Below are 119,084 nucleotides of genomic sequence, written 5' to 3'. Positions count from 1 at the left end.
CATGCGTGGAAACTATATACTGGAAATGCCCAAACCTAAAACTACAACTTTTGGTCTCCACTCCTTTACATATCTGGCAACAAAAAAATGGAATTCTCTACCCAAGGTTATGTAACTTCTCAGACTTCAAAAAGCACATCAGTAAAACCAATTCATAAAACATGTAGATGACAATTTTATAATTAGTTAACATAAGTTAATTGTAAATATGTAAATAGCAATTTCTATTTTAATTTTTCGTTATCAAATATTTTGTTGCTCGGAAATATTAGCTTGTCGAGCTTAAATAAAGTTTATGTATGTATGTATGTATGTATGTATGTATGTATGTATGTATGTATGTATGTATGTATGTATGTATGTATGTATGTATGTATGTATGTATGTATGTATGTATGTATGTATGTATGTATGTATGTATGTATGTATGTATGTATGTATGTATGTATGTATGTATGTATGTATGTATGTATGTATGTATGTATGTATGTATGTATGTATGTATGTATGTATGTATGTATGTATGTATGTATGTATGTATGTATGTATGTATGTATGTATGTATGTATGTATGTATGTATGTATGTATGTATGTATGTATGTATGTATGTATGTATGTATGTATGTATGTATGTATGTATGTATGTATGTATGTATGTATGTATGTATGTATGTATGTATGTATGTATGTATGTATGTATGTATGTATGTATGTATGTATGAGTCGACATGCTTTCGCATTTACAACTGAACCGAGTTGAAGCCCATGTCATTCCCCGTGTTCCTGTTCAATTAGTCAATTTTTTTTTTTAGATTTGATTTATTATGATCTACTTGATGGAGGTGACATAGTTGCAGTATGTGAGGATGACAAAGAATGTTGTTTCTATTTCCCGGAGTTCAAGGAACGATCAAGATTCAAGGGTCTTGTCACAGTTGTCAAGGCAAAAACAGAGGAAAATCAGGCAAGAACATTTACAACTTTGTGATTATCATTTTCCCGCGAAAGAGTCTGGATACAAACCTACGTCACTCCCAGAAATCTTTGAGAACGCTCTTCCAAAACGCGCATGACAAATCTTTAGGCGGGAGGCTTCCAACGGAAAATTTAGTCTCTGTGCGAATTCTTAGTTTGATTTTCACTAGCCTTGGCGATTTTACTGCGAAGGAAAGTCATTTTGTAGAATGCCGATTCCCTTGTCTTAATAATTGGCGCCACTTGTATCTAAAAGGGGACAATTGATTGCATCGCCGTTTTATAATTTACGACTTAAGCTTAAGCTTACTTGCGGATCGTTTAAACTCATTACCACAACCATCTCGTTTGTAACATTCTTGTACATTTACTTTCGGGTGAGCCTTTCCATTGTAGGTTCGAATCCTACACGCAACGTATCGCCCATATGTACCGAGGGGAGTGTAGCATCTAGATCTGATAGCAGTGCTGATGGTTCTTCTAACTCGGGATTATTGGTAAGCTACCACTACAGTTTACTGTTCCTGGCTTGCACTGTCACGAAACAAAAAAATAACTCGAAAACCATTCAGTGGATAAAGTGAGGAAATTGTGATGTTATAGGGGATAGGTAAAGAAGACACTTCTCCAAGTTTTTAGTCTGCGTTTTCCTAGACTTCAGATATTCGTCGAAATATTTTGCACAAATTTACAGAGCCCAGTATGAAGCCGCCGCCATGTTGTAAACATCTGGAACTTACTTTGTCTATCTAGGCGACCGATTATCTGTACTGAACAAACAAACATTGACATAAGCAATTTTCCTAATACTTTAACTTCTGAATAGGCTAAAAGTCACGAGATAAGTATATCTTTTTCCGACAAACGCGTTCGTAGCTTTATGTCACGCACCGCCATAACTCTAAAATTCAAAATGCGCTGGTTTCCAGACGAAGCACGCTACTAAGCTGAGAAGTTGAAAACAGATATAAATTTAGCCCTTCGTATGCCTGATGAGGATAAAAACTTTGGTGACTCTTTAGTTTAGATTTTAGAAAATGATGACGTCACGTGCAAGTCAAGGATTGTCATTTGCATTAGATTCCCCTAACATGCTCCAGCTTAAGTTCATCATTGTTATTTGTTCCTCAAAACAAATCTATAGCTGTGCATTATTGAGAATAAATCACCCAAAAGAAGGGGAAGTTCGATAACTCATTGTGTGTCTGTGTTAGGTTGGAGATGGAGCACAGGAAGATGGGGAAGATGAGGAGGAATTACATGTAACCCTGATTTTCTCTACGCCAAGATCCCAGAACAAAAGAAATCCGAAAGAAACCCCACTAAGTTCAAAAAAGGTCAGTGTTTTTTTTTATTGTGATATTAATTTATTAGTACTAAGTTTTATGCCAAGCTACCCTATCTTTAAGCAACAGCTGCCAACATGTTCCAATAATATTATCATTATCATTATTAATCATTTTATATATTGTTTGGCTGCTATGCGGTACTGTGATCAAGGTATATGCCAGTTAGGTGTGAAGCTTTTTGCTGAGGAATCCTTTCTGTTAGGCATTGATTGATCACTTACCAGTAGATGCAATGCTTCAAATGATCAATTTCTGTTTTTTTTTTTTTTTTTTTTTCTTGCTCTGTGGTACGGTGATCAAGGTATATGCCAGCTAGGTGCGAAGCTTAAGCTTTTTGCTGAGGAATCCTTTCTGTTAGGCATTGATTGGTCACTTACCAGTAGAAGCAATGCTCCAAATTATCAATTTCTATTTTTTTTTTTCCTTGCCATGCGTTACTTTGGTCAAGATTATATATCAGGTGTGTGAGCAAATTTAGCTTTATTCTGAAGTATACTGTCAACCTCTTTTCTGGGAAGAAATAAGTTATTACTCTAGAGCTCCAACACGTTGAAATTAAATATACTTCTTCTAGTGCAAGAACTATTCAGTTAGCAAAAACTAAAGCAATAACTCATTTTTGGACCTACACAACAGCCTTTTCGGGCCGCCATTTAATGTCATGCAACGCAAAAGCTTGGAAATTCAAATGTGCTTTATTACAAAACAAAGAACCCTGTTGAGCTAAAACATTGTAAATCGTCAAGTTCCTAAAGGGCCTTATATCTGATAAAACTAAAACCGAGAATTATCGATTATCGGCAATTTAGTCATTATCAAGAGTCTTCACTGAAAAAAATGAAAAGATACGTCTTTAGTAAACTTGCCAACAGCTAGGCAAATAGTAGTAAGTATTTTATTTGGACATTGGATAGAGTAATAGCCTGTGGCAAACAAACTAAATAAAATGTCTGTAACTATGCCATGTGAGGGTCTTTAACAGCGATAGATATCAATGACCCAGCAGCCATCAGTATCTCTATATTCGGCTTCCAATATTTCGTCATTATGTTATACAAATATGTAAGTATTTTACATGTAGTTTAATTTGGTAAATTATATGTAGTCAGGTGACTCATCTTTGTTTTGTTTTTTAAATTATTTTTATTTTTACAGAGAACTGCTGCCCATGAACTAACCATATTTGGGATTGGAGAGGGGTTTGACCTTGACAAACTTTATATAGTGTGTGAAGGAACAGTGTTGTGTACTATTCCACATTAGAGCATTGTGGACAGCATTGTGGCTTTGCCGTCATCATTTTATCTATATAACATGGTATATAAAGACAGCAAAGCCACACTGTCTTTCTTAGAGCAGGCTTCAATGAGGATTGGCAGAGTCCACACCTTGCTGAGTGTCAACACCCTATTTAATGACATTTCTGATTTGTTAATCAATCGACATGATCAATCAATCAATCAGCTTTATCTAAAAACAACACATCACTTCAATTTTAAAGAGAACTGCTTCAGTTGTTGATGCTCCTTGCCATGTTTGTGCAAGCACAAATTGTTGGGATTGGAGAGGGGTTTGACCTTGACAAACTTTATATAGTGTGTGAAGGAACAGTGTTCTGTACTATTCCACATCAGAGCATCGTGGATGTTACAAGTAGAACGTGAGGGACTGGGCCCAGCCCCAGGTTACTTATTATTATGGGATCGAAAATCCCACGCGTTGGCGAGAATGAAAACGAAACGAGGATCGATGAGAAAACGTGTTGTCATTGTAGTTTTGTAGTAGTTCCTGTGCGAGATTGAGTAGAGTGTAACATTTGGTGACCCCGACGTGACAAACAAACCATCGAAATGTCTATAGAAGTCGTCGAAGAGATTCAGATAGAGGTGAGAACAGCAATTTGTCAGCTTAGCGAAGCGAGTCTTCGAGAAATCTGTGCGGGGCTACATATCGAAGTTAAAGAGACGGATACGGGACGTCTGGCGTTAATACAAATCCTAACGAAATATTTAGACGCCGAAGAACTCGGAACTGAAGTACTAACGAATCTCAGAGAAACAATTAAAGAAAAGAAACCGGCAACGAAGGACGCGAAGAGTGAACAAGAGGGTGGTGTGAAAACCGAACATGTGGATCAGAAGTCTGCTGTCAAGTCAAGCACAAATGCAGTTACGCCTAAAGAAACCACAGCGATTCCACCATTCAGGAAGGAATTTAAAATATCGGGACAGATTGGAGATTCACGTCAGAAAGATCGCTTGAGCTTTACCAGTCTTGCTCACCAAATTAACGCTGGATTGAAACGGGGCTATAAAGAAGAAGAAATTGTCGAGGCCGTTATTCGAGCCATCAATCCAGGCCTTAGATTGAGGAGCTACTTGGAAGGTAAGCCCGATCTAGATCTTGCCAGATTACGTAAAATACTCCGGTCACATTACCAAGAAAGGGGGGCTACGGAAATGTATCAGCTGCTCAGTTCGGCAGTACAGGAAGCTGGGGAGACCCCTCAGGACTTTCTTGTTCGCCTCCTTGATCTAAAGCAGAAAGTACTGTTTGCATCTCAAGAAGCAGGATCTGATTTGAAGTATGACCCAAAGCTGGTACAGTGCATGTTTCTGCATTCATTATTAACTGGGTTACAGAATGATAACATTAAAATGGAGATAAAACCATGCCTGCAAAACACCCAAGTGGAAGATGAAGAACTTTTTGAGAAATTGAATGCAGCAGTTAGTAATGAAACAGAAAGAATGCAGAAGCTTGGTTCCCGTAATGACCAGCTCACAAACCGAACCCCCACACAGCTTGTAGCTCAGTTGGCCACCCATGACGACAGCCATGCCTCAGTTGAAGGTAAAACCCCAGAAAAGCCACCAAAAGTTAACCTTCTTACTGAAGTTAGAGAGTTGAAAGCGGAATTGGCTGCTATCCGGGAGGGAATGGAACAACAAAGCCGCGCTAGCCCTCACCCACAGTACAACCCTGTAGAGCAAGGGAGGGTTCGCCCTAGAGGGTGCTGGAATTGTGAAAGACAAGGAAGGGGTTTCCGTTGCAACCATTGTTTCAACTGTGGTGATGTTGGCCACTTCAGTTACCAATGCCTAAGGTCAAGCCGAAGGGGCTATAACTCATTAAGCCCCCAAGGAAACAGACAAGGGTTGCCCCCCGGGACAAGGAGCAGCCCCCCCCCCCCGATTCATGAGCACTCCCAACAATGCATGAACTGTGGAAAGAGGGAGGATTGGACACATCAATACTTGCGGTGTTCACAGTGCCATACTAGCCACTATTGTTCAAAAGTTTGTCAAAGGGAACATTGGGAGAAACATAAGAAACTATGTCAAGCCATTAGCGAAGTTGAACTGAGGGAAAGGGCAAGTGTTGAAACATTGAAAACGTCGTTCAGTTCCCACCTAACCCCGAGACAACGCTCTAAACTCACCAAATTAGTGGGAAGAAAATGTGTGGTTTCCTGCTTGATTCAAGGGGAAAAGGTGGATGCCCTGTGGGATACCGGAGCTCAAGTTTGTGTTGTGTCCAAACATTGGAAAGAAATTAACCTACCAAACGAGCCAGTAAGAGACATAAGCGAGTTATTGGGGGAAGATGGATTAAATCTCCAGGCCGTGAATGGTACAAAAATCGCATATGATGGCTGGATTGAGGTAGAGTTCCAGTTGGTTGGGGAGGACGGGTACTCGGAGCCATTGACAGTACCCATACTAATAGGAAGTGAAGATAATCAGGAGTATCCCATCATCGGCTTTAATGTCATTGAAGAGGTCATTAAGAGGAGTAGTAGCCCCAACACAACCAGCCTATTGCCCCGAATAGTGAATGACTCGTTCCCATCTGTGAAAGAGGGCGAAGCAAGAGCGCTGGTTAATTTCATCCAAAGTATGGATGATGAAGCTGACACCGGTATGCTCACAGTCGACAGACAAGACATACGTGTCCCACCAGGAGAGACTGTGAGAGTCAAATGTCAGGTACACTTTGGACTATTAGAAGAAGATTTGCCTGTTGTGTTTGAGCCCAAAGAGGAAGGGGCGTGGCCTGAGGGGCTAGAAGTTCAGGGCTGTCTCCACCGAATCTCCCCGAGGTCTTCGAGCCGAATGTATGTTCCAGTATGTAACAACACCGAACGAGAGATGACCTTACGTAGGCGGACAGAACTGGGCACTATACAGTTAGTGCAGTCCGTCACGCCACTGCCAGTCGAAGCTGAACAGAAACAAGAGAAAGAGGAAGGTGAAACTTGGAGTGAGGCAACCAGTTATGAGTGGGAGCCAAGTCAGCCCGAACAAAGTAAAGCAAAGTGGACTCCCCCAGTTGACTTGAGCCATTTGTCAAGTGAGCAACGGGTGATTGTCAAGGAGATGTTGAGGGAAGAATCCGGGGCCTTCGCTATAGATGATGGTGACATTGGATGTGCCGAACATTTGAAATTGGAAATCAACCCAAGAGATGACGTCCCAGTACAAAAAACATACAATTCAATTCCAAAGCCCTTGTACGAAGAGGTAAAGTCACACTTGCAGGATATGATCAATCGTGGTTGGATAAGCAACTCAGTCACCCTACTCTTCCCCAGTGGTGTGTGTGAGAAAAAAAGACGGCAGTCTGAGACTATGTGTTGACTATAGGCAGTTAAACAGCAAAACTGAGGATGACCGCCAGCCCATCCCTCGCATCCAAGACATCCTGAATAGTCTCAGTGGGAACACTTACTTTTCAGTGTTAGACCAAGGAAAGGCATATCATCAAGGATTCGTAGCAGAAGAACACCGACATCTAACAGCGTTCATCACCCCCTGGGGTTTATACCAGTGGAACCGGATTCCTTTTGGCCTTAAAAATGCACCGGCAGCTTACCAGAGGTACATGGAGAAATGCCTAGAAGGTCTCCGCGATGAAATATGTATTCCATATCTTGATGATGTCCTGGTGTACAGTAGAACATTTTCTGAGCTTGTAGACAATGTGCGAAAGGTACTTAAACGTTTGCAGGAGTATGGTATCAAGCTGAAGCCAAAGAAATGTGCGTTGTTTAAGCCCCGTGTTCGTTACTTAGGCAGAATAGTCTCAGCAGATGGCTACACGATGGACTCAGCAGACATTGCAACAGTGGCAGCCCTTAAGGAAACTAAACCAAGAACTGTTGGTGAATTGCGCAAACTCCTGGGTTTCATAAGCTATTACCGCCAATATATTCGCGACTTCTCCAGATTAGCCAAACCCCTTTATGACCTACTTTCAGTTAAACAATGCAGTGACCAGCCCAGCAGAGCTAAAGGACAGAAAGAGCACCCCAAGTGGAAGTTGCCGACATCGAAAGGACAATCGTCATCAAATCACAAAATCCCGTGGAATGAAAGACACCAAGAGCGATTAAACTTCCTAATTGAACTTCTTATGCAGCCAGGGGTAATGGCTTACCCTGACTTTGAACGACCATTTGTACTGCACACGGATGCCTCAAGCGAAGGACTTGGGGCGGTGCTCTACCAAGAACAAGGGGGGAAATTGAGAGTTGTTGGGTATGGCTCAAGGACATTGACGCCCGCGGAACGGAACTACCACTTGCACTCAGGAAAGTTAGAATTCTTGGCCCTAAAGTGCGCAATTACTGACAAATTCAGGGATTACTTATTCTATGCTCTATCCTTCGCTGTTTTCACTGACAATAACCCGTTAACGTATGTGATGTCATCAGCAAAGTTGAATGCCACGGGGCATCGGTGGGTGGCCGAGTTAGCGGATTATAACTTTACAATCAAGTACCGACCGGGCAAGACTAATGTTGACGCGGATGTTCTGTCAAGAATCCCATTGGACATAGACAAGTATATGAGCGATTGTACAGAGGAAGTACCCAAAGATGTCCCTGAAGCAACCGTGGAAGCAGTTAGGGAACAGGCAAAAGGCACAATCCCATGGGTTACGGCAATTGCCTCAGACTTGACAACTCCTGAACCGACATTAAAGGATCTGAATCTAAAACCCTTCAGCCCTAGTGAAATCAAGGAGGCACAGCACTCGGATAGTGCTATATGCCGCGTGCTTTACTACAAGACACACGGGATCAAACCAGGTGGTGGCCAACTGAAGAATGAACCCCATGGAGTTACCAACCTTATGAGAGAATGGAAGAAACTGGAAGTTGATGAACATGGTATCCTGCGACGAAGAACAAGCTCTAAGATACAATTAGTTCTGCCACACAACTTCATCCCAGTGGTACTTAAAGAACTACACACAGAGATGGGACACCTTGGAGTGGAGAGAGTCGCAGAACTTGCAAGGTCCCGCTTCTACTGGCCACATATGTACCGTGACATAGAGTATTTTGTGACAAAACGTTGCAGATGCATCAAACAGAAGAAACCAAACACAGTCACGAAAGCACCTATGATGCACCTGATGACATCAGCACCCTTTGAAGTAGTTTCCATTGATTTTCTGCATCTGGACAAGAGCAAAGGTGGATATGAATATGTACTGCTGATTGTTGATAACTTTACCAAATATGCCCAAGCCTATGCAACGTGCAACAAGACGGCCCGCACTGCTGCTGAGAAGATCTACAATGAGTTTATCCCAAGGTTCGGTTTCCCAGCACGAATACATCACGACCAAGGTGGTGAGTTTGAAAACAAATTGTTCCACAACCTAGAACGTCTCAGTGGAGTTGCCAGCTCGCGAACCACTCCATACCACCCACAGGGCAATGGCCAGGTAGAACGCATGAACCAAACGTTACTCTCAATGCTAAGGACCCTCCCGGAGGAAAAGAAATCGAACTGGAAAGATTCCTTAAACAAACTTATACATGCGTACAACTGCACAAGAACGAAACGACTGGGTTCTCGCCATTTTACCTGATGTTTGGCCGTTCCCCACGATTACCAGTTGATTTGCTGTTTGACCTAGACAACGACCTTCAACAGGGTGATTACCAGGACTATGTAAAGACGTGGCAAGCAGATATGAGACGGGCCTACGACCTAGCATCTAGGAACACCCAGAAATCATCAGCCAGGAGTAAAGTGTATTACGACAAGAAGGCTTCCGCAGCAGTCCTACTCCCCGGCGACCGCGTACTTGTTAGAAACCTTTCAGAAAGGGGAGGACCTGGAAAGCTCCGTTCACACTGGGAAGAGCAAATTTATGTAGTTGAGGAACGCATATCTGATAGTCCAGTCTATCGAGTAAAGCCAGAACTTGGCCATGGGAAACAACGAGTGTTACACCGTAACTTGCTACTTCCTTGTGATGCTTTACCACTGCCTAAACCAACGAGAGCATCATCCAAGACCACCCAACTAAGACCTAGAGTGCCACCTCAGCCTGAAGACATTGGAGAGAGTTCCGATGATGAGTATGAGATGAACACACTGTCCTCTCCAGTCACCCATGAAATAGCCTTTCCGGCGGAAGTAGACACCCCTCCTATGGACCCACAGGACCACTGTGATAATGAAGATTGTGCCACTATGTCAGATACCAGGGACCAACCTGACCCACAAGTGGACACTGGTGACTCATCAGTGCCAAATTCATCCGTTCTAGATGTGACTGATATGGCCCCTGAGGAAAGTGACAATTCAGATTCAGAGGAACACCTAGAGGGAGCTACGCGACCTAGAAGGAAGAGACGACCCCCTTGGATTCTGACTTACAGTCAGATGGGGGTACCCGAGTACCAACGTTTAAACCCAGTAGTAAACGCAATTCAATGCCCTCAGGTGATACCTCCCTATCAAGTCATGGCCAACTGGCTTGTACCTCACTGCCGGTGTGTTCACTGCACCCCGCACATCCCATTTATTCCACAGCTGCAGTATATACCACAGCCCATATGGACAAACCAGTAATGAACACTCCTGAAGTCACAACTGATTACTCCGAGTATTAACCATGGACAAGCAGACCTGTTGCTCGCCTTCTGTGACTTAACTCATAAGCGAAATTTGTGTTGGATTTTCCCTCTAGTTACAAACTGTTAAAGACAAAACCTGCGGATAATGGAACTGCCACAATAAGTATTCAGTTTGAAACATGATGAGAACTGACGCTCCCTCCTAACCATTGTTCTTTTTGGTTTTGTATTTCCTGTTATGTCGGAACGACATTTCTGTTGGAGGGGAGTGTGTTACAAGTAGAACGTGAGGGACTGGGCCCAGCCCCAGGTTACTTATTATTATGGGATCGAAAATCCCACGCGTTGGCGAGAATGAAAACGAAACAAGGATCGATGAGAAAACGTGTTGTCATTGTAGTTTTGTAGTAGTTCCTGTGCGAGATTGAGTAGAGTGTAACATGGACAGCATTGTGGCTTTGCTGTCATCATTTTATATATTTAACATGGTATATAAAGACAGCAAAGCCATATTGTCTTTCTTAGAGCAGGCTTTAATGGGGATTGGCAGAGTCTACACCTTGCTGAGCATCAACACCCTATTTAATGACATTTCTGATTTGTAAATCAATTGACATGATCAATCAATCAATCAATCAGCTTTATCTAAAAACAACACATCACTTCAGTTTTAAAGAGAACTGTTTCAGTTGTTGATGCTCCCTGCCATGTTTGTGCAACAACAAATTTCTACCACTGTAAAAGGGTTTGACTTTGACAAACTTTATATCGTGTGCGAAAGAATAGTGTTGTGTAGTATTCCACACCAGAGCATTGTGGACAGCATCGTGGCTTTGCTGTCATCATTTTATATATTTAAGGGGGAAGTATCACAGGATTTGGGGTGATTTCATAACCCAAAAACCGTTTAACAGGAACCTGAAAGCAATGGCTAACTTTTGTTATAATAGCCTCCCTAGAGTATTAAAATTGTTGCCGAGTGTCTTTGACCATAGATTGACTAAGTCAGAATCGATTACAACTTGAAAAATCTTAGGCTAATGTTTTTCAAGTTCTCACATTTTTCCTCCAATTATGTGCTATAACAACTCATGCTTTGTCACTCTTTCAGTTGATTTCCTTCTCTTGGTGTTCTGGTAACATTTTGTTACTAAGTAAAGGCATTATAGCACAATTTTGACCCAGTTAGATCAAATTCCCCATGATACTTCCCCTTTCACATGGTATATAAAGACAGCAAAGCTATATTGTCTTTCTCAGAGTAGGCATTAAAGGGCATTGGCAGAGGCCACACTTTGGTGAGCGTCAACACCATCTTTTCTGAGTTGTAATCACTTGTATATTACTGAATTTAAGGAGATAAATATAATCTATCAAGCAAGTTTCATAAAGGTCCGATTCAAACTCTAGCATATATAAATTGCAATTTTTGCAAAGAAACTTATGGCATGCTGGCAGTGAATAGAATCTTTCAATAGCTGTTTTATCCACAGTCATTTTGTGTTCTGTTTAGTTTACCAACAATGTTAGTGAGAAAATAAAATATTTTTATTTTCTTCACAAAACGTGTCTACTGTGTATATATTTATTACCAATGCCTGTTGTGGTTCTTAGACAGTTTAAACTTTTTTTTTTATTTGAGCTGATTAGGGTGTCATGATAAGTGTAAATCAACCACAAAATTAGAATCATTCTAGGGTAGGTGGTAGTTGATTTTAGCCCTCCAATAGCTGTTTTAGACTCTGTTGAGTCTAAAGCAGATCTAAAGTGAAGAGTCCTTTAGACAACATTGGTGGTGATTCGCCCTGAAAAGTGCATTCAATTTGGCATTATATGAACTAAATCAATCTCCCATTGTGGCCATTGTTTCCCCTTTATACAGGTTTGAAATGGCTCAAATGGGGCCATTTTAACAATGTTAATATCCATTTTAGTCCTTGTAAGAGGACTATTTCAAATAACTAAGGTGCAAAACAGCTCATAAAGAATGTTGTTTCAGACATAATGGTGCTAATTTAGTCATTTAGTGTACATTTGTTTTGAACATTAATTGGGCTAAATTGGCCACAAAATATGGGCCAATTTTCTTCCTTTTTGGAGGCATGAAACGGCTCAAGAAGGGCTAATTTAACCATCAAAACGCACCACTTCAACCCCTTTAAAAACCAAAGCTACCCCCCATTTTTCTGAAATAGCTCTTGTGTCTTCGTTTCGACTACCTTATACAGGGCTATTCCTGCCGTGTTTACTGGAGCCAAAAGAACTCTATTCCAAATGGGCTAAATCAGACCCAAAAATAGTACTGTATTTTACTCACCGAAACGGCCCCATTTTTGGGTCTAAAACAGATCTTTTTGAGTTACAGTGTAAAGGTTGACTGCATGATTTTGGTATTCTGCTCCTTTTTGTAAGGTTTGTTTTGGTTTCTTTTTTACCTGGGAGGCATTACTTTTGTAATTTTTCCGAGGCTTAATTAATACACTCTTCCTTAGTTCTTTCACTGTGGTTGGCTTATTGCATTTGTGATATTAAGCCACAGAATGTTACTATTGTATATTGTCATTCAGATCATTGCAGAATTTGAGTTGATACTGGGAGTGAAAACCAGCATTTTAGACACCTTTCCATCCAACTTCCAACTGTGAGAGAGGGTGCTGCAGGTTGTCCCCGCTGAAAATAACGTCTGCGAACCCGAGCCAGGAAACGATTTCTGTGACGTAATGACTTTTGTTTCTTCTTGGCCAATCAGATTCCATCATAGAATGAAACTCGAGTGCTCCTCACAGGGAATACCTCACGCAGTAGTTCTGGGGCTACTTGAGCTAAACTGTGATTAGCTTAAAATTCCTACGTCACAAAGATTGTTAGTGGAAAGCGACGGCTGTCTGATCTCAAGGAAGATGAATTGGAAGAAATATATGATCTTCACGATTGTTCAGGATGGCAAATTTTTGATATCAAAAGCCTTGTTTCGGCGATTGAGCAAGCTGCGGTTTGCAAAAGCTGCAAAGAAGGCTCTCTGCTTCTTCGCAAGGATGGAAGAATGGGATTGGCATCCCAGATGACCTTCAAATGCGTTGAATGTGGCGAAGAAACCTCCTTTAGTACTGATTGCAAGACTGGACGGTTTTTCCCAGTAAATAAGGATGCTGTTTTTGCTTCCAAGTTAATTTGACGAGGTTATGTAGCATTGTCAAAGATATGTAGTACTTTGGACATTCCTGGGCCCATGGCCAAAAGAAGTTACGACAAGCATTCAAAACATATCAAGGATGCGGCTATTTTGGAAGCTAAGGAGAGAATGACTGCAGCTGTCAAGGAGATAAGGGAGATAAACAATTGTGAAGAAGATGACCTGGCTGACGTATCCATCACCATTGATGGTACATGGATGAAGAGGGGTCATAGTTCACTTTATGGAGCTGTGTTTTCCCTTTTCTGGCAAACTGGCAAAGTCATTGACTATGAAATAAAGTCAAAATTTTGTTACAAGTGTAACTACTTAAACAAGCAGGACGAGAGTATGGGGCGCCGAACCAGTCAATATTCCCTACATATTTCCATGGTCTGTTGGACTTTTTATACAGTCAACTCGCCTTTTTATATGGTCAACTCGACTTTTTTTATGGTCAACTCGACTTTTTATATGGTCAACTAAACACTTTTTATATGGTCAACTTGACTTTTTATATGGTCAACTAAACACTTTTTATATGGTCAACTTTCGAATTTTTAATGACGTCCACAATGCATTGCGCCCAAAATCAAACAAAGATGGCTGCCAGCAAGGAAGACGTGCAGCAAATCTCCTCGGCGTGTGCCATTGCCAAACAGGCCCTCGAGGCCATTGGGAACTTGCAGAACAAAGACATTCGAAATGTGGCAGCGTTGACCGCGACGAACAGCTCTTCAACGAACTCTATTTCGTCTTCAAGCTCGGGGTCGATTGCAGCAGAGCTTGCGCGACGATTCCCAAGTTACAATGCACGTGGAGCAACGAGTAGAAAACGACCTTCAACGAGTAGTTCTACGAATTCTATGTCTCGTGGAAAGAAGAATGGGCACCCCAATAAGACCATCATCCACAAAGACCTGGTGATAATTCCAAACCCTGATACCAACCAAGTACCAAGTCATGTCAGCAAAGTGAAGCTGGAGGAGAGGGGTCTTATTATCCACCAGTTGCCTTTTAACAAAGATTGGACTCACCTGGACTTGAAAAGAAACATCGAAAGCCAACTTCCAAGGGATGATATTATGTTTGAATACCTTAAGGTAAGTTATTATTTTTTGTTTGTTTTTCTTTTCATCAAGAGAAACAAAGAAATATTAAAGACATTTTTAGAAAGCACAACTTTTCTTAGGGCAAAATGCAAAGCAATTTGTGGAGACAAAAGCTTAGTATGAAGCAGAAATGACTGACTAATACATGGAGCCTTTGGGACTACATATACCTTTTGCCACTTTTATCTAAAGCTTGTTTTAGGTGTGTGTGTGCAGTGTGTGTTTGCTTTTGCCCACCCCTTTAAAAAACCACACATCTTTTTTGAACACAAGTCAAGGGCTTTTTAGTGATTCCAAGACAAAAATGTATCCCAGTTCCACACAAAACAGCAATAGGTATAAAGACAACAGCTGACATAAGGTTTATTTTTGTGTAAGTAAAATGGAGAATATCTTTTTCCCTTTTCAAACCACCATACCTGTAAACTGTGATGGTAAATTCACATGCATAAGCATGTAAACAGTTGCTTGGTTACAAAGCAGTTGTTTCCTGTCATTCACATGACTTGTGTATTTGATGAGAATTGCTTTCTTTTTTTGATTGTAAATGTATACCTTATAGGCTTGCTATGGAACCCTAGTAACTCCAAAACTAGCAAAGAGAGTGAGAATGGATGGTGAAAGGATAATAAAACTGTCAGGACAAGGGAGTGTGTACATCAGATGTTTGGAGCCCCTTGAAGAGGAGGATAGAGATGAAGAGGATGAACAGCTTATGACACCAGCCTATGCCCAACACACTGACGACATCACAGGAAACCCTGCTGAAACAAGTTCTTCAAGTTTACAGAAGCAAGAAAGTGAATCTGTATCCACAGATCTGGGAGTGCCACTCCTACTTGAAGATCCAATGCCATTCTTCCCAGAAATGTGGGACAGTCAGTCTATTGACAATAATTATGAAGCTGTCATTAATGTTAATCATGTATTTTCACCAACTGCACCATCAAATGGAGGTGAAACTGCACCATCAAATGGTGGTGAAATTGCATCATCAAGTGATGGTGAAATTGTACCATCAAATGATGGTGAAACTGCACAATCAAATGATGGTGAAGTGCCAACTAAAGTTATAAGAGTGCACAGGTTGCATGTTAAGGCTGATATGCTTGAGATCTTCTCAGATCCATCCATAATTAAGTTCAGTTTAAGTGCCATCATTATAAATCAGCTTGGTCATGAAGAAGCTGGACAAGGTATTGGGGTCTTGAGGGAAGTATTTTCATTGTTTTGGAAAGATTTCTATGAGTCACACATGTTGGGGGAGACTGAAAGGGTTCCCTATATCAGGCATGATTTTGACAGGAATAAGTGGGAAGCAGTAGCAAGGATACTTGTAAAGGGTTACACAGAGAGTCAGTATTTTCCCCACAAGATAAGCAAGACCTTCCTTGCTGTTTGTCTTTTTAGGGAGGAGAGTATTACCTGGGAAATGTTGCAAGATTCTTTCAAGCGTTATGTTTCTCATTCTGAAACCAAACTTATTGAGGGCTGCTTGGCTAATACTATTGCTTGTGACAGCGATGAGATGCTTGACTTTTTCTCAACATTTGATTGTAAACGGAAGGTCACACCCAGCAATGTAGCAGAAATCATGAGAGAGGTTGCCCACAAGGAGATAGTGCAAAAACCCCAATATGTGAGTGATTGTTGGCAGCCAATTCTTGCCCACTTTAAGATCTATTTTCCAGATGTAAGTTTGTTATATCAATTTTATTCCTCTATTATACCAACTAATCTCAAAGTAATTGCCCTGCTCAAAGCAAGTCCAGCTACAGCTGCTGAGACTGAGGCCCACCTCAAGCGATTTATTAGAGGGCTTGATGAAGCAAAGCTTACAACCTTTTTGAGATTTACTACTGCAGCTGATGTTATTGTCACTGATGCTTTGACAATATCGTTCACGAATAGTGAGGATCTTCAAAGAAGACCAATTGCTCACACTTGTGGTTGCACTTTGGAGGTGCCAAGCACATATGCAAGCTTTTGTGAGCTCAGAGAAGAATTCATGGCCATTTTGAATTCAGATAGTTGGGAAATGAACATCTTGTGAAGAATTATCACATACCATAAAGTTATTGTCTGAATCTTGATCACCTCCAATTAAGTTTCTCAGGCCGTTAGTTTACTGTTGAGTTAACTGTTGAGTTAAAGCAGTATTGCATCTACTTGCTTAAAACACAAATGATTTCAAACACAGGAGATATCATTTAAATACATTTTTTCTGAATGCCAGCAGTCTTCTAGTGTAATCAAGGCTGGCTTGTTCGAGGTAAATATGTTACATTTCTTTTCAACGTTGGGGATTCAAACAATTTGTGTAATCTTAAATTTATTTTAAATATCAAAGTTATAGAAGAGAATATTACATCCAATAATAAAAGCTGTTGTGTTTTGTGCAGATTATAGTCTCAAGTGTTGATGTCTTTCTTAATGCATGTTCTTTCTTAATACAAGTTCGTTACCACATTCAGCTTAGGCCATATCCTTTAAATGAAAGAACACAGAATCCTTAAACATTCTAAGTATGTATTTTCACCACTTCTGTCATTTTCTTGCAAAGGATTGCACTGATTTTCCAACAATGCCATCTGCTGATCAGAAAGTGGGACAGTTGTATCTGGAACCACTACCTGATAGTCTTCTTCTTCCATGGGAAATGGACCTGAGGGATCAAATCCGTAATCATGCATGCTACTAGGATTAAACACACTTGCAACTGCAGCATATCCGGAAAGTTCATTTTCCAGCATCCCAGCTGTATATAATTGAAGAGGAGAACGATTCCCCTCGGAAAATAAAGGATGGTTTTCCCACTGCCTTTTAAATTCCTCTAAACACTTATTGATCCTGGGAATGAATGTGTAATGCAATGCAAATAAATGCAACTCATTGAGAGGATCAAGGAGACCATTATCCTCTAAGTGAGCAAATGTTCTTGCAAAGAAGCAAAGTACTCCTGAGTAAATATTTCTGTGGGCCCTCTCCACACGACAGTTGTGCACAGAACTACCAGTTATAATGCTACCTCTATCACAACCTCTTTGCTCTAACATAAATTCTGCTACTTTGAAATTTTCCATACCATAGTCGCTTCTCACTCTTGAGGGTAATCCATAACTGTTGACGCCTCCAACAAATTGTTCCAAGACTGTATCTGCTTTATTGTTATTGCAGCAGTGTGCATAAATTATAATTTGGGAATATCCATCGACACAAACATGAGTTATAAGTCTCCACCTTATTAGTTTGTGATTACCGTCGATGTGCCAGAGGGCGTTTGGAGTTGGAACATTGTACTTTCTTCTGTAGATTGCTGAACGCCAACGTAAAACTGTACCAACAGGATCAAGGGTGCGAAGACAATTTCTCACTCGCCATCGTTGAATATTTAGTCCTCTACTTCTCAGAGCACCAAGCAGTCGGGCCTGTCCGATATTAGGAGTTAGTTCTTGGATTTCTTGAACAATTCTCTCCAAATCAGAATCTGAAATCTGAGTCCAGCTTGACTCTTCATGGTCAGTCATGCCATACATCAATCTCCTCCTTCGAAGGGTGCTCTCACTTACACCAAGTAAGTCGGCTATCGTTTTCCATGGAAAATGCATTTCTCTTAAAAAACGTATTTGATCTTCCTCAATGACATAACGAGGGTGTCCGGGACCACCCTTTCTGGAATCAGTTCGGCTGCTGTATGCCCTTTCGCCAACGAAGTCTGACATGTCATTTCTGCATTGCTGTAGCTGAACACTCAAGTTTCTGACTTTAATCAGAATCAGGTTCAGGACGGACGAAACATCAGTTAAATCGTCATTATTTTCAATATCTGAGATGAGTAGCTGAATGGTCTCTGCAGCAGTAATCAATCGATCAGCAGCCTGGTCAATATCCTCAAAGCCCAAGTTATTGTATCTCTCTGCTTCCCCGAATGTGGATATTGTCGAGAGCAGTAACTTAAAATTGTCAAAGAATAAAAACAACCCATGTTCGTTGCGTTCTCTTGCAGGGTTTCGAGCCATAATTATTGCTGCTTCCTAAAACGATAGATAGTGGCAGCCATCTTTGTTTGATTTTGGGCGCAATGCATTGTAGACGTCATTAAAAATTCGAAAGTTGACCATATAAAAAGTGTTTAGTTGACCATATAAAAAGTCGAGTTGACCATATAAAAAGTGTTTAGTTGACCATATAAAAAGTCAAGTTGACCATATAAAAAGTGTTTAGTTGACCATATCAAAAGTCAAGTTGACCATATAAAAAGTGTTTAGTTGACCATATCAAAAGTCAAGTTGACCATATAAAAAGTGTTTAGTTGACCATACAAAAAGTCGAGTTGACCATAAACAAAGTCGAGTTGACCATATAAAAAGGCGAGTTGACCGTATAAAAAGTCCAACAGACCATGGAAATATGTAGGGAATATTGACTGGTTCGGCGCCCCATACGAGAGACCCTTGCAGGATTACCTTCGTTGGAAAGCATCTCATCTCTGCGACATTACCCATGCATGACGGATCTGCAAATTCAATGGAAATGCGATGCACTGTTGACATTTACTCTCGATCCATTGAGCAAAACAAGCTGAAATATGTCACCATGATTTCAGATGGTGATTGCAAAAACCATGCCAGTGTTGTGGAACTGAAACCTTTATGGTGACACTGATATCGCCAAGGAAGACTGCGTTGGTCATGTACAGAAGAGAGTAGGATGAAGGCTTCGTGATCTCAAGAATATGCACAAGGAAAGGAAGCTTGAAGATGGAAAGACTATTGGAGGGAGAGACCGTTTGACTGACACTAAAATTTGAAGGCCATACGGAGCCACAAGCAAAACAAAGAGGGAATGGGCCATATTGTCCCACTCTGCTTCCTTAGATGAAAACCCTCAACATGACTACTGCCCAGCGGGTGAAACTTTATGGTGTGAGTGACAGCGGTATCAGGCAAAAGGAACTGATAGTTACCAACACAAGTCTCCCTTGGCCCCAGCTGTAGTGGAAGTAATCAAGGCAACTTTTGAAGCCTTATCTGCAGATGAATTGCTGGATCACTGCCTTGAAGGGGCCAATCAAAACCAAAACGAGTCCCTCAACTCTGCTGTTTGGGGCTTATGCCCAAAAGATTCATTCGTAGGCCTGAGTTCCGTGGAGACAGCATGTGCTTTGGCTGTAGCACGTTTTAATGATGGTGCACACACTACTGCAAACATCATGAGAAAGTGTGACCTTAATCCAGGACGGTATGTTTCTGAAGCTGCTGACAAGGAAGGCAGTAAACGCACGTACCATGCAAGAAAAAAGTAATGAGTCGGTGCCTTGGAAGCAAGACAGCAAAGGAGGAGTGACAGAAGGCATGAGGAGGAACATAACATTGAAGGAGAGCGAGACCCTCATGTTCCTGGAGGATGTTGAGAGACATTGTCGCAAGTGAAAAGTTTCTTGATTTTCTCAAAAACACTTTTCGGGCCAAATTAGACACCGTTTGGCAAATGTAGATGCAAAGGTTTTAAGAAACGTACCCATAAACCATACATTTTGAGAATCTGATAAATTTTCTGTGCAATGAACCTTTAAGGTGGCTCGATAGGCTTAAAATCGAAAACTTTTTGTGTTTTGATTTTGTGTTTTAAGACATCTTTGGCCATTTTACTTTCATAAAAGCTACATTTTTTGGCCAACTTGTCTATGATTTTACATCAATTTGAGAGTTTTAACCAGTTTGTGATCGGTAACCATGGAAACCAATGTTGTTTGTGCGTTGTTTTTGCCCGAAAAAGGGCGATTTTCCAGTTTGATTTCAGCCTCATTCTATCCAATGCTATATTGGAGACTGGTAACAAGTTTGCATAGATAGGTGACACTTCATTTCGATTACACGGTCTAGTTTGAGGGAGAAAACGTGCAAGCGACCGAGAGTGAGTGTTTACAATTCAGTGGTGAAATCTTTTCAGTAAAATCATGCCTCCAACGAAAGTATGCAGTCGAGAAAGGAAAAAGAGAAGATTTACTGGTAACCAGTACAAAAAGAAAAATAATACTTCAACCACAACTGTTCCAGTTCGAGAAGAATCAACCGAGGAAAGCGACGAGTCGAGTGGAGATGCCGGAGGTGTGAAATTCAAAAATTTCAAGTCGTTGCCAGCTTCAGAGCATAAAATTGAGACGCAGACAGATGATTCTTCAGAGGAATTCAGTAAAACTGAGGGTGAAAATCTCCAAGGTTTTAGATTTGTTGATATCTGTGTCCTTGCCTCGGTATTCGAGTCGTTGCAATGCCCTTCCTGTAAACAGGGAACTCTTTCTCTCGAGGAAGATGAAGAGTCTAAAATGGGCTTAGCTTCCCTTCTTATTTTGAAGTGTACCAAAGGAAAATGTTCCCTTTCTCATTCATTTTATACTTCTGCCAAAGTGCCTAATAAACAAGCTTTCGAGGTAAACAGAAGAGCGGTTTTAGCTATGAGAAACATTGGTGTGATTCACCAAGGACTTGTAAAGTTTACGTGTGTGATGAACATGTTACCTCCCATGAATGAGAACTCGTACCGTGATCATGTGAAAGCTATGCGAGGTGCAACCGAATCTGTTGCTAAAGAAAGCATGTCTAGAGCTGCCAACGAAGTCAAAGAGTTTTATGAGCCCAACGAAGAAAGCCTCTATGATATTGCAGTGTCAGGAGATGGAACACGGAGGAAGAGAGAGTTTTGCCATCGTATGGAGTAGTTACTGCAATGTCAACAATCACAGGCAAAGCTCTAGACTGTGAGGTAATGTCCAAAGAATGCAAGCAGTGTGTGCAGTGGATGGGGAAAGAGAGATCACCTGAATTTGAAGAGTGGTGGGAACAACATCAACATCAATGCCATGTGAATTTTGAAGGGTCCTGTGGATTAATGGATGCCACTGGATTGCTAAACATTTTTCAAAGGTCTATTGAAAAATATGGAATACGATAAGTTGAATTCCTTAGAGATGGCGACAGCAAGGCGCACAAACTCTTACTTCAAGAGGCTGTGTATGGCAATGTTGTGGTCCAAAAACTTGAATGTGTGGGCCATGTCCAGAAGCGGCTGGGTTCACGCCTACGTTCATTGAAAAGGGACTGATGAAGACTCCTTTAGAGGACGGCAAACCAGTTGGTGGCAACGGGAGGCTGACGGAAAACCGAATAGACAAACTGCAAGTGTATTTTGGAAAGGCCATCAGGCAGAACACTCACAGTATCAGAGCAATGCAGACTGCAGTCATGGCCATTTGGCATCATAGTAAATCAAGCAATGACAACCCAGATCATGGCCTATGCCCAGAGGGAGAGAACTCCTGGTGTGGGTTCCAAAGAGACATTGCTAAAGGAACTACTGACTATGTACACAAAGACCCAATACCAGAGGCTGTGGCAAATGTCATTCTGCCAACTTTTGAAGCCCTCAGCGAGGAGAGCCTCCTGTCAAAATGCATGCATGGAGACACACAAAACCAAAATGAAAGTATTAATGGACTGATTTGGCAACATGCTACCAAAGAGACACACGCAAGTTTGCCTACAGTTGAAACAGCAACCTTTTTGGGAGTAGCCCATTTCAATGATGGCTCAATGTCCTTGCTTTCTGTCATAAAACAGCTTGGAATTCTGCCTGGAGTCCACTGCATGAAAGCTTGTAGAAAACTAGACAGTAACCAGATTCACCATCCTCATAGAAAAAGTGGGGAGGCTGCCAAGAAACGGCGAAAACAGCTAAGGAAATGGAAAAAAGGACATAATGATTCTTTAGAAGCAAATGAAGGACCATCCTACGTGTCTACCAGCTTTCAACTCAAGATAAAGGAGGCTATCCATATTCAAAAAGAACTACCTTGCCTCAATCAGCAATTACACCATGTAAATCTAAAATTATCCTTTTAATTTACACCTTTTCACATTCTGTTGTTACTATTTGTCTTAATTAGCGTTTTTGTCTACTTATTATTCAACTTGCTTTGTAATCATTCATTCAACGGAACATGACAGACGTTCCGTCGAAACATGTCTTTTAAACTTAAAAAATTGGTCGTTTTCCTTAAAAACATTCCATTTCTGTTTCTAATTTAGTTTACTAACTTTAAGCCTTATTTTCTGAAATATGCAAATTTTCAGGATTTTGAACACTGGGAACGCTCTTTTTAAAAAAGTATATGAGCAAATGATTTGAAATTTTCGGTGTCTTTAGGATAGTAAGAGCTGTGAAATGAGCCACTTTTGCATTGAACTGACCAGTATTTTATGAGTTACTGGCTGTGAACCTCAAGTAATCCAAGGTAAATTTCTCATGTTTATGTAGATAGTCATAACTTTTGACTTATTCAAAGTATTGGCATGAGAGTGGCCCATTTCACAGTTCAAAACAATATGAACTTGCACTGAAAATTTGACAGACAAACTGTGTTTCTCGGCTGAGATATTTGGTTCCCAATATCTACTATTTTGGGAGGTACGGAAATGGGTGTGGTCAGATTTGTGGGTGTGTCTCCTCTGGAATTTATGTTATTCATGTCAAACTTCAGAACTGGAAACTCTAAGCTATGCTACATTCAGTGATATAACCTAGATTTTTGTAGTGAGGATCTCATGGCCATGTAAATGTTACAAGAATGACCATTTTCAGAGCCACCTTAACAGTCAATTTTTGATAACCAGAAATGTTACTAGCTTTTGCAATGTTGTATTGTTAGGCTATTTTGGGGGCTTATAATTCATCCCGTCATTTCATAACTGTAAATTAGAGTACCAATGCAGTTTTTAGGTTTACTGCACAGAGTTATCTTTACTCTTGCTAGAAAAGATTTAATTGGCCCTCTATATAGTAAAGTAACTTTAGCACTGTTGCCAGATGAGTGATTGCACAATTAGGGACCTGGGTGTATGGGGGGCAGTATGCTTTCTCAATTAAACAATTGTCATTTTTCAATTTCCAGTGTGATAGAGTATCTTTTGCAGTTTAATTTGATATATAGATGATTGGTATATCTTTAAAAGTTTGCGAGCACTGTGTTCATAAAATGTATGAAAATGAAGGTAGGCTGTCCCCTTAATTGATTGGGAAGCGCGTTACATAAAACTGTTGTGACGGTGATGGTTTGGTTTGGTTATTACAAATTTCAAGCTGCAGTTAACTCTCTCACCCTAAAAGAGTGCCACTTAAAGATTCTACTCCAGCTAATGCCGGTAGATTTTACTCTGTGGCAGGGTTAAGCGATTTTACCCATCAATGAAGGGGGAACAATGCCAGCACTGTATGTCCTACTTCCAGGTGAAGGATGTTGAATAATTGCATGAATTTCAAAAATTCTTAGAAAGACTGAGGAGACAGAGAGATGATGAGGGTGTCCAGGAAGTGGATGGTCTGGTGAATGGGAAAAATAAAGCAAAGGGAATCATTGTCTTTTCTCAGGATTTCAGCATGGTGGAACAGGCAGCTGTAGTAAAGTTACCTCATTTTCATGGTGCATTTTTGGCGATAGGGAATGCAGGCTTGTGAAGTAAGTACACATATCTTGATTATGTTAAAAATGAAATCATGGTGACAACATGCTGTAACATAGTTCTTGGGCATCTTTACCACTGGTTAAATAATAAATGGCATTCTACAGAGTTTTACAAATGTGATGGTAAGGTACAGTGTTTGGAACATATTATTGTAAGCTCACATTTTTACATGTCACAGTGGACAGACAAGGGCATTTGCCAGAACTGCAAAGAAACAGTTTTACCATATAGAGCCTCAGCTTTGGATTTTTATCAGATTCATTTTGACAGCACATGTAACTGACATTGTTTTAATCACTATGGTCACTTACTTTAAAGTCAATGGAATTTGATCCTCGTCTCTGTCTGTGTCCACAGAATGTTTTGCCTTATATCCAAGGTAAATTTTACAAAGACAACATCCTTCAATCTTGTCCTATTCACGAATGTTGATGATTTCAAGGCAGTCAAGGAACGGATGATAGAGGGGGGAACAGCAGATTCTCAAACAGCACATTTCCACGTGACAAATGTTCCCCAAAAACATGAGAAGGCAGGTAATAATATGATTGCACATTTATGATTAGTTAAATTTGCATGCTTCACCGTCCAGATAGCTCCTATTATCAATGTTATCCATAAGGAACATAATCTTGGGGAATATTGTATTGATGGTTCTATGTCACACAACAAAGTTGAAAAACCCAGAGGGCTTCTTGATGCGTGTTCTTTAAAAACTGCGATATCTGCCGAGTTTTTAACATTACCAGATTTAAGTTACAGCAAGTGTTAATAAATTTTAAAGTGATGATGGCATTTAAAAAAATCAGTCAGGCCATCAACTTTGTTCTGAAAGCAGAAGTTAATTGGCCAACTAGAATTCTGAAGAAAGTGTTAGCTACATGTGGCCTCTGGTTTAGTCTTTACTCAAACCACAATGTTTGTGAACCGTTTTATCCAGTTCTCCTTGATGAACATGCAGTCTGATTTCTTGTTTTGAGAATGTTGATCAATGAAAATCTAATTTGGAGAAGATTGTTCAAGTGTTAAATTTCAACATCACCACTACAAACTGAAATAAAGAAAAGGAGTTTGTTGTGTTTATGTTTTCTCTTTTCATTTGTTTCAGGCCCTTATTTGAGAGAAGCAGTTAAGACCTTGGTCATGGGCCACTGGTGGGTGTCGTGACAAGTCACCGCCAGACATTTGTCCGTCTCTACAAGCCCAGAAAATTTAACTACTGTGGGCTATGCCCCAAACCAGCCACTGCCATGGAAGACGCCTTTCCCTGGTTGGTGGAGAATCTCTCTAGAGAAGGAGATACAGTTGTTGATGTTGATAGTAAAAGTGGGGGTGCCTTTGTCGCAGCCCTCAAAGGAAACAGACATGCTGTGTGGATTAGCTCTGCCTCCTTTGAAATGCAAAGTGAAATGAAAGCAACAGTTGACAGTACTTTTGCCAGTGACTCTGATGACAGAACCATCTCTGCAGATTAGGATTACAGTGATCATAACATTTCAAATGTAATTTAAGCATTTACATGCTGATCATTTACCATTGTTTTTCTATAATAATATTTAAATGATCTTTTGAAGTAGTGGAGCACAATTATTTTTAATAGTTTAAAGTTCTTGTATATTATTCTAAGTTTGAAACTGAATACATTAAATTGTGTGCAGTTTGCAATGCCTCTGTAAATTGGTTGTCTGTGCTCTGATCCCACAGTGCAGTATTTCTGCAACCCGTGTTCTGATCAGAGGGTGCAGGATTTCTGCAGCCTGTGCTCTGATCCCAGGGTGCAGAATTTCTGCGGTCTGTGTTCTGATCACAGGGTGCAGAACTTCTGCACCCTGTGCTCTGATCCCAGGGTGCAGTATTTCTGTGGTCTGTGCTCTGATCACAGGGTGCAGATGATGATGATGAATGCATGGTTAATGTTCAAAATTCGCCCAAAAAAGCACGTTTTGCATGTACAACAGCTTTAGGGCTACAATGGTGAGACAAAGGAGACTGACAATGATGCCAAGAATTTCAATTACAATGAAAATGAACACACTCCGTTACTGTAAGCAATTTACCTCAAAAGTTAGTTTCCAACTCTGTTGTATAGCTAAATGGTGAGTGTTGTTTTTTTCATTTATCTCTAATTTTAAACTAGGTTAATTTAACTTCAACTGCAGTAGTGGAAAGCATTTATCATCAAGATTTAGTCAAGTCGTTTTAAAAATTGGGCGACAAAGTGTGAAAGTCAAATAATGTAAACATTTAATATTAATTCCTAATGTCTTTGTTTTTGGTTTGTTTTTGTTTTTGTTTTTTTGTTTTTTGTTTTTTGTCTTTTGTGAGTTTGGTTACAGTAAATGTAGGACTGAATGATTATTTTGGCAAAATAGTCGCATTTTTATTTTCATTTTTCTATCAGGGGAAAAAACACAGCTACTGAGGAAGCATTTAGGAAAGATTATGGACGGTTAGCAGAGCTAAGGTCATTGTTACACAGATATGTGCCATTTGTAGCACTCACTGCTACAGCAACAGCGGCAACGAAGAGTACAATAATCAAAGACTTGTGTATGCAGAGTTGTGTCCAGATCTTAGGCAATCCAAATAAACCGAACATTCGGTATGTTGTGGCTGATATAGATCATGGAAACCTGTATGAGACCTTCAAGTCAATAACTGATGACATTGATGAAAGACAATTGAGTGCCACTAAAGTGATGGTATTCTGCAGAAGAAAAGAGGATATCAAGGAATTGTTTGAACTTTTCAGTCAGTCCCTGGGACCAAAGGCATATGTACAGCCTCAAGGAACTGAGCCAATGGATGATCGCACATGGTTATTTGCAATGTATCATAAGAAGACACACGATTTTGTGAAAAGAACAATAGAAACAGAGGTCTGCAAGGAGTTGTGACATTATTCATAGTTGGTGACAAATAATTTAAGAGTAATGAGATTTTCTTTGCCTTGTTCCTCAGGGACCAGGTTGTCCGGGTGGTTGGCTGGTCCAATGACGGCGAGGTCCAGAGAATGCTGTGACCTGGAAATGGTCAGCTTGTATTCATCACGCCTTCCAGAGGCCTTGAAATCCGAACACTTGAAGTCCTCACCAATGGTTTCGACTTTGACCATGCATGTTTCAGAGATCGAAATGCCTTGTTGATGAAGGACAACAGAGTGGTCTTGTACTTACATAATAAAACCAGGTGGTTCTCTGGCAGGGACAATTTAGCATTGCAGGCTGGATTTCTGGTTTTTCCTGTTTTTTAACAGAAGTAAACAAGATTAAAAAAACATTCGAATGGTTTTAGTCAGGGCTAATTTTAAATGTAAACTTGTGTGTTCATTGATCAGTCGATCTATCATACAATGTCATATAGGTTGTAGCTTGTTACAAAATGAATTGAAACTGAAGCCTGGTAAAAGATGAGCATTACTAATGACCAACTCGCTCACTCTCTACACAGAATGACCCCAAACTTTGCCATATTATTCGTTGGTACATGAATGATTTCTGTCTGCACCTAACCAGGGAAGGAAGTGGAGATTTTCTGCTTTTGGTAAGTTTACTGTTACCAAAATAATGAGAGTTAAATTTGTTTAAGTCTGACTTTCAAACTAGGGTGGACAAATGTTGGTTTTCATCCTTAAGTGGTCCGATTAAGATTTCACCCTAACCCTAACCGGGAGGTAAGACGAGTAACTTTCCTGGCATATTGTCTTAAAAAGCTGATAGCTTTGAAAGTGGACTTTTCCATCCCCAAAACAAGTGGTTAGGACAGACAAAAAGGTGAGTTGCCCATTGGAGACCAGTTCTTAATATCTGGTCGCTAAAACTCAATTTTTGCTTGCATTGCCAACCACTGCGTCACAATTTCAATCCCTGGTCACCACACAACGACCGGGACACTGCCTTTTCCAGCCAGGAGATTATGTGGTCTGCATCAAGAGAGCAGCACTGTGAATGCTCCAAAAATTCTTCTTGGCCAGGTTCATTGTGTACAGGGAAATGGAGATGTCAGTTTACTCTGATACAAAGCCATATCAGCAAACCTGTACAAACTGCAACTTGACAGACAGCCATCATGCGAGAGCATCAGCAGCTTGACTCCAGTCTCAATCCAAGCTGCCAAAAATCACCCAGGGGTTTATCGGCTTCAGACATCTAGAAGGCAGATTGTCAAAGCCATTATGAAAGATCAGCTACTTTACAATGACTCTGGGCCCTCCGATGTGATAAAGAATCAAGGGACTTTTTCACTCAGGGTTCAGGTGGACACCTTCGTTTAATGCCTTCTCAGTTAGAGAAGGTGGAAATTTATACTTTTTGAAAGAATATTTTAAGGTACTGTGTAATCAAGTTAGTTGTCACTCCAAAAGAAAACTTTTTGTACCAAGGCTACATTTTAGAACGTACTCAGTACAAAAATAAAATAATGCAAAGAAAGAAAGAAATCTCAATAAAATATATATACTGTAGCATGCTTCATGTAGCGTGTCTGATCTTTCACAGCGAGACACTTGAACTACTTGAAAACATCAACACAAGGAGCTGGATCCAGCCCAGCGCCTAATAACGTGGAGAACAAAGACCCCATTTCCAGCAATGAAGCAGCTTCTGCAACAAGCCAGAGACCTAGAATAAACAGAGGTACAACCACACAGCTTAAGATCTTCAAGCCCTTGACCTCCACAAAGTTGATGTGGTGAACATGAACCCAATCTGCTCAGGTGAAAATGTGGTGCAAAGGACTGTTATTTGAGGAAACACAACCATTATTTATACACAATAGAGACATCAGACAGTAGAGTGTACAACATACAATAGTTATGTAGTGAGCTATTTTTTGTTTTTGTTTTTTTGGTATGTTGAGCTCAGTAACTTTATAATTTTTCTCACAGATGAGCAGGGACATTGCATCATGTATTACAGGAATTACTCGCATATGAGATGGGACACCCCTCAACAACTGCTCAAGGTACATGCATGTTACACTGTTTTGTTATTAAAATTAATGTTAATTTTTAAGGTCATAAAGAAAAAGTTACTAAATTCAAAGCCAGTGGAAACATTTCATGACATCAGCCTTTTACTGTCCTTGGGGAAACTAAAGTTTGGCATTCAAGGTAAGGTCTCTAATTTTAATTTCCATAACAAAATGTCTACAAAGTGCAGTTTATGACATTTTTATCTTTGGTCTTTTCAAGTCCATACCAACTGAGAGACCCAGCCTTGTGCAGCCCACACTGAACAAAATTGATGTGGAGGCTATGAAGAGAGATCTTAAAAAATTTGAGGAGCACTATCCTGTGGGAGTCTCAAGAGCATGGGCTTGGTGGCTCCAGGATATTGACAAACTTTTGGAGCTGCCTTATCACTCGCAGTGGCCTTTAGAAATTCTTAAAAGGTGTCCCAAAATGCAGAGGCCAGCAAATGAAGATATCACCATTCCTGATCATTTGCAAGCCATGCATGACAAAGAAACAGTTGAGACTCAGTAGGTGTGTTTCTTGGTTTATGGCAAGTGGTGCTTGGTAGATGTATTACAAGTATGATACACTACATTGGCAGATGGGTACAGCTTATAGTGTACGTGCATCTTACATATTTTTGACGTGTTAAGCATATTAATGGAATTTAAAGCTACACTGTACGACTGAGCATTTGTTGGGAAAAAACAATAAAACATCCACTGTACATACATCTCCATAGGCATGCCTGTACTAAAGAAAATCAGTTAAAACTTATATTTAGTGTCCAGATCATTACAATTTTCTTCATCCATGGAATCCCTAAACATAAAATATGCTGACTGCTTGGAGAACATTGAGGTGGGAAAGTTTGTGGCAGTCCATCTGGTCAATTATGATAAAATGCCAGTAATTGGAAAGGTTCTTGAAGTGAGTGAGTCAAGATCCACTACTGGAAAGGATCTTTTAAGGGGAAGTGGAGTCCACAAGATGTGCCCAAAAGGCAGACTCCATGGGTTGATGAGCTCCCCAAAACTTGTATCATCTTATGTCCATTTTCTTTAACTGACGACAGCAAACTATTGCCATCTACCAGGAAACATCTCCAAGACGAGTATGCCAAATTAAAAGAGAAAGAATAGAATTGCTTGTAACATTCGCTACAATATTTGCATCCATATCTGTCAGGTCTTTATGAAAACAATTTTACCCCCACTCTTCTCGTTTGAGTATGGTTAAAGTGGATGCGTAACTGAAGTGTGAATGAACTGGTAGCCCAGTCAAAAAGTTAGATTGAAGACGTAAAAACGTGTTGGGCAATGCTTAAGTCCATGGCCTCTGCTATTTGACAACAGGTTTTTGGAGGACACTGTATACATGCATGTAGAGTACATTGACCCACTGGAAAGTATCAACTGCAATTTTATATGTACATGTAAATTGCAGTCTTTAATTGTCATCCCTGTAATGTACTGTGGTGTTCTTGAATGCTCTTTTTGTTTTTTTGAGGTGCCTTGTTTCCATGTTAAATAGAAATTGTTAGAAATTTTTCCTTCACATAAGGTGGGCTAATTCTGACAGAGAAAGTCTGCATTGATGCCCACAGTTGCGCAGTTTGAGTAATCTTACTGTTTTGGTCAATTCTGAACTTTCCTGTCCTCTTAGGTACTGTTTGATACTGTTTTTTAAACTTACAGCTAATGCAATTTTGACGTGCAGTCATCATTGTAATACAATGTGTAATGTTTACAGTTACTTATATTAATAGACTGCTGTGAAGAAACTTGTTCTTCATCGCTCTCTCAGTATAATCCGAGTGTATGGAATCTGTTAAGAAAATTATGCCATATTTCTATAAAATTTCTAATTGAATATTGTTATCAAGAAAAAATATTTTGATTAGACATTGTTCAGGGAGGCAGCAAGATCTAAACCCTGTCTTCAATGATAAGATTTAATGTGGCTACAATGGATGTAACACTGGCTTTGTAGGGGATCAGAAATTCTGAATCTTCTCCTGTGTTCTTTGAGGGATCAGAAATTCTGAACCCTTTCTAGAGTTCTTTGGGGGATCAGAAATTTTGAATCCTCTCCTGTGTTGCTTGGGGGATCAGAAATTTTTGGATCATTTTCTATGGAGGAACCTCTCGAGACAAGAAATTGAAACAAATTAATTTAATTAGTTTCTTATGTGTGGCTTAAACATTACACCTCAGTTCAATTAAGGGATTGGAAATTGCTTGGAAGAATTTTTTGATTCCTTGCAAACAGGGAAACTTTCCGTCTGAGTTTTCACACTGCTTTAAGATTCAGAGCATATTGCAAAAATCGTCTTTGGAATTAAATGCCAATCATAGATTTCCATCTAAGCTCTACGTTTCGCTTTAGGTCAATTTTTCACCCATTTCCAACAAAACTTCCACGCCTGCAACATAAAAATAAACAAATTAGCACTGCAGGTTGGATTTCTGGTTTTTCCTATTTTTTAAAAGAAATAAACAAAACAAAAAACATCCCAATGGTTTTAGTTAGGGCTAATTTTAAATGTAAACTTGTGTGTTCATTGATCAGTCGATGCATCATACAATGTCATGTAGGTTGTACTTTGTTACAGTGTGTATTTAAACTGAAGCCTGGTAAAGGGGAGCATTACTAATGACCAACTCACTAACTCTCTTCACAGAATGACTGCAAACTTTGCCATATTATTTGTTTGTACATGAATGACTTCTGTTCACACATAACCAGTTTACTGTTGCAAAAATAATGAGTTAAATTATTTTGTTAAGTCTGACTTTCAAACTGGGGTGAACAAATGTTGGTTTTCATTCTTCAGTGCAATTAAGATTTCATCCTAACCTTAGCCGGGAGGTAGGGCCAGTAAATTTTCTGGCATACTGTCTTTAGTTAAGAAAAAGCTGATAGCTCTGAAGTGGGCTCTTCCATCCCCAAAACCAATGTTTAGACCATTTTCCCCTCTCAAAAGAATTCTCCCAGGGTGTGTAGGAATGATTCAAGCCAGTTAACAATTCTTTGCAGGTGAATGGATGCTCTTCAAGACTCCTCCATGGGTGTCTCTAGAAGTATTGGGGTTTTCCAAGTGTTCCCTCCACCCTTGGCTGACTTCTGGTGAATTCTGACAAGGTCAATCTCTGGGGTAAAACAGCTTGATTTCTCACTCCTGGTAATGCTAAAGGGTGAAAGAAAGATGTACACAGAGGGGAAAATGCTCTTAGTCTACCCATTGGGTACTCTTAGACATGCATGCCATTAATAAATTGATTGTTTTTTCCCCTTTCCCCACAGAACAAGGGAAAACTGGTCTCAGTGAATATGCTTCATTCCTCTTTCATCATATGGGCTTATTCTCAACATGGACTTATTCTCAAAAAAATCAAGCTGGATAAACCAGAATCTCACATGAAATATACAGACACTGTAATGCAGTCCTAAGCAAATTGGGAAACGTATATCCATGGGATTGGCAAAGTCGGTGATTTTCTTCCTATTGTGTTTTTTGTAATAATGGAGGCTTTGGATAACCACTTTAGAATAAAAATTGGCAGTATTAATTTGAATAACATTTCAATGACTTGTTCATCATTTCCAGATTCGTAAAGCTAAAAGTCAGATTCTTGAATGCTTATTTATGAAATGCTCTTTCTCCAAAAAAAGAAACCTAAACTGAACATTCAATCTGAATCAATCAAAGCAAAACTATGTAGTATGGTATCACTGTCTGGTTTATCAAGTCCTCTCTTTGGGGCTCTACAAAATATTAACATTTTTGGATCTTGTTGTATTTTTTCATGGGAGTTTCATGTTTGATAAATAACTGTTTGCTTTTTTCTCCTAGTGACTGCACCCGTGTGCTTAAATCCTTGTTGGCCACAGCACTCTGACATTCAACCGATCAAGCGCAGCAGCCTTGTGATCGATGTACCAATAAGCGAAAGGAGCTTGCTGTCAATCTGGCCAGAGAGTTTGCTGAGGGCAGTCAGGAAGATGGAGGCAGGGTAGGCCTCCCCACCAGGGCTCGAAATTAAAAAAATCCTTAAATTGCCATTTGGCTACTAAGTTGGTAAAAAAAGGTTGCCAAATGTAAATTTTTAGTCACCAGATTGTAAAATCAAATAGAAGAGACACATTTTGTAGGCATACATGATGTACTCAATACTCAAGGGTCTGCTATGCATTACATGTAAAGGGCAATTTTGAAGAGGGGTAGTTTTTCGATACAAGAGAATTGTTTAATTTACTGTGCCTTAAAATAAAGAAGCTGCTGAATTAAACATGGCAATCCAGTTAGTCATCGATGAATCATGGGTTTTTGATTTATTATATCTACTCAAATAAATCATATCCTTCATTCACAAGTAATGTCGCTTTTCTTTGAGGTTGAAAGGTTGACAGACGAAAAGGTGAATTGCCCACTGGCAACCAGTTCTTGATATCTGGTCACTAACACTCAAGTTTTGGTCACATTGGTGACCAGTGAGTCACAATTTCAGGTGCTGGTTACCATGCAACCATCGTAACCCTGCCATTTTCAGCCAGGAGATTATGTGGCCTGCATCAAGAGACCAGCACTGTGAACACTCTGAAAATTCTTCTTGGCCAGTCAGTTTACTCTGGTACAAAGCCACATCAACAAACCGGTGCAGACTGCAACTCGACGGACTGCCGTGGCGTGAGAGCATCAGCAGCTTGACTCCAGTCTCAATCCAAGCCACCAAAAATCGCCTGGGGGTTTATCGGCTTCAGACGTCCAGAAGGCAGATTCACAAAGCCATTGTGAAAGACCAGCTACTTTACAATGACTCTGGCCCCTCCAATGTGGTAAAGAATTGAGGGGCTTTTTCACTCAGGGTTCAGGTGTTTGCTCAGTTTAAGGATTTTCCAACCAGTTTCCTTTAAGAGTTACCAATAGAGTTGAAACTCAGTCTCATCAGGATTAAATCGCAGACTAGACACCTTCATTTAATGCCTTCTCAGTTAGAGAAGGTTGAACTTTATACTTTTAAATGAATACTTTAAGGTACTGTGTAATCAAGTTAGTTCTCACTCCAAAAGGAGTTGATTAAAGCATGTTTGTGAGTTACCTCACAGTTATAGTTCAGTGTGCGCCTTTATTCTTTTTGACATATGGTACCAACAAGTGCCTCTTTTAGTTAACTTCCAATAACAAACAGAAAATGTGCTGTGTTTCTACCAAGTTATGGAAGAACAAGAAATGAGTTCTGTTCACTTTGATCATCAAAATTAATTCTCTGCTTGCGCAATCATTGTGTTAACAGCCCGTGCTCATTCCATCAGGTTATAGAGACACAATTTTACTAACCCTTTCACTGCAGGTCATTTCTTCACCCCTGTGATTTTTGAGCCTTTTTTCTTCATTGAAAAAAAGAAAGAAAAAAATCAAATAGTCATGTTTTTAAAGTTTTTGTAAGTTTAGTCATATGCAGTTTCATTGTTTTTAGGATGTGCAAAAGTTTTCGTACCAAGGCTACATTTTAGAACATACTCAGTATGTCGTAAAATAGCAGTGAAAATAAAATAGTAAGCAAAGAAAGAAAGAAAACGCAGTAAAATATATATACTGTAGCAAGCTTCATGTAGCATGTCTGATTTACAGCGAGACATTACAGGGGTAGACTGACCCGCAGTTCTCTTGCAATGAATTTGCAATGAAGGCAGAGCCTGCCATGAAGACAACAAAGCGATGTCTCCATAAAGCATATGAAGTTGGTACTGAACCAGACTTAGCCATCTTGTACTACTTGAAAACATATACACAAGGAGTTGGATCCAGCCCAGAAACCTAATGATATGGAAAACAAAGAACCCACTTCCAGCAATGAAGCAGCTTCTCCAACAAACCGGCAAGCCAGAATAAACAGAGGTGGTATTACAACCACACAGCCAAAGATCCTCAACCCCTCAACCTCCACAAAGTTGATGTGGTGAACATGAACCCACTCCATTCAGGTGAAAATGTGGTGCAAAGGACTGTTATTAGAGGAAATACAACCAGTATTTATACACAATTGAGACATCAGATGGTAGAGTGTACCACATACAACAATTACATAGTCAGTTTTTTTTTTTTTTTTTTTGGAAGGTAGAGCTCATGATGGCTTTGTTTTGTTGCCATGCAAGGACACAGTAAGATTCTCACTGGTAGTTGCCAAGGTGACTAATGCACAGTCTTTCTGCTTATACACACAATAAAAGTGTAGGAAACTCTACATACGATCTTTTTCTGTTCTATTTACAGTGGTCTATTTACAAATTATAATAAGAACCCTGAATTTAGGTATTTTTAAATTATTTGATTACTCTTTTTATTGTTATTGTATATATTATTTTAGCTTTATGACAATTGTATTGTAAATTTCTGTTTCTCTTATTTAGACTAGTAGTAGTAGGTCCACATCAGCTGTACAGTTGCTTATTTTAAACCTACTTATCAAATAAACGTATGTATGTATGCATATGTATGTATATGTATGTATGGTCTTACTCAAGCAAGTATAAGAGTTTACACTGACATCAATTCATTTTCATTTCAATAGAAGGCTCCACCAGCATGCCTGATCCAGCTGCAAAGACTCAGGAACAACCTCCCCAAGTACAGTAACCACCTCAAGACAATGCCGTCACGCAAAACATTGCTGCTCCCGATTAACCAGCTAGAAGAAACTTTAGTCTTTTCTATTATTTTGTACATTTTGCTTTCCTGTTTGTAAATTAGCACATTTTTATGTCATATCTGAAACCCTTGTGGCATTTTACTCAGTTCGTCATCCCCTTTATTAGTTTTGGTATTCTACATTTTATTTATTCTATTTTGTACGTTTAGTCGATAGTTTTATCCAGGTTTTATCCTCTTTTTCAAGTTTATTTAAGTTTTGGGCAGCTTCTTTGCACTTTCTTCACTATTGCATGTTTGCTTTTACGTTTTGCATATTCACTACAGTGTCACATTCATTTGCTTCCCTCCTGCTTTCCTGACTACATGTATGTATATTGTTTTGTTTTATTTTATTTCCCCATTACCTGGGTATAGTTCACATTTTTTTTTAGGCATTCTCTTATTTCTTTTTCCTACCAGTCACTTCCATACACAATACATGTATGTGTTATAATTTGTTTCCTCGTAACCAATGTCATATCATTTGCTTAATATATTTTTCTGGCAAGAGATGTTTTGTTATTTGTTACTAAGTTCACATATTTTCCAGTATGAGATGTTTTCTTATTTGTTACGTCATGGCCAATATTTAGTTCACATATTTTCCGGCATGAGATGTTGTACTATTTGTTACCTCATAGCCAATGTTTTGGTTTATATATATTTTCTGGCATGAGATGTTTAATTAATTATTGCCTCATTACAATGTTGCTTTGTAGATATTTTCCCGTATTAGATATTTGTTGGATGCACCAATTTTTGCTGGGAGATGAGATTATTTCTTGCGTTAATGTCTATTTCGTATATTTTTTCTGACATGAGATCTTTTATTTCTTGTTGCCTGACAGCCATTGTTTATTTTGCATATTTTTCCAGCACAATGATGCTGACCTATTTGTGTATTTTCCAACACGAAGTGTTGTATTATGTTTTCTCATGATCGATAACACTTAAGTTTGTGGGTATATGTAACACATTGTTAGGAACAACTCCCACCACTTCATTTCAAGAAGGTCGCAGTTCCCCTTAAACAAAATCAAAGGACCAGATCATCTGGCCAATGCAGAGAAAACCATCTCTGTGAATGAGTTCAAATTCATTGATAAACTAAACATATATATTATCTGCCACATAAAAACATGCAACAAAAAAACGTCACATGAGCCAGGAAAAAATATTGTGCAGTGACCACATTGTGGTGCTCCACAGAAAGTAAAGAATGCAACTAAGATTGTTACCGCAAGACTCTGTGCTGACGGTGATGGAGAGGAGGTTTGGTTTACAGCTTTTACAGACACAATTGAAGCATTTTCAAGCAAAAAGAACTTAACTAAAGACACTAGGTCTGACCAAATCAGTGAAGCTCTTCTAGATCTTGAAAATATTAACTTCACATATGACTAACATCAAACTTCATCACTAAAGTTGCATAATAACTGTTACAAATAACAAACATCAAAAACATTCAATTTTGATGTTGATGTTAATGTACAACTTAGGTAAGTCAGCTGAGTAACTGTTGCAAATAAGAAACTGTTTAAAATCTTTCTAATTGTTCATGTTGATAATATACAAGTTAAGTAAGATGTTAACTTTCTGTTGATGTTACCGTAAATCAAATGTTATTCTTTATTTCAAATTCAAATGTTATGTTCTAATGGTTCAGAATAAGTTTAACAAATAAGAAACATCAAAAACATTTCTTGATGTTAGTGTACCACTTAAGTAAGTCAGACTAACTGTAACAAATAAGAAACATTTTCAAAACCTGTCTAATTGTTCATGTTGATAATATACCACTTAATAAGTAAGATGTTAACTTTCTGTTATTACTGTAAATTAAATGATATTCTTTACTTCCAATAAAAATGTTACGTTTAGTTCAGTCCCATAGTCTTTAAATGTTTCATTATGTACATGTAAGAAGTATGTATCCTCCCTTGTAGAAAAAATCAATACCACAATAACCTGCTTTGTTCTTCAATGAGATGAATAATTTGCAACAAAAAGTATCTTTTCAACTCACTATTCTTGCTACTAGACAAATTGCTACTCGACAACTCTTCCCTAACACTTCATTTTCCTGATGCACTCTTTTTATCTCTTTCCTTACATTCAGTCAAAAACAGGCCACAAAACAGCCACTAAGTCAGGATTTCTATGCCTTCAAAAAGACAACACATTCTAAGATACAATAAAAGAACAGAAAAGAGGGTTTCTTGATGGTGTTCTGTAGCTGTTTTGCCCAAAATAAAAGAAACATTCACCAACAAAAGGCAGCAGACACATGAAAGCATTGCGTACCTTTTTTTTACCTAGTTACAAGAGAGGACTTTCAAGAGTCCCCTTGTATCAGCAATCTACTGGATAGAAACAAAGATCTTGGTACAACCATAATGCTTGCATTTTTGCCAAGCTTATCAAACTGGACAATTTTTAAGCCTGCAGCCTACATTTGAGAATACATCTTCAATAGTATGTCGAAGCAGGCAAAGGTTGCAGTTAAGGACCATGTATTGTAAGTAAATTTCAGTTACCTTGAGACTGTGATGTCACAGGTATTGCTTGTCAGTAAACTAAGTATCACCTATGCATTTCATAATGACTTAGTCTGTCTCTTAAATGGCCAACATTTGGTCTTATTGGCCCTTGGACCTCAAGAAACAAATTGTGACTCATCCCAGCACATTATCGTACTCTTTGCATTAGCTTAATGTTTTTGCTTCACATTCTATTGCTTCACTAGTACTGGAATGTCATAATTTGTGTTTGGCCAGAGTGATTCCTTTGGTTTTGGTTGTACATACACTGTACCTAAACGATTCAAAACTGCTCTAGTAACATGTTATCACTTAGAATGACTAGATGGCAAACATTTCAGTCACTTACGGTTAGTCTTCATCAGTTGGGTGAAAGTGTTGAGCAGTCCGTCCGCATGTCACAATGTGCTTGTATCTTCAGCAAACTTTTACTGCCTATTATGATTTTGGAACCAAGTACAAGAGGTGAAAGAATTGTTAGAACTTTATTATTTACAATCATGAACAACAGTCAAGAGTAGCAAGAAAACTACTAAAAACTAACTGGCCAAACGAAATTCAAGCATTGGAGATTTGCGACCAAGTACTGTGGGTTCAGGTGGTCTGTCACCAAGTATAGACAGGATTCGGCAGATACTGTTTATATTGAGCATTTTTTAAACCCATATTTCATTGGCATCCACAATAATAATATAAGCCATGCATTACATTCATACTGTTATGTAACAACGGTTATTTTAGGACATTTACAGAAAACAACTAAATAGCAGCTCATGATTCCTAAATTTCTCATGATTTAAATGAGGGTATAATACTTGGTCTTGTCTTTGTTTTAAAAACAATATTATTTAAAGCAACAACAAAGAGTTCTTACAAACCTGGCAAATCTTTCATGTTCTCTTGAAGCACTTTCAATGCTATCTGGACAGCTACAGGTATACACAATCTCAAGTATCTGGGCACAAATCATCTTGGCAGCTTACAGTACACTGTTCAGATACATGTCCAGCTGAATTCTCTAATGCAACAAATTACAGGGCCCTTAGAAGCTAAAGAAAAAGAAAGCAAGGATAACTTAGTCTAATAAAACTGATCTGACTTGGTTCCCACCATTTCAAGTCATGCATACCATTTCAAGTCATGCATTCCATTTCAACACAAGAAGAGGTTTCATTGGTGTTACGAGTATCCCAAATGAAGCAAAGCCTACAATCTTGGTCAGAATAAAATAATGAAATAAAACCACTCCTACCCCCGAATCAATGATGAGCTCGCACTACAACCAAAACATGCCATTTTTTCCATCTTTGAAATGGGGGGGAGGGGTGGTCTTAATTTTTCATTTAAATTGTCCAAGATTTTAGCTAGTAGTTGTAGTTGTTGTTGTTTTTTCTTTTTCAGGCTAGCAGAACTAGATTGCTCATCTGCACACCCCAGAAAGCAACATAGAATTCCTAAAGTTTATCATCATGGAAAGGATAAATAAACAATGAGTCAGTCATTGATCGCACATATCAAACGACACTTTTTTCTTTAGAACATTGCTGCTCGAAATGCCCTCAATCGTCGCACCGATCATGCCTGGATCATTCGTTAGGAAAAAAGATCACAGTACAGTATCATAAGGACATGACACGATCGTGGCTACACTTCCCTACAGCGCACTAGAACCTTCGCATTTAATTTTGAGACATTATCCTCTGTTAGCCCCGGTCCAAACGCCGCTCCACTCATGCCAAACCAAACTTGATTAAGCTCGACTTTAGAGCGACTTTGGAGCGACGGCTGGTTCAGACGGCGTACTTGCGTCGAACTTAATTTGGGAAGCCAGTGGTAACAATTTGCGACGAGAAAATACGCGTTCTGAATTCAAGAACTCTGTCCAAATAGAAAAGCTGTGACTACTGTTTCGCTGTTATAGCAATATTTAGGGAAGCAAATTCAAACTCAAGGTTCAGTGTTTGTATTTAGACAGGTTTTCTCCTGGTTAATTCACCTTGTTACAGGGAAATCGCATAATCTGGGCTATTATCACGGAGAAAAAGCAAAACATGAATTTGCGCGAAAGAAACTCGCTTGTACAGTCCCGTTTCTCTTAAATGCATGACTGGTCACGCCACTCAATTTTGAGCCAATCACGAGTCCTGTTATATGAAAAATACATTACAGTAATTTATGCATTAGGTTCGACCCATAAGGAGAACACCGTATAAATCAGCTGCCACTCCAATGTTAGACTGCAAAACAGTCGTCTTTGGACGTCTTCGGAAGGCGCAAAGCACCGTAAGCTCGATCCTCACGTGTGAAGCGCAGGAGCCTCACACGCCCGTAGGGCGTTTGAGGCGAGAAAACGACTGTCGGCTTTTCATACAACGAATTCATTCTAAGCGGGGGTCGTACAATGTCACTAAGGTGACAGAAATTGCTTGACAGCTCCACCCACATCTTACAGCGGTTTTCAATCACACACGACCTTCAGCACAAAAGCGTCTAGACAAAACCTAAGTTTTGGTGGATGTCTTGTTGCCGACTGTGTGCAAAATTTACCTGGAAAAGAGACCCCTTGCAGCGGTCCACTCGTAAAAATTATCATTTTACTTTCGGTATTTACGGCTAGCTTACTAAATACATTGGCATTAAATATTCCTTGAAATATACAAATGAAGACGTTTTTCGGGGTTTTCAAAGGCCATTCGCATGCATGACCCCGAGAGCAAGCTAATCTACACGCAAACAAATTATTTCTGCACGTATTTTTCCTGTTTTTCTTGGGGCTACAGACTGAACAATACTTAATCCTATAAGGTCCTATAAATCTTATAACTTATTACCTTACAAAGTTATAAGGTTTAGAAGACGTTTAAGTCTTGTTCAGTCCGTAGCCCCAAGACAAATATGTGCCGTAATAAATTGTTTGCGTGTATATTTGCTTGCTCTTGGGGTCATTCATGCAGGCGAATGGCCGTTGAGGAACCCGACCTGCCCATCTTCAGTTATAAATTTCGAGGAATATTGCCAATGCATTTAGTGAGCTAGCTGTTCATACTGAAAGTAAAATGATAATTTTTACGAGTGGACTGCTGCTAAATTGCTCGGAAGCGCATCCAAGTCAACGTCGTCCATTTTCCCACGAGAATTACCGTCTTTACTGTGAAACTGAAACGGCGTCTATATCTTTTTGATGAGGTGTGAGTGACATTTGATGACAGGTTGCGTCAGAATTAAACCAATGGGAATTTGCCGTTGCTGGAAGAACGGGTAATTTTGAACGAATTTAACATATGCATGGCGGACAGCCGTATTTTTTAGCGTCTGTCCCCATTCTCCCTCGCCGTTTTTACACTCGCTCCGGACCTTTCGTTCGAATATTGACCGTCGCTCGCGTTCGCAAAAAATACGACTGTTTTGCAGTCTACTCAAGCGTCGCATTGTGCGACAGACCCTGCCGAATTTAATACTTTTGGCCGCACCAAACCTAACCTGCCGAACCAAACTGATTCAAACGCCGCTCTTCTGCCGTACTTTACTCATCAGTTAGGTTCGGCGCATGAATAGAGCGGCGTTTGGAACGGGCCTTAGAACGCTGCCTCTCGACAAAACAAAGTTCGATAACCGCGATCATTCGTCGAGACAAAAATATTACATGTGGATATCATGCCATCGACGTTACACTTCCCTAGTAGCGCAGTGGAACCTTCGCATTCAAATTTAAGACAAATAAACAAAGGAAAAGTCAGCTGCACAAAGACGAATGAATGTAGCTGTGACTTACGTGATGCTTGACGTTCCACGTGGGTTTGTCGATTTCAGCTGTCTTTCAGCTGTTCTGCAACTCTTGAGGTACGTTAGTGATGGTATGTTCTTCTTTAAAGATCTCGTCGAGATTAAGGCTGTAAAGAGCTCTACATGGCACGCAGCTTGTGATTTCTGCAGGAGCTTGCCTCAACCGAACCGAAAACAACGCTCCCAGGGCTCACTATGGAACACACTGAGACGACGCCAAGTTGACAGAGGAGCACCAAAGCAAAGGAACCAAGCCTTCAGAGCTAGGTAACCTCTCATTTTAATTTGAGCACAGGCATCACAGCACACGAGGTTGCAGTATCGCCCAGGAAATGAATGGTTGAAAAAATGCACTCGCGAACGAATCCTTTAAATCAAATAATAAAAAAAACCTCCCAACTATGAACTGTAAAATTATAATTATGATAGACCTGGTAGAGAAATTGCCTAAATCGAAACAGAACGATAAAATTATCTCGAAGGTTTGTTAGAGTGGTTTTCAATAGGCCATTTCCGAGTTGTCTTTTACCTCTGTATCAAAACTATAGTAGTCTTCGTGCGTCACCATTCATATGAAAACATGTTCCGCCAAGAGGTTTTTTCATGAAGATCAGACTCATTTTCACTTATAAAATAACTGAGCTACTACACGCGCTCTCATTGGTCGATAGGTGTGTTTAGATGAGAGTACGTAAACACCGTTGTGACGTTTTAGATTCGCGCGTATTTTTGAGAATTACTTTCATAAAATCAGTAGAGCACTTTTTCCATGTTTACATAGCCTCATCTAAACACTCGCGGGTTGGTGGAGTTCTCGAAACGTAGTCGAGGGTTTGCATAACTGTCTCGAATTCTCCGAACCCTCCTCGTGTTTAGATGACGCTATGTAAACACGGTGTTCTATTGCTTAAATATGAGAGGTTTTGCACGAAGACCCGTTTTGAAACGGAGGCACAAGGTCCACACGGTCCCTTGAATCAAACCAAAGTAATCACTCTAACCAATCACAAAGGGCAAAGAAAACTCAGTAAACCAATCAAAACTCGAAGCAATTACATGAAACTGACGCGTGCCTAAGCGAGTCATGATTGGTTTTAGTTTTACTTCTGATTAAATGAAAAAGTGCCGCGAGCATTTTTAGGCCAATCGTGTAGTGTAGTAATGCAATACTTAATACTTTTCTACATCCAAATGACAACTACTCAATTAACAAATCCTAACTGAATTGAATTCCTTAGGCTAGCCTGCAAACAGGCTCCTAGCGAGGGCGGAAAAAAATTCGGCGAGCGAAGTGAGCCATTTAGCGCGAAATAAAGAATTCCGCGAGCGAAGTCCACGAGAGAAGCGAGTGGTCGCGCTCCCCCTCCTCACCACTCCGCTCTCAGCTAGCCCCGCTCGCCCTAGACCGCACTCAGCTAGCTCGCACTAAACCCTAAGCCCAACCGGGAGCCTGTTCGCAGGTTTTCCTTTGGCGAATGTAGTAAGTCGACTATATTTCGTCATTTACTTTAATTTCTATAAGTAAACTTGGTTCCACAACAGATGATCATTTCCTAGCTTTCCCGCAGATGGGTACCATTTCTAAGCAGGCTAATCATCGTTGAAGCGAGATTGTTTAAACATTAGTTCAAACAAAGCGGTTATGTGAAAAAATAACTCAATGAACAAATAGTAGTCTGAGTGTCGGGCTTTTCGAGGGCGGGGTTGGGGGGAGGGGGAGGCGAAGAGACGGAGGCTAAATCCCTCATTTTAATCCTGTTCTCTCGTTCCCTCCTCGAAGAGGGGGAGGAATCAACTAGTAAAGAAATCAACTTTCACAGGATCATATCGCATGATTCAAGCTCGCCATACGCTCTCAGAGTACTAAAAATTCCATACTTCATTCATTTTTATTATTTATATTTATTTAGTAAGTTACATTTTAAAACGTTGGCTCTTAAAGATAACAAAACATATACTCTCTTTTCAATGATATCGGGAGAGGCCGAGTAGTATAATTTTGGGGTAATTTTTTTTTCATTTGTTGTGTTTTGTTTCGTTTTTTTTTTTTTTTTTTTTTTTTTTTGTTGTTGTTGTAGTAGCCGTATACTACGTATGTATGAAATTTGTCCTTTTGTATCGTCGCATTTTAAACGATTAATGCCACAAAAACATCCTATGAACTGATATGAACATAGCTTTTCATTGTTACATCGTCGGAAGAAAAATATCAATCTTTCTATTTTGTCTGGCACTAATAAAATCATTAACTTTCTCATCTCCTCGACTCCATGAACTAGTTCTCTTCACAAAGTGATTCTTTGTTAGGAAAGATAAAGCCTCGCAGTCTGACGTCGCAGCCATTTCTCTGCGCTCGATACTTGAGCCTGGTCTAATCAGTTGTCGGCTTTTCGGACGCAAAGAGTTCGCCGATCGAAGACTTTTACGCCGTGCAGAGGGCGACACTGAAATAGCCATGGCTCCCACGAGGAATCCCGGACTCTGCTCCACTTCTAAACCGTTTTTTATAGTTTTTGATCTTCTGTCTGTGAAATCGTTCAGCTTTGAAATGGAATCGCCGTTCCAACTTGACGGGCGTGTCGTTTTTTCGTTGACTCGTAACTGTGGTAGAGAACCAGCATATCGAGAATACTGCACACGTGGACGATTTTCGAATGATTTACATGCAGACGTATTACCAGGATCGTGGTCTGTTAAAACAATGCGTGGCACGTTTTTTTCGTGATCTTTCGAATTAGTCTCTTTGCTTGCACTGTCGCATTCGTTTACGAAATAGCCACTAGCCACACTTGGTACCAGCATAGGTTTACTGCGATGAACAGACTTCATGTCTCCCTGTCCAAAAGCATTCTCCGTCGATATAGTGTTATTTGAACAAGCAGGTGAATGCCGATTCATCTTACACCCTTTGGAAAGCTTCCGTAAAGTCAAATCAAACAGCTTTTTTCTCGTACTTCTTCCTTCCTTCAATGCTGTGAGCTGTTGAGAATCGTTCCCTTCACGTACATTATTGCCTGTCGTTTCATTTTTAGCGCTCACTTGAAAGCGTGACTTCGCTTTTTCATAATGGACTTTCCCTTCGCGTTCAGACTGCTTGTTACCTGTATCATCTAGATAGTTTAACTTTGAGCCTCTGCGAACTAGCGCAAACAACAATCCCTTGCCCATAGTACACAAGAACTCCACTTACACAAGCAAAGCCGGTTCATAAAGCGCCTTCACTGGTAACTTCAAAACCGAGATAGCTATGCAAATTTACTAAGCACTTAAACTGTTTACCTGCTGCTTAGTGATCCAGCAATGATAACCATTGTTTCCCTCTTCCTGTCCTATTGTTTTTTGAACAATGGCAAAGTAATTGTCAAAGAAATGGCCGCCCGAGATCAACGTCAACACTTGTTTTCTCTAAAAGCCTCCTTTGCTAATTTCGGTATTTGAGTGTTATTAAGCTAAATTTTCGGGAGCGGTTTTGCTTGATAAATTGATAGGATGTAGAAGACAATGTACGTTTTGCCGCAAAAAAAGTTCTCCGGCGACAGTGACGTTGTATACTTACGTCGTGACGTCATTTCTGCCTTCTTGCACGATTTTCATAGAGTTTCATTATCTCTTCTGCCGGTGTCAATAAAAAAAAAACACTTATATGAAGCCCATTTTGCATATTTATAAACTCTAAAATAGTAATACTTAATATCCGTATGTATGTTACCAACCATTGTTATCGTGTGTTTTGCAGTTCTTTTTGTATAAAAGCATTGTATCTTTGTGGTGTTATCAGTGGCAAGCTGGGAAAAGCTGGTCGTTTCCGCACTTTAAATTTAAAAATAACCACAAAGATCTGTTTGCAGTCTTTCCTTGTCATCATGAGTAGAATGAAAATGGTGACGGAAAAGCAATAAAAAAGATCTGATGCAATTCAATGACTCGATAACACAACTCAAACCCACTGCTATCCGATAAAAGATGCTGACGGTCGTTTACACACAAGGAATACTGTCGTAAATTACTTACAGTACTTAAAAAAAAAAAAGAACGAAAACCGCAAGAGAAGAAAAGGACCAAAATTCATCACCATCCACCCAGGTTTCATGCCCTATTTGTGCGCAGTTTTCAACTGAAGAGAAGGGACTCGCCTCACAAGGCGGTAAAACAAGTGATGCTTATTTCAACTGGAAGATTTTCAGCGGAACACTTCTCCGTTCTTATTCTACGATAAAAAAAAAAAAAAGAGCTTTTGCGGTACTCGAAAGGTTTAATCTTATGACAGTTCGCCGGCTCAGTATGGAGGGAATAGAATTAAGGTAAACGCGGATCTAACTGGCCGGCTGCTTCTCGAAGTCGAAAACTATAAAAATAAACCGCCCGCCGCGAGGAATTAATTAGTAAACCAAAATTAGCCCCTCTGGCATCGGAGCGAATCAACTTTAAAGGAAACACCGGTCGTTTAGGCAATGAGGCAAGCAATTGGAAAATTCACTCGTGTTTTGGTATCAGTATAACAATGGAATTAGACTCCTCAGAACGCTTACCTGGCTCGGTGTGGACTTCTAAAGTTCATGCCATTTATGTTGCTTAATAAAATTCTCCACTGAGAAACGATTTTCCGGCTTAAAAATTCTAAGCTGATTAGTCCCATTTTTTTTTTTTCAGCTATTTCAGTGTGTCCCTCTTTTTATGGGTTGAGTGTCCAATTAAAAAAAAATTAAAGTAAACTCTTGTTTGCATGACTCGAAGGATTAACATCTTATCGTAATCGGCGTTGCAGAGGAAAATATATACGGGCGGTTTGTGATGATTTATATAGGAGAAAAAAATATATTACTGATTTAAGTACTGAGCATGCACTTTGCTGTTTTGAACATAAGAATGCAGACCGCGCATCGGCAACACAGCCCTGGAGCAATTTGTTTTCCCAACTAGGTTGATCAATCAAGCCGCCCTGCAGTTGGCAGGTTCTAACGTCAACATCAATTCCCGATTTCATATCATCTCGCGATATTTTCCGCATAGGATCAAAAGCTGTCGAGATAAATTTCGTGTGGGCTGATCATGAATTTTTTCTCTCGAGTTTTTTTACATGTAGTTTCTTTTAAGCAAATCAGATTTCAAACATTGAATTATAGCTCATATTTTCAGGTACGGTGCAAGAAACTTGTACCAGTGTTCCCACTTTAGAAAATTTAAGGCCCTCCGTGAGATTGACATATGAATCCTGAGCCGCATATGATCTTTGTATGGCGTAATATTCTGGTTTTAGGTGGGCCTTACAACGAACAAGGTTGGACGGGGGAGGGGCAGTGTTTTGCTCAAGAGACTTATAAGCGCTCTTAAGAATATTTCGAAATGAGCTGGCAAATGTACATAACAACAAGAGATTGATAACAAATATTTTCTCTCGCGCGCGATTGGGCTAAATGCGTCACGTGACTGAATATGCCCCGGCTAAACTGGGAATATCTGAGCAATATTCCCCAATTTTTTGCGTTTTGAGAAAAATATTTGAAGGATAATAAACACCAGGAGCTCCTGTAAACACACAATAGCCTTCATTTCACTTAAAAAATTCTCTTCCTCAAAGCTCACGGTTTTCCTCGAGCAACGCTTTCGGAAAACTATTTCTTTCTCGGAACAGATAATGTCCGCGGACAAATACCCGAGCATATTTTCGCATCAAATGGAGGCTATTGTTTATAAACCTTGAGTATCAAAAGACGTTTTCGATTTACTAGTTTTAATTAAGCTCTAAAAAGTGCAATAAATCGAAACTGTTATTCATTTTACTGAACAAAAGCAAATGTTACTGTAGTCGTACCCATGCCATTATAAGACAGAACCGTTCGTTCTTCGCCCTCCACAATCCTTGCAAAGGATGACTTCCAAAAGAGACCTGGGCGATGGGGAGGAGGTAGGTACATTAGCTCGCAGTCACTAGACAATCAAAAATTCCTAGTGATTGCAAAGTGGCTAACGGAGAGGGAAAAGTACATGTTACGTAGCGAGGTACAAGTTCTGGAAGGACAAAGATTAAAATACTCGATAGCCAAGAAAAATGGAGCCATGAAAATAATGTATTTTTTATTGAAGTCTAACTAAGTAGCGCGGGAAACGAAGTACACATGAAATACTAGCTGATGTCAATGAGTTCCCCGGACGACGCAAAACTGAATACAGATCATATCTAAGATGATCTCTTATTGTATGTAGTTCTCTCGATAAGAACATCGTCATCTATAATTTTAGCAAGAGAACCTTTGGTAAGGCTTCAATTTTACAAGGTGTTTTAATCAAAAGGAAGACCGTACATAGAAAGTTTTGTTCTAATTTACCACCACTCAACCACCAGCGTTGGTCAAATTAATCCCCCCGTTTACCATTTGCTAGGATACATTTTCACTGGGGTGGGAGATCAAGAGATCCTGTTAGAGTAAAGCGCTCTGTCCAAGAACATAATACAAGGACGACTTGCTAGTTCTACGTTCTGGCGTTCAGCGCACAGACCAGTTGGGTTCATAATGAAACCGCATTTCCCAGTATTTTGCTTGTGCTTTGGAATAACTGTGTATGTCAGCTGTTTTCCCAGTGCAACAAGAATACTTGAAATCTCCCCTTTTCCATAAATTTGCCTCTCACCTATTGAAGTAGCACGACCAATTCTGGTTACCGCTAGATTTTCATCCGTTTCACCGATCCTAGGCTAAAAATGTTTATTCTCCTCACTGATTCCATGGGTTTCTTTTATCGTTTGGTTTTGAGAATCTGCCGGCAAATCAAGAAAATTTCAATTAATTTATGATTTTCGCGCCTGCCGGACAATGTATTGATACTGGAAGGAATAAGCCTGGAAACACTCTAGTACCTTACAAATGAGAGGAGAATGAACGAGGAAAGTTCTTGTCGCAGTTACGAGTCACTAGTTTGCATATGCAAGGGAATATATGAAAGACCATATATCTATCATATCGTCATAGTTTGCATATGGGTAAGATCAGCATTTGATAAAGTGTCTTTGAGATCCTAAGTTATAATACAGCCTCTGGTAATCCCTCAAAGACTTCATCATCTGAATCCTCACTTTGCCTCCTACGCTTCTTTCTCTCCCTTATCATCTTTCGTTCCTGCATCGATTCCAAAGTGTGCCTATAAATCCTAACTCCCAACAGCGCACTTACAAAAAAGTTGATAGCAGCCTGCCATTTGCTTATCTCCGTGACTTTATCCTCTCCAAGACGACACGAGAGAGGCTGAATATGCGAAATGATAAAATACCCAAACAGACAGGACATACTGAAAATGACTTTTAGCAGGTTCTTTCTTTGCCAGAAGGCCTCCGCAAGACCTTGCACAAGCGAAAAGAACGCTGCGCAGATCCAAAGACGAGTTTCTTCGCCTTCAGAACAAGCCATAGGACCATTCCCCTCTACACTATCGATAAGTCTCAACACAGCCGTCCAGAGAGTAACTAGGAACACAGCGTATGTTCCTGTTGGTAGCCATGACTTCTCATCAGCTTGATCGTCTGACTCTTCTAGCTCTTCAGTCACATCAAGGTCTATTTCTGTGAAATCAAGTTGTCTCAATTTGGGCTTGGGTTTGGCGATGGTACGCCTGTTGGCTTCGGCGAAATCGTAGGCACTCCTTGATCCCGAATGTGCAGGGATACTGTCCAAGGTTCTCAGAAATCCTGCTCCATCCCCTTCGCTCAGTGAGTCACCATAGCTAACCGTCTTTGGAGCGGCAGAGCGCCGAGTCCTGTTCTGAGCGGGGCGCCGCGCAGTGGTAACATTACCATTCAATTTTTTGTGTCTTCTCGGAGTTGCATGTACGTTGGCAGTGGTCAAATGATTCCTTGGTGTTATAACATGACCTTTAGCTCGTCCAGTGGGATTGGGTTTACGATGGGACACACGCCCCGCGGGTGAATTCCCTCTACTTGCTGGAAATTGAGCGGGAGAAGACCCACGAGCTGCCAAGTGTCGAACTGGAGCGGAGACAGGCGATGCAGAACGGCTGGAACCAAATCGCGCCGGAGATGTACCACGGTGTGGCATGTGACGAGCAGATGACGGACCCTGATTGGGCACGTGGAAGGCAGATACTGGTGCATGGGTTATTGCATAACTTGCCGGCGATGACGTTCGGCTTTGTATGGTTGGAGTAGGCGAGGTGGCTCGTCCTGGGGCGTGTCGTATTAGGCGAGGAGTGCCTCCCGTACTGTTTCGACGCTGCTGACTTGCAGACAATAAGCTCGATCGATTCCAAGCGTTGTCGTCTCCGCTAATCTCAGCCGAAGTCATTTCTGGGATGTTGTTGGGCAAACTGTTTCCTGTTTCCATTACCGGTTGCAGTATAGCTAAAAAAAAAAACACGAAAATGTCATTTTATTTAGAAATGTAAGCTGCAACGTGAAGTTTCGTAACATAATATTAGCCAATACTGTAATGTCTTCACCTAATTCACGACTCCTTTCAGTGTTGCTAGACAGAAAAAAAGTTTATTGAAATACCCCTAAGCGTTATTCATCAGTACGGTGTGATTTTTTAATCGGTGTCCTCATCATGCATACATTAGAATTGGACCAAAGAAGGTTCAAGAATCGCTTCCAAATATATATAAGGTGGGAAAGGCTATGGACCGAACATGCTTATGATAAGCCCCACATCCTGCACATCAAAAACTGCTTGTTCCTTATTTCAGAGTTGCAAAATAACCACCTAAATGCGGCTAACCGCCAACAATTAAAGGGTGGAAATTTAACTGTCGGTCATCAAAGAAATGGTGGAGATATGGAGGAGCTCTGGATATATTTAATCAAAAGCTTGACAGTTGATTACAGCCATTAAAGACGACGCTATACAAAAGAACGGAAAGGTGATTGTTAGGCTAAGTTGTCTCTGTTGGAACCGTTCAGAGATGACGCAAAAAATGAAATGAAAGACAAGATGCAGTACTGTTCCGGAACACAAAGGACGAGATGCAAAGGTTAAACTATGCGATTTATTTGTATCCAGGACAGACAGAAAGACCCGCAAGCTTGAACGTACCAATTACCGCTCAGCACAAATATTAAAAGCTCCCGTTCACAAAACCCAGATTGAATTTGGTGTGTAGAACATGTCAGTGCGATAAATATATCCATGACATAATAAGTATAATCTGTATGATCATTTCAAGATCACATGCTCTGATGACTCAAACATTATAGTCATCAATGCCTTTTTTGCACGGATTCCAACTGAGAAAAACAAACCACCTTGTAATTTACTTCATGATTTGACACTATTTCTATTCGTGTTTTCTATTTTCGATGCAGAAATTCGGATGACGCCAGCAGTCAAAAGTTTAGTTTAAGCCGCTATGAGATCAGCTACCCAACCTATCAAGTCGCGCAGCGAAAGCAGATCAAGTACCTTTTTAAAAAGTATCCATAAATCCCTTTTTGGCGGTTTTCACCGATTGTTTATACCACGTTTCAGAACTTTCAGATTGTGATTTTTTCCACTATTACAAGTTTTTTGAACTTACGTGAGCCCTTAGTTTGTGTTTATGTTTTTTATTCGGTATGATGAATTGAGAGTCCAAATGGCGCGCTTTCGCACGAAATCGAAGTGTCACCATGCTGCAGAACACTTTAATTTGTTTTAATTGTAATCAACTTATGGCTAGCTCGCAATCATACGAATTGAAAAGCATATATTAATGAATTTAGGGCATTAGCCGGAAAACCGTTTTACACTCGGTCGAATTCGGAAATCTCCTATAACCAACGGTAAGATATGCCAAGGTTATCTGATATACTTTTCACCAGCAAGTGCTTGGAAAGAAACGTTTTCACACGAGATAACTCCAGATCACGTGAACATTTTAAAGTGAATTTACCTTAATTACAAGAAAAGCTCGCTTAATAATACACAAAACAAGTGAAGAAATTTTTTTCCAGGGAGGATTTCGTACAAATATAATGACCTCGGAGCTTCAGATATTTAGCACCCTGGTTACTCGGTTCATGCCTTTGATATTAAAAAAAACGTTTCATCTCATATGCAAGCTAAATAGAGCCATAAACGATATAATTAGACCGCTTTTGTCAGCTTGGAAGAATTTTGAATCACCAGCAACCTTCAATTTGCTGACCAAAATGACATCGTTTGCCGTGAACAAACCTTATAAGAACTTATGACTATAAAACGGGTTTCGCGGTAGGATCAGAGTTGTTTTGACGAGGGAATATTTGGACACGGGCACAAAGTGCTAATAAGCAAATTAATGTACCATGGCCTGAAACTCCCCGAAAAGGAAAATAACTATTGCGTGTACCTTCTTTCCTTGGCTCAAAATCGTCTGGAAAACTCTCACTGATGTCCGTTACATGGGTACCAGAGTCTGAATCAGCCATATTTTCCTACTGGCCGTAAAATACAACATTTAAAAAACCTTTTACAGTTTCCCCAAAGCTGAGATACGATCGGCGATCTTGGCGATCATTTGCCCAAGGAAACCTTGTTATACGTGATCGCAACAGGATTTCGCTCGAAGCGATTCAACAAGCTTTCCTTATTGGTCAGTTTGATTGGGTGATAAGTAAAAACCAAACAATACGCTGAAGGCGCCATGACACAAAGTACCGTGTGGCTAATTATTGGAAAATCAGTTTTGTCGTCGGAGGTTTATCCCAAACTTTCCGCATTGTGTTTAAACTTCCAACTTGAATTCACTTAATTATTTATTAACCAATATTCGGGTGTTGGAGTAATTAGGTAATGAAGTATTTCAATATGTGGTCTTTATTCCCTTTGTGTTAGGTACATCATTTACATAAAAATATACCAGAACGATAATTTTAGATTTAGACTCGTGAACGCAATCGAAAATTTCGTGGGACTTTGTCGCATTCTCGTATTTAAACCATCTCGTGCATGCTTGTCTTTCAAACTGGTGAAAACAAACCGTGCAACCGACAAATTTTACTTCACAAATTCAACTAAAAAGTTCAAAAAGATTGATGATCTAAGCTGCGACTCAATTATTACTGTTTTTCTAACAATAATTCACAGCTTCCTAGGAGCCTTAGTTTAAAAAAAATGGGAAACTGTCCATAACAATAAAATCAATGGTTTATTTGGAGCATTGTTTCCAATTAAAGTTGCAACAACACAGCATTCCTATTTTTAAAGCGATATTGAAATATTGATGACGTAAGGATTAAAGGGTTTAATTGGAGGCTGTAAATCTCTATTTGTCAGCGATATCACGGCAGAAACCTTAAGCGGGGTCAGTCGAGAGGAGAAGTGGGAGGGGAAGTAATGGTTCACCAATACGCCTCTTCAACACTTAGCTCGTATAACAATTCTCCGTAACTAATATTGCAAGAAAAGTAAAAATGCTGTGTGGTCCTGTGTTTTGTCATTTACTTAAATAACATTCACTTTTGTTATTTACTGCATCTTCCATTACAAACCATTTTACAGATTTGCTTTATACGGTAATTGACAGTTTTTAAAAAAGTGTTAGCAGGTTTGAGTTAGACGGGCCTTGAAGCGACGGCCGGGCAGTTAATTTCCTCCATCAGTCATATTGCGGCAGAGCCTTAATTAAAGTGCTACTATGACGAAAATCGCATCTTTCAAATTTAAGCCATTTTAAAACATAGACAAGAAGTCTGAAGAATTTTGTTTACTATTCTGAAATATTTCTTTTCGTTCTAGAAATATTCAAGTTTTTAAAATATGAAAATTAGCTAAGTGATCATGAGTAGAAGAGGGAGGGAGGGGTGTTGTACCAATGCTGACCTCAATCATTCAAAACCATCTAGCATAACAACGAACAAATTCTTTCCCAACTAACCAAATGTTACAGAAAAGCGGAGTATCCTGGGAATCCAAATTTGAACTAGATACAAACTCATAAACAAACTAGAAAAAAAATTGATACATCCTTGTATACCATATGCTCGAAACCACCGGTTGACCAAGAGCAGCAGGCGTGGCTCGGATGTGAAGGAGTTGAAGCGTTGCAAATGTTTAGAGAAAATAGACCTGAACCTCTGCAAAAGCAGCATTGTAGTTGAGTGAATACGTTTTGAAAAGTGAATCTTAGGTGGGCCTTAACATTCTTGCAAGTTTTTTTCAGTTTTGGTCAGGGCTTTAGCATGCACTTGATATTCAGAACAAAACTCAAAACAAATTCTATTGTCAGTGTGCGATCGACGAGCCATCTTCTTTCCAGACATGTACCACATGCATGCATGCATACAACCTGTTCAGTATTAATAAAATCTCGTATCTCTTATTTCTGCTTCCATCTTTGGAACAATTAGTCAGCCTTTCGTTCGCTACCAACTAAACTACAAATAGTGAAATGATCTTGGATGAGACTGACTTGGAGTTGGCAGAATCTGAAAGTACCTGCAGCAATAGGACGGCTTGGATCGTTAACTAATAAGGAACTCGGCCAGCTTGAGGCGGTGTTGATGAAAGGAATTTCTAGCTGAAACAAATAAATACTGAACGTATTCGGCAGCTCTGGATTGCGTTGTTGTCTAGTATGACCTTTCTTGGCCAAGAGAGCCGGAATGGAGGGTAAGGAAGTAAATTCCACATGTCACCCCCATTCCTAAATGAATCCCCCTCAAACCGTTCTCAGATCACTTCCAGCTTAAAAAAATCTTGAAAGGACCTCAAAGTAACCAATCCTTCGAAGCGAATGTTTCTCAAGTGTACAGCCCAAGTGGCTTAACACGCATTCTTATCCTCCATAAAACAGATCTACGCAGTGCGTATGGAAATATTATCAGCCGGGGAAAGGACTGAATGTTATACCTAAAAATAACTTGAGAGGGATTACCGTGGGAGTAAGGTCTATATGTGAGATGAACTTGACATTTATTGCATCACACTTTTCAGGTATTCATTAAATTGGCACTGTTGTCAGTAATTACATATTTATTTTGGCTTCGGACATTGCAAGACGTTAGTTAGACAAAACACTCTTCAATATTAAGTTGGAAACAGCCTGATGACCGGTTGTCACTCAAAGTTATGAATGGCTTGGTAACTGGCCTATATATAAAAATGTATTATTTGGACTGATATTTGGATTGCTGCCTTGATCGCATTTTTTATGTCAATCCTGTGTGCCAGAGCATCGTGACTGGAAGATTCTTCGCATCAACGGCAATATTATCATGGGAGACATACACGCTGAAAGCACTGCATTTGTATGGATAAGTAAGCTGGTCTCCGTGAGAAAGCCAGTAAATCTAAGCGTTATGGGAGAACGGTTTCAAACCGATAAGGATCAACTCAAAACAAGATTAAGACCGTCATCACTGTTACAGCAATTGTGGTGGACTGGGTCATTCCTGTGGAATCTGGTGTTCGCCCAAATTGGGCTTTTTCGCCCAAACAAAAAAAAAACATACCTTGGAGTTAAAATAGCGTTTTCGAAAACGTGTGTAAAGAATGAAGCACCTATGCTTTTAAGATCGTTGGATGAATGACAAACACACTCCTCTAAAATCCAGTAAGGCTACTGATGCCATCATCTCCATTAAATCCGTGAGTTATTTACACTATTTCTTTGTTATAAAACCACCGTACAGAGACATACCTACATACAAACATAACTTCATTTTCATTCAAATTTCGGAGTAACCTGGTAGTGCTAATGTCTCCTAACAAAGAAAAATAAATAGACACCACCAGCTGCAGCTTTTTTGTAACAGTAAATCTTTAATTAAATCTACCTGGCTGTTTTTTTGCCAGAGAGGTGGCCAAAATCTATTGCCATTTAGAATTGTTTGCCATAGTTGCCTCAATCTACCAAAGTAGCTTGTGTTGACCCAGTTGGCCAAGCAACACAAAAATCAACACAAAGATGAACAAACAGGCACTGTTTGCAGAACCTAGGCCAGTCTCGTTTCATTTGTCAATCATAGAACAAGGCAGGTGGCAAGAGAGAGCCAAAGTACTTTATACAAAATATTCCTGTTTTGGAACCAAAATGACAAATTGTGGCAGCAAAGTAACGTTTATGAATAATAAATGAGAAGAGAAGTAAAATAGAAGTCTTTTGTCATTTGCCGTCAATGCAACACGGCACCGATGACGTCGCATGCAAACCTATATTTCTTGACACATTCCCGTCGACGTTTCGGAACCATTTTGTGGCCGGAACTCGTAGTTTGAAATGGTGTAAAGCTAAGTTTGCATATGGTGTTCTGGCACTGAACAATGGAAATACCTTATGCAATTAGTTAGACTTAACAAGCTCTAAGCTTACGCTAGGCAAGCGTGTCTGAACCCATTAGTGACATTCCTGAAATATCAATTTACCACGGCTGGTGAATGCAGCCTTCTTTACCGTGCGTGTGGACGTCTCGTCGTCCTTGAAGGCTACTCCACATGTCAGCCGTGAACATTTGATGGCATAGGACAACAATGCCCTCTTGTTTGTTATCAGTTAGTCTTTGTTCTTGTCATCTGTCTGTTTAACAGTTGATTAATACTGGAAGGAGAAATTACATTTTGACAACTCCTGAATGGGAATTAGGGAGTTTGCATGGATTCATTCCCTTTTTTTTGGCAATGGTTTCCCATGGCTCATACTTGTTCCACTTTCAACAGCATCTTGCTTTTGAATTTTACATTGTCAGTGAAAGCGGAACTACAATAAAATCAGGCGAGTGAAGCTCAGTAACTTTTTATCACGTTCTAGTTCCTTCGATATCGTAATTAGTGCTTCATTTCCATTACAAAAGCCAAAGCGGACGCAAAAAATCAACAAAACACATAAAATGCCAAGTCCTCTGAAGCGTTGCCAGATAGTCAAACGGAGAGGTGCCAAGCTGGAAGCTTATTAACAGACGGATCAGTCAACGCGAGCAGAAATGATGCTAATGTCAGAGCTGAAAAGTATCCATTTCTGGGCAAGTGCCCTGGTGGAGCTGATTGCGACTTTCTTTTTCATTTTCCTTACCACTGGTACAACCATCACGTGGAATCCGCTTCATCCACCGTCCACGGAACTGATTTCTTTGTGCTTTGGGTTCAGCATTGCCACACTGGCCATGTGCAGCTTGCATCTCAGTGGCGGACACATCAACCCCGCCGTTAGCATTGCCATGATGGCCATCAGGAAAGTTTCCGTTTTTCGAGGGATAACCTACGTTATTTTTCAGCTGGCTGGAGGTAAGTGTACCATAAAAGACGTGTTTGCATTGTTGGTACATAATTATAAAAGGATGTAAACAACTTTACTTTTACCTTCTATATTCAGCGATTCTTCGGAATTTAGGACTCGGTGAAAGACTAACGGAAGATTCTTGAGATAGCAAAAAGATAATGTCTATAGATGTAAGAGGAAGTCTTTTTTTCAGTAACTTCGTTTCGAACGAACGAACGCATTTAGACCAACGATCTTAAAAGCATAAGGAAGACAGAAATTATCCTACAAAGTTTGCCCGCTCTTCTCAAGAAAAAAAGAAAACGCTTGCAAATGTTCTTTTCATACCAATCATATATGTAGTGTTAATTTGGTAAGGTGCACAACAAAAATTCGCCTTCTAACAAAGTTAGTCTTCTCAATGTCCTTTAATGGCAATATTGAATGCTGTCAAACTTCTAATGATCATAGAAAACGAATAATAACGGCCGACCTTTCTTTATTTCAATCCAAACAACACCGTTGAACTGTTATACTATTTCTAAAAGAGTAATCTTAGGCACGAAACAATCGCGAAAAACGTGACTTGAATAAAAAAACTGGCTGAGCACAAGTTATGGTAGTCATGTGGGTTAATAACAGCTTTCGTGGACCTGGTTAAATCGTCTGTAAAACCGCCACATTTTTGTTCAATTCTCTCACTGAATGAAAATTACCGAAGCGGGTTTTGTATTTTATGTCGTCGCCTCCAGAGGAGAGCTGGCAAACTGAATATAGAAAACGCCCCTGACACTTAACGAAAGCGCTATGGCAGGTATTTGGCTCGCATACCACTTGGAATAAATTCTAAAAATATTTAGAATGTTTTCACCCAAGAAAGCTTTCATTCCACACATGACTTAACATGCATGTTAAAAGGGCATAAGTGGGACTTCTAGAGTGATTATTACTCATACTTATGTAAGCTTATGAAGATTGTTATATCACTTATCTAATTGAAACCTTCCAGCAGACTAGAATTACCAGTTGTTAGACACAATGCAATGTCGAGTGGAAAACGTATCTAATTTTCAGTTTTTTGAACTTTTTGACTATGTCTTGGAAACAAAGATCTGGGTTTACTGCCGCCATTTTGATTGTCCGTCATTGTTTCCCAGCGAAAGCTACTTTATCAACTGACGTCTTTTGCAGCAAACTTGTCAAGGGCTTCAAAAGTGCGTGGAATACAAATGCAAATGCCTGTATAAAGCGTGGCTGTTTCCCATTTGCTGTAATTGATCAAGCAAAAACAAAGAACGTGTGCCCTTCGTCTCGGAGAAAAAAACATCACCTTTGAGATAATACACAATCAATTAATACACACTAGCATCCTTTGTTTTTGAGTTATTATTTTTAGAAACTTCATGTAAGAGTTAAGCAATTAAAATCGCCATTGGCGCCCGACGGGGTCGGTCAAAATCTTAAGAGACATCAAGCTAGTTGATATACAGATCTTATCAATAGCTTACGTTGTTAATGGTAATTTCTTCCGTCCATTAAGACGAAGTTCAAGTGGAAAGCTCTTATGAGTTCCCATCCCAAGGCAACACCTACCTTAATTATTCTCTCAAAACCGATACATTGGCGAACAATGCATCGATAAGTATAAATGGACAATGACCTTGGTGAAATATCAGAATCTCTGAAAGTTAAGACTTAATGGGAAATTCTAACGATTGGCAGGGAGGAGAAACACATTGTTTGCTCGGGTCAGTGATTGGGCAGCAAAAAGGCAGGAAATAGCTGCAAACTTGCTAGCAATGCTGCTGATAGTCAACAAGATTCCGGACTAAAAAAGACGCCTTCTGTCTTACAACATTAGGTGCAATATTGCCGTTGTGGTTTTTTTTTTCGGTTTGGGTCTATGCAAACTGTGAGTTCCACATGTTGTCATTGGCAAGCATTTTGTGTCGTGTAAACAATTTTTGAAAAATTCCATAGAGGCAATACCGAACATTCTGGGTGGGCCAAAGATATTACGGATATCCGGTTCAACCGCGCAGTGACGTTCGCCTGAAAAAAATACGTGACACTTTAATGATTCTGCTCTCACTGTGAATCGCGAAAATATTTTTCGTCAAAATGGAGGTTCTGCATCAGGGCAATCTTTGGTTGACTGATTTTTGTATGGCTCTTATATAAAAAACTAAATAACACTCAATTTACTAATTGAAATACAAATGATCGAGTGTGGTGTGGTTTTGGGGTAGATAAGGGAACATGTTTTTAAAAGACATCACACAAACAAAAACGTATATTTACAAACCAAAGCTAAAGATTTTGCACGCACTGCGGACCGTTTTTAAACCGTCTTTATGCACACAAACCCGTTTTGTCATAATGTTGAAAAATGCAGACATGCAGCAAATTTACATTTTTCAATCAAAATGATAAGATATCTTTCTATTCTTAACAAGGTATCGCTGGCTCAGCGGTATTGAAATACATCACACCTGACGAGAAACGCGGAACCCTGGGAGCGACAGTCCCAGGCCCCGGTGTGACCGCGGCACAAGCGGTAGGGATTGAAATATTGCTGACATTCCTTCTGGTCTTCACTGTGTGCGCTAGTACAGACTCCAAGAGGAATCACTATGGATACGAAGTCCCGCTGTCTATCGGCCTTTGTGTAGCTGTGTGTCATTTTATTGGGGTGAGTTAAGGTCTCTAAATTTATAGCCTACCTCACACTGACGCTATAGACCTTAAGGGTTTAACAATCAAGAAACGAAACATATTGGTTGCCTGGGCCAATAGTGCGGTTAAACCATCATTACTTGTAACTTGTAACATCTCTGAAATAGAACACTTCTATAGATGCATTGCGGACCTTTGTTGGGAGGCAACGGGTGCTTACCATTTACAAAAACCATCCGGTTGGAAATTTCAGGCATAAACATCAAACAATTGAAAGCCACGTTGCGGGAGAGGGAATCGCTATAAAGTATATCCACATCAGCTAGAGAGACTTAAAACAGCAGAAAAATAGCATCGCCTCAAATCACAGCCCATATTTTCTGAAGCTTCCCAAACGGAATGGCGCGAACCATTTGATTTTCCAACTGGAATTTCCGGTTTTCCCATGTAAATGGTAAGTGCCCCAGATTTATTGTGAACTTAGTACAGGTAAAGCTCACTTTGACGCAGTTAAGATCAGTTAAGACTCGTTGAAAACCTCAAACAGCAACCACAACACAGGCCGACACCGTGTTTTAATTTTTCTTTTTAAAAGTAGTCTCATAAAAAATAAAAGGAACACACATGTACACGCCCCCCCCCCCCCAAAAAAAAAAGAAAGGAAGAAAAGAAAAACAGACACATAGACAACAAAAACAAAGCGGCAGCAGCAGCAGCAACAACAACAACAAAAAACCAGTAAAATCTTGAGTTCTTCCCGATGTGCCTCAAATCCAGCATTTTCCTCTTGGATTTAGAGCTCGTTTTCTTCCTGCTTGTCCGTTTTTACGAGCAACAAGGAAAAGGATTCCCTTAACAATTGTTGCAGCATTTTCCGACCTAAAACAATAGTTTGCTGCATATCTGATATTTAATCTTTGCCCTCCTCCTTAACTGAAAAAGTAATTCAGATCTATGGCGGATATACAGCTGGCTAATTTCCACAGCTATAAACACCATGATCCACAATTCTTCCTTTAGTTTGGCTCACATTGCATCGTAATTTAACTTTGTGTTTTACTTTTAGATTGGTTTTACGGGATGTGGTATAAATCCTGCACGTTCGTTTGGTCCAGCGGTCATCATGAACAAAAAAGAAATCTGGGAGGATCACTGGGTATGTGATTACAGGGTCTAACATTGAGCAATTTACATATTTCTAGATTATTACAGTACAAAAGAGGCTGTTTAAGGGTGAAAACGTATTTGGCGAGGTAGATATCTTACACAGAAACTCAAAAAAATGCAATGAATAAGCATTCGCCGAATATCAAACTTTTACAGAAAGCAGATTTTCGTTGCCAGATAAGCTCTGATACAAATTTGAAAAGAATAGAAAATATCTTTCAAGATAGATTTGTGCTATGTTTGACAAAAATTTAAAAAGATAAAGTAGTTAAAAAGATAAAGTAGTCAGTGCTATATAGCTTATATTTAAATGGCCTCTCACTAAGCTTTCATCCACAGTCTTCTAACGAAAACCACAGAAACGTTCTGCTTGGTCAATAGTTTTCACCAGCTTAATAAAAAACTTGTGCAGCACCATTAACACTACTATGAACATAAGAAATTCCCGGCAAATAACTTTCATTAGAATTAGAACAGACTTTGGTTTCATTCCCAGCCTTGAAAGTTAGAGCACCCCTTTTAATAAATACGGGGTTGTAAAAGACAATTTGCCAACTATTTAAATCTTGAATGGAATCTTTGTTTAAACTGTTCCCTTCATAAGCTCTTCAGTTTCAAATCATAGTCTGTATCATTCTGAATATTAAAAAGGCGTGGCTTGATTAACTGCCCCAAGAAATTTAAGCCCGAAATATAGAATACTATTTGTCACACGAGTTTAAAAACTCAAAATCTTACAAAGAACGTATGGGCTCATTAGCGTTTTTGCCACCCATACATTTTTGCAGTTTTGCGAGATCGAGACTACCGAGAGCAACACCAGCTGGTGGCCAGAACGGGACTTAAACCCGTGACCCCCGGATGTCAAGTCCGGCGCCCTAACCACTTTGCCACGCTCCCTCCTCAGTATACCAATGGTTGATCACTGAAGTTCACGGTGTTCCAGACTAATGGAAGGAAAAATAGATGAGACCAAAATAGATGGTTTCTTCTTACTTCACGCAGAAACACCGTGAACTTCGATTAATTAAACAAGGTGGTAGCCAGCCAGCTCTACCCATGATACCTTTCAACACTGCTGCGTACGCTTCTGACACTTCTGCAAGACTAAGTTTTCTCGAAGCGCCTGTCATTTTAAACATATCTGTGTGTCTTTCAGGTGTACTGGGCTGGGCCAATTGGAGGAGGTTTGGTGGCAGCACTTCTGTACCAGTTGGTTTTTCGATCCCGAAAAGAGATGGGCGCCGCTGCTGAGTCAGTCAACGAATTGGATCTTTACGCAGATTCAAAGCTGTAAACTGTCGGCTGATTGCAGCTCCGCTCTTCTTTTTTAAAAGAAAAAACCTTGCCCTCTAGATTGTTTAGTTATCGTGCTGAGTTTAGCTTAGCTTTTTTTTGAAAGCCTAGTTTTTTTATCTTTATGTAGCTTGTCAAAGCATGACCAAGCATTGCTTCCGATGTTTTCGCTGAGAGCTAAGTCAGTGCTTGACATTTTACGAGCGCAAAAGTGGTCTAAAGATTTTTCAATGTACATGCGGATCGAAAAACTTTCATTATGAACAGTGTGAAATTTAGCGAAGTAAATATAGAAATTCGTAACTGTAGTAAGCTTTTTGCTGAATAACAAATCAAAAGAAGATTTTGTTTGGTTCAACACTTTTGGGCATCTCATAGGCCGTTGAATCATTTGCTTTTCTTCCACTAAATATTCGACAAGCAATCTTGTTTGATTAAGAAACTGTATGTAAATTATCCCAGATAACTATAATTTCTATATATTCCGGAACATTGATTATTGAACTTAAGGCGAAAAAATGACGTCCTGCGTGTTACATCAATACAAGTAGGAGTAGTTAGATTTTTACGTTTTTGTCACAGCCGTAAGACTTAAAGTAGGCTGTTTTCAACCTTCAGATGAGTTTTGAGCACTTCTAACTTAGTTCTAGTTTAGATTTGTTAGTCGTTTTAGAAAGTCAGTGTTTGTTTGTTCTTTGATTTTACTCTACGTATCAAACGGTATATAATTGTAAGACTTATATTATGCATTTGAAGGATACTTACTCGATTTCTCAAGACGAAAATTTTAAAATTCCTCTAAAATTTGGTCGATCAGTCAGTAACTCAGTGAAAATAAACGCATTGAGTTCTTCATTGATTAGAGCTGAGTACACGATTGAGTAATGGGGTAGAGCTACAGATAATCATAACGGCTGCAGCACTCTAGCTTCCTTCTAAACGACTAGAATCAAGGCTTGGTTAATTATTCAATGATGATTTCCCACTACACGCAGTCTTCACATTTGGTAGTCTGAAGTAAAAACTGTTTATCAAGTCTTTGTGACCGTTCAGAAAGTTACCGAAGGCAAAAAAATACATCCGGCATCCTGGGGAAGAACGCTCGATCAAATTGTTGCATTCGGGCCAAGTGGTCCATATCGCCCTCCTTACCCGGCCCCGGTTTCTGACATATGATGTTCCACTACCCCCCTTGATCAGATGTTAGTCCGTCGCCGGTCCCCCCTTCTCTTCCTCTAGGACCCTAGAGAATGCTTTTGTCAGGTTTAGTGGTGCCTCGTTGTGTTCCACCGCAGCCGGTGTGCCAACCCGAAATACTCGATCTAGAGACCAATTCGAGAAAGAGAAAAATCAACGTATGATCATTTTCAAAGAAGTTTTGCAGAAACTTCAATTTCTTTTGAAATGGAGTCAAAATCAACTCCATGCAGGCCGCCCACCATCGTGACAAGAGAACAGGAACCACGCAAAGCAAATGCACGTTTGCGGTATTTTCAAGATCTCACTTAATAGGTTTTTTATGGCAACTCTATGGTTTGTTTTAAAAAAGGCAGAAAGAGGATATTTTCGTAATAACTTAAACGTACCAAATAGGCCATTTCCGAGTTGTCTTTTTCCTATGTGTCAAAACGAGACTTCGTGCGAAACCATTCAAATGAAAATGTGTTTGGCCTACAGGTTCATTTTCATGCAAATTAAACCCATTTTCATATGAAAGGTTTTGCATTAGGACTCGTTTTGAAACAGAGGCACAAAGTAACTAGGAAATTGCCCATTACTGAGCTCTGTTTTGGTAGTTGTTGTCTGCTTGCTCCTGCAGCCACTTTGGGTGATTTTATGATCAGCAAACAATCGCTGTTCGGGTTGTTACGCAAGAAATGTTCATACTGTGAGAGCGGGTCGCTCGTAGAATAGCATGATACCTAATTGAGCCAAATTGTTTAGGGGTCAGTAGACGGTGGCTATTTTTGAGATATCGATGCCCGAATTTGCAGGAGGCGGAACGCAAGTACCTGCAGGCTTGATGCGTTTTCGGCGTCTGTCGGCTAGTGCCACTTAAATGATTTGCACAACCGTTCAAGATTCTTTTTGCAACACCATCAAACAGATTTGCACCGTAAATTCAAAAGACGTTTTTGCCCCAAGGTGTTAATTTAGCCGTGGAGACCCAGGGTCAATTAACAAAGCACGCTCTGTCAGGTGATAGGCTGCTCACACATCCAAAGCAGTGGTCTCCGTTTCGCTCCCTTGAAGAAGCGAAGACCGGGTCGATAATAGATAAGTTCTTATATACCTCTTTCCAACTCGAATCAATTCACACATCAATACAACAACATGACATTTCATTGCGGCACAAAAACGGACCTACTTTCACGTTTCTTTTGGATCGAGGTCTTTGCCGAATTTTTAACTACACTTTTATACCTGTTTCTAGCCTGTGGAACAGGGTTAACGTGGAATAACACTCCAAATTCTGTTATGCACACTGCATTGACTAGTGGACTGAGCATTGCAACTCTGGCCATGTCAGTTTTTCACGTTTCTGGTGGACTTATAAATCCAGCCTTGACCGTCTGCATGATGGCCGTTGGAAGGGTCTCAATCTTGAAAGCAGTGTTCTTTATTGCAGCGGAGAGTGCGGGAGGTAAGGATACATTGCAATTCATTATAATATAGTTTGTAGATACGTTGCGGATTACAGGGAGCGGAAAGCAAGTAGAAATTCAACTGCATTGGGAATCTGTGAATACATTTTTAAAATGAAATGTGCAAGTTCACGAAAGATCTGAAAGTTACAACAGAAAGTAAGCTGTACGAAGACGCTTTCGATCAATTTTGGTCTGAAATCGGAAAAGGACGTTACCGGCGACAGGCATATGGAGGGAATCGAAAGAAACCTGAAATATTTGGACACACTTGCCATGTCTAATTCGATAATGACATCGAAATCAGCCTAAAGACTTGAAATAACTAATGAAATGATAATTTTGAAGCGAGTTTTGTCTATCAATCTACGTCCAAGGTTTGATGTATGCTGCACTGTAAGTTGTGTTAATCATAGCGTTTTCCATATCGTTCTCAGTTATCTAAAACTTTTAAAGTACTCATGTATTACTGCACAAGTAGATGCCGATGTTTTACGGTGTAAGGCTTTCTAGAGCAGAAACTGCTTTTTCACTCATAAAGTTTACCTCTTTCCCTTAAGCTTCACAGTCAAAATGCAGTTACATTTTAACTTACGTCTTTTCCAAATCTTTAAATTTTTTCAGTTCAGCTATGTTTACACATTATTATTCCGAAGCGCCTTGGGCAATTAGTGAACTGGCGCCATAGAAATGCAACTATTCTTTTATTATAACAGCTACTTTGTTCCAAGTCAGTCCCATGTATAACCTCTTTGTCAGATTTTAATGTCCTAGCTAGAAAAGGGCTGTTGTTAAAACCTCTGAGAAATCATCAAATGTACGTTTTCTCTTTCGTTAGTATTTTAGCATTAGTCCTTTCTTAACATGCAAGTATATTTTGTTTCGCGACATACGCAGAGATCACTTCGATATTGACCTGACTTAGGATGGCATTACGCAATGGACCTTCGCTTCGCTAGGTTTTATCTAGCGTACATAGATCTTTTTCCTACAGCTTGAAAATTCCCAATCTTCCAAACTGGGCAGTTCAAATATTTCAGACAAAATCACCAATTGACCAACAAACAAATAAACAAACAAGTGAAATGAGCACCCTGTCCTGACAAAGTAGCCCGTTTCCAATTAACACCCCCCCTTCTTTTGAGTTGCCAAAATTAAATGAGCTCCCCACTTGGATTCTATGCCCTTGCATGTACGCACCGCGGACCTATTTTTGCAGTTTTGCCGTTTCGGTATCTGGTCTGAGGGATTATGATCGGAAGTGTTAGATTTATAATGTTTTGGCAGAAAACTCTAAGCATAGACTCAGGCAACTATATTGTCGATGAAAATCTACATTTTACAGACATTGAAACAGTAGATACTCACTGGAAAAAACACGGCTCTGAACACAATAAATAACTGAAGACGAAGCGCGGCGAGTTTCCTCCAGAACGGTCGCTCTTAAAGTAGGAAACGACTGCTTGTCCTTTTTCCGTCTGAGGAAACCGACATAATATGTTTCGGTTCTTCAAAGACATCGAAAATAATTCAAGACGTAGAAAGATGAAATACTAAAATGAAAAAACTGAGATTGAATTGGCAATTGCGTGAAAGGTCGTAGAGTGACATTGCGATTCAAGACCTTTCAGAACAGTCCCTCGACAGTTTAGCGGTAATTTTAAGAATTACAGTAACTTGACGACGCTGAATGGACAGTAGACAGAAATTCAAAATAATTTATTCCCGATATCTCGAAAACCTAAAACGTTTCTCTTTTGGAGTTTTTTGCAAAAGGAAACCCAAAAATGTCCTTACCAGTGATTGAGGAAAAAAGAAGAACATTTGCATTTTTGGATGAAAAATTGACAGAATTACCCAAAGAGCCAACACTAAATAAATAATAAGGCTTCACTCTGATGAACCACCTCTTTTGCAACTACTACAGCCGTTATGTTCTTTTGTACCCACTAAAATTTACTTGTATAAAATTTCCGGCTTCCGTCACGATCGATTCAGTATCTGAAGGGGTCACAAAAACAGTTAGGATCTGAACAAGATCCCAGGATAATTATGATCAAATGCAGAGCGTATGCAAATGACATATAGCTTTCTTGTGAGTACTTGAGAAGGGTCCCCATGGCATGAAACCACGAGGGTAACTTCAGTGAAGCTTAGGTCGTGTTTTACAGGGACTAACATTCGATTCAGGGAAACCGCCACCTGTTTGGCTGATTTGTCTCCCTGTCCCAAACGAAAAAACTGGAAAATAATCCTCTCGTTTGTGAAAGTACAGTCCTTTATTTAAATTACACGACCTGGATCTATCTTACTACACCAGCTCAAAGATCTCTCCGTGTACAAAACAGATAGCTGAGAAACATAATTGACGCCGGTATCTTGTATCTTGCCCAGGGACACATCACCATCACGGGTCTAATTCAGCATGAAAACTTAATAGCGCAATCCGAAGTCTAACTATCAGGCCATTCCGAAAAGGCGAACACCGAGCTCAAATTTGAGCTGTAAGCCAGTGCATGAAGTTAGAGTAAGGCTGAATTCATCAGGTTATACTGTTGACATGGTCACCTGCAACCTCAGCGACATGGTCACAATTTCAAGTTTACCAATGATTTGGCATTCCGGTCTCGCGATAGCATTATTGTATGATCAACTGATATACAGTGACGCTACTGGTCAACTAGATCATAGTCTATTGTGATCAATCAACGTATAATTGTTGAAAAGTGTTGGAAACTGTTGCCAGCTACACGGCTCGGGTTGACTTTCTTTGATGTGCACCGCTCCAACTTTAAACTGAAGGTATTATTCACTATCTGAACTCGGTCGGACAAGGTGCGTCAAACTTTTACTGGAGATGTAGTCAAAGTTTCTGAAAAGTTGCATTGATACCGTTATTAACATTGAAAAATGATAAAGTCGTCGTATTCATACATACTAGTACACTTCTGTCATCTGGATATAATGATTCTAAACGACCTATATCTCTTCCACTCGACATACAGATCTTCAGGACCTACAAAGTTAAGGTTTACGTTTGACTGCCATTTTCTCTCAGAAACATGAAATTAATGGTTACACTGCTTTTATGCTCAAAACGTTAATTTGCGCGATACACATGGTGGCATTCGGCTGCCACGCGAAAAATGAGACAGTCGAAGCTCTCATAAGCGAACGCTTGGAAAATTCGAAAACGTGGTCGCAAATAGAGCTGCTTGCTTCTAAGAATGGTCGCGACTCGTAAGCAACCGGCCACGGGCTGAAATAATGGAGAATGGACTTAGGGTGATTGTCTTTCAAATTTGATTGAGTAGAGTGGAGTCGCTTATCCAGTGCCATCCATGACGTGTGCAGCGACTCAAAACAGTTGTAGTTCTTTCCCAATCGGAGAATTTCGTCAACTTTCCGTATTCACAAGACCATGAGCCAGCCTATAACCCAAAGATAGACTTTTTAAAGTCTTTCAGTTTCTCGTGCACATTAACCCACTAACACTTCCCCTCACGGATTCCACCCTCAGTCGACCCTCCCTCCAATTTTAGTCAACAATGACAGATAGTCTCAAACTCAAGTCTGTCATCCACATCAAGTCACGACAAGTGGCTAATGAAAGATGACGAATATTTAGCCAATCAGCATGTGTGACTTTGAAAGTCCTTCTCGGTTGTTCCTAGCCCTTGAAAGCCGGTAGCTGTGGGGGCTTTATAAGGTCTCTTGAGTAAACATCGCCTGCACTTTTGAACACTGAGACAACAGTGAGTACCGGTCTTGTTTTGGTCCATACATATAATTAACACGGATCGACGCAAACATGTTTCTTCGAGACGGTAAAATGGAGTTACGTTCCCGATCATTTTGGACCGAAGTCTTCGCCGAGTTTTTAGCAACACTCTTATTCTTGTTCATGGTATGTGGGACTGTATTACCATGGAACTACAGCCCTCCTTCGGTTATGCACATTGCTTTCAGCCATGGACTGAGCATTGCGACTCTTGCCATGTCTATTCTACACATTTCCGGAGGACAGCTTAACCCAGCCGTGACCATCTCTATGATGGCCGTTGGAAGAGTTTCAATGTTGAAAGCTCTCTTCATTATCATAGCACAGTGCACGGGAGGTAAGGATTTATGCAAAGAGAAAATAGTATTCGGTCTCGAGAGAGTTACTGTAGATCTATATAAAATTCGCTATTCAGGAAATTGGCTAACGATTCAAAGCATTTTGCTGTTGTAGGATGATTTATTTTGGTAAACGTAAAAGCACTGACCTCTTCCGGAGGAGTGTTAAAATAGAGCTAAAAAGTCACGGGATTTCTAAAAGGCTACAGCCGAGTTCTTCTATACTTAATGAACAACAAGTGAACTTAATTTCAGGTTGCTTTAGTTGATTAAGTTTTCACTTTATTAAGCTTCTCTTGTAAACCGGAATTGAAAGCCAACACTCAATGGAATGACGTGACAATTCACATTACTTCAGATATTTACATAAGAGTGGATCGCAAACAAACTCCTATAACACATGACGTGTTTTGAAATTTTCACATAAAGTAAGAGGGAACGCAACGCTCACTTCAGGACGAGAAATAAATCGTTTTTTTTCCTTCAAGACAGGACTAGTTATTTTCATGCTTCGTTTTAAAAATAATCTTAATGAAGGCAAAAAGCAACAAGAAACCCATCCGAGCCTGAAGCAAGCGTAAAAAAATAATATAAAATCTCTGGAGAGAGTGAAGTCTGTTTTTAGTCAATTACACGAGACACTTCACGTCAGGAAATGGAAGGCACATCAGACTTGGGACTATTGCAAAAGCCAAACGAAGATTAGCACCTCCACTTATGAACGCAATATCAGTCAGTATATCAAGTTTTGTCAAAAGCAAGCTCAGTGTAATAAAAGAGCTTGAAAAGATAATACAGTTAACACGATCAATTCGAACCCATTGGACCAAGGAGAATATTTCAGGCATAAAACAAAAGAGCCCACAGCGATGAAATGAAATATGTGGTCAAGAATTACAAATTCGTGCCGTTCAAGTTCTCGATGAGATAGTTATGCATAGCTCTGATATAACTGGTTTTAAGAAGTCCCATGAAGAAATTAGTAGATTAAAAGCTGTCTTAAAACTAGAAATACGTGTACAAGAAAATAGAAGTTAAGTTTGTGGCTAACTCTATTTTTAGACAATCAGCCTTATTCTCAATTAGCGTTATTTTTGAAAGAAAACAATCAGATTGTCTTTTTTTAACTCTTTTAATGTACATTCTTTTTCCCTGTTTTTTTTTTTTTTTACCAAACACGCTAACGTTAAAGATTGATCTCATATAAGGGAAAACCATGGAAACAGTAGTTACTTAAATTACCTAACCTCTCGGCCAAAAGAAGGTATTAAATTCAGACAAGACTGTAAATGAAAACATGAATGTACAGAGAAACGACAGAGAGCATCCAGGAAGAACTGTCTAATGTTGTTATCTGTTATTGCGGGGAATGTTTCCGAGGAAAATACATGACTGTCATTTTCCTCCATTACGCCTTACAAGCAACATCAACTATTATGATCTCTCTTGTAATATTCGCCCTTTGATGGGTCAATTTGGTAGGCAGCATTCTCACGTGCAACCCGCTTCCCATTCGTTCTCCTTTCTCTATACTAGAGTAAGGAAATTTTGGAATGGTGGTATGGATCTGGTAAGCCAAGCTTTATATCAAGTCTTATACTACAAAGATATATATTAAATGTTAAGATTCCGAGCTGCGCAACTGTTAACATGACTCTTTTTCAAGGGAGTATACCTTTTGCTGTGGAAGGCGCGGTGGCAAGACAGGTAGCTCTCACAGAGCCTGTCTCCACCCATGCGGGTGTATAAATGAGTTTAATGCTGGGGGTAACCCTGTGATGGACCAGCATCCCATCCAGGGGGGAGTAGAAATAGTCCTAGTCGCTTCATGCTACAGAAATCGGTGATAAGCGCCGGCCTGATGGGCCACTTGGCTCGTATGTAGACTTGCCCTACAAGCTCAACTCTAAAGACAAAATTTGCTCATGTTTTGTTTCCTTTTCAGCCATCTGTGGGGCAGCCATTGTTTACGGCATCACTCCAAGCCAATCTGTTGGAGCTTTAGGAGTTACAGCACCCGCCAATGACGTCACCACTGCGCAGGCGTTTGTGACGGAGCTAGTCCTCACTTACATTTTGGTTTTCGCGATTTTCGCGGTCACCGACCCAAGCAGGGGCATGACAGGTTATGGGGTACCGCTGGCCATTGGAATTACTGTGTTCATCTGTCTTATGCATGGGGTAGGAACTAAACATTAGTATGTAGATAGCATGCCTTGTTTGAGTTCAGAGCGGCAATTAAAACAAGAAATTTCATAACGCTTTACAAATATAAGGACCATTTTCCAACGAGAAGGCAAGGAAAAAGGCAGAGTCACATGTGCGAATCTGTGAACTATTCTTTTTACAATACCGTAACTGTCTAATTTCTCGCGCGCTGATTGGCTCATTTTAATCATAAATAAGAGTACAGACGAATAAAATTTTACTTTATGCAAGATTTAAGTTTGACTTTTAGCTGTTAAACTGCCAACTTTTTAACCAAGGAGATTTTATGGACTTTTTTAAGTAGCCAATCAAAAAATGAGAGAAGCTATTGACAATGTTCGCGACGTTTTTAATAAAATTCACTTATCTTTGTTTATGGCAAGTTTACGGCGTCTTTTCCCCTCAATCATTCCCAGCATTTGACCAGTTTTGGGTCTTGACCAGTTTACTGCGGAACCACTCGCCTGCTCGTGGTTCCACAGCCACTTTGACAATGTTATGACGCAATTTATCATCAATAAGAGGCCAGACGCATAAAAAACTGACGTGAATTTGTTAATTTATTTCCATTACAGATCCCATCTTCTGGGGCCAGCCTAAACCCTGCTCGTTCTCTCGGCCCTGCTGTCATTATGAACTCGTGGAAAGACCATTGGGTAAGAAAACAGGTTGTGGATGATGTGGTAGCAAAATTTGCGTGTCCAAACAAGGGTATTTTCTACCCTAGTGCTAATGTCTTTTACGGTATTCTTTTATCGAATCTATCGTTTTCTGAATGTGTATTCCTTTGTTATATTTTGGGCACGTGCTGGCCTTTTGAAAGAGGTTTCTATTAACGATTTATAGGGGGAATTTTCATACCTTTTTTGGAAAAGGAGGCCAAACTAAGTAAATTCAAGATACACTAGTATTATTTAGTCTCATACTTTTATGGAGCTCAGCGACTCATACCGATACAAAACGTCTCAGTGGCGACACGAAAACAACTTTGGATATTCTGCGAAAGCTTCGCCAAGGCAAACGTTTCATCCCTGGCGTAGAATAAAGCGTCGTTTTTCGATTTTAGAATACAGATATCAAGCGCTCGTAGAATACTGCAAGACAAGGATTAGTTTTGTCGATGGTGAGATATCTGTGCAAAGAAGTGATGGTACATGCGGTATCGTATAAACTCTTATTCTTAGGCCATCGTAGTTTGATAAAAAATATAATACAAACAGCGGTGATAAACGTTGTATTCCAGGTCAGTTTAATCAGAACTTGACGTTTTGTATGCTAATCAACATACATTTTCAAAAGTGACCGTTACAAATTTTTCAATGGAAAATATTAGTGGTCTGGAACATGCAGGCTTATGAGACTACGACACAAAATATTACAGTCAGTCAGTAACTCAAGCTAAAGGCAAAAAAAAAATTGGAGTACAGTGCCGTAAAAACGATGTTTCACAATCTAGGTCTCGTGGTGTAGAAGAAACTTACGGACGTGATTTAACACGATCTACTCATTTTTCTCTCTCAATAACAGATATACTGGATTGCCCCTACGGCTGGCGGCCTGATGGCGACGTGCACTTACCAGCTGTTATTTGCAGGGCAAGGAAAGAAGCAGACTGATACACTACAAAATGGTAACACCTACACCGTGGAAATGACGGACCAGAATGATACATCAAAGTTCATTGTCTCCAATTTTTAATAGTTTTCATACATATTTGAAATTCAAAACAGAACTGTTTGTAGTATATAGCGGAAGAAAGAGACTCAGTATATAGAAACTTTTGGGAGACTGGACACGGGTTAGCTTGCAAGGATTTCTGGGTTCGTTTGGTGTAGACGAAAACTGCATGGAATAGGCCATATTCGTATTCTCGGTATAGGACTGGAACTAACTTGCAACTGAGGTTAATGCCGGCGGGGAATCTTTTCAAATGCAAATGACTTTAATCTTCGTTTAATAATATTCCCCCGCATAAGCCTCCATTGCAAGCTGGTTCCAGTCCACTACGGCGAGAACACGAACATGGCCTCAAGTTGTTGAGAGTATGGTTGCCCTGCCATTGTTTCTCAAGAGTGATTCGCAAAGTAGAAACAGTCTCTACACTGATAGTTCTGTATGAAAGTTTAGATGACTTGAAATAAACCTCTCGATTGTAAATAAGTTACACAATGTAGATGGAAGTTAAAAAGAAATCCCTGAAAACTACGAGTCTTCAACTGGATTGTAACCAAGCAAAACTGAACTATGAAGCCTTTAGAATACAGCTGTTGCATATTCGCCATTTCTTTTTTATAAATGCACGGCTGGAAATTTTAAAGCAGTTTTCTTCCGGATTTTGTGTTGCCAACGCAATTACCGCCTCTTCTTAGATGTAAATATTTTTGCTTTTTTATGCAACGTTTCTAAAAGAGGATAATGCACTTTTGAGGTCTAGAAAAATGTTTGAACGCACTTGCGTTCCATTCACGTGTCCATTAGGAGTTTTTCTAGACCTCAAGCGTTCAATATTCTCTTTTGAGTTAAACAACACGGAAAACCATCTTCCATTTGGTAAATTGCGCATATTTAATATACTAATATTTACAATACTGACAAACGGATGGCGTGAAGAATTAAAACTTTAATCACATTTATGTGTTATCGTCGTAGTGTTTTTTATTTATGGACTTCCAATCGCAAAATCTAATCAGCGGCTTTCACTTGTCACGCATGTGCTTGCCGGCGTTATCTTCCCCATCCCTCGTTGTCTCTAAATCTCCTTCACGGAATCCGCGATCCTTTCGGTCAGCACCAGGAATCGGGACCTCTGACCTTGTCCAATTTTCAGTCCGCGTACTCACGTCCTTATAGACCTGCTGCAGACCCATTCATTCGTTTGTTCCTTCCTTCTTTCCTTCCTTCCTTCCTTCCTTCCTTCCTTCCTTCCTTCCTTCCTTCCTTCCTTCCTTCCTTCCTTCCTGCCTGCCTGCCTGCCTGCCTACCTGCCTGCCTGCCTGTCTGTCTGTCTGTCTTCCTTCCTTCCTTCCTTCCTTCCTGCCTGCCTGCCTGCCTGCCTGCCTGTCTTCCTTCCTTCCTTCCTTCCTTCCTTCCTTCCTTCCTTCCTTCCTTCCTTCCTTCTCTCCTTCCTTCCTTCCAGCCTGCAGGCCTGCCTGCCTGCCTGCCTTCCTTCCTTCACTCAATCAATCGTTTTTGCGTTCGTTCTTATGCTCTCTCACCGCGAGTTAGTTGGTTGATTAGTTCGTTCGTTCGTTCGTTCGTTCGTTCGTTAGTTCGTTCATACATTCGCCCATTCGTTCGTTCGTTCGTTTGTCTCAAAATCTTTCTTTGTTTGCGTCCATATTTGTTCACCCTATAGCTTTTATAAAGAAGTACACTGCTTGATGGTGGGTATCAGCTATTTTTAATTCCTCTCTACAGTTTATCCTATTTCAAAGAAATTTAATTACATTTGAACGTCGGTGCTTAACACCTACTGTCTTTTAGTAGCTTGCAACTGCAACCTGTCTAGAAGTCGATGTAATTCTTTACCTTTTGTTTTAAAGTTGCTCCACAAACGGTCGTTTAATGTAGGGCTTCTCGATTTATAGACAAAGGAGTGAATAGCCACCAATGCGAGAGCTAATCAGATTCGACAATTTGCGACATAGAATGCGGCAAGTTTGTCGGAATTATACTAACGACATTAACTTGGTGAAGCCTCCATGAACTAGAATGCATTAACAAACAAGGCTTACAGAAAGACAATGCAACCGAGGTGTTTTAAAAACAAGAAAAAATATAAAACTGCAACTGTACCTCCCGCAAAGCGAATAATTTTGTCAAACAATCCACAGCTGTATTTTATTTCCTAGGCCTTTCCACAAATATCACGTAAAATCGCCTTAATATCTTTCCAGGACATTCTCAATTTTTTTAAATATCGCTAAACGGTTCTAAATATCTAGAAAAACCCTCGAAATATCTCTTATCTGTGATTTAAAAATAAACCGATTTTGAATCACTTAGGCCAAATATAAATATTTCGAAATTTTCAAAATTTTCTTGCAGAAGCAGTAGAGGAAGAAGATTCTGGCGCATCGATGTAACCAGCATCCACCATTTTTAAAAATTGTTGCTTTACTGCTTTTAGTGATATCGAATATCTTTTTCAAGTGGGAAATTGCTAAAATGTCTTGTTTCTGGCATAGCAATAAGAATTGTTTCAAGAAAATAGAGAGGAAAACACAAGGCTCAGCCAAAAGGAGCTGTGACCATTTCTAAATATTCCCAGACTTTCTAAATATCTAAATTTTACCTAAATATCTCGGAAACTTCTAAATATCTCAAAAAAAAAAAAAAAATCCGGGTATTTGTGGAAAGGCCTACTATTTCCCTATTGAAGTCATTTAAAACAGTTGTGAATTCGCATGGTCCTTACACATGGTGAAAATTGTTGCCATAGCAAATTGTTATATCGCAAACCCAAATTTACTAAAAACATCATAAAAAGTATTTAAACATCCGTCAAATGTTTAGAAAAACATCACTACGTACAAGTTCTTGGTCATATCGCAGAGTTTGATTGACTTTGCAGTGACGGAAACAAATAATAACAAATCAAACACGCGCATCTGACAAAGATGTATTGAAAATATTCAGACTGCGAGCCATTTTCTGGGCAAAACATGATGTTAAGGGCAGGAAGCGATCTCCATAACAAAAATAGAAACTTAAATTGCTACCAAGCCAATAGTCGCGCGCAGCGAACAATTTTGTTTGACGACCATGCATCAAAATCATGTTAAGAATCAACATAAATGATGCGCGCTGTGTGAGCTAAGACATTTTGAAGCTGAACAATCGACTGGCATTAGCAGTTCAAACATGCCGGACGCGACTGCGCTCCGAAAGCGCAAATTTTGGATTTGTGCCGGAGGAGAATTTTTTGCAACAACGATGTTTGTTTTTCTGGTTTGTGGGTCAAAGTTAAACCGGTACAGCAGCTCTGACATTGTCCTACACGTCTCCGTCACTGCAGGACTTAGCATCGCCACATTAGCCATGACGATCGGGCACCTGAGCGGAGGCCTCATAAACCCTGTTGTGAGCGTTGCGTTGATGGCAACACGGAAAATCTCGATCCTAGAAGGGGTGTTTTATACGCTGGCGCAGCTCCTTGGAGGTAGATAAATTAGGTGTACATAGGGAAATATCCTACACCATGATGGATATTTTTCAACACTTTCGCTCGCGAGAAACGAGGGGACTAATTAACATCCAAATAAACCGCACTGCGTTTGAAGAACTTTCTAGTACATTTTAAACGTGCATTCACGTTTTTCATGCGCATTCAGGTATATGTATCTTATATTTAATGGTGACTTCTAAATGAGAAAATTACGACAAACGGGTTTCCCTGTTTAGTTCACTGGTCCTAGAAATCTTTAAGCAAGAAATTGTCTTTATTTTTCCCGATATGTGCAAAAAAGCTTGTTCTTAACCATAAGTTTTTATTTTATGGTCGGCTCTTGTAATGGGTTTTATTTTGGACGGCAATAAATGATGAAATTAATGAATTCAAAGCGTAAAGAATACGTTTCGCTTAAGGAATACGTCACTTAGTCAGGCGAATTCAAATAAAATCGTTTGACTGCGCAAACTTTCGTCTTCAGCCTCTGAGGGCCTGAAAAATAGAAAATAAACATGAACGTGTTATCAGTTAAAAGCGACAAAGGAATAAAATCACTGTGACAGTTATACTTCTATTCCAAAGACCGAAGTTGTTCATTATTTAACCCAACTTAAATTCGCAAATGAAAAGTTCACAAGAATACTTCTTTACAATTGTAATTTGTCATTGACTAGCGGTAAACAGGTGAAGGCAGTCAAAAAAACTCGTAAACACTAAAAGGAAGTCATAGGAAGACATATATTTCAAATCTTTCGGAGTAGTTGTTTTAGGGTAAGCTGCAAACATGCAACTAGAAGATGCGGACACTGGTTTTTGTTTTTTTTCATCTCCGGTTTATATTTCTTAGCGTAGCAAAAAGAAAGTGATACAGGGAAATTTCCATACCATTAATTGTAGTTTCCGAGGTGTAATTACAATTTACCGTGTATTTTAAGCTTTGCATTTGCTGAAAAAAAAAAAAAAATTAAATTAGCTACAAAACCGGTGTAAACCTTACGAAGAAGACAGAATGTACGCAGTGTTTTATGTACGTACGATATTCAGTTTTTTTTTTTCTCGAAATTTATTCTTCTTTAATCATGCAATCTTAAATTTTATTTTGTCTCGCAAAAACGTAATAGGAAGCGCCACAGCACTTTTGTTTAAACTCCGCATGCATTCACTGGCGATGTTCTTGATAAAGCTGGCATCTGTGATAAGCCGGCACAAAAAAACAAAAACCTTATCTGTTCGGTAACCAAACACATCCGTACGTGTCACTTGTCATTGCATGTTTCCATTTTAGTTTACGCTCGGCGTTGGCCAAAAAGCACACTTGATTTTTATTAAATTAAAGTCTGTGATAATTATCAAGATTCCCTATAGCGGTCCTCGGAACGTTTATTAAAATAAATTTCTGCTTTCCATCAATTTTTTTTTTTGCCAAAGTTGACTTGAACTTTTTTTTCTTATGAAGAATATTGTTTTCCCGGTCCGAGCTGAATATTTTTTCTGCCGATTTTAGGCTGAAAATATTCTTGTGAATATTCTTAGATTGAAGCCTGGTATATGGCACACGTAACTTCTTTGAGAAATATTATTAGCATCAAACATACAGCTAGTGCTGTTTTTGTTGTATTTTGGGCTAGTTTTGCCATTTAGAGAAAGGAAGAATTTTACGCGGCTTAGTTAAAAATATATAATTGTATTGTATTTACAACGTTTTCAACACAAAAATTCTATTCTCATCAAAATCTCAGCCTCGGGTTTATTCTTAAAATATTCTTAAAATTTTGAAAATTTCAGCCTCGATATTCTTATAAAATATATTCTTGTGGGGGCAGAGTGTACATATTAAGAAAAAATCTGAGGACTCCCGATAATGAATCCCGCCCTAACCGGTGAAATAGTACACCGAACGCAAGTAAATAAACTACACTAAAAAACAGATTTAAAGGAAGCAAGTACATGGTTAACTTTTTGCGCGACAAAGAAAGATATTTTGAGCTACGTTACCATGAAAACGAATATTGTTCGACAGTTCGGTTACATTTGAAATGTCGTGGAAACAAAGATAGAAAGGATAAAGAAAGAAAGAAATTGTGAGCTCTGTTACCAGGAGAGCGAATATTGTGCGACAGTTTCATTCAGTGCAAAATTTCGAGGAAATAGTGGAAAATAAATTTAATTTTGAATCCAAGTTTGTAATTTTGAATTCGTACATAAAGGTGACCCTTGTACCCAACGTTACCTTAAAATCTTGTTTCCCAGAAATTCGCGCCTAGCTTACTGCAAAGTAAGTTTTTGCACAGATTTGAAATTCTATACAAAATTCACTTAGAACTACCTATAAAGGTTTGTAACCTAGGGACACTAACTTGACAAAATATTTCTTTTACAGGAAAATAGCTGTTTACAAGGAAACTGAACTCTTAGAATGGGTTCCACTTTTCAAGTGCCCCATCAGTTTACAACAGTTTTTTGACATTGGTTCTTAACTTTACAATATCTTGGACCGACAGAAAATTTAAGATTGTAGTTATATATAGAGGCAGAGCAAAAGCACATGTTCACAAAAGCGATTTAATTTCACAATTGAAATGCGTCTGAAACCCTGTCAGGATGGTATCTTTCGCGAATCTACTGTGCAATTTGCTATCGAGGATTGTGAACTAGCAACTCAAGGCTGGTATTGCTTTTGGAAAAGATTCCTTTATGTACAAAGCTTGCCAGTAGACGTATTCTACCGAATAGCGCAAGCTAAAATTATATACACAGTGCCGTCTTTCAAAACAAACAGCAACGACGAAAAATAAATATTTTTTTCCGGAATACACTTTATATATCTGAGGCTTCCATATTTGCCAAACGTTCTGTTTGTACAGTTGAAAGGGTCGTGCCACTGAGTGGTTAAGATAAAAATATGTTCTTTCCGGCTGAAAACCTGAATGACATTTTTGACTGCTTCACGTTTACCCTGTCATACGGATCTGTAAAAGACAGATTATCATTAAATGGGCGAACGAGTGAACAAACGAGAGGGCGAGCGAACGAAGGAACGAACGAGCGAGGGAACGAACGAACCAACGAACCAACGAGCGACCGAAAAAGCGAACGAAAGAACGAACGAAACGAACGAACGAACGAGGAACGAACGAACGAGTGAACAAACGAGGGAACGAACGAACCAACGAACGACCGAGGGAGCGAACGAAAGAACGAACGAGTGAACAAACGAGGGAACCAATGAAGGAACGAACAATCACCGAAGCGAACGAAGAAACGAACGAACCAAGGAATGAACCTACTCACTAAGCATTGTTTGTGTTTAACATTCTGCCAATTAAACAATTACACTTTCTAACTCCACCTTTGAAATAAACGTATTTTTGTTACCAGGAATTTTAGGAGCAGCGCTTTTGTATGGTCTGACAAGTCCTCGGTTACACGGGGACCTGGGAGTGACTAAACCTGCGGAAGAGATAAATGGTGCCCAGGCCTTTGGAATTGAGCTCCTTCTCACGTTTGTGCTGATTTTCACCATTTTTGCCGCGACTGATCCTGGAAAGGAACATCGAGGGTACGAAATACCTCTGTCCATAGGATTGTGTGTGTTCATCTGTCACATGGTTGGGGTAGGTGTGTTAAAGTGGCTTAGAAATACTGTACCAAGGCAACCAAAATATTCCAAGGTGTAATTGAAACTTCTCTCTCTCCCTCCACAAATGTGCGCAAATATGCTTACTGCGCGAATAGGATTCCTTCATTGTCGACATTGATGAGTAAAAGGAAGGAATGTATAGCGAATGGAACAACCTACTTTGCGCGGAAGGGAGGGGGACGGGGGAAGGTAAGGGGACGGGGGAAGGGAGGAAAAAGGAGCTGGAACAAATTTGTGATCGCTAGATCTTAGTCACGGGACTAAGATAACTGGACGGCTGTCTCCTAGAAGGAAGGGCATTGGTTGTACGTGCAGAAACTTGTCTCGACTCAGGGTTGAGGTGTGCAGGCTATCAACATGAGGGACTTCACACTGTATCAATGTTTAACATTTTTAAATGTTAAACATTGACACAGTGCCAGTCTTTAAAAAGAGTACTAGTCTTTTAAAACAGTACCAGTCTTTAAAAAGACTGGTACTGAGGGAAACAGTTCATTTTGTTTTCCGAGAATCTCAGTGTTACCCGCGAATGTATATATTGTTACACAGCACAATGAAGACATTTAAAGAATTGGTGTCCAACGGTGGTCGTCGGTCAAAATTCGCGGATAACAGTTCACTGTTACTCCCTGACGTCATAGATTTAGCAATGTTGCCCGCTCGGGAAACATTTGGCGGAAAACAGTTAGGTGATCTCGAAGTAGCCAATGAGAGCGCGCGTTGTTAGAAAAAAAACAAAACAAAAAAAGCAAACAAAAAAACAACCACCAGTACATTATATTGAATACAAACTTCCCAATCATGGTATGCAGAAATTAGCCTGAATGTTAGGATTCCTCTGTTAAAATTGAACGAGCGCAAGAAGCTCCTTAAAATCAGTTCATGAACATTTAGCAATCGGTAGCAAGATGACTAATTTTTGCGATCGACTCTTTTTTTTTATTCCAAGATTCCTTTCACTGGCTGCAGTATGAATCCCGCGCGGTCATTCGGGCCCGCCCTGATCATGAACTCTTGGGAACATCACTGGGTAAGCGAGAGAACCTGTTTTACGTCCACGTACCCCTGAGAGCGAAGCGGGGTGGCCAAGAAAATAGTTAGGGCACTTAGACTACAGATCGATCGGTCAGGTTTCAAGTCCTGGCCGGGGTCATTGTTCTACGTTCTTAGGCAAGACACTAATTTACTCTCACAGTGCCTCTCTCCACCCTGGCGTGTATATGGGCACAGGTGAATCGTTGAAGCAACTCGAGAGAAAGAGCTAGCATCTCATCCAGTGGGGTAGTAATATTCCTACGCCCTTGCTACAGAAATTGGTGTTAAGCCAAGAGGGCTGGATTTACCTTTTTATCCCAATTTTTAAAATTTAAACCAATCAGCCGGTTTCCGATTCATTTTGCTCGCGAAATGCTATCTGGTAACTTGTTGAAACATTGTAAGAAGTCGATTTTAGGTGCAAAGACGCATTCTTGAATAATGAACGTTTCACTGCCTTTTTTTTTATTTTGTTATTTTCCCCCGTTTTTTTTAAGGTTTACTGGGTTGGACCCATACCAGGCGGTATCATCGCTGCATTGCTGTACGAGCACGTCTTTTCTTCAAGCAAAACCGAAGTCGTTCCAAATGTAACTTGAACAGGGCCAGCGAAACTTCCTCACAACGTAACGGAAAGATGATCAGTACAGTTCCTATCACTCAACGGTCCCCCATTCTAGACTGTAGGACATCTTGAGTCATTTTGGCCATGTCCAAAATTACCTTTAAATCAAAGAAAACCTGGAAATAATAGTTTACCAAGATAGAAAAACACCAAAGAGATAATAATAAACGTTTTTCTGCTGGAAGAAACACCTGTCATTATTGTCCGTACATGAAGCATACAAAAACTAGACTGATAATTTATGCCTAATATACACAAAATGTTACCACTGCAATAACTAGCTGTAGGGACTGTAACAGTCCAATGTAAAAATAAATACCAAATATTTTATTTACACTAAATACACTGAGTTTTACGTTCACACTAGGGAGTTTAAGAAACCACGACGGCAACGGGAACGTTGCTAAACAAAAGATTAAATAGCAGAACAATGGCTGTGCCTTTGCGTTATAATTCTTGGTACATTTCTTTGCCATCCTCGGCAAAACAACAACGTGAAATGACCAAATTCTGATTTGTCTGGAGAACATGAACCACAACGGCTGATTTTTTAAATTTTTATTTCAAATTTATCGCTGTGTTCTAGACTTGTGATAGTTTTGTGATAGTTTTGACAGTGATAAACAAAGTAAATGACTTTAGAGTACCGCAAGATTCGTAGGTCAAATATAAATTCCTTCTCTTAACCGACGTTGTCCTCGGTGTCGCGTCGTGGTTAATTAAACTCCGTACTACTAATACGAGACTCGGTCGAGGCTTGAGTTTGTAATCATTCTTGTTCTTCTCGCTAGCCATGCAGTATAGTGGATCCTGTGATGTTTTGAAACAGGTTTAACACATGTTTAAAACTGATGTTGATTCGTCTTAGCATTTTGAGCTGGCAGGTCACCCATGATCTTTAAATACAATCAGTGACCATCCCTCCGATCACCGGTATCCTTAAAAGATTCTCGAAGAAGACGCAAAATTCTCTAGTTTTGATTCAATGTTTTAAGGGCTGCTCTATACTGCAGGAAGTTATGTAGACTCTGTTTGCAGGTTTTATGTGAGTCCGTGTATTTTCCTTTTTCTGTGGATGCACGCTCAGTGCATCATGATTTCAATGCTCTCCTTCTTTGAGTCGTTGTAATGAAACTTCCAACACACCTAAACACCCCTGAAGTGTTTGCAGTTCCGCCTGGTTGATGCCTGAAATTATAAGAGATAACAAAAAGGTAAATATATCCTAACCGTTACTTAGTTCCTAAGGTCTCCCTGAGACCTTAGGAACCAAAGCTAACAGACGAAATCCAAGAACACAACGGTTTGCGATTTATCTAATGTCATTTCAGTTACTGGGTAACGAGGAATCTTTGGAAGAGTATATTCCAGGTCTGGGACTTTGAGGGAATCAACCAAAAGGCCGAAAGCAAGGGAAAAAAAAACCCGAATGCCACCGTGATTAATATCAAAATTGTCTCTGCAGTACTGTATGCTATATCAGGCAGGCGATGACGAAAATAAAGAACTGAATGAACTTGGGGGATCTTGATGTCAAGTAATACTTAATTCTCCACACTACATGAACTGACAAATCTCTGGCAGTTCGTAAGGAAAATCACTATTTTTTGAACTTTGGAATGAAACTGACGTAACAAATAGATTTAATGTTTATCATGTGTCTGTTCAGTATTTGATCACAAATGACGTCAAAATGTGGTAAGAACAAAAAAGTGGCACACGAGGCGATAGCCGAGTGTCACTGATGTTCTTGCCACATTTTGACGTCTTCTGTGATTTGTTACTGAACAGACGCCCGGCAACATGGAATCTACTTGTTTGATATAATAAAGAAAAAAAATTGTTAATGACGTCATCTATGCATCTGTCTTCCAATTGATCACAAGTTAGAACCAATCAAAATGCGAGAATAATTCGACATAATTATATAAAATAATAGAGAGTATAGAGACGGCGTAGAAGGCGACTGTGAAAGCGATAATGAAGATGTAAGAGTACATGTTACCTGAGTCATCTCCTTGTCTTTTTGAGACTTTCGCTTTACTTTCCTGGCATATTTCATTGTAGGAGCCCTTGATTGTTCCCAAGCTTTGCAGCAGCTGAAAGTTGTAACAGGACAAGTAAAACAGAATTAAAACATCACTCACACAAGAGAATATAATACTTGTGTGCCCGTTGCAACCATAGTCACATAAGACACTTTGCATTTTCCACCAATTTTGCGGCTTACCCTAGCTTCGAGCAAACTGTAACTATGATGTAATAATCCTAAAGTCATTTTGACAAGCCCTACAAAATTTCATCTCTTACAGTACTTTGCTAAGAAACTTCGCTTGCCCGAATCCACCAACCAGACTGCAAACACCACTGGCCCCAGGCTATCTGGCACGACTTTCCTTGCACGCTGCACTAGTTCACAAACAAACAAACAGAGTAGCCCTTTAGCAAGAGCAACCTTCCCAGTGAGCTGGTAAATGCACCACCGCCACCACTGCTGCTGTGGCTGCCTCGACCACCACAACCACCATCATCACCATCACCATCACCATCAACAGCTACAACAACAGACCCACTGAATCCCTCATGGAGGGCTATTGCTGTTGCTTATTTGATGAAGTAGGTTGGTATTTAGGGCAACCTTGTCAGGAGTTTTAAAATGCAAAATACGTTAATGCATAGTTGGCGAATGAGCCACTGAGGGTGATCACTTCCATAGGGTTATTGCTATGTTTAATCCCTGCATTAAAGACACAACTGCCATTTCCACGTAATCATCTGAGTAAAGGCATGAATGGTACCAAAACAGGCCTCCGGATTCGTTCTCACCTCTGTATATCTCAGTAAAAGTGAATGAACTCTACTGAATGTTGGGCCAACCTCTGTAATCAAAAGGAAATTGTAAGTAAACTAAAAGTTGAATTAAGTTTTTCATGCTTATGGTAGCCCAGAAGCCAGAGTCTACGAAATAAAAATCAAGCCACCAGACATCAAGGGCTAAGTCTTTGAGCCCCACATTACAACCGCGCTTAACATGGACAGTATTTTTAACCTACAACACATACCAACACGTGTAATCTTTCAATTCATCCCAAGAAAATATTACGTGAGCAACTTTTTGCAGTTCTAGCAACCTCGAGCCTTTCTGAGCAACTTCTGATCAAAATGTAGGTTTAGAGCACATGTCAAGCACGAAAAAGCCAACGATTTCCCAGAAAACTTCAATTTATGCGAATTTCTTGAATGTTTATCAACCTTTGAAGTTTGAAGTTCTTTCGTATCGTTCGGCAAGACATAAAATAAACCATGTGTTCTGGTCTATTAGACTTTTTTCCTTGACCGATGTTAGCAATCATTGTGTGGAACGAAAAATTTAGCTTTTAATTAACGTTTATATAAAAATATCAAGAAATTTAGGTAGCATTTTTTTTGGATTATTGACAATTTTTTGGCAACTTTTAGGCATTCAAGTGAGAAGCTATCCAACATTTTATGAGCAACTTTCAAGATTACCCCATTGTACCTGACAGTAAAGGTGCTGGTCTTTTACACCAAGGCTTCATCTCGGTCTCAAAGCAGTGAAGAAATCCAGACACAACCTGAGCCATGGTGGTGAGTGATAGAGACAGTGTTTTGCTCACTTTCTCAACTGTTATAGCGTCAGCATCACATAGAGGAGCCTGTGGTCAAAGAAACATACGAAAGAGTTTAGCAAATTTCAAACTAGGAAAAGAGCGACTATAATGGGCAATTAAAAACACTGATTTATCATGAGCAGAAAGGTTACCTGATTCAAGTGTAAGATTTATACAGTCGAACCTCCACTAAAGGCCACCTCTCGACAGCGGTTACTTTTTTGGTCCCGACGGACGGTCCATACATTCACTCCTATTTTAACTTCTCTACAACGGCCACCTCTCCACAATGGCAACGGCTACTAAAACTCGTCCCAACCGGCCAAAATAACCTCTCGACAACGGCCAGTTAATCAACGACTGACGAACGGTGTATACAAAATCCCATTTTTGTATTGTAAAAGGTCACAGACTTGATCCGTACCGGGCGTCGTTAGTATCTGTTTCTGTTTAGTTTCTACTGTATTGATACATTTTGATGAACATATGCTAGAATAAGCTTTTTTTGACAAAAAATGTAGCACCCCGAAAAAAAAACAGGGGTTATATTACACCCCTCCCTCCCCATAACGGCCACTTTTTCCTCTGTCCCCAAGGTGGCTGTGGCGAAGAGGTTCGACTGTAATAAAATGAACTGTTTGTCATACATTTTCTCTTAGCTCGTCCAGCTGTTTGCTCTGTTCTTCCAGTTCATTCGCCAACTTTTCTGTGACGGACATCAACTGTTTCTCATCAGGTATTCTGTTGATTGGCAGATATTTTAACACTAAATAATCATATGAGGACCTGCATAATTTTGAAAAACACTCTGTTCAGCCACGTTTACACAATATTTTTAAATTGAAGTAGAGTCGTGCTTGCCATTGCTTTAAAAACTGTGTTTGTTCAAGCAATGCTTTACGAACTTGGGACATGACGTTATTTTTGCGGGTTCCTACAGTAGATAATTTTTCAGTTGTTGAATTTTTTGTGGGTAAGAAAAGTTACAATCGTGAAAAAGAGGCAGGGAAATGTGTTGGTGAAAAACAAAGTTAGCTGTTGTACCAAGTTGGGTATTTCAAGTGTTCTACCAGAGCCAAACAGAAAGATACAGTTCGAGACTACGCGAGGTGCACATCTTGTAGTAATAAGCATGCAGCCTTGTGACGGCTTTTTTTTATGCTGATGGCCGTTCTTTAGAACCTAGCAGGAATAAAAGTCGTTTCAGAACGGTTGGAAGGTTTCAATTACCTGGTGTAACTTCATCTGTTGACATTTACACAATGATTGGGTTAAATGAATAACTACTGTGTTTAGATGTAACATGGCAAAGGCGTTGTTTTCTTAAAGGAGCTCAGTCAAGGTATTTTGAGTTATTTTGGCCACATACAAAATTACCTTTAAATGGTAGGAAACCTGAAAATAACAGTTTAATAAGATAGAAAAACACCAAAGAGATAATGATAAACCATAAAGGAACAAGGGTGGCTAAGGATGGAGAAGATTAACACGGATTACAAACGACAAATTTGAAAAATTGAGGCTGACAACATGCAAACCGTGACTGAGCCCCTTTAAGGATGATATTTTGTTTTATCATTGTTTACAAGAGAGGTAATGGCTCTAAAAGTATACATATTTTTAGATTAGAATGTTCCAAGCTTGAAGTTACGTTTGCAATCGCGTGCAAACCCGTGCCCATGAAGTTCAATTTATTTCACTCTGTAAAGCCGGTCAAGTCGAAACTTTGAACATCCCCCTCCGGGCAACTCCCTGGGCATAGGAGATTTTGAATTTTCGGTTGTGAATTGCCTTCCCGAGGGCAAATATTGGTGGTGAAATGCATCTACCTTAGTACATACCTGGAGAAAAACAACTTGTAGAGGAGGACAGAAGTTTACGTGATTTAGAAATGAACTTTTAACGTACATAGACGCGGAAAACAGAAGCAAAACCCTTTTTTCCTTGAAACCCGGCGCGTAGTTTTTCCAGGCCGATTTTCTCCAGCCAGGATCTCACAAATGAACATGGTTTTCCCTCAAAGTTCTCTCGTTTCCCTATCTGCAAGATTACCGCTGTGATTTCCGTCAAGGTAAAAACACCGGAATTTGTCCAAATCTCGTCCTACTCCTCCTGTATAACAGTGAAATGCCCGCGATATGCCCAAAGAAGGGAGGGGGTGGAGGGGATGTTGATGTTTCTATTTAATCAGTCTTCGGAGTTCTGTTTATCCTGGTGTCAGAATGTTGGTCTGGCTGAGTTTTATTAAGATTTGCAAAGTATGCTCGTCTGGACATGTTTTTGCGTTTGTATAACAACTTTTAACACTCATTGTAGATTAAAAAGCATTTACTAAACTTTATCCATGTAAACTTTGAATTTTTTATTTCTTTTTCTTTGAAACATTTTACAGGAGAATCCCGATTTTTCGATCCTCGAAGGGAAACGAAAATTGCTTTAATTGAAACACTCGAGTAGTTCGAGAATTTTTTTTTTGCAGGGGGTTGGGGGGGGGGGGGGTAAAATGACAATGTTCGACTGAGGAGAGGGAAACGACTTCTAGTTCGAGTTATCGGAAGGTTCGAAAAATCGAGAACTCAAGGAATCTGGAAATTACACTGAAATAAGTGAAAGCAATAGACATACTAGACATCTGCACGCGGCTTGGGTTCAACTCTAAGAAGCCAAGTTTTCAAACAATAATTTATCCCTGTATATTAAACGTCAACGTTATTCCTGGGGTTCCTTTTCACTCGTCGCCACTAATTTATAACTTTCTTCGCTCTCTCTTTTTCCTTCTCTTAACTTTACGAACAAATGAGTGGATGAAAACAGACCTAAAACAAATATTGTCGTGATAGAGTAAATGAAATAAGTCTTGGCAACGCCGACCCAGTTGATAAGGAGACCGCTGATCACTATGCCTGTGCCAACTCCTAGTCCCCAGTAACATCCACCCAGGACACCTGCAGTCAAACAAACACGAAGTTAGAAACGTCAAGCAGAAAAGCGGCGATTTATCTGAGCCGGCGATCAGTTTTAGGCGGCAATGTTGGTAAGAAACGGACCCTTATTGCCCGAAATTTTGTCGACATCAACTTTTTGCTTTATGTCGCAAAAGAAGAAAACAAATTAGTAAATAACATAAAAATAAACGAATGCTCCTAGGTTCCAGAGTCGCCTAAATTTCGTTCAAGTTCTCCACGTAGTTTAGTGGCCAAATAAAAAAAGTACGAGGACAAAATAAGAGTTAATGAGATTTGCGTTTAACTCTCATTTCAAGCGAATCATTACTCTGCGTAGCTGGCAGTTGACGAAACTGCGAGCTCAACATGGTTGCCACAGATATCGCTTTTCAAAATTCCCTGGCTTCTCCTCGATAAAATATGATTTTTATGAACCAAATAACTACAAAATTTCAGATATAGTACTGGCCTCCAGCTGCTCCTCACAGTGGTCCTTTCCACCCATTTATTTAGCAAGACTGATAATAACTGATCAAAAAAAAAAAAAAAAAAACACCAACAATTCGCCTTCTTCGTGAAAGAAAACATCTTTGAGAGCACAACAATGACCTGAATTGTTTTTCCAGCCTTCAATGGTATTTAATCGGTGGTGTAATAATTTCAATTTTCCCTGACTTTTCTTCAAATTGTCAATTTTCCCTAACTCAAAATAAAACTCCCTGACTTTTCCCTGACCTTAAGAAAATAAATTTCGGTTCCCTGTTCAAACGTTCAAGATCAAGCATTGATCCCATCCAAACAATGTATTTTTCTTCGAACTCAAAATCTTTGCAGTGTTTTTAGTAGTCGCATGGTGCCTTAAAAATTATTGCACATTTAGCATGGTTCAGTTTATCCCAGACATACGGTTAGCTGACGATAAAATAAGAAAAAAATCAGTGGCTGTTTATTGCAACTCAACCCTACGCCTTGATGTACGGCCAAATTCGCAAACCAACATTAAAAGAAATTTACGGCAATCAGTAGAGAGAATTGATAATCCGAGTCATCAATTACCTTGTGTAACTGCGTAGAAGCCAAGTCGTAAGGATATGGTACCGCCAAAAACCACACAGGCTACCCAGCTTGTGCCATACAGCAATCCCTGGACACTGTATAGCACCACACCCAGCCAGGGGTTGAGGACAAATGCCAGGCCCAGGTACACCGCTACGTAAAGTGCTAAACTTGCGGTTATGGCGCACACATGTCCGACCTTGGTGATTACAACCTCTGACGCGAAGTACGCGAGCATAGCTACGGTGTAACGCAAACCAGATGCGATACCTAACATGTAGGGCTTGGCCCCGAGATCATCCAGGTACCAGAAGCCGAAGTATTCGTGCAAGCCGTTCAGCATTCCTAGATAAGTAGCCATAATTATAATCACCGCATTACGGAATTTCAGAAGTTCTTTCAGTAATGGTAATATAGTAACGCTTGATGATGTCTCCAGATCGGCGTAGCTTACTTTTATGAAGATTACAGCGAATATTGCCAGCGCATTGAATCCAGCAAAGAAATAGAATGAAATGAAGTAGTTCTTCACAGTCTCACCGCACACCTCCGATTGGTAAAAGTTTATGACTCCTCCGACGAGAAACGAACCTCCAGCGACGCCCACTTCGCCCCACATTCGGAAAGTTCCGAACGCGTGAACATTTTCTTTCAGAAAGCCCACGACTAAAGCATCAGGCATGCTGAAAACGACAGAACCAATGATTTGACTAGTACAAATTATCACCAGAAAAATTATGAATATTTTCGTGATTTCGGATTCGTCGACTTTGCGGGTAAAATGTGCAGTACTAGCGTGGTTTTCAAATCTTTCCTCTTGTTTGTCGTCTCCTAATTTTAGCGTTCCTCCTGCGGTAAAAATCAGAGATGTTATCTCAGTTTTATTCGCTTCAGTCTTGACACACTGTTGATTTTGCGGTTGAACAGCCATAAGCAACAAAGTCCCTGTTGTATACGACACCAGCGAAGCGAATAAGATAATCTTTCGCACCCTAAATTTGTCCCCGACCATGCCCCATAACGGGGACCCGATGAATTCTGTAAAGAGTCTCACGCCATTTAGAATCCCTGCATGTCCAGCGGTGAGTCCAAGCTGCTTGTAGTACAATGTCAGATAAGGCAGGGAACTGCCAATGGCGGCGAAAAATAGAAAGAAATAAGCTTTAAAGGTTAATTTAGACGGGTTACACGTCGCTGAAGAATCTTGCGAAGTCGCCGATTGAGAATGCCTTTTCATTTGGTGACGGGCATCCTCGTGGTCCATTTTGCGGCGATAATATCTCGACTACTGTGCTGTTAACGTTTTTGAACGATTAAGTGTCTAAATCAAGGTAATACGAAAGCTAATGTAATTTACATATTCAAATATTCTACAACTGCCTCGCTTCACTTATTTCATCGCTGGTTTCACTCAACCGAAACAAAACAACCGCCTTTAAGGGCGGGCGATATGTGCGTTTGTGTCACAGAAACATTTCTGTTGAAAAGGTAGCGTTGCTGTAGTTACCAGATTAGAGTGCCCAGAGGGCCTCTAGAGTAAACGGATGATCATTTACTGATTTCAAGGGAACAAAAACATTTTTTGTCACAATTCGAGCACCCGAAAAAGCACTGCTTTAGCATAATTATACGATGTTCGCACTTCATTCTCTCATTTAAAGTGCCTTTGCTACACTGTGAGAACACAGATTTAGAATAATTGCAAGTTTTGTTTGTTCACTTGGGCCTGTTTCACACCAGCGACAAAACGACATAAACCGCTTAATATACAAGTGAATAATATGAAAGATCATATGTTTGAACTGCAGAGAAAGATATGAAGACATGATTGATCATCGCAGTTAAATTTTTTTATATACACAACTTAAGCAGCTGTGAAATTAAACCCTGAAAACAAAATCAGGCTTTTTAGATTTCATAGCTGCTTAAGTTGTGTGTACAACTGCGATGATCAATCATGTCGTCATTTTAATCGCTTCTGTCAGTAATGTGAACATCGACGTAAGGAATGAATCAGTTTTTTTTTTCCCTTATGTCGTTATGTTCAAACTGTTAAGGCTAGTTTTCACTAGAACATAAGCACAAGCATAAGGACAAGCACAAGTGAAAACAGTCACGACATAAACATAAGCATAAACAGAAACATAAGAAGAACGAACCCACTCATTTGTCTTGTGCAGTTTTCACTAGTAACGCGCTCGACATAAGCATAAGCATAAGCACAAGAAAAACGAACAGTTCCGTTTTTCTTGTGCTTATGCTTATGCTTATGTCGAGCGCGTCACTAATGAAAACTGCACAAGACAAATGAGTGGGTTCGTTCTTCTTATGTTTCTGCTTATGCTTATGTTTACGTCGCGCCTGTTTTCACTTGTGCTTATGCTTATGTTTGTGCTTGTGCTTATGTTCTAGTGAAAACTAGCCTTTATGCTGCTATTATGCCATTATGTCAGGATGTTGACACTGCATTTACATAACGACAAAACGCCCTTCCTATGTCGTTTTGTCGTTATTTCCCTGGTGTAAATTAGGCTTTATTCAGTAGACCTGGGAATTTTGACTTCCCAATTACCAATAAAAATTAACCAATAAAATGTACATAAATGCCATAGGTATTCGAAAAACGTGCTAATCATAATCAAATAAATATTTTAGCCTTCTTATTCCTCGGGTGTTAAGGTGAAACACGTAAATATGTCAAGGTGTTTGAAATTGCTGATACTTGTTTGTAAGTATTAGAAGCTGATAACTTTAGATTGAAGAACTGAGAAACTGTTCCTTTTTTCAGAGAACGTTTTCAATAAAGTTCACTCTGTAATGTGCCGTTGATCAAGTGGAAACTTCAACATCCTCGCTCCGGACAACAAATAGCGTAAAGGAGTTTGAATTTTCAGTTGGTCAAATTCCCCGCTGCCGGGCAAAAATGGTGTTCAAATGCCCTACGCCTGAAGAAACAAAACGGTATATTTTAACTTCAAACACAGCGCGCAATATTTCCAGGCCGTTTTTCACCAGCCGGGATCTCACAAACCCTAAATTTCCCTAAATTCCTCTAGCGTTCCCATCTCCAAGAATTCCGCCATGATTACGATCACGGTTAAAACAACCGCGGGAATTTGTCCAAATCTCCTCCCCAGTTCTCTTGTATGGTGTTAAATCCCCCCTCCCCCCCCCCCCCTCCCCCAATGGGCGTGGCAACGAGTCAAATGCCTGGGGTACGCCTAGGGGGTGTTGATGTTTCTATTTGATCAATACATAATTTTCTGACTGAATTTTTTTTCTTCAGAAGTCTGCTTTTTTCTGGTATCAGAATGTGTGTCTGGCTGAGTTATTAAGATGGGTTATGATGATCCGTGTAGCAGACATAAATAGTGTGTCTGTAATTTTTTGAGCAAAGTTTTTCACTTTAGAATTCGGTTTATTCTAGTGTTTCAGTGCTTCAATGTTTGTATGCGTTAGTTAGGTTTTACAAAATATGGACATGAGGGGTTAGTAAGCAGGTGTCAAGCAGACCTAAACTGTAATTGCACATCTGGTTGTCTCTTTACCAAAATTTCCCTCAATTTGAAGAGCATGGTCAAGAGCACATGTTTCTGCATTAGTATGCTGGCATTCCACCTTCAACTGCAGATGTCAGAATAATATATTTTTTTAACTGAATAAGCAAATTCATGGATTGTTTTTTTTTCCTTTCAAATATTTCTAATTGTGTAGTTTCAGAAAATATCGATACCCCTCATGGAAGGGATTTTTCATATGACCACCCTCCCCTTCAGAAATTCCAATTTTTTTCGCACACCATGGAAATATTTTTATTTCCAGTAAAAGTAAGAAATAAGTGAATTAATAATTTATATCTGAGATAAAATAAAGTTTTATGTATGTCTTTCTGTATGTATAGTTCCAGAGTCTGAATTTTGATGCTTACTAGTGTTTTCTGGTAAATATTTTGAACAAGAGAAGGCTTTCCCAGTAATTGCTTTGTGATTAGTGCAGTAGAATTAAACAGTCCCATCATTGCACACTTATCCTACTCTAACTTACTTTTTATGTTCCAGTCCTGATGTAGTTTTTACCAAGTCAGGAGGGTAGAGCTGAACTTTTGACCTAAAAATATCCTGAAGGTCATTTTGGCGACACAGTGCATCAAAGAAGTAACAGTCATTCTTGAATTGGTCGTCCAAAGAGAAATGAGCTGCAGACTGTAAACTTTTGAAACAACAGCAAAAAATAATATTAAAAAATGATTGTAGCTGACAACAAACTGAATACAAATCATACAAAGAATAGGATGGGGGTACTGATTTAATTAGATCTAGCTTCATGAGTCTTGTAGATGAAGTGCTTTTTCAATTTGCTTTTAAAACGATTTGTGTGAGTATTATTAATCAGTCACAACACTCTGAAGGGCAGGTGTCGTGGCCTCATGGTTGCTGCCTTTGACTCTGGATCAAGTGGTCCAAGTTTAAGCCCTGGCTGGGGACATTGTGTTGTGTTCTTGGGCACAACACTTTACTCTCACAGTGCCTCTCTTTCCCCAGGTGTACAAATGGGTACTGGTGAATTTAATGCTGGAGGTAACACTGTGATGGACTAGCATTACATCAAGGGAGGAGTAGTAATAATCCCAGTCACTTCATGCTACAGAATTGAGAAAGCAGGATAAGGTCCGGCCTAATGAGCCACATGGCTTGTATGCGAACTTCACCTTTTTTACCTTACAATCGCAACACTTTGATTCAAGAGAGACTGGGAACTAGTTACATGTAAGTTATCTGATGTCTCAGATCAAGATTTGAGTCCAGTTCCCTTAAAATTTCATCATGAGTGTGTTTCCAACCTTTCAAATTAATCAGTTCATTGCGATATGTAAACTAGTTGACTGTAAGCTCCAAATGTTCATAATTTTCCTTAGGGTTGCCACTCATTAGAACCCAAAAATTCCCTAACTTTTCACTGACCTCAAAACATTTTTCATTGACCTTGCATTAGGTGAATTATCAAATAAGCGGAATCCACATTTTCAAGTAGCTTCAACTTCTTTTGCAGACCACTGATAGTCCTCTCTTCATTTTCGACCTCTAACTTACGATTTTAATGGGATTTTGAATGCACATGTATGGCATTTTACATGTACTTGACCAACAAATCCATTTTTGTTTTTTTGTTTCGGCCTCTGTAGCACATGCATCTGCTTTAAATTCCCTGACTGTTTGCTGACTTTGACAAGAACTAAGATTTTCCTTGACTTTTAGCAACATTCCCAGACTTTTCCCTGACCTTGAAAAATTTATTTGTTTTTCCCTGACTTTTCCCTGACTTTTCCCTGACTGACTGGCAACCCTGTTCCTTTACTGATAACCCTACTGTCCCAGTTCCAGGTATCTGTTTGGAAATCAACCCTTCATAACTGAAACTGCTGCCACAATATAATGTTAACCCCTATCTCCTAATCCCTGTATTGAAAAATTTACTTTACCACACTATGTCACTTCTAAGTAGGACACAAACCTTGCTGTTCTTATTGGGGTTGTAAAGTGATGAATCTGACCTGATGACTCTACTGCACTGACAAGATCTATCAGGTTTTCCCAAAATGCTGCTTGTTTGTTTCTAGACTTGGTACCCTACAAAGAACACCACAATGAAATAGCATCATAGGCCTGTATGTAATGTGGAGCATAATAACAGGAACATTAGTCCTTGATATAAGTTAGTACTACTGTACAAGCAAAATATAAAATCATGTGATAAATAAATTTAAATTGACCAAAAACGGCAGTATTAAATTGCATAATTTTTTTTTAATATTATATAGCTGGTAAATTTCACATTACCAAAACTGCCCAACATGTTTAAGGCACAAAATAGCACCATGGTTAGCCTAAATAGCACTGAATCAACAGTGGTTAGCTCTCAATATCAGTAAGGGTACAACCGTATCCCTCATCGACTATTAAGTCATCGCGCTATTTTATCATTTCGCCATAAGAAGTGTTTTAAACTTGCCCCCAAAACTGCATACATTATCGTTTTTATTACATTATCAAAGCTTCTTGTTATAAATTTACACCCTTGAAATTTACCTGAACAAGGTCAATATCATCACTTTTACAAAGTCCCAACAAATGACATGAAAACAGCAACTCTGAAATATTATACAAAGTAAAACTTGTTACAAACTTTGAATTTTACAGTTTCCCCAAAATAATGGCTTTGGAAATTGAACCAAACATGTGACTAACTACATACACAGGCTTGCAGGTACAGTATACATACAAGGATGAAGTGTGGCTCTCTGGCTGAGTGGTTAGGGTACCAAACTTGAAATCCTGAGATTGCAGGTTCAAGTCCCATTCTGACCACAAGCTGGTGTTGTTCTCGATAGCCCCACGTTCAACTCCTCGTTCATGTTTGTAAATAGCCAACTGGTCTGCCTCCTGCCAGTTGGGATTTTCAACCATGTTATGTTAATTAAGGATTTACATCGTTTGTTTCACCATTTCGTTTTGTTTCCATTGGCCCTGAAAAATCCCATTGGGGGGAGTGGTCAATAAAGATATTTAAATGTTTTGTACTCACTTTGAAGTCTAGAGTCATTTCTCCCTAAAGCCTTACTCTGTTGGTTCTCCAGCATATTGTACATAACTGGATCAAACCTGAAAATACATGTAATAATTATCAATAGTACATTGTATGGACTTAAACTGTCTACACAAGTCATTCCCCATATTTATTGTATGGGGAATGATTATGGGTAATACTGAAGGTTGAGAAAAGGCCACTAGACGTTTCGCCTAGATATAAGTCTTATATATGCCTTACCTTGCTAACATCCACTGCAGAAGTCTTAACCTTGGTTCTCCTGGTTTGAACAGCAGCTCTTCCATCCATGAATCTTCGACACCACCGAGATATGGGCAATCAAGCTCCTGAAGGGACATGGCAGATCACAGAGTTCAAATTTAACATGAAAAAAGAGACCAAAGTCCTAATGTTACAAAGCTACAAGCTGCCAACGTTACATGGATCTATGTACCTCTAATCTCGATTTAAAGTGAAATAGTCTGTCCTTCCCCGAAGCCGCCATTTTTCAAAATCCCAACTCTAAACGCATCATGGGACTTACTCCTCGAGCCTCGGTCACATGATATCGGTAATCCAAGATGGTGGACTTCCTTGCAGATAACAACGCTTGCGGACAGACCGTTTTAAAGCTCGTTAGCCGAGGAAATGCCATCGTTGCCGAGCTATTGCGGCTCTCCGACTTTATACCTCCGGTTTTCAAGCAAGAAACGAAAGAAGACCGTGATAAATATGGCGAGATCTTGGCAGACTTCTCCTATTTCAAGGGACCTGACTACTACGAGAACCGGATTGATTCCAAGGCGGTGAGTTGTTATTTTCGTTTTTGCATGTGCTGCACGTAGTTGTAAATTGAATCACATAAGCTTAGGGAATGAGAGCTAGCATAGGTGTATCTGGTATGAGATGTTTTGTGCCTTCTGGCAACCATGACGGTTTTTGATCGCGGAAATACACGAGGTAGCTGAAATCGACAGATAAATTGTTGTTTTTTTTTTTCCAAAGGGGTGAACATGTAATACTAGAATGGTGCAGAGAGGTACAATAGACGGTGGAACGCCTAATGAACGTTTTGTCTCATTAAGTCTGATCCTTCATGAATAGGAAACTGAAAACTCATAACTATAGAGAACCTGTCAGTAAAAAATAGTGACAGGTTGATCTGATCAGGAAGACCCCACCCCCAACCCCCTTCTTATCCTCGGCATCTCTTCATTTATTTAGCAAGACTTTCCTGGTGTTTTTAAAGTGAGTGATAGAGTCAGTGCATCAGCATCGACAGTCAAAGGTTTTCTTGGGGGTAAGAAAAACATTCCATCAAGTATCCATGCCTATCCCAGGGAGGGTTATTGGAAATTCCAATGGGAAGGGGAGTCTCAATCCAAAATTATCAAATGAAAGAATGAACAAAACTGGAATATATTCCTAGAGGTATGGTGGGGGCTAAATCAAGAAAATTCTCTGTGGAAGAGGTACATGTATTGCTATTTTCTAGAACAACACATCGGCCTGTTTACTATGTTTGAAGGGAAATGGCTTTTTGTAGGCCTTGCTTTCACGTTGGCACCTGGTTCAGGTTGAGGAATAAGTGGTTGCTAGTAGTAATTTTGTCACAAATGCTGAGTCTTCAGCAAATTAAAGTCAAACCAATGGCCATCTGCATATACACTGGTTAACAAAATAATGATAAATAATAATTATAAATATGAGTGACTTTGTCAATGAGGGATATATAGCATTTGTTGAATTATAGAGGGGAATGGTTATGAAACTCGACAAAATTCTTTGTTGTATGTTTTTGTTCACTTTTTTGACCTTGACGGTGCATAAAACACAATAGTTGTTTACTCCGTACTGAGGAACTAACCAATCAAAACGTGTTGGTTACGTAATTCATGCATAGTGTATGAGCGCAAAACAAAAGATTGTGCACTGTCGTGGACCTTCCAACATAAATCTTCGCGTCTTTGTTTGCTCCTTTGATGTTTGTCAGGCGTAACTCTGATTGTGCACAATAGACTGTATGCAGTCCAATGTTTTTGCGAATGCTGACATCAGCCTTACTAATCCTATCCCTGTTATTGTCTTTAAATGATAAGCCACCACTGAATGTGTTTCTCTATGTAAAATAATATACTTGCAATAGGAACTTCAAGATCTTGATGAGGAATTTAGGGAGAACCATATTGAGATCCTGACCAGATTCTATAAAGCCTTTGAGAGTGTCCACAAGTACATCACTGATCTAAACAGGTATACATCTGTAAGTTGTCGTGAGATAAGACACAACACTACTGTACATCCCTTGGAATGAGATGCTACTCATTCTTGCTGATCACAGCTCACCTTGTAGCATGGCCATCATTAAGTTTTGAGTCACCTGTGGCCTTGTTCTTCACACCTGTAACAAACTTGTTACATTCTGGGTGAATGGTACTAACAAAAGAAAAGTTCACCCATAGCATTAAGGACCAATCGAGCATACTCAGCTGTAACAGGTGTTACAGGTTACAGCCCTCAATGACAGCTCCCTGATGTAGTACTTTGCTAAGGCTGCCTCAGTCATCCACTAGTTACCAATTTATATATACCAGGATGAAAGAACTGTACTGACTATGTGCCTGTATTAAGGGGTCAGAATGGCATGAGTACTGACTGGACTTTATTGTGTTGTGAACATTACTGGGCAAGGCATCCCTTATACAAGAGTAGCAATATTTATACCTACATACCGTATGTACATTGACAGCCTCATTAGCATGCAAAGAAAGTTATGTCCTGTAGCCTAGGACTAGTGAATTTTGCAGTCAGGCTAGTGTTCAGATTGATCCGATTGTATCCTTTGCTTGCCTTTTGGGCAAGTGAAGTTTAGTGCCTGGACATTTTTGGGGAAATTAAAACTGAAGTACTGTGAGAGGTGAAATTATTGGTAGTATTATTGGTTTAAATTTAAATAATTAATTTTTAGTTAATCTTATTATGGATGAATGTTTTTGTGGGCCAGTGGAAATGACTTTTGAACTCGCACATCATACACTGTAGAACTTTAGAGTTTGCACAAAGGGCAAATTTTCTTCAGACCTTGCTTCATCCTATAGAACTGGAGCAAGTATAGCCTCTGATGATGTGGACAAAATGCAGTTACACTGTTTATAATACGTGTCACTACATGTAATTGCTATCAATGTTTCTTTTAATGATGTCTTATTATTAGATACCTGGAAGATCTTGATGAAGGAGTTTTCATTCAGCAAACACTAGAGAGTGTACTGCTCAATGAAGACGGAAAGCAGCTTATGGTAAAGTTCATTCCCACCAGTGATCATTGTGCTTTGTTATGATGTACATGTACTTAAACATATCTGGAGAATTCAGTCTCAAATCTTAACCCATTCTTTACTTCACTATAGAAATCTTACTGTAGTACAATTTGAATTAAATCAGACACAGAAGTGCCTCACGATACTGTACATGTAGCTTTTGATGTGCCAATTTGTTCATCATTGCTGGAAGTGACAGTTGCACATAGTTTTATTTTTATTTTTATTTCAAAACTAGTTTGCTTTGACTAGTCCTGAAAGTATACATGAAAGGCCTGAGCACTGCTTCATATATACATGTATAAGTGTACCATGGATATTTATTAGAATAAGAATTTAAATATTTAGACTTTACAATCATTATACATGGATATACTTTTTTTTTTAGTTAACAGTAATTATGCTTCTTGGAAAATTATATCATGCTAAGAAAATAATGGTTAAATTGAAAGGACAATGTATGTACATTGTTCAAGATTTTGACTGCAAAATGTTTTTTCTAGTCTTGTTTGTTATTAGCATTGCTATTTTTATCTTCTTCCACACAGTGTGAAAGTTTGTACCTGTACGGGGTTATGCTTCTTGTCATTGATATGAAGTTTGAAGGGGATGTGCGTGAGAGAATGTTGGTGTCATATCACAGATACTGGTAAGGCCAGTTACATTTTCAGCAGCCTGCTGTAAATTACAATCAAGCCTGAAAGCAGGTCTTGTTTTACGCTGCAATAGTCATACACTTATTGAATCATTATAGTGTAATGTGAAAGGACCCTAGTCAGTCTCCGCCATTTTTGATGTCATTGAAATTATTGATATTACATAGTGAAGCAAACTCCCATTGCTTTATTGTAAGTTGTGTTCTGAAAGTATATAATACTATAATTATGTTTAATCATCTTTAGTAGTTTCACAGTACTTTCCTTCATTTCAACATGCTCCGAATAAAATATAATGGCCAAACCCTCGGATGTAAACAAAAACAAAGGTGTGTCTGATTAGCACCCTTTAATCACATGCCAAGGTTCGATTGGGTGAGAGGTTCCACCATTAACCACCTTTCTAGAACATAAAGACAGCTATTGCAGTTGTTAAATTATATGGTCATGCTGGCAATTGTGGAGTCTATAAAATATACATGTACAATGTATGAAAACATAAGATTGTGCTTTGTCCACTACATTCTGCTTCAGTACATATTAGGTCCAAGATTTTCTGTTCACTCAGAAAGAAACCAGCTTGCTGTTATGCTGCCGATGGCTATCGGAACTCCAACAACAACCCAGTGTTTTAAATTTGTTTTGAACTATTTTTGGCTAATCAGAGTACGTGTACATGGCTGTTGCTTGCATTCAAATAATAAGATTCTGTTTGTGTTCTGTTGTAATGTGAATCTACAAATTGCTTCTAGTAAATCTTCCATGGCTTGATTTTCCCATTTCAGTGCAGCCAGGGCTGATGTTGACTCCAATATCGATGATGTGTGCAAGCTTCTTAGAAGCACTGGATTTTCCTTGGCTCCAGGATCAAAAAGACCTCTCAAGTACCCAGAGGATTATTTTCAGTGAGTAGTCTTGTATTTTTGCACTTTCACCATGTATGTCTGTAGCCATTTGATATTTATTGTCTCCTGTCCTTCTGTCAGAAGTCAAAGTAAAAACAATGATGCTGTTCGCTTTGTTCATATACTTTGCATGGTTTAAAATCTTCGTTTCTGTTTTTGTTTTTTTTTGTTTTTGGTTTTAAATCTTTCAAACTAGTTTCAACTGATTTTTCATTTCCTCAGTCTCATCTTCATGATCATGATCTGCAACAGAGGAATATTAAAGATTCCATGATAGTACTCTCAGTTGTCAAACTTCTGAATCGGTGATACTCAACACAGTTACAGTTCTGAATGACAGCTGTAGTGGTCTCCATTTTTTAACTCAGTCTGTCTGTATTTTTTTCTTGCAAGACGTATCTCAGTACCTGATTCATTTGTGGATATGCTAATTGGTCGTCTTCGGTCTGACGATGTCTACAATCAGGTGTGACCCCAAATGTGGTGTTGATTCTATTTTTTTTTTCCTTTTTTTGTGTGTGTGTTTGCATTAATTCATTTGACAAAGTGCTTTTTCAAAGTTGATTTTTATTATGAATCTTTATTTTTGGTTCTCTTTGTGCACATCAGATTTCAGCGTATCCTTTACCAGAACACCGTAGCACAGCTCTTGCAACCCAGGCCTCCATGTTGTATGTCATCTTGTTTTTTGCTCCAGACATTCTACAGAACCAGCAGGCTAAAATGAGAGAGATTGTAGACAAACATTTCCCCGATAACTGGGTAAGACAGCTGATTACAGCAGATTCCCCCCTTTTCTAAACTAAATGCTCTACCTTGAACCTGAGGTTTGGCAGGTCAGTGTTGTGGACAGTTAAATTTAAATGTTCAGGACTTTCTTTTGTACGTATGTGTACTATACTTTTGTAAGCTGTCATTCAGAAAACCAAGTACCATTTTACTTCACTGTGTACAAGATCAGCTACTAGAATTATTAAATTGCAATTATTAATAAAATCTTTGAACTGTTTGCATGGTTATCTGATAAATATAATACATGGAGTGTGACTCACATCAGTCAGAAACTTGAGAATTTTCAGGTTAATCAAAAACAGCAGCTTATGTTAACATTGCGTATACAATTTTGAATCTAGTGACTGAATTAACTTTTAAGTAATTTGGAGTGTTATTTTTTTTATAAGTATTTCCTTCCAAGAATTAGTACTAGAAAAGAAACAAAACCACATGAGTTAATTGTAAAGAAAACTCTTTGCCCTTGGTGGGATTCGAAACCAAGACCCGTGGATTAAATCACCATTACTCTACCAACTGAGGTCCTCATTTGGTCCTCCGTTTCTTTTTTGGGGGCTATCACTCAGAGGGAAATACTTGCAGTTTAAATGGGTTCATTCTTTGCTTTCCAGCTTACATGTACGTGTACCGGTACATGTATATTAACATTGCTTGGGCATACATAGTGTTGTTGTGTAGCAAAATCAATATCTGGACCATCTCAGAATGGAAAGTGAAATTACTCAGTTGTGTCTGAACTTTGCATTATTAATTGTCAAAGTTCAAACTGAGCATATTTTTAATGTCCTTTGGCAGGTGATCAGTGTTTACATGGGAAATGTTGTGAATCTGGTGGAAGCTTGGGATCCCTACAGAGCCGCTAAGACAGCTCTTAACAATACTCTAGATCCTACTAATGTCAAAACTTTGGTGAGAAGATCTTAATTTTACTTCATCTTAAAATACGTCTTACAGTAAACAGAGACCTATCACATGTAACGTGCTGTAAAATTTATATTTCCATCACTTCGTAAATTTTAGGTGATTGGTGAAAATATGGGTGCTATTATGTTAATCTATTGTAGTAAGTAAATGTAGGTTTAAAGAACATCAAGATAAACCAAGATTACTCTATATACAATATTGTACAGGTGCATGTCATAGAATGACATTCATCAGCTTATCAATGTAATTCCCTTACAGGCAACCAGATCTAATGCCAAAGTTAGAAGTTTAAATGCAGAGGTAAATGTTTTTTTTTTTTTTTTAAATCTGCTTGGCTCATAATATTGTGTTACTTATCACATCTTTCTGCATTTAAAACATCTAAACTTCCCCTTTGTATAATTATTAGAATTACTACCAAGTGTGAAGTGATAGGTTTAAAGCTTGCAAGTTAATTATACAGACAAGAACAGCAATTTTAAATCTCTTGCTGAGGAGTGTTTGACTTTGCTTATGCACGACAGATTCAAGCATGATTATTGATACTTTTGAATACAACCTTACACGTATGTGCACATGTATCTTAACTGGATTTTTATTGTTCCATAACATTCACCAACGGAGGGTTTGCTGGGGCCTTCATTCAGCCAAATGTTAAAAGTTTTGGCCATTTATCCTCAATATACATGTATGTATGATGGGATGATGTCTATGGTTTTAATCTAGTTTGATCTTTTTTACTCATAGACAAGTGTTTTCCTTTGTACATGATAATTATATTAATTGGGTATTCCACCCTAAAATTAAAATACAAAAACAAAACCATTTACAATAATTTTGAATTCATTTTGCTATAAAAATCACATACCAAACTATACAGTATTACTGTAATGTTAAAATCATTAATTATTATTGATTCTATTTAGTTTACTTTCAATTGATCTTTTGCAAAGTTCCATCAGAGGTATTTTTATGAACAGTGGTACAATTTAAACTGTATATGATATTTGTAATGATCTCAGGTGATGAATTATCTCAAAGAAGGATTTCTTGTGGAGGAGTATGCGCTGGATCACATTCCAAAACTCATGAACTGCATCAGAGACTGTAATGTAACACTACGCTGGCTCATGCTCCATAACTGTGAAAGTAAGTGTTGTTTTCTGCCAGCTAAAGAACAAACTATGCACCCAAAAAATATGTTTCTTAGTCAAAGTTGAAAGTCTGGGTGCTCACATGAATGTGTTTTTTTTTTTTTTTTTTTTTGACACGGGGGATCTAAGCCACATTTAAGGCATTTACCCTCCCACCTACCAATCTGAAACCTAACAATTCAATCACACCCTCCTGGTGAATTGTACAATTGTACTTGAGTATGATGTCCTTCAAGAGTCAGAGATTGTATTTACATTAGCGCTAGGACATATTTCTGTATAAATTATATAGATTTAGCCATTAGCCTAAAAGTGGAGCTCCTGATTACAATAACTTAACATGGCTTGAACCTGTGATTCAATCGAAGATGAGTACCTGGGCAGCATTGTGCGTACATGCCCTTGAGCCCATTAGCCATGATGACCATAAGAAAAGTAATTCAGGGGTTCCTATTAGAATTGTGCTCCGCTTGGCAAGCCTTCAGGAAGCTGGAGCGCTGTTATAACTAAATTTAAGATACATGTACAGTAAATTATACGTTGTATCAATTCTTCATCATTATGTAGCAGCCTCTATCGTGCCATGGGACTCATAAGGCCTCAGGTAATAAATACATATTGGCATCATTTTACAGTGTTTGATGTGCACAAGAGATGCCGTACCCAAAGAGAGATGGTAACTATGTCAGGTTATGACCCAAGAGCTGTCTTTGAGCTGCTGTTGAATACTGCTCAGTTTGAACTGAAGCTGAAAGAGGTTTGTTTGTTCTCATGAGCTATGTAGATTGTACAGGTGTGTTTTGTGTAGTACAAAAGTACACTATGTACCCGTACATGTACGTCTTTCTTGAGTGTGAGTCTTGATGGAAGAGTGAAGTTTTCCCTTAGAGTTTAAAGGAGCTCAGTCACGTTATTTTGAGTTGTTTCACCTCGTACAAAATTAGCTTTAATTTGAAGGAAACCTAAAAATAAAAGTTCACTGAGATAGAAAAGCACCTAAAAGATAAGAATAAACCTTAAAGAAACAAGGATGGAGAAGATTAACACGGATTACAAATGACGAACTTGAAACATTTAGGCTAAGCTTTTCAAGATAGGCTAGCCATGATGTAGCTCCTTTAAGTTGTATTCAAATCACAGATCTGTGCACAAAAGCTGCTGGGTATATATTTTGAACCTCAGCATCATACATGTGCATAATCTTATTTGCTTTTCTGGTAACTGCAAGGGAAAGTCAACTAGGACCCATCTAAAGTGCATTGTTTGCATTCCTTGTATTCAATGCACACTAGAACTATGAATTTTAGTTGTTAAGTGTAATAAATGAAGTTCTGTAATTTTGTTTGTACTGAACATGAAACACAGGTACATACGTCTATGCATTGTGTTCGCTGTTTAATTTAGATGTTCAAGCAGATGTTGGCACAGAAGCAGTCCCAGTGGGAGAAACACAAAACAGAAGGAGTTGAAAGGATGGATGAGCTATCTGAAGTGTTTTCTGGGACCAAACCACTCACACGAATTCAAAAGAATGGTACTACTGTATAAGCCGGGTTACTTATTTATTACAAACTCACTGCATACAAATTTGATTTGTTAACCAATGAATGCTCTGGTAGATCTGAAGTCAGTAACATTTAGTTCTTATATCTTCCAGAAAACCTGCAGGCATGGTTCAAGGAGATGTCCAATCAGATTTCCTCATTAAGCTATGACGATTCTACCTCTGCTGGACGGAAAATGGTGCAGCTTATTCAAGCATTAGAAGAGGTCTCTATCTACTTTTACATTGTGTTTACATGGACATGTGTTTAACGTTGTTACCGTTGTTACCAGTTATTGCAGCTTTGCTTTAACTCAAACTTATAGAGCAGTTGAATCCAATTGAGTGTCGTAAAACCAAAACCAAATGAATCACTCTAGATAGCCAACCACAAAAGACACACTCAGGCAATTAATTACGGTAAGCAATCATAATTTCAGGTACCTGTAATAACATTTAGCTGACGCAAAGAGCTGGAAACGTGTGCAAACGAGTCACAATTGGTTTGCGAAGAAATTGGAAGAAAAAGTGGCGCAAGTTTTTAAACCAATTGTGTGGCGTAGTAAGTGCAAAGTCAATTACATTTCCATTCTCAAGTGAAAACCGCTCTTCAACCCAACTGCAATCTAGAACAGGAGCATTTGAAATATTCTCCCTTAAAATTGATCAGAGAGTTGCAAAGTCCAGAAGAGATTGCTCTAATTAGTTCATGATCTTCGTTTCATTAGGTTCAAGAATTTCATCAATTAGAAAGCAACCTGCAAGTGAGACAGTTTCTGCTGGAGACAAGACAGTTTCTGCATCAGATGATAAGGACAATTAACATCAAAGAAGAGGTACTTCTGTGTGTACTATTTACATCAGTCTGTGGTTATGAGAGCAGTTATCACCATGAGTTAGGCAACAGATTGTTATAATTGTACAATTTTAGCTTCTAATAACTCTTACATTGATGTGTTTCAAGGTTTTGATCACCATTCAGTTGGTAGCGGACTTATCATATGCCTGGAACATCATTGATAGGTAAGATTTGCGAACCAACTCAATGTGCGGCAAACCCTTATGTACATACTGTACATACTCACATTGTGTAAAGATATAAAGATATAAAGACAGAAGGTAAATGTAACTCGAGTTTCACACACTAGCGATAATCAGACTCGTTGTTTGTGCAAAAAGCATCTAGTCTGATGATTGCTTAGTGCATGAAACTTGAGTTACATTTACCTTCTGTCTTCATATCTTTACATTTTGCTCTGTATACTTTTTGTATAGAGCACTCTTAGGATAAGTGAAAAAGTTCATTCACTGTTTATCCATTTACTTACATTTTATACACCATATTCTTTTAGGTCGGCATGTGGCAACCCAAGGGCTGTTGTGAACCTGCCATAAAATTCCTATCAAAACACTAAATTATTTAAAATTTACACTCTTAAAACGATAAAAACAGGGATCTTCAAATATCATATTGTCACTGGTTCAGGGCATCAGAATTTTCTGATGGCTGACCCCACATGATGGCCTTCACAGCTTCATTCCTTTCAAGGCAGACTCACTCTTCCCTTCATACCTTGGTACTGTGCTGCTTATTTATTCTTTGCCCTTATTTTGTAGCTATTCTGGATTTATGCAGCAAGGAATAAAGAGTAACCCTTCACTGGTTCAGAAACTAAGAGCAACATTCCTCAAGGTAAAAAAATGTAAAATCATGGTATTGTAGTCCAGTATCTACCACCCACCGCACTCAATTTTTTGCATTAATTTTGATTTTTGATTAGCCTGCAGTACAGGGGTTTTCTGTGTGTTCATGAGTTATCGGTATTTTGCTTGCGATCAAGTAGATTCGCCACCATGTTGGCTTAGGAAAAGTTTCCAGGGAGGGGGTGATGGGGCAAGGGGCGGAAGGAAGGAAAAAACTTCCCCTCCCCCTTACTCCTCCTCCTCCTCCTCCTCCTCCTCCTCCTCCTCCTCCTCCTCCTCCTCCTCCTCCTCCTCCTCCTCCTCCTCCTCCTCCTCCTCCTCCTCCTCCTCCTCCTCCTCCTCCTCCTCCTCCTCCTCCTCCTCCTCCTCCTCCTCCTCCTCCTCCTCCTCCTCCTCCTCCTCCTCCTCCTCCTCCTCCTCCTCCTCCTCCTCCTCCTCCTCCTCCTCCTCCTCCTCCTCCTCCTCCTCCTCCTCCTCCTCCTCCTCCTCCTCCTCCTCCTCCTCCTCCTCCTCCTCCTCCTCCTCCTCCTCCTCCTCCTCCTCCTCCTCCTCCTCCTCCTCCTCTTCCGAGTTTGAATTTCAGGCAGTCTCCAGATTTCTTTTCTCTTGATCTCTCACAGCAAAAAAAAACTATGAGATTTTTTATAATTTCCCCATAGATGGCATCAGCTATGGATTTGCCTCTTGTGCGCATTGGCCAGGCAAACAGCCCTGATTTAGTGAGTGTGTCCCAGTACTACTCTGGCGAATTGGTGGCTTATGTTAGAAAGGTAAATGAGACAAAACCATAACCCGCCATAACTGTGTACGTGCTCATACATGTTATCCCACACTTCCCATCATATGCATGTATTTGCTTTGAGTTTTGATTGGTTCACTGGATTGTCTGTGTCGTTTGTGATTGGTTAGATTGATTACTTTCAATGGTTTTAGTTTTTATTTACGATACTCAATTGAAAACTGTTTTAAGTATGTTCTTGACACACAGCAAGGAACAATCTCTTCCACTTGTAACAAGGAAATAATACACTGTATTGTGTTACTGCAGGTTTTGCAGATTATTCCTGAGACAATGTTTGGTCTTCTTGCGAGAATCATACAACTTCAGATTAGCAATGTGAAGGAGGTTGGTGAAGTAAAATCTGCTGTAGTTACAAATTTCGTCTTGACTTGAACCGTTGATTCCTCTTGTTGATATATAAAAGCTGAGTATAGAAAAAGGTTACTCTTAAAAAATTAATCTCACAACTATCAAACTGTAAAATTATCACTCCTTACGCAATCACAACGTCAACAGCTTGCACTTTAGAGACCACAATCTTATAGCGAGTTTACGCAAAGCTTTCTCAGAATAACCTGTATAGCGAATCGAACCAGATGTAGACGCTGGGCTGCAAAAAGTAAAGTAAAGTAAAGTAAAGTAAAGTAATCTCACATACGTAGATAGTAGCGTTTGTGACAGGAAACAACAAATAATGAAAGAAATTCTCTGAAAAGGACAGATTCTTAAAGAAGAAAACAAGATTTTAGAATCAAGTGACACAAGCTTGGTCATGCTGTATACAAATCAGGCCCAGGTTTTTCGAAAGATGGATAACGTTAGCCACTAGACAAATCACTATCCAGTGGATAGCGTGGTTTGTTTTGTTAACACTTATTCTCTGGATAGCGATTTATCCCTCTGATAGCATTATCCAGCCTTCGAACAATTGAGGCCAGATTGATAGGGTTTAGGTGTCACTTAAAGATCAATCTTGGGATTGTTAATTTTAGGTTCCAACCAGGTTGGAAAAGGACAAATTGAGAGAATATGCACAATTAGATGAAAGATACCAGGTATGTACCCTTCAATTTCAACAAAATGCTGAGACCAAGCTCTGGTATCACTTACAAGTGAATATATGAAAGATCATATATTTGAACTGCGGAGAAAGATATGAAGAAATGATTGGTCATCGCAGTTATGCACACACCTTAAGTAGTTGTGAGATTAAAGCCTGAAAAAATTCAGGCTTGAATGGGATGCGAACCCATGACTTCTGCGATACCGCTTCTTCGACTCTGAATGAATATGGAAGGTTTTTTGAATTTCCTGAAGAGACCATCATATCGTGTTCATTTGAAATGATCTGATTTTCTCTCTGTAAGTATAACATTTACTAGCTTTTAGCAGTCTAGTGAAACATCTTTTCCCCTCTCAGATAGCAAAGCTGACTCATGCCATCTCAGTGTTCACAGAAGGGATTTTGATGATGAAAACAACTTTAGTGGGAATTATAAAGGTGAGAAGATCAATGGACCACTTCTGACTTCGAAAAGTGGAGACCTAAGAGAGATGTTTTCACTTATGGAAACCTTAATGGTCTAGTTCTGTTACATAACTATATAATTCGCCTGAAGTAATAAAAAGAGTTTTAGTGTCAAATTAAAAAGGTCTGGCAGACTTCTTCAAAATCTGTACATGTAGCTGTGCCTCGGAAAAGTCTTTAAAATTAGCTTACAATTTGTTCTCCCTCTCCTTGCACCGTTTTGTTGAAGTAACACGTGTTATTTCCACTGTCGACAGATTGATCCAAAGCAGCTATTAGAGGATGGGATAAGAAAGGAGTTGGTCAGACAGGTAGCATCTGCCTTGCACATGGGCCTCACCTTCAGTCCAAAAGCTAAGGTACGCTGTACTGGGATTCAAACAGCACTTTGAAGGTGGATTCCAATGTTGTCTGTTTTTACATGCGTAAATGCACCCACGTAAAATACGTGAAATAAATTTATGGAGGATTGGGGCAAAAGAAGTTAAATTGCGTTCAACGTCTTTCCCAGACACCATAAATCTCTTTGTTTGCTCTCCTTCAAGCGCGTGAATCTACGCGACAGTAGAAATCCATCTCAAATGTATGTTCAGAAAATCATTATAGTAGATTCAAACTTCATGTAAGATGCTGTCAGGTCCGCAATCCTGCAACTGTTGGACATAAAACATCTCTACCCCCTCCGCCCTTTCTGAGCCACACACGTTTTATTTCTTTTCATCTAAACACTGCAAACTTATCTCCAAACATTACCACCAGGCTTGGGTTGTTCGAAAAGGGGATAACGCTATCCACCGGATAAATCACTATCCAGTGGATAGCGTGGTTTGTTTTGTTAACGCTTGTGCACTGGATAGCGATTTATCCGGTGGATAGCGTTGTTCAGCCTTTAAACGACTTGGACCAGAGCATTAGACGTCGCCTGTGGAAACAGCCTAGGGCGTCATAAATATGAAATGAAGTAATTAAGGACAGGCATATGATTGGGCGGAAAAATTGATCCCGGATTTTGTTTGTTCTGACAGCAATCTGAGCTTAGTATAAGGCTGAAAGAGCTCGGTGGAAGAATGGATGGGTTCCGCCGCTCCTTTGAGTACATCCAAGATTACATCAACATTTATGGCCTGAAAATCTGGCAAGAGGAAGTTTCTAGGATTATTAATTACAACGTGGAACAGGAATGCAACAGCTTTCTGAGAGAAAAGGTTTGTGTTGAGTTGCGATGTGTTGTTCTCTCGAATAGACCTTTCAAAAATTACCATCAACAAAAACGGCAAAAACAACAACAGCAGGGCTGAAATGTAAGGACTTGCAAGGATTTTTTCGAAGTAAACGTACTACACAGCAAACATTCGAAAAAGTAGATGTAGTTTGGGGGCAAAACTCGTATAGAAGCTCTTTTTGATTTTACTGTCAATTATAAAATGGATTGTGAGCTTTTGTTGCAGATAAAAAGTGCCACAATGATTTCAAAACAAAATAATAATCAAAACTTAAGAAAGACGATAAAGTTTTTGCGACGCGAAAATTTGATGTCGTGAAAATTATGTCAAATGTTAAACTAACATCGACTTTTATTTGCATGTAACAAAGGTACAGTGTTCTTTTATGATAATCTACGTCTGTCTTGTTAGGTTCATGATTGGCAGTCTGTCTATCAATCGACCACAATTCCTATACCGAAGTTTCCCCCTGTGGATGAATCGGTGAATTTCATTGGACGACTAGCGAGGGAGATTCTACGAATAACAGACACCAGGTAAGAGATTTATTTATGCAGTTTTTGGTCTTCGTTAATCAAGGGTCTTGGCTTTTCGGAAAGCTCTGAGCCAGCTTGTTTGGTTGGTACTTGTAGCAATGCTACATTTACAACGAGATATTATCTTATTAACTGCAGGACCACGTGTTACATTGATCAGATGGGAGCCTGGTACGACAGTAGAACCAAACAAGAGGTCATGAATTTACTGATTCTAAAACAGCTCCAGCAGGCTGTTGGTTCATTTGGACTGACTGGATTAGACAAGTTGCTGTCATTCATGATCGTCAAGGAATTGCAGGTTTGGAAATTGTTTGTCTACGTAATATAGTTAAACACGAGAGACTGTGTAAACTTCACCATATTTCCAAACCCCGAGAGGAGAGTTAAAGGTACGACGTAATGCAGTATTTTTAACGAGCCTTGAGGTGTTTAGAAATGTGCTGAAACCCTGCCCCGAGTGTTTGATATACCTCCTCAATCAAAGTGACTAAAACTAAGGAGAAAACGGAGAAATAAATCGTAAAAATCTGTACGAATTAAGATCAGATATCCAAACACCGTAATGATTGATAACGTAATGATTTCCTTTGTTTAACCTTGTTTGAAAAAGTAAATATACAGTTCAAGTTAAGAGTTATGTTGAAACACATGCATGTTTCTGTGTCTTTGTTTACGGATCTGTGCTAATCTCGGCATTGTTTTGTTTCTGTCCCCAGAAATTCCAGGGGCTTCTCAGAGGAGCACTTAAAGACAAACTTGTGGCGGACACTTTAGTCCCTCTTTCCAAACAGCTTACACCTGTCAAGAGTCTCATTGGTTGGTATTTCTTGTATGGAACACTCTTATCCTTGCACAAGAGATGGAACCAGAATTTCTCCCGTTTCCTCAACTTGGTTATAAATCGCGTTCGTATATTCGGTGAGGCGCGGGGGCCTCATGGTTAGTGCGCTCGGCTCCGGATCCAGGGGAACGAGCCCTGGCGTGTATCATTGTGTTTTGTTCTTGGGCGAGACACGTTGGTCTCACAGTGCCTCTCTGCACCCAGATGTATAAATGGGAACCACCGCATTGTTGAGCAACCTGGAAAAAGTTCTGGGAGATAAACTGCGATTGTATAGAGTCTCATCTAAGTGAAAAAATTAAGAGCTTTCCTCATGGTTGCTCTATGATATGAAAATTAAAGAAGAGCAGTAATTCTGAGAAGCCATGAAGCTCATCGGTAACAGCACACTTCCAAGATGTCAACATTTGAATACAACTGACAAAATCCTGTGTCTTGAATTATTGGAGACGTTTACCCTTAACAGCAAACGACAACAATTAAACTTTTGCCTTCTTTCGTTAGCAGTTTGTACGCTTGTTGTAGTCAAATGTCGACATCATACAAGTCGCCTATTGCGCATGTGTAGTCTGTGATCATGACAAACTTAGTAGGTCAGACAGTGCTTACAAGTAAAATCTTTAGCGCATGTCTTAAATGTGTGTATTCTTTCTCCATTTAGCTTCACCCTATAGGGTGTATCCTCCAGTTACCCAAAAGCTGGCTCGATTGTGGACTCAGTACTGTGAGGTGATCATGAAGGTAAAGTATGTCCGTCTATTCTTTGTTGTTTATGCCAACGTACCTCGGCTTATGCTATTTTTCATCGTTTAGGTGGGACAGATGCAGCTCATTAGAAGACAGATTGCCAATGAACTGAACTGCTCTTGCAAGTTTGATTCAGAGGTTCTTCATAATGCTCTAGAGACTTTTAACAAGTAAGAATGGTTTTGTTCCTTACAGTGGTGCTCTCTATAGCCGTCTAACAATTACTAGGCTTCATATTTTGCAATACGCCTTTTTGTAATATTATTGCTGCAATAAAAAGAGAGAAAAGAAATACGCCTTTTTGCCGTGTTCGTCGTCAACCAGAAGTTGACTAAGTTCTGAAAGTGTAGATTATTTTTAATTTATTTGTCAGCCCGGTCGAACAAATATATTCATTCATCAACTTTGGCTTCAAAAAGTGATGCGCTCTATTTTACTCGAGAATAGGACAAGCTTACTGTGAAAGTCATACGAAATAGAGAGCTCTGCTGTATCTTTCCTTATGTTTCAATCACTGATCTTGCTGAAATGAAAAGGTTGTGATGTGCAAGTTTTCCGTTTACCGTCACGACTCCAAATTTACTAAATGCTACTTGCTACCTGAGAAAAATCAACAACAGCTTTGTTTAGATAGAGTAGCAGTTCTTTTTTAAACTGGAATTAACCTCTGTCTTTTTCTTTCATCAATTCTACTACAGCGCACTTTTGCGCGATGTCGAGGCTCACTACCAGGATCCCACTCGGCCATATCCCAAAGAAGAGAACCCGTTGATGTTTGAACTGACGTCATATCTTGAATGGGCTGGAATCCACAACCCCCTGACTAAGGTCAGGCTTTTATTTTGCTCTCAAGTCATATTGTAATTGTTTTCTTTTCTTTCTTTTTTCATCCCCTGCGTGATGTAGTTGTTCTTCAGTTTTGTACTACAAGGGATTTTGTGATTTTTTTTACAGATCTATATCACCACAAAGAAGTATCCGTATTTTGCGTTGCTGAATTTTCTGTGCGTGACTGCTCAACTGTCGAAGCTGGTGTACGTCAAGAGTGTTGGTAAGAACTGAGTTAGCCAATGACCACTTCATTTCAACAGAAGGCTTTGTATTCAAAGTTGTGGCTTTGATGTCGCAGTTGTTCAAAGGGTGGTAGAGCCTTCCACCGGAGAAATCAGTACCTAATAGATATAAGTGTCAGTAAAACCAACAAAGCTGTACAATGAGTAATGATTTAGTTATGAAACCGATCAGTGGCGTTCTACATCCTTCGAAAAACCTGGGACAGATGCCAGATTACACTCGTAAATGCAAATGAACGACTTACAGTCTTTTGACTTGATATTGGAGGACAACGCAACAAATTTTCTCTCTGGGACCATCATGCTCTGAAACAAGTTGCAACTTTCTTTGTTTATCCTATTGAATGAAAGACTTTATTTAAGTGTCAATGGTATTTATAATTGGGGACACTATTTACATTTTAAAATATACCTTAGCTACATAAAGTCAACATTATTGTAATTTACCTTTCAAGACAGTTAGATGAATGGATGCTAAGCGTTGAGATGTTTCAGAACTTGCTTTTCAAAGGAGGGACTAAAACGATTCAAACACTAGTTTTTTCCATGCTTTCTTTGAAGAGTAGATTTAAAAAGCACGGGTTTGTTTTATTTACTTGCCATGCCTTTGCGTTTTCCTTCCCAAAGTGGGATGTGAGCCTGCTGTATTGTTCTATCACTCAGTTGGGGGATCCTCGTTACTTATCTGAAGAGTGTCCGATACTTATTATCCAATCCAAACTATTGCGAAGACTCTCGAGTACTGCGAAAATTTTCACACCATTATGACGCAGTGAGCAATATAGGGGAGAGACCCCAAGGCTTCGTCGATTCTCGTAGGCGTGTTTTCACCGTCATTTGGCATTTGATTTTTCGCCTGTACCCAGCTAATCCAGTTTATACCTGTCCTCTTGCTCCAGGCACAATGGTAGCAAGGCGTCCAACCGATCAAATCGACAGCGCGCCATTTGTTGTGGGAATGATAACAGTCCTTAAACAGTTCCATTCGGAGTACACGGAACAATTCTTGGCTTGCTGTGGACAGTACGTCAGGTCCCTTATAGAAGCTTCTGCTACTAAGTAAGTACGGAACCTTGCCACCCTCGAACAATCCTCAAATTCCATCTTATTATTATCCAGGAATGGCAGGGATAACCTGAACGTTGTTTTTCTCTTTTTTGTCGTCATCAGTTAGTTATTCCGCTTTCGAAGACTCATGACTCGAGTGACATTCGTGCTTCTATTTTGAGAATAATTTAATTATCTTATCTGTTGATTCAGTTTGTCTACATGTACTTATATATCTAGATGTCTCTTTTTGTCGGTCTGTCTGTCTGTCTGTCGGTCTGTCTGTTTTACCAATCTGTCAGTCTTTTTGTCGATCTGTTTGTTTATTAATTTATTTTGTTTCTTCATGTAGTTCTTTATTCATACAGCATTCAGACATTCGTTCGTTCGATTGATCAACTGTTCGTTTTCGTTTTTTCGTTCGTTAGTTTGTTCGGTAGTTTGATAATTGGTTATTTCGTTCGCTTCTTCGTCTATTCATTGATTCACATATATTTCAGTGTAAGGAGCCAGGAGATCCCAGCAGAAGTTGTAAACCTGTTGGTTTTCATGGAAGACTTTATCATGTACAGTGAGCTTCCAAGAAAGGTCAGTTTTGCTTTGCCTTGTTTTTACTCCAAATAACAACCACCGTTGTTGGATTACAGGAAAACAAACACTTTAGAACACTACATTTCCTCTGTAGAGCTTGGCCAATCATAAATCAGTTGTGATCTTTACGCAACGCAATTCGTGCCGTGCATGGGAAGACCCAAGGACGTCGTGCGTGACAGGGTCTCTGACAGAAATCGTATTTCAATTCCTCGTACTTGCAGTTGTTTGTCTTTGTGTTTCGGTGTGGTAATATGTTTTCTGTACATAGATACAGTGAAACGTTCTGAGAAACGTACTAAAACGTGAGCGGAAATGTTTGTATTTCAATTAGTGAAATTGCCAGAATAAAGTGCAAGCTTCAAAAATAATTTGTCTCTAAGGATTACATTATCACGGAAACGTTACTGTTTCATAAGGTGGCAAAATAACGAAACCTAAGTTTGACGCCTTCTTCCAAAAAAAATCCTAACATTACATCAAGGAGCAAGAACTATAGTTAATAGAGTTGTTTTAGCCATGCTGTTTCCTATCTCAATGGATACTTTGATTTACTTTCAGGTTGTTGAGGCTCACATTCCAAGCTACATTTTTGATCAGTTTCGAGTTCATCTCACGTAGCATTTCAACTCAACGTCAAAGAAGTTTCTAAGACTTTCAGTCTACAGCATATAGAATATTAGAATTTAGTTCAAATCAATTTTCTAGTGACTTCTAAAAGGTGAGTAATCGTGTGAAAAATATGACATGTAACGGGTGGCAAGCCCGGAAAAAGCAACACGACAGCTGAAAAGCGCGGGATAGTCGTTCAAGCTCGATTGACTTTTTTACAATAACTGTCTAATTTCTCGCGTGCTGATTGGCTCATTGTTATCATCAATAAGAGTACAGACGGATAAAATTTTACTTTATGCAAGCTTTCAAGTTCAACTTTAAGCTGTCAAGCTGTCAGCTTTTTAATCAATGAGATTTTATGTTAAGTACCCAGTCAAAAAGCGGGAAAAGCTATTGACAAAGCTCGCGTCATTTTGAATAAAATTCACTTCTCTTGCTTACGGCAAGTTTACGCGTCTTTTCCCCAAATTTATTCTCGGCATTTGACCATTTTGGGGTATTGTTATTGTAAAAAAACAAATTGACGTCATTTTTTATGCGTCCGTCCTATTGTTGATGATAAATTGCGTCATAACATTGTCAAAGTCCACAGCCACTTTGACAATGTTATGACGCAATTTATCATCAATAAGAGGACAGACGCACAAAAAACAGACGTCAATTTCTTAGTTGATTGGCTGCTTATGTGACATCCCCCTGATTCATAGAGTACATTACTCCAGTTTTAAACGCAAACACTAGACAAAGGTAACCTTGTTACATTAGAGAACGGCCTGAGGCGTCCTCTCTGACGAAAATTAAAGTATCTGAAGTTCTTCGTCTTACGATTTAAGTTTTTGCGAAATATGAACAGGGCACTGAGCTTAGTCACTTCGTAGGCTGTTGTTTTGTTGGTAAGAGCAGTCGGGACTGTTCGGAGGTCCTTCGGTCTTCCTCCGAAGACGAGTATAAAGTTCCTTCTCGTGAAAAGTTCGATGAAAATACGTAAAAATGGTTTCGAAATAGAAATAAGCATAAGTATAGTTTTATGTGTTAGTCTGTAATGCAACACGGTCGTGTAAATTACGAAGAAAGACTTATTAAAAAAAAAGTCGGCTTAAGTTTTTATTCGCACAAACAAATGGTTGATATACATGTGCATTATGACATAGAAAGTTGTTACTAAAATAAAACAAAATGGACATTTTTGTGTAAAATTGACTTTAATAAACATATTTGTATTGAAAACGATAAGCTTGGTCTGTCTCTTGTTAAAACTTGTCGAACATTTGCTAACCCGGCAACATTATTTCCTTTGATTCAATTTTTGTTTTTTCATAGCGGAGCTCCGGCGGCCCGAAGAGCCGTAAGGAGCGGGCGTAGCCCCATACTTATGGAAACTGGGGAAACCCGGAAATCGCTTTTGTCGTGGTAAAAATGGCTAGCGGTATTGCTCGTGGGCGCGTACGCACGACGACGACGGAGTTGCCTAACGTGGCGGCCATACTCTAGCTAATAGGTCGACCGAGACATGCAGCCTTGTAGTTGTATTACTGAAAAAAAAAAAAAACAACAACAACAAAGAAAACAAGAGACACGCAGCCTTGGAGTACAGCGTGTTTCATGTGTTTTGAGAAATTACAAAACGATAAACTTAGCAAACAAAGTGGTTGATTTGTTGACCTATCGAAAAGATTAGTTCGGGTCAGTCCTCATAACTTGTGCTGGAATAAGAATAAGAATTCCTATTTTGAAGAAATGCAGATCGAAGTTTGATTGCTTAGTTTTTGAAATGCTTTTCATTAAGGAATTGAGCACTTTGTTGAATACACAGAAGGATTCAATTCGTGCCAAACGTTTTACGTGACTCTCTGCATGCAAATATTTTATATTATATATTTATTATATGGCTGTGTCTCACAAGGACTGGGAACTACCGAATTCACGAATTTGATTGGCTGGAATCGATATTGAAAACGGTCTAGATTTTCCCATCCAGACCGACATCTAGACCGGTAATGTTTTGCGGTGAAAAAGTTGCAAACTGAAATGCAAAAATATTGACCACTTGAATACCTGTAATCCACCGTAGGAAAAAAGATGGCGGCTGTACATTTTACCACGATACCTTGCGAACCTAACACAGCCTGTAAGGCACAAAGAAAGCCAAATTTTTACAATATTTGTCCCTGTACGAAGGACATTGTTTATGCTAGGTTTGAAGATTTTGTAACTCTTCTGTACGTTTTTATGAACGTTGGCAAGGTTTTCGTGCGCTAAGAACTATGGGTAAATGTACCAATCGCCATCTTTTTTCCTACGGAGGATTGGACACCCACATGATCGCGCGCCGATTACGTGACAAATAGGCGCGCGGAGAACCAATCATGATCGAGAATTTTGTTATAGATACGATTATAAACAATATCTCACTGAGTGTACGATCCATGTGTATAAATTGTTGTAGAACACGGAGACCATTGTTAAGACAGATTCATGTGTGAGAAGTGCTTTAAACAACTACATGGGAACAAATTAATTCATGATGGATGCAGCTTCCCAATACTAATGGAAATATATTTATACACTGTACATAAAAGTGTCACACTTCAATAATTTATTGCTCGAGATTGTAAAGCTTTGTTTGGTTTCTCAGTACTTACAGACAACTTGATGCGATTATAATTACTGCACTAAGTTCATTGAACAACCTGACCTGGAAGTTGAGTTTTGCAACCGATCCTGTGTGTAGTTATTTAATCTGTTAATCATAGCTGCAACTGATTGTCACAGCACACTTCTTTAAGCCATCAAGACGCACCAATTATGGTATATCTACATTTCAATTCTCTGCAATAAAAATCTGGGAATCTGTCCCACCAGAACTTAAACGTTTTCCATACATGCTCTTCAAAAAGCGGTATAAAAGATTCTTATTGACCACTCAAAACTGACCATAGTTTAACTGTTAGCTATGTAAGATACTGCTGTACAATATTCAGGACATTGTTTTCCTTTATTTTAGCTGCATTTATGTATGTCTTTCTTCTTTTATGATAATAATATCGTCTTTAATGTAAATATTAATTTAAATTAACTTAGCATGCGGCCAACGCCAACTTATATCTGCTCATTGGCTACTTTGGTCACTGTACACAATTAAATATTGTTTCTTCTAGTT

At 39.4% G+C, this 119,084-nt stretch overlaps 10 protein-coding genes and 1 pseudogene across 13 annotated transcripts; 7 read left to right on the top strand and 4 right to left on the bottom strand.

Moving 5' to 3' along the window:
* Positions 1-2,320: 2,320 nt before the first annotated feature.
* On the bottom strand, positions 2,321-21,860 carry LOC149097147 (uncharacterized). The gene has a single exon (XM_089280606.1). It carries the CDS (start codon positions 18,508-18,510, stop codon positions 16,981-16,983), a length of 1,530 nt encoding a protein of 509 aa, XP_089136732.1. The 5' UTR covers positions 18,511-21,860; the 3' UTR covers positions 2,321-16,980.
* On the top strand, positions 13,943-16,892 carry LOC149097148 (uncharacterized). The gene is made up of 2 exons (XM_089280605.1): positions 13,943-14,482; positions 15,054-16,892. The coding sequence occupies exons 1-2, from the start codon at positions 13,943-13,945 to the stop codon at positions 16,542-16,544; spliced, it is 2,031 nt and encodes a 676-aa protein (XP_089136731.1). The 3' UTR covers positions 16,545-16,892.
* LOC149097146 (uncharacterized) lies at positions 20,409-23,438 on the top strand (annotated as a pseudogene).
* Positions 23,439-23,525: 87 nt separating this feature from the next.
* LOC149097145 (uncharacterized) lies at positions 23,526-24,574 on the top strand. The gene is made up of 3 exons (XM_089279836.1): positions 23,526-23,541; positions 23,820-24,000; positions 24,331-24,574. Exons 1-3 carry the CDS (start codon positions 23,526-23,528, stop codon positions 24,572-24,574), a joined length of 441 nt encoding a protein of 146 aa, XP_089135962.1.
* Positions 24,575-48,043: 23,469 nt separating this feature from the next.
* LOC110069298 (uncharacterized) lies at positions 48,044-52,413 on the bottom strand. The gene is made up of 2 exons (XM_020776803.2): positions 52,298-52,413; positions 48,044-50,333 (listed from the first exon to the last, which is right to left on the bottom strand). The coding sequence occupies exons 1-2, from the start codon at positions 52,374-52,376 to the stop codon at positions 49,003-49,005; spliced, it is 1,410 nt and encodes a 469-aa protein (XP_020632462.2). The 5' UTR covers positions 52,377-52,413; the 3' UTR covers positions 48,044-49,002.
* Positions 52,414-56,771: 4,358 nt separating this feature from the next.
* Positions 56,772-63,143, top strand: LOC110069262 (aquaporin-4-like). The gene is made up of 4 exons (XM_020776758.2): positions 56,772-57,168; positions 59,599-59,834; positions 60,885-60,974; positions 62,145-63,143. Exons 1-4 carry the CDS (start codon positions 56,868-56,870, stop codon positions 62,280-62,282), a joined length of 765 nt encoding a protein of 254 aa, XP_020632417.1. The 5' UTR covers positions 56,772-56,867; the 3' UTR covers positions 62,283-63,143.
* Positions 63,144-64,492: 1,349 nt separating this feature from the next.
* Positions 64,493-73,886, top strand: LOC110069261 (aquaporin AQPAe.a-like). 2 transcript variants are annotated; one of them, XM_089280168.1, is made up of 4 exons: positions 64,493-64,925; positions 70,991-71,226; positions 71,829-71,909; positions 72,781-73,886. In XM_089280168.1, exons 1-4 carry the CDS (start codon positions 64,616-64,618, stop codon positions 72,949-72,951), a joined length of 798 nt encoding a protein of 265 aa, XP_089136294.1. In that variant the 5' UTR covers positions 64,493-64,615; the 3' UTR covers positions 72,952-73,886. The 2 variants fall into 2 exon arrangements, with proteins under 2 accessions (XP_089136294.1, XP_089136295.1); XM_089280169.1 differs by lacking the exon at positions 64,493-64,925 and adding an exon at positions 68,466-69,044.
* A 2,016-nt stretch (positions 73,887-75,902) lies between these two features.
* Positions 75,903-83,243, top strand: LOC110069263 (aquaporin-4-like). Of its 2 annotated transcripts, XM_020776759.2 has the most exons (4): positions 75,909-76,414; positions 79,802-80,037; positions 81,013-81,093; positions 81,596-83,243. In XM_020776759.2, exons 1-4 carry the CDS (start codon positions 76,117-76,119, stop codon positions 81,695-81,697), a joined length of 717 nt encoding a protein of 238 aa, XP_020632418.1. In that variant the 5' UTR covers positions 75,909-76,116; the 3' UTR covers positions 81,698-83,243. The 2 variants fall into 2 exon arrangements, with proteins under 2 accessions (XP_020632419.1, XP_020632418.1); XM_020776760.2 differs by lacking the exon at positions 81,013-81,093 and having other exon boundaries at positions 75,903-76,414.
* On the bottom strand, positions 82,782-96,456 carry LOC110069258 (HAUS augmin-like complex subunit 7). 2 transcript variants are annotated; one of them, XM_089280604.1, is made up of 11 exons: positions 96,396-96,456; positions 96,182-96,288; positions 95,939-96,015; positions 95,443-95,504; positions 94,868-94,983; positions 93,401-93,565; positions 86,003-86,096; positions 85,244-85,400; positions 84,550-84,602; positions 83,729-83,822; positions 82,782-82,911 (listed from the first exon to the last, which is right to left on the bottom strand). In XM_089280604.1, exons 1-11 carry the CDS (start codon positions 96,444-96,446, stop codon positions 82,823-82,825), a joined length of 1,065 nt encoding a protein of 354 aa, XP_089136730.1. In that variant the 5' UTR covers positions 96,447-96,456; the 3' UTR covers positions 82,782-82,822. The 2 variants fall into 2 exon arrangements, with proteins under 2 accessions (XP_089136730.1, XP_020632411.2); XM_020776752.2 differs by having other exon boundaries at positions 82,782-83,822.
* On the bottom strand, positions 87,693-91,253 carry LOC110069257 (major facilitator superfamily domain-containing protein 6-like). The gene is made up of 2 exons (XM_020776751.2): positions 89,357-91,253; positions 87,693-88,300 (listed from the first exon to the last, which is right to left on the bottom strand). The coding sequence occupies exons 1-2, from the start codon at positions 90,618-90,620 to the stop codon at positions 88,065-88,067; spliced, it is 1,500 nt and encodes a 499-aa protein (XP_020632410.2). The 5' UTR covers positions 90,621-91,253; the 3' UTR covers positions 87,693-88,064.
* A 37-nt stretch (positions 96,457-96,493) lies between the features above and the next one.
* Positions 96,494-117,157, top strand: LOC110069286 (WASH complex subunit 5-like). Its single transcript, XM_089280602.1, has 32 exons — positions 96,494-96,747; positions 98,088-98,194; positions 99,156-99,240; positions 99,810-99,910; positions 100,703-100,822; positions 101,216-101,288; positions 101,432-101,584; positions 102,410-102,523; positions 102,797-102,838; positions 103,561-103,687; positions 104,328-104,449; positions 105,097-105,226; positions 105,350-105,462; positions 105,964-106,071; positions 106,200-106,258; positions 106,853-106,928; positions 107,599-107,709; positions 107,988-108,065; positions 108,713-108,775; positions 109,141-109,221; positions 109,506-109,607; positions 110,274-110,453; positions 110,883-111,007; positions 111,146-111,308; positions 111,727-111,826; positions 112,513-112,592; positions 112,665-112,768; positions 113,297-113,426; positions 113,553-113,649; positions 114,571-114,730; positions 115,219-115,306; positions 115,871-117,157. The coding sequence occupies exons 1-32, from the start codon at positions 96,523-96,525 to the stop codon at positions 115,928-115,930; spliced, it is 3,477 nt and encodes a 1,158-aa protein (XP_089136728.1). The 5' UTR covers positions 96,494-96,522; the 3' UTR covers positions 115,931-117,157.
* Positions 117,158-119,084: the final 1,927 nt, after the last annotated feature.

This window comes from Orbicella faveolata, unplaced genomic scaffold, assembly GCF_042242905.1.
Source record: "Orbicella faveolata isolate gen_17 unplaced genomic scaffold, um_ofav_v1 contig_47, whole genome shotgun sequence".
Classification (NCBI taxonomy): Eukaryota; Metazoa; Cnidaria; class Anthozoa; order Scleractinia; family Merulinidae; genus Orbicella; species Orbicella faveolata.
Note: the sequence above shows the minus strand (reverse complement) of the source record. Positions and strands in the feature narration are given on the sequence as shown.

Coding starts and splice junctions, on each gene's coding strand:
- LOC149097148 (XM_089280605.1), top strand. CDS start 13,943: ATGACGTCCACAATGCATTGCGCCCAAAATCAAACAAAGATGGCTGCC. Junction 14,483..15,053: donor TTATGTTTGAATACCTTAAG/GTAAGTTATTAT, acceptor TATACCTTATAG/GCTTGCTATGGAACCCTAGT.
- LOC110069258 (XM_020776752.2), bottom strand. CDS start 96,446: ATGGCGGCTTCGGGGAAGGACAGACTATTTCACTTTAAATCGAGATTA. Junction 94,984..95,442: donor ATGATATTGACCTTGTTCAG/GTAAATTTCAAG, acceptor TGTTCTTTGTAG/GGTACCAAGTCTAGAAACAA. Junction 93,566..94,867: donor ACCCCAATAAGAACAGCAAG/GTTTGTGTCCTA, acceptor TTGTTTCAAAAG/TTTACAGTCTGCAGCTCATT.
- LOC110069298 (XM_020776803.2), bottom strand. CDS start 52,376: ATGGCTGATTCAGACTCTGGTACCCATGTAACGGACATCAGTGAGAGT. Junction 50,334..52,297: donor TTTTGAGCCAAGGAAAGAAG/GTACACGCAATA, acceptor TTTTTTTTTTAG/CTATACTGCAACCGGTAATG.
- LOC149097147 (XM_089280606.1), bottom strand. CDS start 18,510: ATGGCTCGAAACCCTGCAAGAGAACGCAACGAACATGGGTTGTTTTTA.
- LOC149097145 (XM_089279836.1), top strand. Junction 24,001..24,330: donor GCGATAGGGAATGCAGGCTT/GTGAAGTAAGTA, acceptor CTTACTTTAAAG/TCAATGGAATTTGATCCTCG.
- LOC110069261 (XM_089280168.1), top strand. CDS start 64,616: ATGACATTTCATTGCGGCACAAAAACGGACCTACTTTCACGTTTCTTT. Junction 64,926..70,990: donor TGCAGCGGAGAGTGCGGGAG/GTAAGGATACAT, acceptor TTTCCTTTTCAG/CCATCTGTGGGGCAGCCATT. Junction 71,910..72,780: donor ACTCGTGGAAAGACCATTGG/GTAAGAAAACAG, acceptor TCTCAATAACAG/ATATACTGGATTGCCCCTAC.
- LOC110069257 (XM_020776751.2), bottom strand. CDS start 90,620: ATGGACCACGAGGATGCCCGTCACCAAATGAAAAGGCATTCTCAATCG. Junction 88,301..89,356: donor CTTCTACGCAGTTACACAAG/GTAATTGATGAC, acceptor GTTTGACTGCAG/GTGTCCTGGGTGGATGTTAC.
- LOC110069263 (XM_020776759.2), top strand. CDS start 76,117: ATGCCGGACGCGACTGCGCTCCGAAAGCGCAAATTTTGGATTTGTGCC. Junction 76,415..79,801: donor GCTGGCGCAGCTCCTTGGAG/GTAGATAAATTA, acceptor TTTTGTTACCAG/GAATTTTAGGAGCAGCGCTT. Junction 80,038..81,012: donor TCATCTGTCACATGGTTGGG/GTAGGTGTGTTA, acceptor TTTTATTCCAAG/ATTCCTTTCACTGGCTGCAG.
- LOC110069262 (XM_020776758.2), top strand. CDS start 56,868: ATGATGCTAATGTCAGAGCTGAAAAGTATCCATTTCTGGGCAAGTGCC. Junction 57,169..59,598: donor TATTTTTCAGCTGGCTGGAG/GTAAGTGTACCA, acceptor ATTCTTAACAAG/GTATCGCTGGCTCAGCGGTA. Junction 60,975..62,144: donor AAATCTGGGAGGATCACTGG/GTATGTGATTAC, acceptor TGTGTCTTTCAG/GTGTACTGGGCTGGGCCAAT.
- LOC110069286 (XM_089280602.1), top strand. CDS start 96,523: ATGGTGGACTTCCTTGCAGATAACAACGCTTGCGGACAGACCGTTTTA. Junction 100,823..101,215: donor TACCCAGAGGATTATTTTCA/GTGAGTAGTCTT, acceptor TTTTCTTGCAAG/ACGTATCTCAGTACCTGATT. Junction 105,227..105,349: donor CACACGAATTCAAAAGAATG/GTACTACTGTAT, acceptor TATATCTTCCAG/AAAACCTGCAGGCATGGTTC.